The sequence below is a fragment of the Tauraco erythrolophus genome, chromosome 20 (genome assembly GCF_009769465.1).
Source record: "Tauraco erythrolophus isolate bTauEry1 chromosome 20, bTauEry1.pri, whole genome shotgun sequence".
NCBI classification, from domain to species: domain Eukaryota; kingdom Metazoa; phylum Chordata; class Aves; order Musophagiformes; family Musophagidae; genus Tauraco; species Tauraco erythrolophus.
In genome coordinates this window covers 7776324-7898219 of record NC_141484.1, presented here as the reverse complement: position 1 = coordinate 7898219, position 121896 = coordinate 7776324, and the positions used below count along the sequence as shown (strand labels likewise).

General features: G+C 45.4%; 4 protein-coding genes across 10 annotated transcripts; 1 reads left to right on the top strand and 3 right to left on the bottom strand.

The window, feature by feature from the left end:
- Positions 1–1340: 1340 nt before the first annotated feature.
- On the bottom strand, positions 1341–32862 carry SAP30BP (SAP30 binding protein). 4 transcript variants are annotated; one of them, XM_086624118.1, is made up of 11 exons: positions 32742–32862; positions 32478–32587; positions 29079–29126; positions 15126–15168; positions 8484–8572; positions 5868–5959; positions 5348–5408; positions 4806–4857; positions 4352–4410; positions 3042–3126; positions 1341–2363 (listed from the first exon to the last, which is right to left on the bottom strand). In XM_086624118.1, the coding sequence occupies exons 1-11, from the start codon at positions 32854–32856 to the stop codon at positions 2182–2184; spliced, it is 936 nt and encodes a 311-aa protein (XP_086480244.1). In that variant the 5' UTR covers positions 32857–32862; the 3' UTR covers positions 1341–2181. The 4 variants fall into 4 exon arrangements, with proteins under 4 accessions (XP_086480244.1, XP_086480241.1, XP_086480242.1 ...); XM_086624115.1 differs by having other exon boundaries at positions 32478–32584; positions 32742–32856; XM_086624116.1 differs by lacking the exon at positions 29079–29126 and having other exon boundaries at positions 32742–32856.
- A 255-nt stretch (positions 32863–33117) lies between these two features.
- Positions 33118–71431, top strand: RECQL5 (RecQ like helicase 5). Of its 3 annotated transcripts, none has more exons than XM_086624078.1 (19): positions 33118–33253; positions 34533–34654; positions 36306–36824; positions 37561–37666; positions 38132–38243; positions 40437–40599; positions 40951–41033; positions 62460–62687; positions 64141–64240; positions 64713–64749; positions 65536–65594; positions 65739–65815; positions 66299–66392; positions 66855–66995; positions 67449–68122; positions 68340–68418; positions 69313–69564; positions 70083–70155; positions 70283–71431. In XM_086624078.1, the coding sequence occupies exons 1-19, from the start codon at positions 33133–33135 to the stop codon at positions 70381–70383; spliced, it is 3141 nt and encodes a 1046-aa protein (XP_086480204.1). In that variant the 5' UTR covers positions 33118–33132; the 3' UTR covers positions 70384–71431. The 3 variants fall into 3 exon arrangements, with proteins under 3 accessions (XP_086480204.1, XP_086480205.1, XP_086480206.1); XM_086624079.1 differs by having other exon boundaries at positions 70226–71431; XM_086624080.1 differs by lacking the exons at positions 62460–62687; positions 64141–64240; positions 64713–64749; ... (7 more) ...; positions 70083–70155; positions 70283–71431 and having other exon boundaries at positions 37564–37666; positions 40951–41037.
- SMIM5 (small integral membrane protein 5) lies at positions 47167–52686 on the bottom strand. 2 transcript variants are annotated; one of them, XM_009991513.2, is made up of 3 exons: positions 52541–52686; positions 50265–50429; positions 47167–48853 (listed from the first exon to the last, which is right to left on the bottom strand). In XM_009991513.2, the coding sequence occupies exons 2-3, from the start codon at positions 50389–50391 to the stop codon at positions 48732–48734; spliced, it is 249 nt and encodes an 82-aa protein (XP_009989815.1). In that variant the 5' UTR covers positions 50392–50429; positions 52541–52686; the 3' UTR covers positions 47167–48731. The 2 variants fall into 2 exon arrangements, with proteins under 2 accessions (XP_009989815.1, XP_086480179.1); XM_086624053.1 differs by having other exon boundaries at positions 52600–52616.
- Positions 71432–72757: 1326 nt separating the features above from the next.
- On the bottom strand, positions 72758–117701 carry MYO15B (myosin XVB). Its single transcript, XM_086624330.1, has 64 exons — positions 115359–117701; positions 115222–115283; positions 114166–114229; positions 113304–113413; positions 112636–112710; positions 112136–112256; positions 111482–111585; positions 109696–109759; positions 109069–109182; positions 107351–107512; positions 106993–107019; positions 106179–106286; positions 105087–105182; positions 104376–104507; positions 104064–104189; positions 103458–103535; positions 102974–103122; positions 102806–102851; positions 102308–102432; positions 102063–102180; positions 101382–101557; positions 100856–100949; positions 99098–99175; positions 97414–97471; positions 95715–95845; positions 95510–95605; positions 93484–93719; positions 93228–93406; positions 92572–92644; positions 91828–92034; positions 91641–91720; positions 91336–91433; positions 91069–91156; positions 89522–89632; positions 89258–89352; positions 88411–88659; positions 87807–87903; positions 87310–87456; positions 86827–87016; positions 86618–86705; positions 85843–86065; positions 84186–84301; positions 83562–83621; positions 83240–83315; positions 82606–82724; positions 82233–82351; positions 81642–81783; positions 81394–81505; positions 80912–81072; positions 80523–80635; positions 80343–80406; positions 80031–80103; positions 79573–79649; positions 79118–79194; positions 78414–78544; positions 77696–77790; positions 77324–77401; positions 77007–77115; positions 76518–76666; positions 75983–76110; positions 74860–74993; positions 74262–74395; positions 73682–73822; positions 72758–73411 (listed from the first exon to the last, which is right to left on the bottom strand). The coding sequence occupies exons 1-64, from the start codon at positions 117699–117701 to the stop codon at positions 73352–73354; spliced, it is 9486 nt and encodes a 3161-aa protein (XP_086480456.1). The 3' UTR covers positions 72758–73351.
- Positions 117702–121896: the final 4195 nt, after the last annotated feature.

The following is a 121896-nucleotide window of genomic DNA, read 5'->3' as shown; positions in this document are numbered from 1 at the left end:
TAGTAGTGCAAACAGCCTGGAGACAAAACCCACCTACATCTGCAAGGGGTTTTTTTGCCTGTCAGGAGACAGAGTGACCACTTCTGATCCAACTTTACAAGGACTCGTAAGACATCAGGCAAAAGACGGACAGTTCTTCCAAAATGCACAGAATATTTTCCGTTATAATTTACTTAATCTGTAAATTTGGTTAAATTAACGTAGTCTCAGACTCTCCCACTTTCTGTTTACCACGAACAGAGGAAGGGGCTGTACAAGACTGGCTGGTACCTCTGGCACCAGGCTGCGTTTGTGTACTGGCACACATCCCACTGAGATATTTAATCTCACTCAGCTTCAGACTTGCTCACAGCACACATATTAAGGACACTCATTAGAGGAATGTTAGTTGTTCTAGAAGCCCAGACACACCTCCCACCCCTATTCACAGGAGCAGACAATCACAGTGATCCTTCTGGTGCCCAAAGTTTGTCATGAATCTATAGTCTGAGAGAAATTGCAGCAGCTGGTGTGCACTTGCTGCAGTTTTGCTGGTGTACCTTCATCCACAGGTTGTTCAGCAGGACTTTAAAATAGGTATTTATATCATTCAAGTGTTAAACAGGCTGGAATTGTTCTAGACAGGAGAGTCACCCTACGGAGCTGCAAAGTGACCAAATGGCTTCTATTTCCCACCACAAGTACATCCTTGGCCTTCAGAGGAAAGCCCTGAAAACTCCATTCCTCAAAGCAGGAAATAAACACCTCCAATAGTTGAGGTGAAATGTGTCATCCTCCGCAGAGTATGTAACAGTCCCAAACCAGAAGATACCCTCAGCCACGGGAGCTGTTACCACCTTCCACAGGATGAGGACAGTTAAGGCTTGCAGGAATCAAGTCAGAAGTCCAATGCAGAGTAATTTAACAGAAGAGATGTTTCCATCTTGCTATTTTCACGTCTTTCAATATTTCATTGCTTTAAAAAAATAGGAATTCCACCATCTCCCCAATTTCCCATGCTACAGTATCATCGGCCCCCTGGTTTCTCCCCCATGAACATTCCTGGATACATAGGTGATTTTTTTTAAAGCTAAAATGACTGGCAAGACAAAGTGCTTAATATGTTTTAAAACTATTTAAGTTTGGAACTCCCAGTCTCATGGAATTATTACATACTGACCTAACGGTATCTGCAAACCAAAGCACAACAAATGATACCGATTCTCCCTTGCCAAGATGAGAAATGCAGACACGTGAATTACACCAGGGTTTTTTTAAAGACTTTTCCATTTTTATAATAATTTTTTGCTACACAGGTAAGAAGATTTATACAATAAAATTTTCAACTGAAAATACTTTTTCACAACAGTGGAGCAAGCAGTAACTGTCATGTGTGCATTTCACAGTACATCAATATCAGACACTCTGCTTATCTGCTGTCCAGTCTCATTCCATGGCAATGGAAGAGTCATCTTTGCAAATGAGTTCACAAATTAAACCTCTACAGCTTAAGAGTTCTGCATAGAAATCTCCATCCCTGCAAGATGAACGAAGAGTACTTCAGCACAGTTTCCTCAGCAGTTCAGCTATTTAACACACGGTCGCTAAGGTCTACACTGATATGCACAGAGGTACAGGTGACAGCACTATAACAAGGAGCGAGTCTGCACTCATAGATGCAGATCACTTCAAGTCTCTGCTACACATCTGAAGATGGACACTGATCAATCGTTTCTGCTTTAATTCCCTTGGAACTGGGTGAGCACACATGAGGGAGGTACCTATCACAAGCTGCTCGCAGCCTCTGAGCGTGACCTGGAATACACGAGGGTGATACTGATATTCCTTCGCTACTTGCCTTTTCCTCCCCAAACCAGATTTGCAAGTAGGAAAGAACCACCTAACGCAGCAATTTAATAAGCTAACTTTTACAGGCTGATCCAGATACCACCTTCCTCCAGCACAACACACACAGACTGGCTCTTCCCACAGCAAGAAAAGACAGAGGCATTTTAGGCAGAGGTCCATTCCTGTGGGCACACAGCTGGCATGCCTGCTCCTGCCCCCACGCCTTCAAAAGGGAACTGTGGTCTGTTTCAAAGAATCTTGTCATCTTTTACCAAAGGCGAAAGCTACCCCTCCCTTCCGAGAACAATGGCTTCAATGACAATTAAGTCCAAAAATCCAGGCCCAGCACACCAGTCACTGCTTTGCCTTTTTCACAATGGTGCCAACAGCCGATATGACTGTAGTTTTGGATCCACTTGCGCTGGTTGTCACTGTGACAACGCCTGGCAGAGTTGCAGTAGTGGTGAGGATGGTGGGCTGAGCTATCGTCGTTACAGGGATGGCCGAGTCCCACTTGCTCTTCCTCTTCTGGGCATCTGTGAATTTGATTAAATCAAGCAAAGAAGGATTAGCATTATGTTAAAGGACACCAATCCCTTCCTAACACCCTGTCTTGTCAACTGTTAATACACCACTGCTTGACTAGACAGCTTTCCCTCAGATAAATTTCAGCATACACTACCAGTAAGTGTTGAAGAGGAAAGACTACTTGATACCTCAAGACTCAAAGTAAAACTCTACACCTGAACTCCAGCCAAATAGGAGACAGGTTCACTCCCTGCCCCAAAGCATATTTAATTTTAACAGAGCGCACAGATCTCAGTTGCTCAGGTATGGGCACAAGACACACTGAGCCTCCTGTGTTTTTTCTCCCTTCCTCCCACTTTAAAAGGCAGGCTGCAGGCAGAGAATGATTTTCAGTCTTTCTGAATCTCTTGAGATGCATTAGACCCAAAAACACTCTACAGCCATAGACATCAGCAGGTTTCTTGACCCATTGATAAATCTCTTCACTATCCCACCTGTCTCTAGTCTTTCATTCCAAAAGGACGGTCATCGGATACAGGGACTAGAGGAAAGCTACTCTGTCAACCCCTAGAAGAAACACTTTCTTGCCATTATATGCACAATGAATAAGGAGCCTTCTGCGTTTCTAGGAAGCACTAATCCCAGCATTACTGCAGCTTAATAGATACAATCACAACTGTTCTTACCTCCCACAGTGGTACTGGCAGTTGTGGTTGTTGTAGAGGCTGCGCTTGTTGTTGTACCCTTTTTAGTGCCAGTCACAAATTCAATCTGGGAAGGGACAGACATGGAGAAAGGGGAGAAGATAAAAACGAAGTGTTAATACACACAGCCTTTTTTGAACCCACATGGCCTCTCTATGTTTTTAAAGAATAGCTTTAGTGTCATGTGAGACACTGGCCTCCAAGCTGACTGTCATGCAGCAAGACAGACGTAGATCTCAGGCCAAAGCATACTGAAGTCATGATCATTAAGGATTCCTGCAACTCAGCTCCTAAGACAGATCTGATAAAAATGCGTGTGTTAACTGGCACAAGCATAGGAATTTGATATAGCTCAGAAAGGACAGATCCTGGTCATTAAAGAACGTATTTATACAGTTAGAAGTTGTTCTTTTTCCTTTAAGAAACAGGTAAGACAAGTCTCTACCTGCTCGATTTATTGCGACTGCATCACAGCAGGAAACCTAGCAACGAGCTACAACAGCATGCAGTCTTGTATTTTCAAAACTGCAGATATGGGCAAGGACGTAATCAGATACCTGGGTTACTGTGCAAAAAACCAAAACAAGTAGCAAGAAACAGCATGCACTGCAAGAAAAAAGATACCTCCACATACTGAATATGGAAAGAGCTTTCCGCAAGGTTAGATGGCAATCTCTAACACTAGACAGTTTTTTAAAGCCCGCACTAGCTTAAAGGCAACACCACTGAAGGACAGGAATAAAATCTTCCAAAGCCTGTCTGTGTTCTTTTGGGGCAGGGGGGTACATAAGAATGTACATTTTGCCACAAGCCCAGTTAAAGTTAAAATAGGCCAAACATTTCTGGAAATGAGATGCAAGAAGGCAATATGAAGGAGAACAGAAAGCAGATACTGTCTCACAATGATATATGGTGAAGAAATTAAGCTGTAACAAGGCTATGCCATCAGGCAAAATGTCACAGATTAAGAAAAAAGCTGTTCTTTATGCATTATCTTGTCTGTATCTGTCTTACTGGAGACCATTTTAAGAGTTTTGGTTTAAAAATACTGACAATACAGAGGGAAATCCAGACGAACAAACAACCTAGCGAAATGGACCTGTAAGGAAGGGCAAACAACTTGATCTGTGCAGCCTGGAAAAAGACGTATGAGAAGGACAGAATCAAGGAGAAACAAAACAGTATTAGCACAGAGCACAGTTCATGAGAAACAGCAAAGCAACAAAACAAAATTCAGCAGGGAAACAAACAAGAACCCCGCATCTCCATCTCCTTTCGTTTTGAATTGCTACCTTTGTGCGCTCCTTCTTGGCCTTCTCCAATTTGTCCATTTCAATCTTCTGGGCTTTAGCTGAGAAAGACCAGAAGTTACAAGAAGCACTAGGAACAGTAAAAATCCATAGTTCTCTCTCACTCACACACTTCCCATCACAAACAATCAAAACCTTCAAATTGTGTATAGAAAATTACGCTGCCATGAAACTAACTACTGCTTTTTAATCAAAGCATTACTGCATTAAATTGATGATTTAAGAGATGAAAACACTGAAGAACCAATTTAAATGAAAAGGTTTTCCAGACTGATGAAGCATCAATAACATTCAGGCACATCCAACCAGAATGAAGCAGTTAAGGAGCAGCATGTGATGACTTCTCATTTATAAAAGAAGTGAAGGCTCTAGCGCAGTTAATTAACTACAAAACACAAAGAGCTAAGTTAGGACAAAAAAGACTTCCTGGAATTACCTAGTGCCTCATAATATGAATCCTCTGACCAGCCATGAGGATCAAACATGTCCTAAAGAAAAAAAATAAGCCAGATGAGGGCTGTTTCCACATACACACAAAACCCAGTTCAAAAGTTTTATGTACTTCCGTGCATGGATGATATTCATTACTGATTTATTCCTGTATCCCAGTGACACAAGGATCACATCAGACCTCCCTTTATAGGACCATGTTCTGTTGTGAACTAAGAAACAGCTTTGAAGTTAGAAGGATGCTAGGATAAGTCAGGCATTTTTCTGCTGCTCAGCTTCTATCCCCCCTCAAGGAGTTTCACGTGTAGCTACACCCTTCGGCAGTTTTTGTTCAGAATAATTACAGTAAAGATGGAGGCACTGAGGCTCAGTGCCACACAAAAACGTTCATTTCAATGCAGAGGATCAGACTAAAGTTCCCTTAAAGGGCCTCTAAACAAGCAGGCTCCAGAAAGCCTGAGGTAAGACCTTACACTCCGACATTATCTTTTACCCACCCCCTTGCCAGTCAAAAGTACTGTACCTCACCTTTGGATAATTTGTACCGAGTTCATCAATCGAACAAAACTGAATCAGCTTTTCATAGATGCTGCAAAGGAAAGGCAAGAGCTCAGAACAGAGACAGTGAGCTAGAAGTAAACAAAGTGTTTCAGATTCGTAAGCAGGAAGAGGTTGTCACCTCCTCACGCTGCAAGAGTAAAATCAGAACCTGGGAAGCTACGCTTGCTACGATGGATGTGGCATGCCATTAACCACGTTATTTCCCGCTCTCCCCAAATTAATTTCCCAACTCTCAGAACAGACACGTCTTCTAAAATACTTCATCCAAAGCCTGTACATTAAAATCTCAGCAACACACAAACTCTAGTTGTTGCATCACAGAACACAAAGGAGAGTTTTTACTGTTTCAGTTGCAATCAAATTATCTTTCTCATTTTTGTAAGCAGTTATACTTCTTGCTCAGGATCCTGCTACAACTCCAACAAAGCAGAAAGTTCTTGGAATTTGCTCTGCAGTGTTTGGTCACACAGGAAAGACAGTGGCTCACCTGGGGTTGCGGAACTCCTTTTTCCTCTGAATGATCAAGTTCATATCCATGCCCTCTTTTATTTTCCTCTCATACAGCTTTTGAATTTTATCCTAAGGGAGAAAAATTACAGAGTGAGCCAGTACGACAGGAGGAGCACAGCAGCTGACCATCAGAAGCGTACAGGTGGAAACAAGCCAACTGAATCAGTGACCTCCTTGCACGGAACAAGGATTCCGCCTCTCCCATAAGGTCAGGCAGGTTGATTAGTACAGACATTCCCTCCTTTAGGTCTGAAAGTATCTTCATGCACTGTCTGGATGGGTAAAGGAGCTGATTTTTGCACTTTCTGAAGGCTTCAGTGATTGAAGATTTGCATTTGAGGCAGTAGTGCACACTTCTTCCTCTTGGTCTGTTGATTCCCTTCATAGCAATGACTGTAGAGAAGCAGAAGCCAGCTCCAAGAGGGGCAGGTGAGATCCACAAAGGTTCTCCCACAACTTACAGTGACCATCACACCCACCTCCAGACCCAGTCATGCATGTCTGCTGGAGAACTAAACCAAATGTGATCATCAGGTATTGCAGGTGGTGTCTCCTGGCAGCCAAATGCTCTTAGGAACAACACACTTGTAAACTCCTGCTTGTGCACAAGTGGCCAGTTTGATGGAATCAGCTTCTCTTTGCAGATCACTCACATAGTTATGAAGTCTATGGACATAAGTGGCCAGTTTGATGGAATCAGCTTCTCTTTGCAGATCACTCACATAGTTATGAAGTCTATGGACATCTTAAAGAAGCCACAAGTCCCTGCAAAAGGTAACTTAACTGACTCAGGTTAGAAATGTCAAGCAGTCTGCTCTCCAAAGACTGAAAGATTTAAAAATAAACATGATTTTATTTTCCTTTCTCAGCAATATAGTGAAAGACCTTAAAAGCATTTTTACTCTGGTGATGTTGAAGGGATAGTAAAAGCAGAAGCTTTCAGAGGAAACAAATTTCAGTGGTACTACTAGGAGAATATTCTCAGTAATTTCTCTTGTCTTTTCTTTTTGACACAAATTCGTCATGTACACGAGGCATATAAAAATCAGACCAGAGGCTAGGTCTTCCGTCTTGCAGGATGGGAGAGTTGAGTCAATTTTCCTTTGTTGCTTCTGGACAAGTCACTTCATGTCTCCCTCCATATGGATGGTCAATTCAGCTACAGAACTGACTATTGTCTAAGGGTGGTTCTGATGCCTGAATAAAAAAGGATTGTTAAAAGCTGACATGAAACTCTTATTTCATTAACCTTAAAAAAAGCTTTATAAGGTAAATTTTCATCAGGTCCTCACAAAATCAGCAAGAAGCAATTACACAATGTCCACATCGAGTGTACACATCATAAGGTTTGAAGGAACAACTGCAAAAAGATGAATTTGAGGAGCAGAAATGAATGAATAGGTGTTCCCTTCCGTCCCCTCCCTATGGAGGTGCAATATGGTTCATAAAGTCCACAGATGGGGAACTACTCAGTCAACTTTATAATAAGAAATACTCCCTTTGGCAGAGTTCAAGATACAGTTTATTAGAGGAATAATCTGACAAAAGGAAAGAGCAAACCAAGAGTGAAAAGCCTAGAACGTTTTGCATCTCTGAAGAACAATCTTGTCTCCTTGCTCAAAGCACTCTAAGATGTGGCTTGACCTGCTAACAGAGGACAAGTTCTCCTTTGATTTAACATAGCAAACTGCTGTCAAAGGGGAAGAAAATCTGCTTTATTCTGTCTCTGCTCTCAAGGTCTGTGCATTCCTCAGATCTAATGCACTCTAATTCATTGATGTCAGAGCAGTAAAATCCTCCTACAGCCCAAGAGGAGGAATGGGTGTGCCCAGGTACACTGCAGAGAAGAAGAAAGCTGATCTGGATGGTGAGTCATTCTGAATCACCATTGCACATTAGTGCATACTTCACACAGCATTCCAGAAGTGAGTCTTTACTTGTATTTCTACTGGACAGATAACTGCAGTTAAAACTCAAATGGATGATAGGAAACAGCAGCCTCTACTCATTCATTTGCTCTCCATCAGGAGCCGGAGAACAGAGCAGAACGTTATTGCAGAGTTGGTTACTGCAATTATTTGGGTGTGCACCAGAGAAAACACGCGTTTGTTTTCTTTTGCTGTCTCGAAGTTACTAGCCTTCCCTCTAAATGTTTATCATCTAGAGATATGTAGGTGGAAAAGGAATCCAGTCAATGCTGTCTCAACTCTTCCAGTTAGGGGAGTCTCAGGCCCCTATAGAAAAAACAATGATTTGTTCTTTCCTGCAGAACTGAATCTGCTGAGGTAAGAGGATAGCAGCCTTCACAGTAAACATTGCTTCAGTGTCACTGGTGGGATCGAGAGCCATTTGACAGCATAAGGAACCCACAGAGACTGGAAAACAGCTTTAAGCTGCTTCGAGCTTCCTAAACCAGAACTGCTGTACAGTCTAAAGCACTAACACAGTGCATTCGTGAACTTGGTGCGGTAAAACCCAGCTTTAATGCTGGATTTCTGACTTGTACAAAAATACTGAGCAGAATTCCCAAATATACCCCCTCCCTACTGAATTGCAAGCCTTTTAAAAAAAAATAAAGTGGACTTATACCAACCTGCAAGTGGTTAGAACATCTGCCAGGAGGCTCAGGAGGGATTTTGATCTCATCTGGAGACATGTTCCGCACTCTCTCTGAAAAAGAAGCTGTGGAGAGCAAACTGGGCATGAGTTGTGGCAATACTGAAGGGAATTTAAGCCACACAAGTCATTAAATTTGTTTTATGTCCTTGCTAGTGCTACTCCATCACTGAAAACCGACAGGTAAAGGTAACAGAGGAATGCTGCAACTGGTACTCATGCTGTTTTCATAGTGCTTAGCAAGATGCAACTAACCCAAAGGTTAGGTCATTAGAAGAGGGATGTGACGCTTTATGTAAATCTACCTTGTACTGTGGCTCTGTGTCAGCTACACGGCTGTGTCAGCTCTGCTTAAAGCTTTATTTTCAGGGGTGTCTTCAGCCCAGAATGGGAATGTGAAAAGCTGAGCTACTTCCCGCTCCAGCTGCAATTGTTGATAAGATTCTCAAAGGCAAAGAGTCTTCAGAGGAACAAAGGTTGGTTTGTGGAATGTATCTCTAAACCCCTGCACTGTGCACCACATACCGAGTCCTCCACTACTCCAGGTCTTCCACACGCACTTTAAAGTCCTGCTCTGAACAGCTTAGACAATCTGGAGTCTCTGACAAAACTCGTGCCAGGACACTCTCAGAGAAAGAATCAGACCATGTATGTGGAGGATCATGAGATCAATCCAAAGCAGCCTGGCTCATTGCTGGGAGGTAATCAGTTTGTGTCCTATTTATTTCAAGACCTACCTACATGAACCAAAACATTTCATGAAGGGAACAACCCTCCCCAAGGCTGTCAGGAGTTAACCACAAGAACTTACATTTCATCTTTAAGTTAACTTTTCCTTAACAAGCATTTTGATCTTTGCTTACAGAGTCAGACTATTGCTAGAAGAACAACTCATTCTGCAGGACTGAGAACAGACCAGCACAGATTGCCAGATTTCTACAGCTGTTTGTGCTGGGATATACTGTTAGAGTACCCAATTGCTCTGTAAAGACCAGTTTACAGAGTTATCAGCGAAAGAAACTGCCGTGTTTCCCCCCTGTTGCTTGCTACTTTCCCATTCAGTTATGGAAAACCTAGGCAGTTTTCTAGCCAAGTCTTGGAGCAGAGATTTGTGCCACATTTAAGCAGCTGGGATTGTTTTAAATCGTAATTTGTACAGGGAACACATCCCAGAGTTGCAGTCTGTAGTGGATAAAAGAGACCTGACACCAGCACAGAAGACATATCGGGCAAGCTGTTCACATTTGTGGCTCCTCAATTATATATTCCTCAGTACAAGCTGCCTGAACTGCAGTTCCAGCAAACTCAAGCTCAGCTCCTTTGACTAAAGCCCAGAGGGCCCAAAGGACAGACACCAGCGTTTGAACTCAGCATGCTCTCCTGCCTTCCAGCACAGAGCATGGATAGCTACAGATAATCAACACTACATATGTTCAGTGCTACTACAGTTTCCATTTCTTTTGTAAAAATGTAAAGCACTGAGGACAATATCCTTTGCAGATGCAAAGCTGGCAGGCGACCACTCATTCTATTTGTTCAAGATGTTGCCGAGGGTTAAATTCTTCAGCAGTTGCCAGTAATGAACAAAAAGCGTCCTTTGGCATTTACTAAGTGTGCCTCTATGGAAGAAGGAAAGCTTGCCAGAGCCCCTACAGAAAGGCAGGCAAACTGGAGCTCCCTGACAACAAGGCAGACATTTGTCATAGTTACAGCTGCTGGTGGGATGGGGAAGCCTCTGGTTTAATTAGAGTTTCAGGAACCCAGAGAGACAGCAGCAAATAGACAGAAATGTTCATAATAGCACACTCGGTTTTCCGGAAAAGGTGAAAGCTGATTAATGGCTTAAGAGATTCAAAACATCAGCAGAAATGTCAAAAAAAAAGCGCCACCAAATCCAGACTTCGTAAGAAAAAGAAAGGACCTTAAAAAAGAATTAAAAAAAAAAAAAATCAAGCCTAGTTCCGAGACAGACATCTCAGAGGCTCCTTATCTTTGCAGATGACCAGAAGAGTCACAGAGAAACAAAACATTTATGGGAAGGGGAATTGTGGCCTCCTATAAACCCAGGAATTATGGGTAAGAACTCCGTCTAGCATCAAATAACTCAAAGTCATAAAAGTATGTTCAGCAATTGATTCAAAGCTCCTGTGAAACAGAAATAATACTGGAGGAGGAACAAGAACTCCCAACGAGACAATACATTTTGACCCATGACTTTTCAGGTTTTGGTGCTCATTGGCTCTTTTGTTTGTGCCATGTGAAAACAACCGTTTATCAACATTATACGGGTGGGGGAAGTCATCTCTGGATGCCTCACAAGGAACTGGATCCAAGACATCTTTGTCTACTGTGATCCCACCATAGCTGTACGCAGCTGAAGACTGAGTCAGCAGTGAGGCTACGTGCACCTTGTTCCATCTCACAAAGCGAGCAGACAAACATTCATCATTACTCAGTTATTTCATCACTTTGCAATCAGACTGAGATGCCACATCATTAGAAAGAACAGAATGAGTTTAACCCCTTCAGGCTTATTTTACAGTAAGGAAGTGCAAATTATCCATGCCCTCGAGCAGTCCTCAAACTTCCTCCCAAACAGACAGCAGAATGGCCAATTCCACAGCCTCTTCCCACCAGGTCTTTCCCTAGAGAAAGGGGTAGCTGGGATTATCATTCAAGGTAATCCTGGAATTTGCACATATGGCCACAAGCTCCTGTATATGATTTTGTGCTTTCAAAGTCCCAAGACCAGCCTTCCGCTGCCCGCACAGTGGTAAAAGCAGATGGACAGCTAACAACAAGGTGTGTCCTCACAGGATACGTCCAACTGCTTTGTGCATCCTGTTATTTCTGCCGAGATCAAAGTTTTACTTTTACATGACTCACAGGTAGCGACACTGGCTGCAGCCTCTAATTGGGCCTGTGATATGCTGGCTCCCAGCCTGGAGGATCTCCATGTGGGGACCTCAGGAAGTTGGCTGTTGGCACGGTTAATCACTATGGGCACACCCAGATTCTGGCTCACAGTAGGTAAATATCTTCCTGTAATCAGATTCGCAGTCCAGGTAAAGAACTAAGGCCATAAAGCAGATCCCAAGGCTCAGATGGGTGTTCAAGAAAGCAGGAGCCAATGCCCTGCCAGGTCTGCAACTCAAGCATCCTGCTGCTGAAGGACGCAGCCACTGGTGCTTAGTCTGTACGTTCTCCTTCCACAAGCTGACCCAAACGTTAAAAATGTCAGCAGCAGAGGCAATAGGCGCTTGCAGCTTTTTGTGCAGCCAGCGCACGCGCTGCGGCAAGGCCAAGATGTCGAGCTGCTCCCAGGCTCTGCGTAGGAGCCCAAAGCACAGCCAGCTATCGGGGGTTCCTAGCAAAGATTCAGCATCTCAGTAGTCAGTGGAGGATTTCTGCTTGCCAGATCTTGGTGAGGCAGATAATTCAATGGAAATGCTACATTTAACATGCTTCAGTTTCAGATACATAGGTTATCCGACCAGCATATCCAACAAAGACATACTGCATAGCAGGAGAGAGTGTCACAGCACAAACTGGGCACTCAGTTCCTTCCAGAATGAAACAACCACTCACAGTCCAAAGGCTACACTGGACACATGGATGGGGGGCACACGGGAGCTTTGTTTCCTATAGACAGTTAGGCATGTTTTCAAAGTATATTTCAGGAATAGAGAGCTGGCTGTACCTGGACAGATGGGGGTTTGGATCATCTGAGGTCTGGTAAAGCTTCTTGCCTCAGCACTCAGTGAAAAACTGCTCCTCAGGTAGGATTAAGAACTCCTGTTCCCTTCAAGGTTCGCTTGTAAACTGCGTCTTAAGCAGCCACAGGGGATTAGAGCCAGTATCGGGTGCCAGTTTGTCTGTAAAGGTCACACTATGCAAAAAACAAGCAAAGACCTGGAAAGGGTGATCAGAGGGGCACGGCTTTCCCCTGGAGACCTGGAGACGGGCAAACCAGTGGTGCCCGGTCTCTAAAACTACATTCTTTGGCACTCTAAACAAGTCTGCTTGGCATAAACCAGGGTGTGTGGGTTTCCGATTTCCTGGCACCAGATCAGCCAAATCAGAGGGAAGAACTGGAGGCAACAACATGCCAGTGAGTCACCCATCCATGGAAGGACACTAGTTCCCTTTCTGCTCTGTGGGCTGAGAAATGCAGAAAGAGACCTGCAACTCAGCCATATTTTCTGCTCTTATCAACACTGACTTTGTGCTCAGATATCCTAAGGGCTGGAGAGACTATTTCTTACAGTCCAAAAGGTAAACAACCATGCTGCAAAGAACTTCAGGGCAAAAAAAGTGCATCCTAAGAGTATGATTTTGCAAGGCTGCAGGAAACAGCAAATGCAATGTCCTGCCAGGACCACGTACTCTTCAGAGCCGTACAAAAAACCTGTAACATCAACACTGATGCAGAACTCTATCAAACTTAGTTTCACATATACTTCCTCCTCAAACATAGGACAGTTACTGCTGCAAACCTCCCCTCACGTTCTTTTAGGCTTTGATTATGTGATCACTACTTCAGCATAAGTCAGGACCACAGGACCATGCCCTGCCCAGCTGCTCATGCCTGCTATTTTCTCTGTGTCACCTAGCAGATCAGGGAATGGATCCAGCTTGAAGCTTCACAGGAGGAGGTAAAAAAAACCACAAAAGAGCAGTGAAGGTGGATCTCAGCTGGCTCCAACTCCCAGACCAGCTCAAGGCACACAAACGTTAGCACGCGTCCAGGGGAGATAAACCAAATATTTTTGGCAGCAGCCTACATTTATGCTCTACTTAAGCAACTGCATAACCACAGACTTTAACAAAGGTGACGCTGAACAACGTAAGGTTACCTTTGGAGGTACTCTCAAGCTTTTAATGCAAAAAGCAGTTGCAGAAAACCATCTAAGGAAGACTTTGACTTCCACATACTGACATAAGACAAAACTTGAGATGTCCAGATCAGAGAAGTTACTTGCTTTGTGTCAGAAAATCCTGCACCTTTTCCCATCCAAGAATTCTAACTCTGAAAGTCCAGGAAGGGAGTGGTTCTCACGTTACACCAAGCAAAAGGTTCTTGCCACGGTTCCTTTTCAACTAGATAAGATACGGTCTAACACAAAAGACCTACAGAATCCAGCATGGCAACCGTGCTGACCTCTAATAACCTGGTTCTGCACAACGCTAGCCTACACGCTGCTCTGGGTGCGCTACTATTGGGAAAGGATATTAAAAATATATTGCAATATATTAAAAATATATTAAAAATATATATATCCAGGTCTCAGGCTCACCAACACCGTCCACTCAGAAGTGTATGACAATATAGTAAGTGTCCTCTGTGCAGCTTTTAAGCCTGCAGGCAAGTCTGGGCTACCATGAGACAAATGCAATTGAATCTTCTAATCTCCTGTGGATGGGGAGTCACTGAGGGAAAAGGAGACTAACAAAATTGTGACGTGCCCCTTATACCTTCACCAAGAAAGGACTTCATACTATGTTGCTTTCCATGTGCAGAGCTTCACTCATATGTAAAGTAGAGAGTAGAAGGGCAGCTGGTTTTCAGTTACTCCTCTTTACTTTTTACCCTCAACGCTGTTGTCTCCTCCATGTTTCTAGTGTGCATTTTCAGGCAGATCAGTAGTTTGGAGAAAGTTGCAATCTCTGTTGCATTCTGTGATGAGACTGGTTAAAGAACTTTTGCTCTCTAAAGGCTGAAAATTCAATATAACAGTTGGATTGGTGCAAAGTCTCAGCAAGCCAACCGAAAAGGACTTATGTTCAAAACTTCCAAGGGATGGCTGTTGGAGGAATCACAGCTTAGCATCCTAGTATTTACTGTCTTATTTTACAGTTATCACACCTTGTGGCTGAAATATAATGCTGAGCCTTGACAAGCTGACTTAATAGATAATGAAGCAACTTCTATACTCTTTTTTTTTTTTTATGGTATTATTACATGCTACCACACAACTGTACTGGTAACCTCAGGAACAAAGGGTTAGTTCAAGATAGTCAGAGCTTCAACATAAAATACACTTTCTGTACAGCTCTACAAAGACCAAGCAGAGGATACTTTTTCAAGCTGATGACCCTGAAGTTTCCAAATCTAATAATGGTGCAACGAATAAGTGAGATGTCACTAAAATCAAATAAGTTTCAGTAACTGTTAGAAAACGTACGGTACGCTATGTCAACATAGCAGCTATAAATCGCTACGTGGATCACATTTAAGAGGGGATATTTTAGGTAAGTTTTTGAAGCCACTCATCAAAGCATCTGTCATCATTCCTGGTTACATTGGCTCTTACAGAGGTGTCTGGACAAAGCTACTGCTCTATTGTTTTTAAGCTCATTTAGACAAACTACCAACACTGCTCTTTACACATACATCTTAGATGTGCAATATATAAAAATATTTCCATATTTTTAGGCATGGTACCTTTCTTCCAAAAGACGACTTTCACTGAAAATATTCCACTGAGATAAAACATCGCAGGCAATAATTCAAACTACAGCATTGTCAGGACAGAGTGAAGATGTTTTTTATAAGAGCGGGAGCGTTGAAAGTCTAGTTTGAAAAAATGTGTGAATAAATACTTCTGAGCAAACTTACCAACTAGCTCCTGAGGATCTCTTTTCTCCAGTTCTGAGAATTCCTGGGAGGAAGGGGGAAAGAAACAAGATTTTAGTCAAGGTGTGCTTCCAATCTAAAAAGCTATACTGTTCATTTCCTTAGAAATTTACACATTACTTCTGAGATAGAAGAACAAAAATTAAGAATGAAATGCAAGTTACTAAATAGGGCAATGTTTGTATCACGGAAAGTCAAAGCCTAACAGGATGCTCTGTTTCCTTTCAAAGCTGGAGTCTAAATTTAATGAAAGAAATAAGGCTTTGTTTCTATGGGTCCTGGACATCCAGCTCCTTTTGAATTCTGCAAAAACTGCTGTACTTGAAGCCTTTCCTCAAAACAGATCAAACCATAGATTCTTCATTTTTGGTGACTGGTCCTTGGCACCAGTCAAAAGCCAGTGTTTCAGAGCAAAGCTCGCTAAGTGCAAGCTGGACCCAGCCCACAGAAAACTACTCAAGCCCTGGGAATGCCTACCACCAGCCTGTGCAACTTGCAGTCCTCTAAGCAGGGCCAGCAGGATGCATTCCCCAGAGTGACAGGAAAGGAGCTGAAATGCTCCCAGAGCCAGCAGCAGAGCACAGCAACTTCAGAGCAGCATCCAATGGGCTCTCCGCAGCCACCCTGGGCTCTGCAGGGGCCCGGGCCGCCGAGGTTTGCCAGTCGCACGTGGTGCCAGAATCCACTTCTGTAATTGTGCTGTTCAGGGCTGTGGCCGATCAACCCTCTACGAACCAAAATGCCAGGGAATGTGGAGGTGACACAGATCCTGTATTCCCATTTTGGAAGAACTCTCCTACTATCAGTTCTCCCTTGGCTGCTACTTTCCAGGAGCGATATAGCCAATCTGCTCTACCAGAAACTCAAGTGCAACCTCCGCTGACTTGTAATGCTCTGTTTGGAGATCTCAACACAATAGAAATATATATACCAATAGAAATTAAGGCAGCTTCAGCTGTGGGAGCACACCAGATCTTTGCAGCCGAGCGTGCTGAGCAGGAGGTGTCACGTAGGTTAAGACACTCTTAAATATGCTTTCACTATATCGAGACTAATGTTCAAATATTTTGGTGCTTCTGAGACCCCAGGAGAGCCACAAGTGATATCAAGTTCAGCACAATTAAAGTTTCTGACACAGTATCAGCTGCATCCCAACAGTGCCTTCTTCCCCCTGCCTCCCTCCAAAAGACCTTTTGTGACTCACTGGACTGTGCTTCCAAAATTCCTCAGTGCCTCCAAACACTGCAGCTATTCATTCAACCTGACACAGACATAATGCTGCCTCTTTGCTGCTTAGTAACCGCTCTCTGAACCCCCTCCTTTACTCCATTTCCAATCAGGTGAGAGATGCACAAGGTGAGGAGAAAGCAGCAAGGTCACCCAGCCAGACCTGGGAACAGGCTGTGCCAAATTCACAGTGAAAAGCCACCAATTGCCACAGAAGCCAAAGGCCTCTGGAAGCAGAAAAACAAATTCTTTGTGTGGCACTAACTGCTACAGGGAACTTTTTATAGACATCCATGAAAAAAAAGAAAAGAAAAAAAAAAAAAAGCAGCACTGTTTCTCCCTAAGTACACTGGGATCACAAAAATACGAGGCTAAAGCTATTTTAGAAAAAGAAAAAAAGTACACGAAGGAACACGCATCTTCTTGCTGGCCAGCTGGCGAGGCCACAGGTCCCTGTGTGAGACGGACTGTAGTGTAACAGCTCCAGCTCCTCTAGGCTGAGGCACTTGGTGTAGGGCATTAACACCTCGTCTCCCAGGGTCTCCAGAAAGAACAGCATAAGCAGAAAAAAAAATTAAAACAGAAGCATGACATTTCAAAGCAGAAAACTTATGCCAAGAGAAGGAGCTCTTTGGCGAGAACACTGGACAGGAATCCAGGGAATCTAGGCTGTGCTTTCCCCAAACCTACGCAGAAACGGCGTTAACGTGGTGAGCCTCGACCACACCGCCATGGCGTTATGATGGTGAGCACCAGTTTGCCACCAGCGAGGCGGGGCCAGTTCTGTGGGAACAGGCTGTGAGGACAAATCCAGATTAGCATGCAAACGTTGTGCACAGGCTATGTCCTTGTGCATGGAGAAGTCCATGGAGCTCCAGATACCAGGTAAGCATATGTCCAGGCAGCCCAGAGTGACTCAGCAGGCAGCAAACACACGTGGCCAGAAGGCTGTTCATCCACTTTATGGGGAGAACTTGCCAGATATGTAACTAAAAGTATTCCTCACCTTGGTTTGAGACAACAAGCAATGTTTGTTGAGGTGAAAGGAGGAAGCTGCTTCTGTTCCAACCCTGACTGAATTACATCCTGCACTCTTATCTTGTGAAAGTTTTGTTTTAAGTGGACTGAGAGGGAAGACGAAGAGATAGGCACCTCACGTCCCTGAGCACCTCTTGATCCTTCCTCTTACCCGGCACCGTATTTATTATTCCATTATCCCTCCCATCTTCTGCCCACTTGTCCTCTCAGCATCCAAGAACAGAAAGGCAAGAGAAAAAAAATCCCCCAAATGATCAGCATTGCCAAGCAGGCACTTGAGCAAACCAGTGGCACAGTCAAATTCAGGCGCTTTAGACATGCACTAAACGCCCTCAAGAAGGCTGCCCTCCCATTTGGCCAGTTAACAGGGTTGCAAGGGTATCTGCTGTACTTCTGAAGGTTTCAGCAGCCCATTTTCAAGTCTCCTGTAGCTCTTTGGAGCCAGCACCAAGTATAAGCACACATTTCTCAGGAAATATGAACTAATATTCTGAGAGATAATTTGATGGCCAACACCTCTCCTGTTATGCACCTTACATTAGACAAATATCTCTAAAATGTCTTATGTGTTAAACAGTATGTTTTATGAATTTCCAGAATGATCAGTAAGCTTGCTTTCACCAGAAGTAGGTTTGTTTTTTAGTTTGTACCCTTGAGTCCTAGAGGCACAGCACAAGTCTGTCCCATTTGTAACAGGCTAAATAAAGCCAGTCCTTCCAGGCTGCCACTGTGTATTTACCTGGCTCGACGGCCCACACCCCTTTCACCACAGCCGCTCTGGCAAGTCTGGTCTCCACGTCCTCAGGCCATAGCCAAGACATGAGAAACCCCAGAGCTACACCAAGCAAAAGAAAACAAGTTCACTAACACATTATAGCCACACCTCACTGCCCAGAGGACATGAATTTTGCTTACTGATGGATTACTGCGTACCTACACCCACCGCTCCATCCTTAACAAGCTGGAGACATCAACACAGCTTTTCATTAAGTCGGACTACTTTCAAGCCTCTTAAACGCCTCCAGAAAACAAAGGGATGACCGACTCCTCCTACAGTGCTTGTTCGTATCTGCTCAGTTTACTGTCTAACACTATGGTGAAGCAAGTATCAACAACGCGACCAAAGATGTGCAGTTTTGCAGATGCAAGATTTAAGAAGTCTTCTTCAAACCTCTGAGTATCTACTGAAGATCCAGAACTTAACGACAGTCTAAAAACCTTCAGTGGAGTCATCATCCAACAAGAACTGTCCTACACTCCCTTAGGCTAATGTAGGTCTGGGACACATGTCTAATACAATGAACTGTTTAGAAAAAAAATAGCACTTTAAAAAAAACCCCACACAACAACAAACCAAACAAAACCCCATCGTATTTTCTGCAGATCCAATCCAATATAAAGCTGGATGAGACTGAGAATCACCAAGTAACGAGGTACAATAACTACTGCATGGTCACTATCTTTTCATTGTGAAATGGAAAAAATAGATACACGTGGACAAGAGATTCCCAAAGGAATTCAAACACATTTAATAAATGGAAAATTTGGAAGATAACTGAATTTGAAGTAGAGAATTCAATACCCACCATGCTATGTATCAGCATCTCAAAGGAAAAGCACAAAATCGAGCAGGTGAGTGGTTCCAGGCAGAGGGGATTTTATGTTAAATCTCTCTACCAGAGTAAATATATGAAAGCTATTAGAGCCCTCAAGAATCCCAGAGCCACAGGCATTGTTTATTGGGTTCATTTCCATTTAGACACTGATCACTGAAAAATAACAAGGTTAACACTTCACTAGTGACACCCTCCAGTACTGTGGCGTTTTTACAAGCCTGACCTCTGAAAGGCTGTACTGGAACATCTCTGAATTTACTTTTGCAGCCAGTCTCTCACTACTTGCACAGTCAGCCTGCACACGTTAGTTAAGCTGAAAATTCTCTCTACCATCATAGAAATACAAAACTCAGGCAAAAAAAAAAAAGTATCCTGTGTTCATTATTTTTCTCTAGTCATTTTATTCCATCTAGCATTATATGATGACCTCTAAGAATGGCTAGACTGAGTTAAAAAAAAATAAAAGCAGTAATGTACTGTTATTCCTCCCACACACTCAGCAAATTGATTTTCTGGCAGCTATCTACTTTGCAGCCTAGCTCTCACAAGATCAACTGTTTAAGGCCTAAAGCCAGACAGCCTTGCTCCAATAGTCCCTCCGAAAGGAGTCAAGGGATGCTGTGGTACTTCAGAGCCAAGTTGGAAGAGGACTGAAAGACAGCAAGACAAGCAGGAGGCAGGCTCCTTTCCCTCGATCCAGAGACTAACAAAGAGCAGCCTCTGAAGAGTGCAAACTGCTACGGGCAAAGAGAAAGTATTAAAAAACAACAAGAAAAAAACCCCAACAACTTCTGAGCATCTAACTGGACCACTAACATAAGTCACAATTTCTGTGCTTCTAAGAGCAATTCAGCACATCAGCTCACCGATAGCAGAAAATAGTTATTCTGTCGCTATTGTTTTCAGGAAAAGGTTTTCCATTTTTTGTACTTCCAAGACAAATGCTGTCTTCAAGCCCTGGGCAAGACGATCCTGCCTGCAAGAGCCTGACTGATGTGAACCCAGCTTGATGGTTTATTTTCAGTATCATCATCAGTTAAAGATGAGCAAGTTGAAGGGGGGGGGGGGAGGGAGGTGTACATGCACAAGGAAAGCACTGCATCTGCATTTTGCCTGAGGATTTCACCTTGCTGAGGTGAAACATAGACCATCTTTTTTTTCAGTTGTAGAGTGTTTCCATTCAGTTACATAAAAACCAGTCTCTGCTCAGGTTCCACGGAAAATAAAAACAACCAAATACAATCCTCACAGTGTGGAACACAGATTAAAGGAAGGAAGCAAAAACAATATGAAGCTGAGACTGATGAATTCAAGTTTGGAAAGGCTTGTCCAGAACAGCTTTATTTAATGGAAAGAATGGAGTGACTTACAACAATGCTCGCTAAGTCCTTCCTGAAACAAGATCCATAAATCCAATACAAAGCTCACATCAAACATAACTGTTGGCACTAACTGTCGCCAAAAGGTACGAATTCAACCATCAATTTCTCACAGAAGCAGCTGCAGACATTAGTGCAGGTGCCCTTCAAACCACAAGAAGAAATGGTTGAACAGGGAGGCAGAAAAGATACAAAACCAGAAACTGACTGCTTTAAATAAGACGCAAATTTCAAGAAGTGGAGAAGTCGATTGCCAGATTTGCCACCGCTTAATTGTGTTCCCAGACTTGCAGCCAACTACAGCTTCACTTTCACACTGACTTCCAGTTAGTATTAAAAAAAATAACTAGGAAGCTTCCACAGTATCCCTCAACATTTTCTCTTTTTTTCGGCGAGAACGCTCTTGCACTGCAGAACTTCTCTCCCTCAACAATTTCACCTGATTGCTTTCACATAAAGAAATTTGACACCAATTTAAACTGACAGCCACAAAACTATAGACCAGTCACACTGTTGTCATGTTAGTGGATTAGCTTGAAGATATTAATGCAGAGAATTTTTCAGGGCAGTCCTTCCACCAGTAGCCAGTGGACTTGCTGCTGCAATAGCTGTTACACTGGATTTCTCTCATCTAAGCAAGTGCCAGCAATAAGTTTTTGTAGCTTTTCCTCCTCTCTACAATTCAGATTAATCTCCTGTAGTCCTAACATACCAGCTGCCTCATTTGGCTGACCATGATGGAAAGAAAGTCTGTAACTTACCATGAACTGTTAGAAGAGTTATCTAAGCTGATAGTGAAGGAGGCCTTGCCAGAGCAAGCAGGTGAGATGTTTATATGCAGGCAGCAAGAGAAAGACCTCTCCAAACCCTGGATCATGTGGGTTTTTTTAATTTTCTTTTATTTTCTTTTTTTTTTTCTATTCTTGAGGAACACGCTAGCAATTATATTCTTGCTTTTCTGCAAACATCAGATGTGCTTATGAGAAGAGAATCTCATTTAAAAGTGCATGACATGAACTATTTCGTTTCTTGCTCACCAGATCTGCCTGATGTTGGTGTGCTACCAGGCTGAGGGTAGCAAACAGGGTGCGTGTCAAGTGTATTCAGAGTGTGGGGTTGAGAAGCAAGGGAACAGAAGTACCATGCTTTTATTCCTCCTCCCCTCCTTTTTTCTTGTATTGTGAGAGAGGAGAATCCCAAGAGAAAGCCTGAAACAAGCCCATTTCCTACAGCCATATCCTGTTTGCCAGCTCTGATACACAGACCCAGGCAAAGTGCCCAGTACAGGATAAGAAATTCAACTAAGAAAAAACTGTAGGGACCATGATCTCGATACCAAGAGAAGTACAGCAGCTCAGAAATAAGCCACCTATAGGAAAAACCCAATATATCCAACCTTCAGTTGCACTTATGTACAGTCTGTACATATGCACCTATTTTGAGATACTATTGTCGCAGACGAAAAGGGAAGGAAGAACAAGTCAGGAAAGAGTCAACTCCTGAGACATTCCTTAAGCATCTTACGAAAACAAAGAACATGCGTAGCTGAACCTGCCTTTCACTTTTTAAGCTAAATTAAGTCTAAAAATCCACCTTAATTTAATTTCAATTTAATTGAAAACACACAGAAAAACCCCAACCAAGATCTGGCAAAACATTTCAGTGAGAAAACGGTTTGGAAGGGAAGCACTCATGGCATAAAACCCTTTAAATAGCTTATTTGAAACTCGATACCGTTCACCTGACACATGCTATCTCAATATTTGACAAAGATTATTTGTTAGAAGTAACTTCCAGTTGAGGAACTGTGTGCCAGAACTCTTGCTTTTCAAGTGGTGCCTTATGATGGCACTCTGGTCCAAAGCTGTCTGCTTCCATCAGCTGCCTCCTCTCTCTCCTCCTCCTCCTCTGATGCCAAGGGCCCTCCAAGTTTAACGTTTGCAGACCATCTCGTGCACGTGCTCCACCAGACCACAGGGCACAGCCTCTTCACAGCACAGACACCAACCAGGGCCCAGTGGTGCAAACGTGCAAAACAGCTCACACACAAGACTGCACAGCCCGTAGGAGCGCAACAGCGGTTAACAGCTGCCATGCTTCGAGTGCAGCAGGTAGCACAGCTCCAAAAAGCCTCCACCTGAAGCCACCACAGTCTGCAGAGACATGCCTTGCTCTGCAGAGCCAATAAATTCTGCTTTCAAGTCACTTGTGCTTCCTACAGTGAAACAGGAATTCAGAGGTGAAATATCAGCGCCACATGACAGGGTCTGAGGTGTCAGGCTACTCTGAAGATTTTATTTTTTTTACAGATTGTTGCAGTGCAGAATCAAGTAGAAGGCAAAGCTGGGCTGTGAGAAATCTTAGGCCTCACGGCAGCAAAGAAAAGGCTCAGGAGAACTGACAAAATTACCTTCTTGTACAAGCTTTTTTCCCTAGTACTAAAAATTCTTCTTCGTGGTTTGGAGTAGAGGCAAGGTGTAAAAGCAAGTATCCTCACTCAGATATGCGCTCCTCCATGAATGGATCTCATGGAGTTTTGGCAGATTTTGGGCCTTCCAGAAAGAGGAAGCTGGAAGAAGCTATTTTCAGATATTTGTTAGCATTTGAGGCAATCCTCCATCTGTGCTGACTGTTCAGGCTCTTACTCTGACACGTACCGACATGCAAATTCAGAACAGCCTATTTCAGTTCAGCAGACAGAGATAATTGCAACAACAGAACTGGACTTGAAGAACTTAGACCTTTATCAGGTGAAATATGCGAGGGGAAGCAGCTCCAGAAAGGACTTTTCTTCAAGTTTAACGACAAACAGAAAAAGCCTGGCTCTTCCTCTGGAGAAAGGCAAGCCACACCTGTGTCAATAATCCGTGGTATTTAGTACTGCAGGGAGAAGAGTCTGCCACAGCATGTATGCCTGGCGGGGAGGAAGGAACGAGCATGTCCGTGGACATGTCTCATCTTCCAAACAGCTCAAGAGCTGGATTGAAGCCAGAAGCTCTAAAGTAGGTAAGCCAACTTGAGAGACCAACAACGCTCTGATCCATCTCCCTCTCAGGCAGGCAGGGCTGGAGACACAGAAGCACGTGGGGCAAGGGGTAAAATAATCAAAGATGCTGAATGTCATTTTGTTTCCTGCACACAAAACTGTTTAACCACAGCTGATATTCTCTGGCAATAACCAGGGTCAACCACCCGGCTGAAAAATGGGAAGCAGGTACCAGCTGTTCCAACGTCTGAGCGCTCACTTGTAACTGTAGAGGACAGCAGCAGAAGTGAGTTAGCTCTGCTCCCCCTAAAGGCTTTCTGCACGTAACGCTGACGGCTGAGCTGCCAAACTCTCTGGTTCCCTCGACAGCGCTGGAAAACAGCGTGCCAAACCTAAAACGAGGGAAAGGCACATAGTTGGAAGCACAGACAGCATTTTACACAATTATATTAAAAGGAAGCTAAAATACAAAAAAAAAAAAAGAATCTGAGATCGCAGTGCTTATCACTGGCACCTCCAGGCTGTGCTCACAGGCAAAGGAATGAGTGGGAAGCAAACCACTGGAGATCAAACCTTAACCCTAGTCCTGGAAACTGCACAGGTCACGCTTTGGAAGTGTTTACAAAGAGGTACGCAGCACAGCCATGCATACACAAGGCTGTTTTTAAGATACAGCTGCTCTTTTGCCAGTTCTGCCCATCAGAGGCCAACACTAACCCAGATGGCATCAAAAGGCCAAGGGGAGGGGGTAGAAAAAAAAATGTAATGAAATTCTTTTTGTTTCTGATGAGACATTGGGAGTGTCTTTCAACAACACACGTACAAACCAGTTCTATCCTATAAGATCCAGCCACTTCAGCACTGGTTTTGGGTGGAACAGCAGTTTTCATGTGTGTTCTTCAGCTATACGACCTTTAACATAGCCGAATTTTTAAGGCTACCTCTCAACAACTGAAAGCATCAAGGACTGCTACTTCTTAAGCAACCTTCACAGTTTGCCACGGTCAAAGTAAAAGATTAAAATTATTTTCTAAAGCTTACGAATGCCAGCTCCTTTTATACAGCTCGCTGTGGAACACCTAAACAGAACAGCGGTGTTCTAACAGTACAACTTTTCCCAAACACACTTTTCCCCCTTTCTTCAGAGCAAAACAGTTATACTTGAGGTGAAAGTTACTGAGTAGGTTCAGGCATCTTTTGAGAATCTGGCTTGACTAATGTAACTTGAATTCAAAAAAATTTATGTGCCTTATCAAAAAAACAAAAGAGTTAATTACTGGGATTACATTACTTCACACACACCCATCTACTGGTTCTTAGCACTTACGCTTTTATTTTAAATTGAGATAATTTTGGTATTTAAACAAACAAGTTAACGGGCAGGCAAGATAAAAAACCATTGCAATCAAAAGCCTCTACACAAGTATTAGTCCACGCCTACGCATCATAACACAGTAAAATTACTTTACAGGTATGCTGGATCAATGTAAGCTGAACATAATGAAGAGCTGATGATTATCAAGAAGTAGGGACTTAGACATGCTTAGCAATCTAGTATTCCTCTGAAAATCTGACACTCTTCTGCTAGACCCCAGTTTGGCTGCCTCTGCATGCGAAAGGATGCAGAGGGGACCCTTAAAACAAAACCAGAAGGGGAAAACAAAAGCCACCCGCTTTGAAAAACTGTTACCATGTGCCAGGCATCCACTTGCCAAGGGAGTGGCAATATTTATGAGCTTTCCCCACACTGGCCAGTCCTGATACCGCAATCAGGGCTCAAGAGTTAATGATTTCCCCCTGTGAAAACTGCAGCGAGCCAAGCCGCAGGGCTGGGCTCTGTCCTTGATCAACGCTTGCAACCTGTTATTCATCCAGCCCTGCAACATCAAGCACAGAACCCCCTCAGGTGAGACTGGGAGCACAAGGTCAATATTTCATTTCAGGTTCATTTTCCTCCTTCCTGCAGGGCTGGCCCATTCAGTGAGCTCTGAAGGCTCGTATCTTGTTACTGCATGGAGGCTGTAACCATAGCCAGCTGCTGGCAAGAGCCCAAGCAACACTCACTCACTGCACAGCCCATTAACCCTCGTCATTCCAAACTGACGCCAGCAGAACACCAAATTTCACAACCATCTCCACAATGTCCTTTGTTTTGTACCCACGGCTCCATTATCTGAAGAAAAAACATAAAGAACCTGTCCAGGCTGTGGGATTCCATCTTTAACACCACACCTTTGCCAACAGTTTCTGTTGACCATTCCTTTTCCTTTCCAAGGAGAAGGCTTTGTTTCTGAAGTGCTTTTAAGACAGCTGATCATCCCTGAAGTGATTTTGGTCACCAACAAATATGTTCTATTCCAGAGCCTGAGCACATCCTCCCAGAGTGAAATTTGGAAGAGTAATTAGTTTTACCTAGATCTGAATCTCCCCTTTTCCATGAGTCCCTGTAGCACCTCACATCCTGTACCGCATTTCAAAGTATCTGACTCTGATACTTAAAAAGCAGGACTCTGCTTTCTGCTGCAAGCAGACACAGTTTAGGACTGGTTCACAGGTTCTCAGTAACAGAGGATCCCATGGGCCAAAAGTCCACTCTGGAAGAGTGCTTTCAGATGACTGATCAAGATCAACAAGGGCATACTCCCTGGAACCAAGACAAAAACCTAAGATAAATATAAACACCACAAGGTGGGGTAGAAAAACCTCTCCCCATTGGGGCTATGTGAGGCAGGCTCCAAATTCCACTCTCCCCACCATCACTTTGCCAGACAGTTTTTCCATCATTTCCCATTTTCGATCTCCTCAGTCTACAACCACAACTGACACCAACTGACCCTTCCGGAGGTTTAGTGTGTGGTGCTGTCCAAGTGCAGAATGCGGCCAAATCACAGGACACACCAGCAACAAGGGAACTGCTCCTCCACACAGCCTGGCTTAAGTGTCCTGGTCAATTATTCAAGATGATCTCAAAGCAGTTGGTTCACCATACGTGCAAAGAGGCAAACACTAAAAAAAATGCTGAGTGCACATTCAGGGCTTGAAAAGACTATGATTAACTGATGGAATCGCAATGGTTTTACCTCATTTGTGCATTTTAAAGGATTTACCTCTGCATACAGTCAGATCCAGACCCTGGAAAAGCCCTAGCCATAGATTCAAAGCCCATGATACCTATTTAAACATGTTTCCAGGTCTGTGATGTCTTACAATGAAACTGATAGAGCAAGAGCAACTACAGCACTCAGCTGGGACACAACAAAACAAAGTTATCCAGAAGTGTCAGCAAGATACAGCCAAACGTCTCGCTTTTTGTCGCACTTTGGATTTACAGTAACTACAACTCTTACTCACTAGTTGTCATAGATATTGCAAGCTCAAAGCAATGAGGAAGAACGAGGAGAACACTGCCACTTGGTGGAAAAGGGGGATAGGAAACATTTGCAACTGCCCCAAGTAAAACTACTTTTACAACAATGTTCCATCTCCCCCCATCCCGAGTGAATTTCTTAACAGCATGGCTGGTGCGGCTCCCCCCGTGCCCTGCAGAATGCCCTACAGCAACGTGCCTGCTCCGTACCAGCTCAGCACTGGGCTGCCTCAGTACGCTGCACGGCAACAGTGTGCTTCTACCACTCCCCCAGTGCCAGATGGCTGTTTAGCCAGAATTCAAAAACACCCAGAAAAGGCTATTTCCTTTTTCACTTATGCATGAAGACATCTGTTAAGGACGAAATGGAACTCTGAAACTGCTGAAGTTCTCATCTGCCTCCCCGCTATTCTTCTCAAATCCTCACCTTCCTGCTAGCATGGCAGGAATGACATTTTACGTTTGTTTTGGGTTGTTTGTGGGTTTTTTTTAACATTTAACTTTAATTTACATTTTCAGTTCTTGCAGAGTTCCTACTGCAGAGTGTACCCAAGATATCAAATGCTTTTAATACATTTCTGTGCTTCCCTGCTGAAACTGAAACACTGCTCTGTGGCCATGTGTAGCTCTTCTTCAGAAGGGCAAAACACACCTGGACCGTAGCACGTAGAGCTCCCCGAAATCAGGAGGCTTTCTAAACAAGCCAACACGAAACGTCAGCAACATATTAAAGCAGTAGCCACACAACTCAGTGGTAAGATTTCCGTGGTGCACCATTACTTACACTAGAGCTACTACAATCTGATCTTGTTTTTCCTCTCTTTGCCAGATCAATGGAGAACCATTGCCCTGAAGTCTTAGAGCCCTTTTAGAAGAGACAGAAACACATCCAATTCCAATAGGGCCCTACTGCAGACGTTGTGATGTACACCAAATTTATCTTTTAAGGAAAACCCATCTATTCTTTCACAGTACACATTTGAATCCAGCAGTTTTTACAGAAACATCTTGCTAGCACGCTTACCAGCCACAATGGCAAAAATTTAGAAGTAGAAAAAGGATAAAAGTGAGACATTACCTTTTCCTCTCTTCCAAAAAAAAAAAAAAGTAATTTATTTTTCTTGCAATAAGGAAAGGAGACAATACATTCCATTTCCAAGTGCCTCCTACCTGTACGCCAAAGGCATTAATGGTATTTCACACACTGATCATAGAACAGTTTGGGTTGGAAGGGACCTTAAAGATCACCTAGTTCCAACCCTCTGCCATGGGCAGGGACATCTTCCACTAGATGCAAGAGACTTTACCAGCTGCAGTACAGCTGCCAAGATTTTCAACTGTGTATCACTATAAATTCATAAAAATATTGGGGAAGCTGGAAGAAGGTGCTGCTATAGAACCGATTTAAGCAGAATGGCTAAACGCATTCGTTTGCCTTTGTCTCGTCCTATCAAAGCCCTGTGCTAATTCAAATGCTCTGCAGAATTTCAGTTTGCAGCATAGTCCTCTGGTTTCCTTAGCAAACCTTAGAGACTGTCTGCATCCTTGAGGAAGGTAGGGGATAAAATAAAGGCCCTTGCAATGGTCATTCACTCAGTATCCCACAAGACTGCTTATATTACATGGGGGATTGAACTAGCATAAAAATTTGAGTATATTTCTCCGTAAAGTTTCAAATGGACTTGGTCTTCTGTCTGCCTTCCAGCTTTTAGCCTGATTTTGTTCCTAAGTGCTGTTAAACATCTGCTGTTCAGCAGAAACAACATGTAATCTCAAGGTAAAGATGACTTCAGCTATTTACGATAGCTATCATCTGGGGATCTTATTTCACTTTTTAAATTTTAAATATAGCCATTACAAAACTGCCTCCTTCAGAAGGACAGAAAGAGAGCTGGAGACAACTGAATTGATTTGGACACATTTCATGACCTTTAGGAGCATAAGACCATTTATTCATAAAGTGGTTGCAGATGAAGAACATACTCCAACTAACACTGGTTGTAAGAGACTTCTGCACTGAATGCTCCATCTCCCATATCACTGCAAAACAGGTGAGATGCTGTCAGAAAACCTACCTCAGATCTAACTCACAGGGCGACCAAATTCATGAATGCAGACCTTGACAGTGACTCAGCCCACAGCCTAACTGGTTAACTACCTTTGGCAGAGGCCAGAACTAAAGTCAAAAACACGTTACAGCTACAAAAAGGAAAGTTTGAAACTAGCTATGGAAGATCACAAATGAAGACCAAGCCATGCTGTTAAGACTTATTCCTCTTGTACTGAACGTCCCCCCCACCACCACACCACACTTTCAAATACCTTTAGGTCACCAGCCTCAGGTTTTTCAGTCTCTGAATCGTCATCTTCCTACAAGACAAGAATTTACAGGATTAAGCTTACAGAGCAGGCTTGGCAAGAATCTGCACTTACAGCAAAGGGCTCGCATTCAGCAGCAGAGCAGCAGTCCAAGACCCTTTCCATGGAAGGTTGTCATGTCCCACCCACTCATGACCAGAAAACAAGTCCTACAGTCAGGGAAAGAAGTGTTGGGTTGGGTTTTGGTTGTTTGGGGTATTTTTAGGTAAAAGCATCACTCAGTAGCAGATGTCCCCACGAAACTCCTGCAGCTCCTGAGTGCTCAGAACTAGACAATAAGAAGTAACAGAACTGGGGAAAAAAGCATTTGTCATTTGATGATTCTGTCTCTTCCAGTTGGCTGGTGGGCTTTTTGCGCTTTCCCCCGTTTAGCAGTACTCACAAAAAAAGCAGCACTTGCGAGACCTGTTATACTCCCAAGCACACATCAGCAATGCACACAGGACACACAGCTGGCCTGCCACCCAACCAAACATGCAGGCCTGCTGAGGGACTGGCCTTGCACCAAGTTCCAAGGATCCAGTGATGCCAGCAGACACTGCATCCTTCTTATTTGTGAAGGCTATCGTAGCTTTGTTCGCAGATGATGTGAACTTGCACAGAAGGGAACCACTGACAAATTTCACTGTTTCAGGTAACAGACTCCATGCAGTTTTGATTTCTACCCAGAAATAAACCAAAGAACTGGGCAAATTTCTGCCCTATAAGAGCTTAAAATACCAAACTTGGCCTTGTGTAAAATCCTACACAACATGAGAAGTACGCTACAGGGTTGGTCCCAGCTGCCCTACGAGCTAGCTCACTGGGGATCCTCGAGTTACCTATGTTTCCAGACATAAATACATACTCTGGGTTCAAAAAACGTTTGAGGAGCAGAAAATGTTTTCCATGCTCACATAATTCAGCGGAATAGTTTTTCCTCCAAACTTCACCATAAATTGCAACTTTGGCCCCAAAACAACAACTTGGTGTTTCAGCTTCAAAAAGAAAAATAAAAAAGAAGTGAGATGATTACATGCAACTGAAAGGAAGAGTTTACAACGAAATGTGCACCTTGGAGTATCAGCACACAAGCAAGTTCTGGCAAGGCAAGTTAAGAACAACCACACAATCATGTCAGTAAGTTCTAATTGCCTGAATTAATACGCATATCCCACAGAAGTGAGATATCAAACTCCTTCACTTCAGCTACTCTCTGGCTTATCTTTCTGGAACATGCACATATGCCAGTAATTCAGTCTTAACTGTCAAAGTTTAGTAACAGTACGTTTGTAACTCAAAAAGAACCACAGTACCAAATAACTGGGTGTTTATCACAAATGAGATTCCTCTCCTCTCTGCAGTCTGACCTATTTTACAAAGATAGAAGTAATTTTCAACAACGCAATAATGGGTTAAATCATTCACGTTATAGGCAGGTAACTGAGACAGCTCCCAAAACCTCCTAATCTAGGAGGGGACATCTCTAACACATCAACAAACAAAGAAGCATTACTGAGAACTGCCTTTGAAAAGAAAGAGGCTTTTCCGTCACTTTTAAGACAGATACTATAAGCACAGAGCTGTTCAGATAAAAGCCCAGGACAACCTGAGTCCAACTCGCGCTGCTTTCTACAAACAACTCATAACCAATATAAGGCACTAGCACAGCAGTATCGAGGTAGTTCTCGATCCTAGTCAAAGAACACTTAATGTAAAAGACAAAGCATTGCTGTCCTGCAACAAGACTGGAGAGAAGGCACCCTGTGTAACCTGCACGCATCTGTAGAGTAACCACAAACACAGGTGAGACCAACCGGCTGAACACCAGAGTGACGCGATCGATTGCCGTGACTGGAACAGCAACTTGCACATCCCAGATGATGGAGAGCTGCAACCTGCACTGACAACTGTGCATGCAATAAAGGCTACTCCTTTTACCTGTCTAACTAAGCACAAGCATCGGGATCACACCTACCGCTTTCTTTAATCTAAAGAGATCTCACTGAAGGAGGGTCTGGAAGTTTTGGATATAAAAAGAACTACTAAAGCACTAAAAAAAGCTTCACTACTTTGCTTAGCTAGATGCCAGGAGCAGACCCTGAATGCTACTGCTTGCACTTTCTCCAGTCAGCAACAGAACAAAAACAAAAGCAAGAACGAGAGACAGAAAAATTTCTTGTTTGCTATTTGGGAAGCCAGATGGCAGAAACAGAGAGTGTCTCATAGAGCCTGATCTAATGCACACAAAGTAGATTTCAATGAGGAAAGGCTAAAGTAACAGAGCCCTATTTCTTTCTTCTACCACGTAGCTAGAAAACTGGAACATGGACAAGATAACACAGTCTTAATGTGGAGGTAAGCAAAAGGTTGATGTGAAAGAAAGGAGATGAGACCCGCCCTCCACACTCCCCCAAACTTACTGGTTTGCTCTTACAGATGTGACAGAACTATATATCCTTTTGTGCAATACAGCTGCACTCATGGACAGTGAACTACACATCCCATCTACAAATGGAACAATTATCTTGATGTTTGGGTGGTGTTATACACATGCCAAGCACCTACGACAAACAACAGCCACTCATGCCTAGACAGGACACTGTTACATCAAGATAACCTGATGCAGCAAGTGGGTTTAGTTATACGCAAACGAATAACAGACATGACAGAACTCTGTTCCTTTTAATCCTCCAGCCGACCATGCAACAGTGTGTTCCTCATATACGTCAACTATGCTTAAAGAAAAGTTTTCATCTAGCTTGGCTGTTGGCTTGTACCAGCCTCCTTCCCCATGAAAGGGTCAAACAGCACTGACAGTTCGTAACGAGCCACACGAGCTGTGCCAAGCTGCTGATGGGTTTCAAGGCAAACGCTTTCTACTTGAAAACAAAGTGACTAGATAGAATCATGGAATGGGTTGAGTTGGAAAGGACCTCAAAGATCATCTAGTTCCAAACCCCCTGCCATGGGCAGGGACACCTTCTGCTACACCAGGTTGCCCAAAGCCTCATCCAGCCTGGCCTTGAACACTGCCGGGGATGGGGCAGCCACAGCTTCTCTGGGCAACCTGTTCCAGTGCCTCACCACCCTCTGAGGGAAGAATTTCTTCCATATATCTAATCTAAATCTCCCCTTTTCCAGTTTAAAGCCGTTGCCCCTTGTCCTGTCACTACATGCCCTTGTAAAAAGTCCCTCTCCAACATATTAGATGTATTTGGAGAATGCTAAAAGCCACACCAGGAGTCAGATATTCCAGGTTCCAGCTTGGGTTGCCGGTCAGGGGCTTTCCTTGGAGAAAGAAAAGCCTCGGCAACGCACGAAAGGGATGAGGGAAAGCTCTCAGAGCGGAGAGGTACTTACTGACTGCCTGCTGTTCTCATCATCCTCTTCCTCGTACCCGTCTTCATCCCCATCCAGGCGGGTGAAGTCATCGTCTCCGTACCCAACGGACACCAGGCCTCCTTTCTCTCCTAAGGAGAAAGAAAAAAGGGAAATCATGAGGAAACGAGGGGGGGAATTTCCTTCATTGAGGGGAAGGCGGCGGGCCGGGGCGGGCCGTGCGGGGGTTCCCCCGCACGGCCCGCCCCGGCCCGCCGCCTTCCCCATCCCCTTCCCCGCCCTCACCCGTAGCCGCTCCCCCATCGCTTCCCGCCGTCCCCGCCTCGCTGTCCGACTCCGGGTCCGAATCCTCAGCGTAAACCGCCAACGAGGACAAAACGCTCCGCTTCGCCGCCGCCATTCTTCCACCCCCCCCCTTCCGGCGCGCGGGAGATGACGTCGGCGAATCGGTCGCCATAGCAACACCGCCATCCTGCTTCCGCCTCCAGCGGGGTGAAGTTAAACCGGGAGAAGCTCCGGCCGCCGCAGCACGGTGAGGGGGGAGAACCCCCTCAGCGAGGCGGAGCGGTGGCTCTGTGGAGGAGGGAGAGGGGATCGCGTCCTTAGAGGGGGGGTAAAGGACCGGGGGAGGGCGGCAGCGCGCCGGGTCACGGTGGTTTCCGTCGCCGTTCGCAGGATGAGCGGCGAGGCCCCGCCGGGCCTGGAAAACAGGGTCCGGAGAGCTCTGCGGAACGTCTTCGGCTTCCAGGCCTTCAAGACTTCCCTGCAGGAAAGCGCGGCCATGGCTGTGGCGAGAGGTGAGGCTCAGCGTTGGACAGGAGCGGAACATGGCTGTTTTTTCCATCGTCCTGCTGCTGTAGGAGCGGTGCGGTGCCCGGTTTGAGGACACGGTCAGGTGGATTAGGCAGGACCTCCCGGTGCTCTGCGGCCGTCTCAGTGGCACAGGGCACGAGCACGTGCTGCACACAAGGCCTCCGAGCACACCTGCGTCCCGCCTGCTCTCCGCTTCTCCTTTCCAACACCTCTGTTGCATCAACCAGGAACTAGGAAATCTTAAAGCGCAGGCTTCCGGGTGTCTGTGCTGGAGGAATCTGCCATCTGCCAGCATGGTTATGGTCAGATGACGTCAAAGCTGCTCACGTTTATACATTTTCGGAGTAAACCTATCCTTGTTGTGGATGAGTTAGACAGAGATGATACCAGAAGAAGACCTTATTTCCTGTCATAGTTTATATCTGTTCTCTGAATCATGTGGCCATTATCAGAAACATGATGTTGCTGGTGTTAACGTATCCACCAGCGCACCGCTGTTGGTTGGACAGGCAGCTCATGCGTGCAAGCTGCCAACCATCAGCTTCCCTGGCAGGTCTTGCAATGCGAATCAGGACGGTGTCAAACTCGGCACTCGGAATATACTTACAATTTCCTTCTGTGGCCAGGAGCTGTGCAGACGTGCTGTTGACAAGAGACCAGCCAGAAGCAGTGTTTGGTCAGCAGGGTGCCTCCATTGCACGCACTGCCATCTCCCTGACTTGAAGTGGATCCTGCTTAGCGCAGTGACAGTTACTGGCTGCACGATATTATCCATGTGGTTGAGATTTCCAACCCTTATTTCTTATGAGGTTCCTTTCTGGGATAAGCTTTAAGAGGATGTGGTAAAGATCTGTCATTGGGCTCGTAATTTGGTGACTAGAGGTCTGTAAGATGAGTGGAAGCAGCTCATCTGGAAGAGAACCAGCATGAGTGACTTGTTTAGCTTCCCTTTATCTTAGTTTCTGTGTATCTTCTGGTACGTTTGTAAATGTTTACAAATCAAATCAGATGCGTTGAAGGAAACCATTTCTAAATGTTTACAAATCAAAACAGAGATTCGTTGAAGGAAACCGTTGCAGGCATGCAAAGTATTGCTATGCTTTCAGAACCTAAAATGAAGTGTCTTTTGTTGGTATGCCACACAGTACACACACAAATATGTTGTTTCTCACAGGTTACAAGCCCTTCTGCCCACCCCTCTGACGAGCTCTGGGAACTCACCACCACTCAGTAGCCTTGAGTTTTCTTCTGTTGTCTTTGCAGGCGAGAAGGATGTCTTTGTATGCATGCCCACAGGGGCAGGGAAATCCTTGTGCTACCAGCTTCCCGCAGTTCTGGCCATGGGCATCACCATTGTCATTTCACCTCTGATTGCACTGATTCAGGTAACTGTCTCCGGTTAGCTGTGGGAAAGCCACCAGTGAAGGGGTCAGGAGACACTGGAGATATAGCTGCCTCTTGTCTTTCTGCCCACGAGTCTCTGCTGTTGGCCTGCCTCTGGATTCTCATCTCCATGTCTCGGTGTGTTTTCTTTACCCTGGCGATGGACCAAACTGGTTCTTTCCCCAGCACAAAACTGCTATTTCACCTATAAAGCAATAACTCCAGGAATAAAGAAGCTGCCTTTGAAGGCATAATTTGTTCTCCCTCAAAATGTCTTTTTGTTGCAGTCAGTCTTTCTGTCATGGGAAGAAGCTGGTTTAGCAGAGCCGCTCCTTGAGTGCTTTCATCTGTGAGACCTTTTTTTTCCCCACATTTTGCATTTTCTACTGTTTCATCACCTGTTCGGAGAAACACTTCCCTGTAAGAGCAGCTGTAGCACTGCTTAGACTTCTGTAAAGCATCTGATTAGCACTGCAGGATGTCTGGTGGTGTAGGCTGCTGGTTTGGGCTTTGGGTTTTGCCGATTTTTTTTTTTTTTTTTAACTCCTTTACAGTCTCAATGTAATACATATTAAGAATTAAGAGCAGGCTTGGTGCTACATCTCAGAAAGGTGTTATAAATAGTGAATTTGATCCATGTGAGAGGATTTCTAATTAATCTCCAGCACAGGCAATATTTTATCGGTGAAATGAAGGTTAAAGTTACCGCTGTAAGATTTGCAGGTGAGGCAGAATGTGTCAGAGTGACGAACAGGCTGAGATGAGTGAGGCTCAGTGAGTCTCAGGGAATAGAGCTGGAGTGAAACTTTAGAGATTTTCTTAGCAAGGCCCGAGATGGGATGGCTGTGCCTGAAACAATCCTGATGTATTTCAGTGTAGCCTAACTTCAGGAGCTTAGTCTGTGTAGTTTATTATAGGGGAGGCTGAGAGTTGACTTTATGAACAGAAAACTGGATATTAAATCAGTCACTGAAACCTGTTACTGACTGAAATAATGGGACATCCATTTTTCAGGACATTGTTCAGTGCAAGCAAAAAGCTCGGTGTAGGGATAGGGGGGAGAATTTGTATGCCCAGGGTTCATCTGGATATATCTGGATGTGATACCATGTTTTCTTCTTGGTTTTCATGGTATGATTCTCATCCAGACTTGGTTCTGTTGCAGTGGTGATTTGCATGACTCTGGAATTTCATCCTGTCTCCTCTGTTCTTACAACATCCCTTAGCTATTTTGGAATGAAACGCACTGTTACTGTAGGGTGGTGGTGTTTGTTTTCCATCTGTGACAACTTGATGGTGTAAATCCTGAGACATGCTGGTGGCTGGTTTCAGCTCACTGTGGCTACGATGAGCTATTTTGCACAGATCCCTGTCGGTGTTCACTAGCAGCAAAAAGACTGTCTTAAAGTGAATGGGTGCACAGAAATGCAGTTGGGTGTTAGAGCTGGACAGATATGCTCGCGGTTGCAGATAAAGGCATGCAGACTTGAAGTTCTGAATACCCAGACTGTGGGTGTACATTGTCCTCAGACTCGATCCTGGAGGTGGAAGTTGGGGCCTCACCTGGATCTCCCTAACAGTCTTTCTGGCGGATGGTGACTTTCTTTATATCCATTTGCTTTTCATTTAATTTTAATTTTGTATTTACTCTAGGATCAAGTGGATCACTTGCTGGCTCTGAAGATCAAAGCCTGCTCTCTGAACTCCAAGCTTTCTGCCCAGGAAAAGAAGACCATCCTGGCTGACTTAGCAAGCGAGAAGCCCCAAGTAAAGCTCCTGTACCTCACCCCAGAGATGGCAGCCGCCTCTTCCTTCCAGTCCACGCTGAACTCTCTCGTGTCCCGAAACCTCTTGTCATACCTGATAATCGATGAAGCGCACTGCGTGTCCCAGTGGGGACACGACTTCCGACCTGACTACCTCCGTCTGGGCACGCTGCGCACTCGCATACCCAATACACCGTGCGTGGCCTTGACTGCAACTGCCACCAAGCAGGTGCAGGAGGATATTGTGGCAGCGCTCAAGCTAAAGCAGCCACTTTCCACATTTAAGACTCCTTGCTTCAGATCTAACTTGTTCTACGACGTGCAGTTCAAAGAGCTCTTGGCTGATCCGTATGCCAACTTGAAGGATTTCTGTCTGAAGGCGCTTGAAGTGAAGAACACCACTGGGGTAGGTTTTACATCTGGGGAAGAAGGCTAAACTGAGCAAAATCTGCCTTAATGGTCACTGATCTTCTGGTGGTTGGGATGGCCCCGACAGGTCTGTGGCTGGGAAGAAGGAGGTCCCTGGAAGGAAACTGGTCATGTGTATTTTTTAGTTCCTTGAAAAGTGCTCATGTATGGTTTTCAGTTACTGTAAAATAGTTAGAATATGGAGGCTGCATTCCTTTTGGAGGTGTCCTAAGAAAGGGGTTGGTCTAAAAGAAAAATAGATTAGGAATATGCAAATAGCTTTTCTGTCTTGGTTTGTCATGTCCCAGGTGATCATTGTATGTTCGACGGTGTTCCGCTCTTCTAGTGTGGCAAGGGTGAACAGAAGCATTTGAAGGGTTGTATTGAATTTCCTGCTCTTGACATTAATTCCCAAAATAACTCTCAGCAACTCAGTTATAGCCTCTGCACCTGAGTTTATATGTACAGCAGAGGGAGACTGGTGCTTGCACTGTGTCTCCTCGAGAGGACTGGGGGACCGTGTTTGGTCAGTGTTAGGCCTTGTAGGACTTGTAAGGAAACTCCCTTTATGTCTGATTTACTTGTGTGCCGCATGGGTGGCTTTCAGTTGCCAGGGAATCAGCTTGTAGAAGAGATGAGCTTTAGGCATCCCTCCTGTCTCCACCATGCTAATGGCTGCAGCTTTGTTGATGGGCTTCAGACAGTGTCATGGACTTTCTCTCCTGTCTGCCCAGGAGTACTCTGGCTGTGGCATTGTGTACTGCAGGATGAGGGATGTGTGTGACCAGCTGGCTATTGAACTGAGCTACCGCGGAGTGAAAGCCAAGGCGTATCATGCAGGTACTGGAAAAGCTGCCTCCGCATCTCTCAGTAGCTGGTAGAACTGAACTGTACGACCTTTAAGGCCTGGGTTGGGGCTACCTAGAAAACAGCTTTCTAGGCATGGCCTGGAATATCTCTGATGCTCATGCATCAGGTCTGTGAGATGAGTGTGGGGCCTTCAACAGAATGGCATTCCCTTCTCTCCAGAACTGCTGGTTCTGTTGGATCTTGCATGGCCTAAATATAACTGCTTTTATCCCAGAAGGGATCTGGATTTTTCTGTTTGGATTAGAAACAGCTGCTGCTGACTTCTTGAACACAGGCCAGCTTAAACATGGGCAGAGAGGAGTGTCTACATCAGTCAGTTTTAGTGAAGGGGTTGGCTCGCGATGAGGGAATGGAGGAGGAAGAAAATCCTCTTGTTTCTTTTCTTGTTTTCTTTTTTTGTTTTTGCTGTTTCTTTCTCTCTTTTTCCCTTTCCAGGACTCAAGGCAGCTGACAGGACTTCAGTCCAGAATGAATGGATGGAGGAGAAGATCCCTGTTATTGTTGCAACCATCAGTTTTGGAATGGGAGTAGACAAAGCAAACGTCAGGTGAGTGAGACTGAGTGTTGTGAACCACCGGAGACTGAAACCTGAGCACTGGGAAGGGAAAGCCTCAGTCTCTCTGTTACCTGATACATCTGACTCAAATGCCCGATGAACACTTTGCTAAAACCCCCAAAAACAAAACTGGAGGTTTTTTAATCTCAGAAGAGGCGAAAACAAACCTGGAAGGGTTTTGTAAAGAAATTAAAAACAAAGTACCAGAGCTCCACTTTGTCAGTCATCTTCAAAACCAAGCAAATTGGAGGAATGCTTGTTTTTTGCCACACCCTCCAGGGTTCCAAAAGAACCATCTCAATGCAATCACAGCTGTCCCTTTCACTTCTCTTATTGCAATAGTTGCTTTTGAAAAGCAGCAGTAAGAAAATCTGCACCTAAAATAATTCGTACACCCTCGACTGAAATAGTCAGAGCCGGCTCTTGAGAGATCTCCTTTTGCAATGCAATGGGGGAAAAAATAGCAGTTCACAAATGGCAATAACCATATAAAAATACAGCTCTAGTCCAAGGGCACAAACTTTGCCCGTGTTTTCTAATCGCTGTTGCTCTGTGACTTCCAGCTGTCACCATGTACCTGCTCTGTGCTGTTAGAGTTCCTGCACTGCAATACAGCTGTGCTGAGGTACCTGCTCTGTGCTGTTAGAGTTCCTGCACTGCAATACAGCTGTGCTGAGGTAGTATTGTGAGCTGTGCTCACTCGGGGACAAGTCCGGTGCAGCTCACACAACGCCCCAGACAACCTGATCTTTCCTCTCAAATCCACATACTGCTCTGAACATTGTGGGAGAGGGGCAGGACATCATTGAGACAGTTACTTCAGTTCACAACTGTGCCATCCTTCTGTCTGTGTCACTGTGCTGACAGAGAGCATGATCCCATGGCAACGACAGACTGTTTTACTGCTTGATGCGTGTTACCCAACAGAGAAATGAGAAGTCTCCTAAAACAGCAGCAGGAGTTAATGACCTGCTGAAACCATTCTGCCCTGTCGAGTACAGTGGTCATTAAAAAAGGCAAAGGGTAGCTGATTGAGAGTGAAATATAGCTGAAACATGCTTGTAACCTGGATAGTTTCTGAGGAATGGCATTAAAATGACTCTTCACAGGATGTTTTTTAATAGTTTAAAGGATATCATACCTGAGCCTACGCAACTCAGCCTCAGTTGGCAGAGTTCCCAGTGTTTGTGCATGTGTGATCAAGTCAGATCAGGTCTGACAAGTTCTGGAGGTGACTCTTCTGGACAAAAGGGAAAACAGAGGTGTTGTCTCTTTTCTGACGGAATCCTTCTCTCACTTCACTGCTAGTTCAGTTTTGCATGAGATTATTTATCAATTCCTTCAGTAAACTTCCCGATGGAGAATAAATGTGTAGGGCTCTGATGCTTCTTCCTGCCTGGCCTGTTCCTGGAATGTTTGCATTTGAAGAAACATGTTTTCTTGCTTTTGTCATTTAATCTTTTGGCACACCCATATGCATCATACCTGCCTCTGGGACATGCTGGTTTTGAGGCAAATGGGTATTTAAAACCTTGGCAGCGTTACTGTACTGTAAAATCCTCTCAACACAGGTAGAAGCTGAATTGCTGCATATTCAAGTGTGTTAAAAACCTTCCTTCAGAGAGAACATACAGTTTAGAAATGATTCATAGTCGTATCTGCTAGCTGGGAAGGGTGCCCTCGTCTACAAGTGAGCTTGGTGAGACAATTTCCTATGCAGACTTTGTTGGCAAAGTAGTGTCTTTTTAAAATCGAGTATTTCAAATTGTGTTCTGTAATGTTCAAACTGTGATCCACAAAATAAACAGGACTTTTAAATTAATGCTCCATTTTATAGTAAAATGTCCCAAACTCCTTAAATCAATATATTTATTCTCACTCTTCATAGCTGTACCATTGTGTGCGCATTAGGGACATTCGTGTGCCCATCCCTTTCCATCCATTTGGGGTGACATCCTGCTCACACGTTGCTCAGATGCGTTTGTTTTCTTATAGCTCTGCTGCTGTCCTTGTGTCTCGTGTTGAGGACTGAAATTTCTGAAATCCCTTGCTCTGCTAAGTCCTCTCTCTTTTATACTTTTCCTGCCCTGTTTTTTCACTGTTGTTGATGTCCACAAACACCACAGTCATGTATGCAGTGATCTGGGAAACCTGCAGCCTTTCCTGTTGTCTCACCACATGCAGGTTTGTTGCCCATTGGAATATTGCTAAGTCAATGGCTGGATATTACCAAGAGTCTGGCAGAGCTGGGAGAGATGGGAAGCCATCCCGCTGCCGTCTCTATTACTCAAGGAATGACCGGGATCAAGTCAGCTTCCTGATTAAGAAGGAGCTCTCTAACATCCAGGTAAGATCTGCAGAACAGTATCTGCCTGCCTAGATGTGCTGCCTTTGCTCTGGTCTGGTTGCCTCTTGCCTGCAGTGACCTCTGAATATGCAAAGATGAAATTAGTTTTTCTGGCTCTAGAGCTGTCTTGTAGGTCTGTTGCCCTGTTTCAAGGGATAGCAGAAGGGGGTGAAGCAGGAAGGGAAAGGGCTGCCAGACACAGCTCCAGCTCTATTATAGCAGCATGGGTGAGCAGAGACAGGGTAGTGCCTCTGCCAGTTTGCCATATTGATCAGAAGGGTTGGATCTGGTCATCGCTAGAGTTATCAGTTTATATTCAAATTGAAGACTATTGTCCCCATCTACTTTCAGGAAAAAAAAGGCACCTTAAAAGAATCCGACAAAGCTGTGATGACAGCTTTTGATGCCATTGTGAACTTCTGTGAGGAGCTGGGGTGAGTGCACTTCTTTCAAACGCTGTTTAATGTGAGGGAAACCATGCCCCATCCCTTCTGAGGCACTGTTAAGGCTGAGATCTTGCATGTCCAGGAAAAAGAAAATATTGAATGAATCGCCTGATATTTTGCTGTCCAGACTGAGGAAGGTGTCCCTGCGACATCTCTCACTCACTCCCACCTCTGAGTTGACTGAGATGTCGGTCTTGGAGCCTGACCAAGTGAGATGGTGATGTCAAACTGTAACTCCTCTGGCTATGAATTTTGCTATGTTCTATATTTGATGATCGGTTGACTTAGTTGTATTTGCTTTTCTTGTGACTCTTTCCTCCTTCACTACATCACCTCTCTTCTAAGGAGACAAACAGCCACCTAATCAGCATGGGATGGAAGCATTTAGAGTTGATGTTTCTCTAAATCTCAGGGGCTTCACTCTGCAAAGTACTAGGTATCCATGGTTCTCACTGACCTTAGAAAGAGCTGGTGGTGCTTAGAATGTTTCAGAAACAGGCCCAAATTATGGACGTGCCCTATCTAAATGCAGACTAGTAACACAACATGCAATGTTCAGGTTTAGTTCTTGACTTGTAAGCTGTAATTGTACTAATTGCTATTCTATGCTGGATAAGACATCGAAGCTATAATTTTGCCAGTAAGAGAGCAGTTATATGTTCACTTACTGAAAATGGTCAACATGTGTCTTACTTTCAAGTCTGCATTTTGTTTTATTTTTCACACCTGTGTCTAGGCAGCTTTTCAGTGTGAATGTTAACACCTGCTGCTTTTCTGATGCCTTGGTGAGCATATTCCCTCCCTGTGGTCATGTTTGGTAAACAGATCCTGGTTTTATGGGGTTAATCTGGGAGAGTCTTGCTTGTACTGACATATGGCACAACACTGAGTAGTCCTGGGGCACCTGGAATGGCACTACTTTGCCCAAAGTCAGGGTGATTCTGGGAAGTAGCTACTTAGGAGGCTTCTTGCTCTAAGAGTTTGATCCATGTACCTGGCTAAGCAGCTCTGCTGCTTCTGGTGTGCATTCAGCTCACAGCAAGAGAGGCCAAATGACCGTTTGTGTCTGGGTTTTGTATTATCTGAGAGGTAGCTGTAGCCATCTAAGCTAACCTTGGGAAACCTCTTGGTATCTATTTCTCCTTGATTTCTAAGCTGGTTATCAGTAGAGTTAGTTGTGACAGTCATTTCTTGGAATGGACACTAGTGCCATAAGAACTGGGATCACTAAACTAACCTTGCAAAAGCCAGAAGCAGACACAGGATGTTCCAGGGTGGTGTCTCAGGGAGAACAGGAGTTAGGTTCCATGTAACTGTCTTACAGCATCTCCTGTTTCACGCATGCTGTGAAAAGCCTGACTGCTATCCCAAGTGAGGACCTTCTCCAGAATTGCACTGCAGCAGTGAGGCAATATCTGAGTAAGGACAGAGAGAAAACATTCTCCTCTGCTCAAATGAATAGTAATAGAAGTAGGATTTCACTGGGTACATAAAAGACGGATTTCAGTGAGGGAGTATCACTGACCTAATTAGAAATCACATATCTCCCATACTTCTTCTTCCCTCCCCCAGCTTGGTACATTCTTCCTACTGTATCACGTGCCGTATGCATCCCAGAGTCACATATTGCAGCACCACTGGCTGGCTTCCCTGCTAATAACTGTACAGGAGACTAAGATGCTATTTAAAGGAATGCCACGTTCCATTTCTCTATTACATTTTAAATTCCTACAGTTCTCTTGACTATCCAAACAGTGAAAGCAAACTTGAAACTCTGACCTTGCAAGGTTCTAAATAAGAACAAATAAAGACAGACGTGTACTGGCAAGCAAGTTTTTGCATAGTATATTTAGGCTGTTGTCCGAGTATGACAGGAGAACAATGGTATAAGCTGCTTTTAGAGAGTGGGATTAAACAAAGCTTTTGCTGGTCAGAGTTTCCTGTTGCCCATTTGCAAGATGGAAAAAGAAAAAAAAAAAAGTAACTGCAGCAGTGGAAGACATCTTTATCAGTTTTAGGTGGTGGTTGACCATTTGCCACTTGTAACCAGTGCTTTTGCTTGAAAGATGAAAATCAGGCAGAGCTGAGTTGCTTTTGGTCTTTGGCTAGTCATGCAGTTCCCGAATACAGGTAGCTTCATGTTTTGAGTTTGCTGTGGACTTGCAGAACAGCGTGCTGGTGCGTTGCTGTTGGTGCAGGAAAGATGCATGGGGAGAAATAACTACCCAGGGGGAGAAGATGAGAAGACTTTCTCTGGATAGCACAATCAGGTTGTAGCTGGACTGATTCTTGCTTAGCCGCAGGGCTCCAGGTACTGCATCTCAGCTTCACTGCTTATGCACCACTATCTGTGCTTCGGAGATGAGCAGCACCCAAAGATGGCAGCAAATAAGAGGAGAGCAACAAAAACAAGACAGAAGGCACCGATCACCACTAGCCCTCCAAGAGCCCAGTCACTTGTTGCAATCAGTGTCTTTAGGTCTTCCCAAACTGAGGATGCATTGTGTACTGATGACATGCTGGCTTCCACCCTGCTGAAGCTAGACAAGAACAATATCAGATGTTGATATATCCTCTCTGTGCTGTGAGCCACAGTCCTGAAACCAGTATAGGCATGCTGGCTGTGTCTGCAGGCGTCCCTCTTCCGAAAGGGAGAGCCACCCTTTGCAGAAATGGGAGCGTAAACCAGAAGAAAGATAGCTGAGGCCAGTTTCACATTCAGATGTACAGAGATGTAAAGAGGAAGGCTTCTGGCTTTACAAGATTTTGGCAGTTGAGATTTATTTTAATCACAGTTTATCAATATATTGAATAATATGATATAGTGTCTCTCCCAGCATGTTCAGTATGAACCCTTCATCTCTGTCAACTGCACAGTCCATACATGACAGACAGATATTCAGTGGGAGAACTTGCTCGATACCATTGGTAAGATCCCTGAAAAGGAGCCGGGCACTTAAACTCTGAGAACACACTGAAGATTAAATGAACACTTATTTAAAAACATGCAAACAAAAAGCCCTACCAACAATAAGCAAAGATCTTTGTGTACAACCTGTTGCTCCCTTAGTTGCTTGCTTAGAATAGTCTAGTTATTAAAAAAGATTTCCTCTTAACAGAGTTTGCTTTAGTAACTTTCTGTTACTCTGCAATAGAAGCGTAAGTTTTCCTCCCATGAAGCACGTAGGTTCAGCAATAATTTAAACTGAGATCTCAGTGGGTTCTACACGCTTGCACTTTGCATAATGACTTGGCTGTCAGCTTTCTAAAGAACATCCAGCATCTCTTTGCGAGCATCTTGTGGTTTTACTAAAGCTTCCTTGCTTCTCAAGGGAAAGGATGGATTATTTCTCATGCTTTCTCTCAAATATCACTGTGCAGACATAATACAGGAAGAGATCTTTGTTAATTTTGAAAATTTGTTTTGACTTGCTGCCCCTTATGTCTGTATCCTTAATGTGGTAAGGAAGATTAGTCATGTAAAGCATGTTTCATCCTCTGCAAGAAACATTTGACTAAGAGCACAAACTCACACTTCAGTTTGCTGAAGTTTTTGTTTCTTTCTCAGCAGCCAAAATACATTCAGTTCATGCTTTGTTTTCTAGACTGACGGCAGAGCACCATGCCCAGTCTCTGACTAAGAGGCATACAGGACATGAAAGCTGTTCTCGATAGCTTCCTCTGCCTTCAAAAGGACACAGCCTAGACACTAGTTCTGTAGACCCAAAGGCAGAAACTCGGTGTGACTGCACACCCTAGAAACTTCCTGTCTCTTTTGCTAACGGCAGTTAATCTCCTGAACTAGGAGAGCTGCATGCGATTTTATAAATACCTGAAGCTGTTGTGTTTGTAGCAGGTGTTTCTTCTAGCGCCTCCTCTGCACCTCCTCCAAGAGATCTTGACCTGTGAGGAAGGACCCCCTCACTGCACCTGGAGACTGGCAGAGTTAGCATGGAAGTTGCCTGTTCGTACTGCAGTAAATGATTAACAGCTGACTTTGCTGCAAAGGTGTGGCCAAGCTAATCAAAGGCCTTGACCCTAGTTAGGAAGACCTAGTTCAGCTGGTGCTCAGACATTTCTTCCTCTCCATGCTTTACCCACTCATGCACCTGTTCCAGTGCTTTAAAGGCCCACTGTGCCCTCTGACTGGGGAAGACTGTGGATTGTGGTGGAGAGAAGAGGGTTTTGTTTCTGGCACCCTGACTGGATCTGTATTTGTAAGCTCCTTTAGGAGACTGCCATATCTAAAATGAGACTGGGAACAAGACTGCCCTCCAGTCCAAACTTCATCATGACAGTTCAGGTGGATAAACTCACCACAGAGCCTTGCACTGCTGTTAGCTGCAATAAAACTGACTCCCTGTTGCTTTTGTCATTGAAGACAACCTGAGGGATGGTGCTGGAGAGAGGTGGGAGGGGAGGAGGAGGAGGAGAGTGTGGTGTGTGAGATTGTGTGTGTGTAAAAGGAAACTTGTTTTTCGTAAGCCAAGCAAATCACTTTGAAACCAGAGTGATGATGTTACAGAACAGAAGCTATTCCATTAAGTCATCAGTAAAACTTCAACCACTTCTGCTGGAGAAGCTGGCCTCACTGTCTCTTAGGTTCCTCAGGAAAAGAAACTATTTAACGCTTCAGGAAAGTGTTCCTATTCAGGAAACTGTTTCACACCTCACTATTTTCACACACATCAGGGCTGAAGTAACTGTATTCCCTTTCAGTTCCTTCTAGGCTCGCTCAGGCTTTCACAACACGTACAGAAGTTGCTGTGTTTGAAGTGGTCTCGCCTTAGTCTGTGCTCTTCTGGATCTCCCTCTGCTTTTTGAAACAGAGAGGATCCATCCTTCCTAGTGCTCAGGGTGTTCCATGTCCTTTTCTATGGGTAATGATTGAAGCCAAAACCACAAAAGCTTGTGTGAGTGCTGAGCAGGGACCCAGAGACTGGCATGTTCCTAGTCAACAGAAGCTGAAGAGCTGCAGTAAGCGGGGAATTTGCTGGGTGCCTTGATCTGTTGCATGCAGGAAGGTGTCAGACCCCACCCCGCCAGGGAAGCAGTTGGCATATCTAAATACAATGGTGCAAAGCAGAACATGAGGCCTGCGAGGTCCAGGCAAGTACGTAGAAAAGGGTCCAGGGACCCTCCCTCTACGTGGTGGCTGCTCCTCTGCTCCAGAAAGCTACATGAATTCTTTAGAGAATTGCTTAATTTTCACTCTTTTTTTTTTTTTTTTTTTTTTTTTTTTTTAATAGTGCTGTAGTTATTCTCTGCTTCCAATTCGGGAACTTACAGTGGCAGAGATAAGAGAGGAGCCATTTCTCTTGTGCCCTTGCCTGGTCTCTGACCGTGGTTTAACTTGTAACACCACTGGGAAACATGTTTTGTAGCTTTTCCTGTTGAGATAAGGCCTGGCAGCTCCGTCCTAGTGACAGCAACCTGTCAGTCGTTGGTATGTTTCCAGCCCGCTGAGCTTCCTCCTGACTGTTAGCACAGACTGGTTCCGTGCTGCCGAAGCATTTCTCAATGGGATTCTGTTAATTCCTGCAGCTGGCACTGTCTAGCACAGGCCAAGAAAGAAAGTCAGCTCTGTTCTTTCACAGGTCTTGTGACTTAACTCAGATACAGAAACCTCTGCTGGGTCCGACCCCTGCACTAGAGCTGCTGAGGCTCCGATGTCACCTTGATTGTCACTTGTTTGGGAGTGAGATGAGCAAAGACAAATCTGACAGAGGCACCGTGTGACGCACCTCTGAGTGTTGATGCGAGTTACTTGATGCCACGCTCGAGCTTATCCTGCCCTGGTTTGGAGTGAGAGCTTTGGGCCAGCGTACTTCTAGTGTAACTGTGCGTGCAGTAGCTCTTACTAGTGCAGTCGTCTTTGATTAGCAGTTGTTGAGGCTCAAATATTTACTTTCTAAGGAACATACCCATCTGCTGAAAAGTTTTTCTTTTTATTAATTTAAAAGTAATACTGGTGGTTTGAGGAGGGTTTTTTTTTCTTAATTTTTAGACTACTCTCTATATTGCTGGCTGCAGACTTATTCCAGTATGTAGCTATACAAAAATGCAAAATACTTAAATCTAGTTTCTCTGCAAAACTTAAAGGGCATTAAATAGATGAGAAGCTACTGATGTAATGTGCTTTTTACTAATTCGGGTGCAGGCACCAGAGAAAAGAGGTTTCTTTACAAAGTCATCATCTTTTTTTTTTTTTCCCTCTGAAGTGTGAAGAATATTTAAAAGCCCACTGTTACAAACTTGATTCTTTTCTCTCTAGCAAGATGTTGGCTCTGGTATGTATATGTGTAATTCCTTTGACTCTTCTTCACTTAGCAGTTGGAAACAAGGGCAGAAGATGACTTACCTATGTGCATGAAACTTTTTGTACCTTCTCATAAAGTCACATTTGGGGCTGAAAGAAAGAGCAGTGGCTTACACTGTTTGGTGCAGTACGACGGGCTTCAGTTTGGCTGTCCCAGTTATGAAAGTCGTGGCCGGCGCCATAGCCCTGTACTTACATAAATCCCTTTCTGAAGTTCACTGGCGTGTAAACCAAACGTACACAGTGGCTGAAGCGTGGAAAAGGGATTTATTTGCACTTGCTAACTTCAGCCGTACAGAGCGTTCTCGGCTCGGCTCTGCCATGATGCCCGCTGCCAGCTGCCGCGTGCGTACCCCGAAGTGACGGTGCCACGCTGTACGTCAGCCCTCCGAAGCGCCGCTGTGTGTGCCAATAAACGTACCTTAGGCATAATGCTTATGTCCACTAAAACAAACCACGCAGGTCCCTCAGGTAGGATTGGGATTTGTTCACCTCCTGTCACTCCCATGCTCTGTAAGAACCATTCACCTGCAATAAGCAGAAGAGCGGAACCACACGGGGAGTGGGGAGGGAGCACATCTACCAGCAGAATGATGAAATTAAACTGTAGCATTGGTGAATTTTTCCCTTTTGCCTTCATCTTTCTCTTTGCAAAGGGTATTGCACATGATCTGATTTTTCTCTTTGGCAATTTCACGTCATCGTAATGTTGATGCAATAAAGCAGGAAGCATTTGTTATCAGCTGTACTCAGAGCCTCAGCGGCATGTCTGGATCAGAAGGTCCACAATTTGTTTTCAGGAGACATGGCAACTAAATGTGTCTGTTGCAGGTGGCTTTTAAGAGAGCAAGTTTGGGCTTGACCCAGGATGTACCGACTTTGTGGACCATCCTAGTGATGTCAGTGGGTTTTGCTAGCACCCAGCATCATCCTTCTGAACTAACCACTGGTGAAGAGAGTGGGCGCTGCCTAGCATGTGGCAGTGTACATGTTCTCTGCTGTGGTGGGTGGCTCCATGCTTGCAAAGGGAATCCTTGGCTGGCCCAGCTGCAGGGCTGTCACTGGGAAAGTGTGACTGTCTTCACAGCAGCATATGTCCATGCTCTCCCACCCCACCACAGAAGAGGGAGACAGTGATGGTAAAGTAGCATTACCTTTCTGGTCACACCGTGGAGCTCAGCAGTGGCTGTCACAGAAGGAATTAATTCCATGCTGGGATTTCTGGTCTTCTGAGTCATATTAATTTGTTGTTTTGTTATTGTTATTGCCATTTCTGGTGAGCTGCTGTAGAAAGTCATTCCCATGGAACCGAATCATGATGTCCATGCGTGTCCTTGATAGTAAGGTGTGTCACCTCTTGTTGCACTTCATGAATGGGCAGTTGGGCGGACTTGGATCTTCCTACGTCTGTGGTCAGGACGTCCATCACAGCTACAGCAGCTATAGCAGCAGCAACTGCAGGCAACGATCATGAGCACCAGAACAGTAACTGGAAAGAGAAGCAAAGGATATTGCTTCATCACATAGGAGCAATCACTGGAGAGTAATCCTACGTCTCCTCCAAGTCGTTTGGTGAGCAGCAGAATGAACAAAGCCTGTCTCTTGCTGATTTTGGTTTTTTCCTTATATCCCACCTCCCTCCTTCTATGTTCCTTCTCCTTTGGCTTAGCTATCCATTTAATTTGCACAGTTGTTACTGGGTTATTTCATGATCTTACAAGCTATGTACCAAACCATGTGAAGGTATATCTTTACCTGCCTAATGGGCTGTTGTTTTGGAGATGACATGCATAACTAAGTAGAGCTGTGTGACTGGAAAGGATGGAGATCCAGCTGTCCCCATAGTTCTGTCAGAAGCAACTGGAGAGAACTTGGTTAGTCAAACTAGCAGTTGTGTTTCTGAAGAGCGCATGCAGTGTAGCCTTTAATGAGGACAGATATTTGTGACTGGGTTGGCTTTATTTTTCTTCTTTATTTAGCTTGAGAAAACAGATACTTCAAACACAGAGTTTTGTTTCACCAAGCAGTAGCTAACAATGTTATTCTGCACTAGGCATAGTGGTTGGTGTTGGAAGGGATATGTTAGTTTATCTGGAGTAGAAAAGGATGACATGTTTAATCCTGCAAAACATGTAAGAGCACGTGAAGGTGCACGTGTGTGTGCATGTGTTCCTTAAAAGTCTGGAGCTGGGCTGCCAGGTTACTGGACCTGTGGGGAACCAGCTGTAGGTATGAAAAAAACAAAGCAGCAGGTGTGTCTGTCTGAATTCCAGCCCAGGGAGGAGTGTCCAGGCTGGATACACACCCTTCCTTTTGGCTGGGAGCAAAGTGCACCTCTTTGAGGGGAGAGGGCCTGCCTGCCTTCCTGCTTCGGGAAGGAAACTTCATCCCCCTTGATCAAGCAGCTCCTTGTTATTCCTTTCATGCCATCCCCATGCAGAGCAGCAGGGGGGATCTCGCCATTACCAGAAGAGAACAACCAGGCTCAGCTGAAGCATACTTGGCCTCCACGGAACCAAGCACAGGAATGACCCTCCGAGTCTCAGACTTCAAGTGTCTGTCGTGGCAGAGAGATGCTCTGGTACCATTTGTCATGAGCTATCTCTTAGGCACCAAAGCATCGCAGCGTCTCTGGGCTGGTTAAAACGCTGCTGTTCAAACTAACGCTTAAATATGAGAGCTTTGGGGAAAGCTGTACCGCTGCCTGCCGCGCTCTGCGGGCGTGTAGAGATACACACCGAGTATTAAAAAATTACCTAGAAATTAAGCTGGGCCTCAGCGCACAGCCTGGAAAACAACTGCCAACCACACCGACCCAGCAACAAAGATTGTGGAGCAAGCTGCCCACGTAGAAGAGAAGAGACATTCTGACACCCCTTCACCTCCACCGATAAACTCACCGATAAACAGAAGAACCACACAAAAGGACACAATCTCCACCGGGTCAGCCTTGGGCAGTTTCTGGAGCTTAAGGAGCAACTTCTCACCAATGGTTTGCATTTCTTTTGAGAAGCCTTCGGAAGACATTCTGGCTCAACCTCTCCAGGCTTTATGCTGTAGGAGAACTAAATAGAGAATAAACCTTTTCACTGACTAATGCTAGGAAGCTGCCAGCCTTCTTATAGAGCCGATGATCACAAGGAAAACAAGTTTATCTGGTCTCAGTCCATGTTCCCAGTAGCTAAGGTGGAGGACTATTAATTGTCTACGTGTTCTGGCACTGTTTTAAGTTCAAAATCTGGCTTTGAGGGTGCTTTTGTCGGCTGCTCTGTTGAGCAAAGGCAAAACGGTATTTCTTCTGAAAGGACACTTATTTCAGCAGACAAAGAGTTAGAACTGGACAGTGCCTGCCCTTGGCTTTCACCCAATGAAAGTAATTATTTTTTTCCAGTTGAGCTAACTTGTCCTTCCAGAAAGAAATGCAGTTCTAACTCAACTTGAATTCCAAATGCTGAACTCCAGTGGTACATAGTTTTCAGTTGTTTTTTACTGAATGACACCCAGTAGGCCCCCTTCTTGCATGTTCAGCTACAGAAAGCCTCTTCAAAAACTAAGGCACTTACTTCAACACCTCCCTATGATACCATTAATAATGTTTTATCAACCAGTTTTACTGGATAGTGATATTCAGAGCTAAAGTCTGTGTTCAGTGGGGACAGCTGGATGCTTTTCAAGTTCTTACAGATGACTGCAAGTTTTATATGGTAAGCTAAATGTAGCTTTTTTTCTTTTAAGCCACAGTCTGCTCTATGAGCAAAATATGAATTGAACAGTGGATGTCCACCCGTCTCTGCTGGTGATGAGCAAAGCAAAAGCCCCTGGATCTGTCAGGGAGACACCTGCCTTGTGGAGCTAATCTCTCCTGCCCTGCTCAGTAATCTTACACCTTTATCCTCAGAAAGAATAATCAGCAGGAACTCTTGTTACTGAAAATATTATTAGTCTAGTCAAAGTTAGGTGCCTCAGTTTTGCCACCAATATTTGCTGTTGTTTTCCTCCATGACCAAAATTTTGGAAGGCATTGCAACAAATAGGCTTGCATGACAGCTATGGAAGTTCAAATTTTGCTTCAGTCAGCAACAGGAATAGGCTATTGTTGAGAAATATCCATAGTTTTGCCTAAAACGAATGTTTGGACAGGTCAAGAGCTGGGTGAATCGTAACTTTTATGTCATTATTACATCAAAATGTACTAGCTTGTTTGTTGTAATAGTCAACACTGTTTTATGGGACTCGAATATTGCAATTTAATCTCCTAGTCTTGGTGGTAACACGGAGCCAAGTGACCAGGACAGTACTTCCAGAATAAGCCAGCTAGTTCGTTACTGCACATCTGGTTTGGTTACGCAAACAGATGGGTGCTGGGAGTTCAGTTTTTCTAAACACACTGAGGACAGAGAGACCTTGGCTGTTTCTTTGCATGCTGGGCTTAAATACTACAGTGCCAAGTTAAATTACATTTTGTATGTTTATGCAATTCAAAAAGGGTTTTCTTTGTTCTTTTAAATCCAAGCTAAGGAATAAAAATCGGAACCAGCTGGTTTCTTAGTGATGGGGGTGGATGGAAAATCTACATCTATTGAAAGATCTCTGTGCAACTTAGCAGGGAGGCATAGCTGTGGCCTTTTGACCTGAAAAGGTCACTTTTGAAACTAAGGTTAAATGTTTCGTTCTGGATGATTGCTGTACCCCAAGTGAGCTGCTCCAGAAGTGGCTGCTTTATCTTTCGCACAGTGCTGTGGGATTCTGTGTCAGCAGGTTTCTGGTTTTGTTTCCATTCCAAGAGATGGTGGTGCAGGCAGAAGTGAAGTGATTTGTGTTTTCTGCTCTTGGCTCTAGAAGAAAAACTTTATTTTAAAAAGTAAGTATTTCTGGCTCTGATATTCTGAAAAAGTTTGTTCCCTTTGAGGGTGTTTCTGCCTGCCTACAAGTTCTCCTAGCAAGGAGTCTGCTGTAACCTTTCGTACCGTGCTTTGGGCTGCACGAGAAGCAGCACGTAAGAGAGCCAAGCTTAAAGCGTGGGTGTAAAGTCACTGACTGGGATCGCAGGCCCAGCCTAAGGTGGTAAGAGCTTGTCGTCTCAGTAACGGCCATCCCTCTGCCCCATGGTACCTGAGAAGCTAAGTGAAGGAATGAGTTTTTCTTCTAAAACTTGCAAGGAATGTTGCTTATTTACCTTGGTTTGAACTCCTTCACGGACAAAGTTTGATGTCGGTGGTGCGATCTCCAGCTTACCTAGGAGGAAGCAAATGTTTTTCTGCTCGACTGTACTTCTGGCTGCACACTGGTTCCAAGGGTTCTCGCTGTGTTGGGATTTCTGCTTGTGAAGAGTAGCAAAAGGGTGAAGAATAAATCACTTCTTGAAAAGTACCACCACCACCACTCACCCCGCCCCAAGAAAGCTAGGTATATTCCTGGACTTTTGTATCTTCCATTCTACTTGTGATGGAAAGCTTTTGGTCAGGACTGGTTTTGATTGTGATCTTTTTCCAGTTGATTTCAGCAGAAATTTTACCCTAGAGATTAGCATAAGTGTAAGGCTAGTGCTGTGTGACCTAAATGCATTGTATTATGCATCCACCTTATCTTCCTTATGGATAACACAACAGTGATGACATTACTTACAAATTTCATAGTGGAGCTGTAAGAATTCATTCCTTTTTTTAATTAGACTGTGTTCAAGTAAGCTCCCAGTACCAACAGTAGTAAAGGCCAGGTGGTGCAGGATGTTTGGTGGAAGCAGTAACTGTTATGATTATTATTAAAACAGGCATGTCTTGAGAGATTTGAAACTTAAGGCTGTAGATCTTAACTGACAGTTTACTTTCTAAAACTGGAGTCCTATTGTAGAGCCCAAACTGGTATCTCACAGATTCTGTGGGTTTTGGAGCAAACATAATTGCCTGCCAGTGTTTTTCTCAGTTGGGAATTTCTCCTTGCGCCTTGTCCTTCCTGAAAACCGCAGAGAAGACGTGTCTGTTAGCGCAGCAAAGCTGATGGGAGTTGGTACAGAAGAAATGCTGCATGACCACAGTGCAACGTAATCTTCGTAACGCATTGTCAGACTCAGGTAATGAACTTTTGCCCACAGCTGTATCTAGAGATCCTATGAAGTGAAAATAGATCTAAGAGAGGCAAGATGAGAAACTCATATAGAAAAGAAAGAGAACACAATGCTGATGTCTTGTGACAGGCAATTTGGAAGTTCTAGTTGGGGTAGGGCAGCAGCCTGAAATTCATGATTTCAGCTGTTTCCTCTTCTGGCTGTTCTTTAAAAAATAACTCATCTATCCAGTGTTGCCAGTAGAACCAGATCATCAAATCTTTCGGCTCTCCTCTGTGTTACAAGGCCTGGCATGGGAGGGAATAAAACAATTTTTTAAATTTGGGAAAAAAAAGGCTGTATCTGCCACGTGCCATGAGTCGTTATCCTTGGTTGAAAAGAGAGAGCACAGTAATAATGCAGGGGGTGCCTGACGCCTGCAGGTGCACTGCTCAGCTGCAAGGATCAGGTGACCCTTTAAAACCAAAGCAGCATGTCCTGTGTTTAGGCCTTCTGTAGATTTAGATTCCCAGAAAGTGCTACTACTTGTTTTTAGTGCAGATTCATCTTGCTGTGCCCACTGAATAAAGCTGTGAAAATTGCCATAATAGCACTGAAATGATTTTTCTGGGCTGTTTTAATGGACTTACACCATATTGAAGCACTCAAAGAAGTTGGCTGCTCAGCCCTTTTGAGAATAAAGCCATTAAAAGGCCTCAATCTAGATGTTCAAGAGCAAAGCCTTGGGTCAGGATTTCTTGGTACTGTGAACTGGCTGTATGTGGTAGCTTCCAGGCTTCAAGCGAGAAAAAGAGCTTTGGGATGACCATGTAAGGTGGGGTCCCACATCCCTCTGGCTGTCTTAAGCTGGTCAAGTTGCTGTAAGTATTTTGGAATGGATGTAAATTGATTGGGTTTTTTTGGTCTGTCTTTTGTTTAGAAAGCTGTATCTTATCTGTGTGTCTACACAGGTGCATCGAAAGGTGAACTGTAGGGAGTGGGTGAGTTTACATTTACTGCTGAAGAATGAAACACTTGTTTAGTTATAACCCTGGTGGCATTTGAGCAGCCTATTTCAGTGCAAAGAACATGAATTTGAGTTTGTGGCTTAGCCCCAGGACTGGAAGTTAGTAAATGCAGGCAGTCTTCCTGGCCTGCCAGTGATGTTACTGTTTGTGTGACTTTGGATAAGTCATCCCATCCTTCTGTTGGGTGACTTCATCTCTGCAAAGTGGCAGAACACGTAACCACCATCAGAGGTTTGCTTGCTAATTGTTGTGTGTCCAAGTCTCTAACATGCTCTGAAACCTTTAGATAGAAAGACAGTAAGTCCCTGGTTTTGTTGCAGGTACAAAATGAAATGCCCTTTGCTTGCTAACTGCTTGTCATGCTTCAGTTACTGAGCCTGTTTAGTTTGAAAGTAGATGAAAGCATGACTTCCACTCTTGGTTGCTCCTCACCCAGCCATACTCCACAGGATTTTATTTCTCTTGACATGACCCTAATCCATTGGTTTTACTCTAGTCCCTCTGAGAATCTTTGCTTGTGTGGGTTTGTTGCTATAGTAACCTAAAAATGGAGATGAAGCTTTGGAGGGGTGCATCTGTTGATGGTGCCCTGAAGCTGCCAATGCCTCTAGTCCTAATGTAGCAAGTCCCAGTGAAGTCCACAGTTCAATATCGTCCACTGTGCCCATTGCCCATATCAGCAGTGATCCAGAGACCTTACAAAGTAGGACCTCCCTCAGGTGCCCAAGCAAGCAGAATGCCAGGACAACATTCTCGTTGCAACATTGTCTTTTTCCCAAGACTGTGGCTGTGGAGAAGCAAATACTTTGGTATTCTTACTCAGGACTCAGGCAGGTCAAATAAGTTGGCTGAAATTGAACCAATACAGGGATGGGAAGCCTGTATGGATTGTGGTAGCTTATTTAGTAGGAAATCTTAGAAAGCAATCCCAGCCTCTTGGAAGAAGAGTGCTGAGCAGCTGAAGGGGACAGGATGCTTTTTATTCTGGTCTAGAACTTCATAATAAACTCTGACTCTATTTGGCCACTTTCTTAAAAACATGAAGGCTTGGCCAGTTCCTAAGTCTACCAGCTTTGTTCTTGTTTCCTGAAATGTGCTTCTGATTTCACACAGTTAAGATCTGCATTGCTCCCTGTCCCAGAACAATGCTGGGCTGCTCGGTGTTGTTACAGTTCAGTACTTTGGCAGAACATGTCATGGTTCCTATGCTATTGTTTTTTGTTCTGTGTTTGTAATATACCATTGAGATTAAAAGGGCTATAGAAATGCAGTCATATTATCAGTGCCTGGTTTTCCCTGCTCATTGTTCATGCAATGTTTGCTCCCATGACTGTAGTTGACCAACCATGTGGATGGTAACTATAGTTCACAGACAAGCCCTTTTTTTCTAAAATAGGAGTGAGTGGAGCCAGAGGAACCTAAAAATTCATTCCCAAGCAGGTGAAAATAGTTTTCAGTATCAAGAGAATTCAGCTTTTTAACAGCACACACACAAAATGGTAAATTGCAGCTCAATGTCATGGGAGAAAAGCTTTGACTTTGTCAGCTGCTCTGGAAGAGAAGGCCACACATTCTTTCAGTTATAAGGCTGCCCTGACTGGGTAGCCATTTGGCTGGAATACCCTGTCATCTCCTCCACTCAGTATTTGGAGACTGGTTTAGAGGCAGCACTGTAAATGTTCCTTCCCTCCCCTACAACCTAATTTTAGATTAATATAAAAAGGGACAGAATTCCCTGCAATAGCAATTTCAGTAGCCGAGGTACCCATTAGGGCACTGAGCTGAGAGTTTCTGCCCCTCTACAGAGCACGCTGTCTTTCTCCAGCCCATCCCACAAACAAGTCCACAAAACCCTCTGAGATAATTCCTCACTACTAGTCCCATTTTTAAGAAGTGGGGAAACCAAAGCACAGAGCCATCAGTGAAAGGAAAAGGTCAGTTTTAAAAATAAACCTGTAGCTCTTCTATAAGAGAACTTTTTTTTAGGGTTGCTGATGCTTGAATCCAGCCTGAAAGTCTATTCTAATATTAGCGAAATAACCGTTTCCCAGGAAGCTGACAGAGAGGTAGCTGTGTGAAAGCCTTGTAAATAGTTACTTCACAAACATACTGGGATCTATCAGTAGTTTGGTGTTGGAGGTAAGGCAGCTGGAGCCCCTTAAGAGTGCTGGAAACACCTTCTCTCAGCCACCTCTGTGTGCTGCCCTTGGCTGGTCTCAGAAATTACATGCCTTTTTGAGATTTTGAAATATGCTGGTCTAATCCTGGTAAAGATGCCACTTGGAACTCAAAACTGAAGGTTACAACAGCTGCTTCCTCGAAAGAAGCTGTTTTGAACGTTATCAGCTGTGGTTGTGTGGGGTGGTGGCGAGAGCCTGCACGGAGGCGAGGGGTGGGTGCTGCTCTGCTCACCCAGCTCTTACACCCTCGTGCAGTCCCCACCGTCCAGCACGCAGCGGTGCAGGTCAGGGGGGTGTTACAGAAAGGATTTGCTCCATCCAGCTTGGTTTATTTTGTACTTCCACTGCCATAACCACTTGTTGCTGCAGTTGGGCTGAGGCCGTGCGCCGTGACAGCTGTAACACAAGCCACGTCCTGCTGCTTTTATCCAGACATGTGGTTCCTATTGCTTATTCCCGCACCCCGCGTGTGTACAGCATGGCTGTGGCTGGACAAGCCCCCAGCCAAACCCAGTCAGATTTTCTTTTGGCAAGGAAAACTTGGCATCCCTCCCTTCCCCTGCCCTTCTCCCCTCGCTCCTCCCGCCTTCCTTTCCTCCCACCCAACTTTGTTTTTCCCGGACTTTATTTGAGAAACCATCTTAACTGCAACAAACAACCTGCAGAGACCCTTCATTATCGTAAGCAGGGTGGAAACCTCCCTCCATCGCTTTGAACCCAGGGCTAGACTGGAGGCGTGTGGGCCTTAACTACGAGATCTTCTCACTCAGGCAGTTCCAGTTGGGTGTTTGTACAACTCGTAGGTCAGAAAGACCTGACCTCCCGAACACCTTAATGGGAATGGAGAGAAGTGGAAATACCTGATCTTGAACATTCCTTCCTAAAGGCATGTGTAGGATCAGGAAGACATTTTTCTGTGAGAATTGGCTTTCTGCCTCTCCCCCTACCTGTTTGCAAACAGCTGCCTGCCCCAGTGCCTCCGGGGACAGGCGGGGGGTCCCGGCTCAGCTAGGAGCAGCTAGGAGCTGCAGGAAATGGGCTTCAGATGGCAGAAAATGGGGGTTATATGGCCTCCCTGCCAGCCCCCTTCCCACACCCAGCAGCAAACACAGATGGGAGGACAGGTTGTGGGACACTCCTCCATGTAAAACCAAGGCTTGCAGTGGGTAATTTCATGTATTTGGGGGATCCTTTTCCTGTTCCTTCTCGCTGCATTCAGACCCGATGGTCTTGTTACCATAAACCATGGGCTGTGTATGTGTGTGTATGTGTTCTCTCTCAAAGCGGTGGTTTCTCACGCTGTTTTGAATAGTGAACCAACTTCTGTGCCCGATACACTAGCTGAGGGTTTTTGGGTTTTTTTTAATGCTCTTGTTAGAAGCTGTGTAAAATCTTTCCATTTATTTCTATTGGACACAGATGCTTAACTTGCACAGTATGCCAGTTCCCCGACCAGGGTTTGTTTTCTAAGCTCTCTGTTTGCTTCAGGATTTGGGAGATAAAACTTAGCTCCAGCTGGGAGGAGCTCTGGAGAAACGCTGTGGCTGGCACCCACTTGGTTTCAGAGGCGCTTGCCCGTGCTGGCAGCCACTGGCTAGCGGCACGTACGCTACTCGTGCAGCTCCCTTGTCCGCACTGAGTATTAATATATCCAGTCGTTGCTGGAGAGTGCCCAGTGCTAGACCAGCTTATCAGCTAAGGTCACATTCCGTAACAGCAACAGCCGAACGAGCAGGCAGCCTTTCTAATCAGCAAAGGGGTTGCCTGCTCCTGCTCTGACTGTCGAAGCAAAGCCAGACCGCAGGCTGGGTCCTTTTGTTAGCAGTACGGCTGCGGCGCAGCGTTCTGCAATCCTGTGAAAAGCTTTTTTCTCGCTGCCTTTGCTCCTGAGTGTCCCTTGCAAACAAATTTAGGCTAGCAAGCTCTGCTCGATGGCTAGTTCTGCAGCTCGCCATGCAGAGAGCTACAAAAGCTCCAGCTACTTGCTAACTAGCTGCCTGTTAAGGTGCTATGGTTGACCGAACACCAGCGACCGCTCAGCCTTACCCCGGGCGCGTTGCAAACTCTTCTCCTCTGGTTTTCTTTCCGTCTTCTTAAACTTTCATGTCATTTCTCTCCTCCTCCTGGCTTGTGTCTCGCTCCTCGCTCGGCTCCGCTCTGCTCTGCTGCTGACAGCCAGCTGTTGTCTCTGCCTTTTTTTTTTTTTGTTATTGGTTGTCCTGGAGATAGGAAGTTTCCTGTTACAAGTGTGCCAGAGGAGGAGGGTGGGCGGCGAGGAGCCACCGCAAGCCGAGCCAGCCGCTGGCGCGAACTCCGAGAGCGCCCAAGCACCAGCACTTGTTGCTCGCGTCCTCTGTGCATCTCCTCCCAGCAAGATCCTTTCTTTGTTTCCTTTTAATTACAGATTTTTCTGGAGCGGGACTTAGAATTGATTCCTTGTGATAGTTTGAGTGTTAACGGAAATAACTTTTCTTTATGCTGCCCAGTTTCTGTGCGACTCCCGGGGAAAGCAGCTTTTCTCTTGTGTTTTGGAAGGGCAGAGTGAGAAATCAGGACAATGCAGCGTGGTCTGCCCCTGCAGGGCACCAGGGATGATCCTCAGGTGGTGAATTTGCTCCGTGCCCTGGGCCAAGTCATTTAATCTTTTGATTTGCTTCTTGTGTTCTGGGTACAGCTGACACCCACTGTCTTGTCTCGGAGGGCTGTCAAAGTTTGGCTGATATCACAAAGGATCCAGTCCTTCAGACAAGTGCAAAACTGTTATTCCTCATCAACCTTGTGATTTGCTCTTCTGTTTGATAAAGCTCATTAAATGGCTTTTGTTCAGCAGCTGGCATCTACGTAAATAATTTGTCCTCATATGATTTTTATCTTTTTAACGCTTTAATTTCTTGGCTTTATTCCAAGACTTGTTGGGGTTTTTTTGGGGGGGAGCTCTTCTGAGGAGGCTGTGTACCTTCTTTGGCTCATATGAGGGAATGTTTTTTCTGGTATGTTTTGGGAGAGACAGAGCCTCTTTTGGGATATGTGACTTTCCTTGTCTGACAGTTCATCTGTTTCTGTCAGATGCAGGAATAGGGCTCTTGTTTTACCTGGTGTACAAAAGGAAGGAGGACCAAAAGGAGGCACGGTGCAGGCAGCCGGGTGGGCAGTTTAGCACTTTCCTGAAATGTATTGCCACAGACAAAAACATGTTCTTAAACCTGATTGCTATTTGTTCTTCATCCTATCCCATGATGTAAAACCGGGGTGGGATGTCTCAAATTAAATAATTATTTTGTTTAGACATTTTAAAGACCAGTGGTCAGCTCATGCATACTTCCATTGCAGGGTGGGGGAGGCAAGTAATACAGTTGCGTATTTAAAAGATGAAACCATTTTAGGACATGTATAATAATACAAACTACCATTAATTTATGTAAATCAGTTCTCCATCTCATGGGCATTAGTCAGGTGCTCATGTGGCTTGGGAAGTTTCCCCACCACATGTTCATGTGTAACCAACTATATTTCAGGACCCTTTGTGTTCAGTTATGCATTAATCCAGAGGTTCCTCCCAGCATCTGTATTGGTAACTCTGGTTTTGGCCTTTTAACTCTAACTGTAGGACTGCAGTCTTAGTTCTGCAACTGAATTTCGTGATGACCCAACTTGTGAGCACTGCTGGGGTGGGGGTAAAATGGGGCTGTGGCTCCAGTTTGGGTAATTGTGCAGGAACTTACAGGCAGTTACAGGAAGCTGGAGGGAAAGGACTTGGCTTTACAAGCCTGTTGGGTTAGAAACGAGAACCTCTCTAAATTCCAGAGTCTTCAGAGCTGATCTCTGCTTCCCTTGGGGCATCTCTCTTGTTTGCATTAAGGGACAGAGGGGTGTATGGATGTCCCTTCCCAGCATAAGCCTGGTGAGTAGGCTGTAGAGGCGAGGAGAGGGCTTGACCGTTACTGTATGCCTCGGTTAACTCCAATACAGATCAGTGTGCGTGAGAGAAAGAGACGTGGACTAATGAGAATGCCTGCCTGTTTTCTTTCGGGGAAACAAAAAGCTGACTTGCAGCTCACTGACATTTCTGTAGTCACGTTGCATTGGCAGGACAGGCAGCACCAGTAGTTCTTTTGGAAATGCAGGACAAGGGGATCAAATGTGTTGTCCCCATCCCGGTCCCCCCACCCTTCCCCACCATGTGAAAGGAGCTCTTTGAGAGCAAGATGGGAGTGAGTCAGTGCGGCTCTGCAGGGGGATATAAAGCCAGCTTTGTAGTATGGAGGGGTACAAAGTCTCTGCCTTCGGTGCCCCAGACCGCGCAGCGCCACGTCGCCCAGCTGCAGCCCTCCTTACCTGAGCAGCGCCAGGTCCTTCGCGCCTTGGCATGCACGTTTCATTGCTCTGGCGACAGTCGTCTGTAACCTGCTGCTTTGCTGCTTCACTCGCTCTCTGCCTGGCAAGCTGCCCTCCTAGGCCGTGGGAATGGGCGAGCCAGCTGCAGGGTTGGTTTGGGATGCTTTGGTGGACATGCAATTATGTTGCCCCCAGACACATACGTGCACGCACACCAGTTGAGAAGCAAACTGCATTTGTGAGATCTCTGGCAAGTTCAGACATGCCTTAAAGGGTTTATAATAAGAATAAATGAAGTGCTCACTCTTTTTTCCCCCTCTGTGACCCACTTTTTGCAGATGAAGTTGGTAAGCCAACTAGAGCACTCCTTGGTAGAGAAGAAAAATTTCCATTTTGTTCTTCCTTGCAGTAAAATAATTCTCTTCTGAAATGACTTTTGTTGCTGCTCAGCTGCAGGATTTGATCTCTAAACGCCTGATGAATTAAGTGTTTCTGCATATCTAGTATCAGCATTTTGATTAAGAGACAACTGGCCACCTCTGCTGTGAAACCCAAGTTTTAAAAAGCTCCTCTGAATTCTACATGCTTTCTTAAAAAAGGAAAAAAGTAAAAAAGTAACAGCTTGGTTGTTCTTTATTTGGTGAAATCAATGTCTTCACTGGTTTAAGTTAGTGTTCTAGAAGAGAAACTACTTCCTGCCTGTATTGCTAATGAGTATGTCTTTGTCACCAAACTCTTCTTTACATACAAAAGCACTGATGTCCGCCAGAAAGCTTTCGAAAATTCCTGGAAGAATCTAATCATCTTTGCATGGCTAGTTTGCCAAGGCTGATAGGACTGGTTGTGCAGTACTGTTTAAGCAAATGGACGGGTTTTTATGGATGTAGGACTCTTCTTGAACTTGGGCTGCTGATCTGAAGGATGTGTCAACGGACCAAGACCACGGCTGTTATTATCGGAATAGTGGTCCCTTGTGAACCATCTGGACTCTATTTCTGTGACTTAGTTTACATTCCTGTTTCTTCAAATGTAGATTTGTTCACCTTCAAACCACAAGCAATAAAGTTAGAAGCTCTCCACTGTGAAATATGCAGACATACTCTGAACTCGGATGTGTAGGGATCAACAGGACCTCTTTACATGTTTATCCTGGAGCCATTCTGATTGGACATGGAATATATTCGGCCAACGATGCAGAATTAATAACTGCATGTTTCATCCACAGTACCTTTTGCAGATCTCAAAGATCTGAAAGCATTTAGCAGAAGAGATTGACACCACTGTTTGTTTTGCATGTGGGGAAGTGGAGGCAGAGAGACCTTAAGCAGGGTGCTAGGAACAGACCCCCAGTTCTGTTCCAGGGCTTAATCTCTGTGATTCCTGCTGGAATGGGCATTCTCTGGGGGAAAAAAAAAAAAAAGACTCAGATCTTTATCAAAAGACACCTTGCATATGGAGGATGGAGTTCTTGTTAATAGTTACCAGGTCATTTTCCCTTTTGTTTCCTAGGTGTCGCCATGCTGCCATAGCGAAGTACTTTGGCGATGTCACCCCAGCTTGTAACAAGTGCTGTGATTACTGCAAGAACCCAGGGGCAGTGAAGAGACAACTGGAGTCACTGGAGCGCTGCAGCAACAGCTGGAGCAAAACCTGCATTGGGCCGTCAGGTTCCTCCTGGGATAGCTATGACCCAGAGCTGTACGAGGGCGGGAGGAGAGGCTGCAGAGGTTTTAGCAGGTCTGTACTTGGCAGCTTAAACTCAGCTCATAGAAGCAGTCAGGGAGAAGGAGGCATCTCCCTGCTGCAGGCCCAGCCACTCCTATTTTCAGTACATGTTTGTGTGTGGTGGTATTTTCGTGTAACTTCCTGGCAGCAGGAGCTGGAATTTAATTTTCCACACACTTTGGCATCCTTGATTGCATTCATGTCCCAGAGAGCCCAAAGCTGTTTGGACTGACCTAAGAATTGCCCTGCAGAACGTAATTGGTTCAAGAAACTAGCCTGAAGTTTTTCGAAAGCAATAAGTAGGCTCAGCCCGCTCACAGTCACAAGGATCAAAAATGTTTAAATTGAGACCAACGTGACAGCAAAGCATGACACAATCCAGAGTTCATTCCTGACTTAGTATGGCTGTCTGTGGGCCAGCAGGCTGGGGGCTACTGACAGGACTTAGTCATCACAGAGGAGGTAATGGAGTGCCAGTGTCAGCTGCTTCTGCATATGGCTAAATTTTAGTTTTTCCCTATCAGGCTGGAAGCAAAAGGAAGATGTGCAGTGGGAAACATAATTAGTTCTATGCACTGCTTGGCAGCGTGGAGATGACAACTCCTCTTCCTCCTTGTTCTCCAGCTGAGTTGCAGTGATTGTGCTGCCCGTGAAGCTCTGCCAGGATGCACAGTGCTGTGGGCTGGCCTGGCCCTCTGTTTTAGCTTAGACAACTTGAGACTGATAGCTTCGTCATTCCGGCAAGTCCAGCTGAGCAGGAGGCAACTGGTGTTCTTGTGACCTAAGCTGGTGTTCGATCTCAGGACCTGAGAAGACACAACCAATGCTGTGGTACAACACACTGTGTGCCACTTGATTTGTTGAGCCTCTCCATGAATTGGTTGTAGCTCTGCCTTTGAAGTCGTAGTAGTCAACAGCCTTAAACCTCTGCTTTGTGACACCTGGAAGTTTTGGCTGTGACAGCAGTAGAAGGCAGGAAACTCTTGGGCTGTGTGTGGCAAGAGCCAAGTGCTGCCTTTCCGTGTATTAGTGGTGAGGATTGCATTTAATACCACAGCCTGTGAACAACTGAGACCGAGGAACGGATGCTTTGCCCTTTCTGCCATCTCTGCTCCAAGGGCAGTAATGGCTGACAGATGGGGTGCATGACACAAGGCAGCGACTCCTCAACCCCACGGGAGAAGCTGGCAGAGCCCTCCATTCTCAGAGCACTAGTTATGTGCTATGAGTTCATGCTACTGCTTACTAGTTCGTGGGATTAGCAAATTCCGTGATTTTTTGGAAGATACTCACTACTGTCCAGGTTGAGGGATGGCAGTGAAACTGAGAGCTAAAACTTGTTCAGAAAGGATGTGAAATACATCATCTTTTGTAAATATTGGGATGGCCCCGGCTTTCCAAAGCCTGTCCCCCAGTTAATGCTGCAGGTACAGAAATGTTCCTCTTGTTTTCCTGCCTTATCCAGGTATGATGAAGAAAGCAGTGGGAATTGGGATGAAGCCAACGAAGAGAGTCGGAAGCGGGAGTGGGACAACTTCTACAAAAAGCAGATGAGTCTGCGCAAAGTGAGTTGGTGTCTTTTTGTAAGAGACTCACAGATGGTTTGCTGTGAGCTTCTCTTACAGACAGAAAGGCTTCCTGGCACCAGTGAAAGTAAATGATTGCATCTCACTGTTGCTCATTCTGTTCCTCGCTTTCTGTATCTCTGCTTTTGCTGTGGTCTCCATGTTCTGCATCAGTCCATCATATGAAGGCACTCAGCTTATTCACGTACTCATTTCTCTGCAGTGCTAATTATTAGTAAAAATAAATTTCCCCGTTCGGCTTCTCTTGCATATTCCTATAGTAAAAGCTATAGGCTTTTGGCTTTCTCATCCTTTGTCTCCTTTACCCCATTTTTGTGCCTTTTCAGTACCTTTGTAACTTCAGCATTAATTTTCCCTGGAGCAGGGGTATAAAATGCGTCTTTTTGTGCTTCTAGACCTGCATATGTGTTGCAGGAATGGAAACGATTGACTGATCTTTGTTTTCTTCCAGGGCAAAGAACCAGAAAAGGAAGATTTTGTTCCTCCAAGTAAATACCTTCTTTGATTTATAGTGGGTTTTCTTTGGGAGAAGGAAGTCTTGTATTTTGCAGCTGCGTGTAATTTATGTAGCATCAGCACTGGAGGTATCAATCCCTAGGCACAGAGGTTAGGCTTTTGGCCGTGAAAGCTTGGCTGGAGAAGATGGATCAGAACTTAGCTTTGGTTGGGGTGAAGATATGGAATGCATCTCTCTGAACAACTTTTCCAAATAAGCAAGAGAGAAGGAAAACTGTCTAACCTGACTTTGTAGGCTATTTCTGTGGTGGTTATGCAGCAGTATTCAGTTGGGCAATGCTGAAAAAGGAAATGCTGAAAAACTTTGCCTTTTGTAACTGTGCTGCTTGAGGCCCTGTCTAGCAACACAGTTCTTACCCTGTTGTAAAAGAATACCTGGCAGTTCATGTTACTCTGTTCAGCCTCTTTATTTTTGGTTGGTGTTGCAGGGAGCGGGAAAGGGTTGAGTTTCCCAAGAGCTGGGATTCCTTGAAAAAGGGGTTCCTGAGATGAGGAGGTTTTGGAAAGCTGTTAGTCATAAACTAGCAAAGCAGATGTTCTTATCTAGAGAGAAAAATCCCACTTCGGCTTCTGCCTACTCTTGGAGTTTGTAGCTTCTCCAGGTCAAAAAGGGTGACTGTAGTGGTCCTTGGGGTGACTATGCAGGGAGGAGCATGCCAAGCAGTACTGGATTGGCACCTTCCCAGCGCCAGCTGAGATGTTCTCCATCAGCCTCAGGCCTGCTGTGACACCTTTTCCAAATGTCTCTTCTGTGGTAGGTGCAGACTGCCCCTTGAAGGACGCCTTCAGCAGAAGGATCTCTAAGCTCACAGTGAAGGTAAGAAATGCTGGTTAACGTTCAGTCTTGTTGACTTGCAAAGAATGACAGACTTGCCTGCGCCGCTCTTATTCCTTCAGGAATGGAAGTTCACCGGGCACTATGACTTCTGTAGATCATGTCTGAGTATCTCATGTTTCCTAGGGACGAGAACACTGCTTGAAGATGCTGGAAGAAGCTTTGAGCACCAATCAAAAGATTCCAGCAGCAGGAGGAAAAGGGTATGAGATTAGATGAGAGAAAAGGGGTAGCATGTTGAGCCCCTTACACAGGGCCTGCTCTTCCCTGAGCAACATTACAACTCTCAGGGAATGCCTTGTTATTTGGTCCAGGGAGGTAGCTTCATTTAATAGCGTCCTTCTTACAGTGGTGTTCAGGATCAGGTGTGAGGTCTCCTGTGTCATCCCTGCTAAATCAGCTCGATTTAGGAGGATGCAATTCTTGCCTGTCCCACGAGATGGGGATAGTGTACTTCTCAAACTGAGCAGCTGCACAAGCCGACTTGGGCTTAGAACTGCTTTTACCACTCTTTCGGTTCTCCAGCAGTTCACCGCTGCATCCCTTAGGATTTACTGGAAGTTATCACTTATTCTTGCTCTGGAGGGAGTGAGTTTTGTGCTTTCTGGGAGATGCTTAGCCATTAGTGTTCTCTTTGCAGATATAGAAGTGTGTCTTGCCAGAAATCACCCCAGCCTGTGTTACAGGTCAGACCCTCATGCCTGTGCTGTGGACCTGGAGTATGAAGCTTTCCAAACCAGTAAAATGGCTAACTCGTACAAGGCAACGGTGCTAAAGAAGGTATGGCCATATGTCTGCTGTTGTGCCCTTGAACATGGTGTGGCCTCAGCTTGAGGGAAAAGAGGGCAGGGTTTGTGTGGGAAAGATGAAGGAGAAGCTCTGCTTTGCTTTGAATGTCTTCCAAGTCAATCTTCTTGATATTTTTTTCCAGGAGGGCCCAGAATCACGTCAGTTTCACATCTTTGTTGGCTTTACAGGCTTTGGAAACCTACATACCAGTGCAAGCGTATCCAGATATCCGCTAGGTCTATCGATAAAGGGAATGGGGAGTTCCTCAGACTGTCGCTGATAGACGAGCCTTGGTTTAGGTCAGCTGGTTGCCATAAGTCTCTTTGAGATGTCTCTGTTCTTGAGATAGGTGTCTCTTCAGGGGAGACATTTGGTTTGCCACTATGCCTTTTAGTACGTACGGAGGCAGGATAGATTTCTGGCCACTAGAGAATATTTCTGTTCCTTTTCCAGGTAGCAGAAATCAACAAAGCCTCAAAACAAGGAGAGTTGTTCTCAGTGTTTGGGTCCAGAACTGGTGGGAACAGCAGCTTGGAAACAAAATCTGTGTCTCCAGCAGAAGAGGACTTCCTCCCTGCATCCCAAGTGTACTCGGTGAGTGAGTACAGATGGGATAGACAAGGAGGGAATGGTGTGCTTTTTTATAATTTCATTTTAAGCCCTTTGCCTGGCTATAGCTGTGTATTTCAATTGGAATTGCTTTCTCTGTCTGTCCATAGTTTTTAGAGTGAGATCAACTAGTCATGCTGGTTCCTGTTAGTGAATACAGTCTATGTGCAGGCCATGCACCAAATAAGTTTTTCTCGTCTTGCTCTGACCAAGGATGCTGTCTGTTTCCTTATTGCAGGCCTATGACTTTAACCTCATCCATCATCAACTGTTGTCTCAGTTGATAGTTGTGATGATAAGTCAGTTTTAGAGCCTTCCCCAGCTTACAGCTGTACACAGTGGTGTGTTGCATATGGAAACTTAGCTCCTTTCAAGGTTTTGCACACAGGGCTTCCTTAATGCTCTCACATCCAAAATTTCTTCTTCCTTTCTCCCTAGTTCAAACCCAAGCGTGTGGGAGCAGGATTTCCAAAGAAATCCAGCTTGTTCCAGACAGCTTCAGAATTGCTGAAAATCCAGGAGGAGACAGATGTAAAGCCTGTCAAAAAAGAAATAGATTGTCTAAATGGGCAAGAGAAGAGCAACTGCAGTCTGGAACTGGACTCCAGAAACCCTCTTCTCCAGAAGAAAGAAACAGCAACCAAAGCAACGTGTCAGAGTGCTGGGGTAGAAGAACTCCTTCCTGAAAAGGAGGGACAGCAGCCCAGTCCAGACACAAAAGCTGCCCTTTGGGATAGCACTACTAAGAAGTCCAAACCTAGCAAGAAGCAGCAAATGCTTGCAGAAGCAGCTAAAAAAGAATCACAAGATATTTCCAAATTCTTCTCCCTCCCCAAAGGTGGGTCTAAAGCCAAAAGTAGCAGCTCAGCAAAGGAAGATGGCTGTTCTGCAAGCACACTACCTCGGGTTTCTTCTCAAAGCATGTGTCACGAGAAACCACTACCTCAGGAAAACCAAGATGTCTCTGGAGAAGGTGTGACTGGACGGTCCCAGGCAGAGACTGAAGAGCTGGGAGAGACAGAAAAAACACTGACTGAGAGAGAGGAGGATTTTGAGACCCACCAGGCTGCTGAATATGAACTCCTTCAGGAAGAAATAGATGTAAAATCCAGGTAAAATCTCTGCCTCTCTGCTCCTATGTTGCCCTATTAAGAGCTGCAGAGCCCCACCAGCCTTGTACTGGAAACAGGGAATCCATATTAGATCTCTAGGCTGACGAGGGAGACTCTTGCTTTACCGTGGAGAGTCTTGTGGCCTCTGATAGTGAATGCAGTAATGACATCACTGTGGAATGATAAAAATTGTCCTTCTCTTCACTCTTCCCACTAGTGTTGCAGAAAATGTCACAGAAACTGAGCTAACTGTTGTTGAGGAAGGTGAGAGTAGGAAGCGACCAGGATCAGATGAGGTAAGACTTTAATGAATATTGATTTCCTCTATTTCTTCTGCTCATCTTGTGCAAGGTTTCTGTCTGAGAGTGATGGTCCTGGTCTGAACTTCACCTGATAGTGTAATTTTTCTGGGGAGGGCCCAGATACAATTGGAGCAGAGAGGAGAACCGGAGTGGGTAGCACTCCTGGTGTCCCCCTGCCACCCACTGGACCAGTGCCAGCAACCCAGACTGCAGTGGAAAGCTTCCCCTCCACTCTGCTTTGTTTCCTCTTCTCTGCACCACATGTGGCTGTACCCTTGCTGATGACTTGCTTGGAATGGGTCTCTCCACCCCTCTAGAGCTGTAACTAGCTGTAATTAGCGAGCTGCTTTCTCACATCGAGGAACAACCGCAGGCCAGTGACGCACAGGACCACTCGGAAGCAAACGATGCTCACAGCCTTCCTTGCCATTCAGTCTCTGGTTCTGTACTTGGCACCTGGGACTGCCTGGTAGCTGCCTCTACTGGACAGGGCAGTTTTCTCTTTGCTCTTTCAAACTGAACAGGAGTGTGGCACTCTTGAAGTGGTTGATTCTTCCTGAGGAGTGTATTCTCAGCAGACATCCTGGGAAATCTTTTCCTGTCCATTTTTCCTGTATAGGACGGGGTCTAGCAATTAGCTGCCCTAATAAAAGCACAGGGTAATTCTAAATGTGGTTATCTTAAAGGGTTTTTCTTAAAGTTCCTTTAAGAAAAGTGTATTATGTCTGCCCGGCAAAATGGGTTACGTAGATTTCTGCATGGTATTCACCATAGGGAGAGTCTGTGGGATGCTGCAAAGATCCATGTTCTTAGAAGGTAGTGGCTGCTTGGAAGTGTAGTGCTGCCACAGGAATTGGTGGTTTTCCTTTTCTCCTGTCCCATCTCCAGGATATGGAAAGTCCTGCAACAAAGCGACTACGGACAGTGGCAAAGTCTTCAATTCTGTCCCAGCCAGAAGGCAAAGGTGTTGGTCCAGCAAAGAAGAAGGTGACTTTTGATCCAAACTTATCCCAGTGTGATAGAGAAGGAACGAGCAAGACCATACAGCCGGTGACCAAAGGCACGTCCCTCAAAGAGACAGCAGACATCGTTGTCAAATATTTGACCCCATTCTACAAGGGTGGCAAATTCGCTTCCAAGGTAGGGCACAGCTCAAGACCCTTTCTAGCAGGAGGAGACGGCATCTCCCTAGTGATCTGGGGCTCTAAGGAGGGCAAGATGATGTGGATACCACATTTCATTTCCAAGTCACATCTTGGTACGTGCTGGTTTAGTTTAGTCTGGGTGCAGCAACTCACCGCACCCAGGAAAGGGTTTGTGTGTGATTTAGAGTGGTATCATGTTGGTTCCACACTCGTTTGTGATTGTTCGTGTTTTCACACTCAACTCTGGCAAGTTTTTAAAAACTCCCACCTGTGGAGTGACAACAGATCAGGTTCAATTCTGGCATAGTTTACTTGATGTGCTCTGCAAGGCAGCAGTGTCTGCGTGTGCTTCTCCAGCACTGCAGGTCAGGGGTATCTCCAGGTTTGCAAAAACCAAATCGAGGAATGGTTTGTGCTAGAGCCAGCCTGTGCTAAGGGCAACACAAATGTGGAAACAGGCCGGTGAAGTAACCAGCGTCTGCTCTCTGCTCTTTATCTTCCCCAATCGTGCAGGAGCTGTTCAAGGGCTTTGCTCGGCATCTGTCTCACTTACTGGCTGAAGAGCAGAACCCTGCCCGCAAGACTGGTGAGTTGGCAGCTGAGAGAGCACCAAGAATCTTGGGTTCTTCTGATACTAAGTGGATTGATGTTTTTAGAGGGGGTGGATGTCTTAAGTATTGTCTCAAAGGTGGTGCTTGTCTCTTCTCTTGCAGTGAAGGAGGAAGCACAGAGACTCATCAAAGACTTTTTCAAAACAAGGGTCAGGTGCGAGAGCGAGACAGACTGGCAGGAGCTGCAGAGCTCAGAGAGCTGATCCTTGCATCATGTTGGCTGTCTTCCTCCAGCAGTGGGACCAGGGGATCTTGAAGAACTCGGCCACAGAGGGTTTCATGAAACCACAGAAGTGGGTTTTCTTTCTCATCGCATTTTTGCTCACTTCTGTCCTTAGTGACTTGCACTTCCAGGAAACCAGTTTCTGTGAACTTACAGAGAGTTTCTCCAATAACCAGGGCCCTGAAACCCTCTGATACCTCTTGCCAAGAGGTGTGAAGTCTGCATCTGCTGTGTAGATTAGGGGCTGCTGCCTCAGATGCTCTGTGGTGTCTCCAGCTTCTGCTCCCTGCAGCAGTCTGGGAAGAGCTCAGACTTTCCATCTGGGACTCTGCTTTGGGATGGGGTCTTGCTTCCTCGATGGCTCCTCCCCTCGCTCCCCCATCTTTCAGTTCTTATTCCAGTGTTACCAATAGAAGCCTTACGCTACAAGTTCACATGCTTTGCTCAGGGCTGCCAATGGTGAACTTGACGGTTGAGTTCCTGGATGGAATGTTTTCCCTTGAAGGGCAGGAGAGGAGCGTTTTGGTTTTACCATGCAGGCAATGCCTACTTTCTGAAGGTGGAGAAACTCGGGATTCTTTTTCTTTTAACTTTTTTTTTTAACTTTGTCTAGTTCTGCCTGCCCTTTAAGTTAAGTGGTGATGCTTTTTCAGTATTAACCTCTCCAGTAGTGGCAGCAAGGTTGCCAACAATTTTCCAGCATTTGCTTGTAACCCCTAAAGCCATATTTGCTCCCCGTGCCTCACCCACAGTTGGCAATGCCAAGGGCAATGCTGCTGTTAGAACTGGTTACGGTACTGCTGTGGCCCTCAGATTGACATGGTGGTGCCTCTGCTGCTATATTTATATAAGGGCCTGAACCTTAGGGTATCAGTGACTTGAAATAACCTGATTCCCTGGCACAAGTCCTTTCTGTTGGGTTTTTGTTGGTTTCTGCCTTTGTTCCATGCCTATGGAGGCTGGTGGCCTCAGGCACTACTGCTTCTAGAGGAATCTGCAGCCATCAAACAAGCTTTTGGATCACTGTACTCAACAGATGCATTTTTTTTTAAAATGTACTGAAGGGTATGTGTGGAACTGACAATAAAACAATGTTATATCTGCTGTGAACTCTTCCTGAAAGCTTTTTCTTACCACTTAATCCTACAGACCGGTCCGAGATGCATTAAGACTCCATCACTGTGAACACAGACATGAAAGCTCATTTCTTATCTGAACAGACAGTTAATAAACACAAGCCTAGGAATAGATAGATGGGAAGCATATGCCCGCAGACACCTCCAACCCCTTACAGCTGCAGGAATTCTCCAGTTAGAACCAGAAGGAGAACCTGGAAACATTTAACTCAAAAGTCACTTGCATCTTCAGCTTGCTCTGCTCACTGGAGGACACAGGACTTTGCAAGAAGCCTTTTACACAATAGAAGTATTTTTCAGCTGTTGCCTGCTGGCTTCTATTTTACCTTCCCATTAAAAATCCTGTTTCATCAGCCACTTCAGTGGGGTTACTATCTCTCCAGCTTTCAGTGCTTATAGAGTTCAGCTGCTGGCTGGGTGAACTTCTCAGACATGCTTTGTTTGTCTTCTAAATCAGGAGACTCCAGAAGGGGCTGGTTAAGGCATGGGGCTGTGTGACAAAGTGCTTTATCACAATGTGGGGCATTTCTAACCAGACGAGTTGTGTTTCTGTGTAAGGCAGGAAAAGCTCAGAGGAAGGGAAGGGGAGTAAGGATAAGTTAATCTTCAGAGATCTCTATCCATTTCTCTCACGTCACTGCAGTGCTTTACCAGGCCTTGCAGTAGCACTGCTGAAGGAGGAGGGTGGAACATGCTTCAGCTAAGACCTCGCAGGCCCCAGTGAGCAGCACTTGAAGGGAAGTTCCTGATGGGGAAGATGCTGTAGTTACTGCTGGCATCATCTCACCAGCAAGAAGCTAGCTGTGCATCGTGGCTTGCATTGAGCACCCTCAGATCCATCCCATTCCCAGCCAACAGTGGGAACCTTTTCCTCAAACTTTGCCAGTTACCTGCAGGCCAATCTTCCCATGTTAGATGTAAACCAGTATCTGTCACGTCACAGCTTCAAAATATCTCTGCGATTATTTTATTGCAATCTCCTAAAGTGTAGTAGGATAGCTGTAGTAACAAAAATAAATTAAGCATTTTTGTACAACCCAGGACACTCCTCTACTGTAGTACAAGTTCCATTTGAATAGGCTTTCTCCATGGGCACAGAGCCATCACTTAAGTATGACAGCTGCATGGACACGACTGACTTCTTTATAGTAGAGAGAAGCATATGCGTATAATTATGTCAGTAAGAAATTCATTAACAATAAACTTTCTTACCATTGCAGCTCAATCTGTGCCCCAGCATATGTGTTAATTGTACATTAACTCTGATCTGCTTTGCAATTAAGATGCTTCCTACAAGCTCCTGCTTCACAAATCCTGTTACAGGACCTCTTGCATGTCAGCACGGAGAAGAAGCTGGCCTATGGAAAACACCATCAGCCAGGGCTGTCATTTCATAGCCTCAGCTTTGCGTCATCTAGCAAGCATCAGTCTTTGCTCCTGTTAATTAATTCAAAAGAAAAGAACAGTCCTACACTGCATAGCTTGGAGGCAGTTGCTTGCATCTGTTCAGCTGCTCTGTGCTGGAACAGGCCATGAAAAAGCAATGGTGTGGAAAGGGTGTCAGGGTTTGTTTATCCGGTGCATGTGTTCCTTCAAGGAGGAGTACTTGGGGACTGGATGGCAGGTCACAAGGGGTGGGATTATGGTCCAGTCCAACAGGCACTGCAGTGGCAGTCTTGGAGAGCAGCTGTCGTCTGGGGTCATAGATGTCTTTTGGAAGAGTCGTCTCTAGAAGACAGGGCAGGGAGCGCTGAGCAAGCTCAGAGAGAGGAAAACTGCTGTTTCGCGTGGTCATTCTCTTCCTCTTAGGCTCTAGCGGTGCAATTCGGTTGCATCCAGGATGACAACAATTGTGTGATACATTTCTTTAGCCTGTCAAAACACAAATCAGTATCAGTCATTCTCTGCCTCAGAAATTGCTGCTTCCCATAATTAAATATTCCCATAAATCACTTTCCATAATTAAACATCAGGTAGGTGCTGGGATAAAGTTGCACTTTGGAGCCTGGGAAATGCAGTGCTGTCATCCACCTCTGGGACAGAAGAGAGCAGTAGTACTGTCTCTTAGCAGAGGCTCAGTTGGGTGGTGGAGGGCAATTTCTGAATTGCCAGGAGGAAGCTGTAGGTCCAGGCTGATCTCACCTGTGGCAGTTCAAGCCACATAGTCTTGGGGCTGGCAGCAGAGCCATAGTTCAGTTCTATGCCAGGAAGCCCACCATCAGAGATAGGCCACAGGGTTCGCATCTTCTGCAGCTCTTTCAATGGAATGGTGCAGAAGACCACCTGTGTAACGAGAAAAGCCACAAAGCACTCTCTGGTGTAGTTCTTACAAATAAAACCATCTGATTCTCACCAAGGAGAATTCACCTCAAGAACCTATTGAAAGCTGAGACAAAGACTAGGGCACAGGGCAGTGTGTACAGAATACAGGGTAAGCTCCTGCTGCCAGTGTGTCCCCAGAACTCCTGCAAGATTGGGACAAAAAGGAATGTGACATACACTTAGTTTTAGTGTGGACTGTGCTTGTTAGCATGACCACTGGACTTAGAAAAGAGCACATAGCAGTACAAACTGTTCTGCCACTCTTGTCACTTGGCTGTTGTTAGAGTGGCTGTGATGAAGGTAAATACAATCTCTTCCTGCACAAGTTCTTCTGAAAGTCAAAGTTAACATCTGATAGCCATCAGGGCTCTGGACTCTAGGGAGGAATTGTCTGGCATACCTGGGTAGTGCTATCCACCACAATGATTTCCTCTTTATTCACACCAAAGAAACAGGGCACAGGGATTGTGTTGTCGCTGACTCTCTCTACAAAGTAGGTGGTGTAGCCAAAGAAAGGCAGCTTCATCACGTGCTCTGTAAGAAAGCAAAAAGTGGCTTTCAGGCAGCAGCTTCCAGCCAGCAATCCACTGTACCAGCCTAAGGTGGTCAAAAGCTGCAAGTGTTCCCAAGCTTTTCTACATTAAAAAGTAAGATCGACAACTTCTCCCTCCCCTGCAGGCTGCTGATACTCAGTTCTCAGCAGCCTGAATGGATGTCCTGTTCACATGTAGCCAGAATATCGATTAAAACGTAGCTTGTACGGAGCTCTGAAAATCTACTGCAGACTTCTACAGAACAGGTGGGACCTCTACCACAATCACCATTCTTGGGAAAAAGGGCCAATCTGCAGGGGGAAGCCATCAGGGAGTTCTATGTCATGGCCCATTCCAGGCTCCAAGGATCCTCACCGACTTCATGAACTGTCCCAAAAGTGCATTCAGAGCAGCTTCCATCATGCTCAGGATAGATGACTTAAGCAGATCTGGATGTCTCCTCACCTATGAACTGGATTTTTGCATCCACTGGCTGGAGGGACCGTCTGGTTCTCAGCAGCACGTCAACATGGTTCTGCAGAGCCTGGGGACTGATGGAGAACTGTAGAGTCTGTGGTGTGTACTCCTTCAGCTCCTCCCTGTGCCAACAAGCAGATACTAACTCACTCTTTGCCCAGCTAAAATCGAAAGATCAACCAGGGGGATTAAGAGGAAGAAGGGGAGGTGGCAACAATTTTCAGTTGCAGGGCTGGGGGCAAGGATGGAAGGAGAGGGAAAGAGCATAACTGGTCATATCTGAATTGGATAACGTGGAAGGAAACATCAGAGACAGTGAAACTACCATTTTCCACACAGAAGGTGGCTGTGCACCACTGACTAGTGCACTGAGAGAAATCCCTCCTTTCTGGAGACAACAGGAGCTCTTCAAGCAAGGACTGTAGCATGGAAGTAGAGCCACAGGGTGTTTCATTCAAAGGCAGTCTTAGCTGAAAAACACCTTACTCTAACTCTTTCTTGCTCCTGTGCCTCCAAAGCACTACACAGAGCAGAGTTCCTTGTGCCCAGCAGGATTGTGCCATTGCCCTTTGCTCCTGGTGATATAAGGGAAGCTGATGGAGACATTACCTCTATTCTAAGTTTGTAATGATACAGGAAGGAAGGATTGTGAAAATACAGTTCAGGGCTGCAGGACAGAAGCTTTCCAGTATCCAGGGACATTTTCATTCCCATTAGGCATCTCACTTTCGAGTGCCCAGGGTTGAAAACTCTGGCACTCGTGAGAAAGAACAAAGGAGCATTCATCCCAACCATAAGCTCGTGCACTTCCTTCTTGGTATTACAAACACATGGCAGTCAAAAGAAATGTTCATGGTGCCCTCATGACCCTCAGCTCAGGAGGAGTCACAAAAGGAAATGTAGATCAGAGACAGTCAGCATTAAAAGTGTGAACAGGAAGTAAACTTTCTTGATTATGAGCAGGAGTAAACACTAAGTAGTGACATTAATTAATAGCTTATATTCTGCAGAACTGTCCATTCCTTAATTATCCAGAGAGTACTTTCAGGCATGTACCCCTAACCCCTGTGGTGCCAACAGCCATTAGAGACCCACCCTGAGACAAACATACCTGGAGGGAACAGAGTTCTGCTGCTCTGTTTTGGCCCAGTGCTGAAGCATTGCCAAAATGGCCACCTGCATCTCCATTTCTTTATTATGGCTCAACAGTATCCTCCCGTTCAGGTAATCCCACAACATCTGAGAGACAGCACCACAAAGAAGCCTTTGTTAAACCTGCCAGAAGGTACAGCAGCGCCAGATGGCGGAGACCCACATCGTGCCTTGCTGGTAATACATCCCGCTCAGGCTGACAACGTGAAGGAAAGGCTTTCCAGGCTCAGGAAGAGCATGCAGAACTGCACAAACCACATCTGGAATAGTGCAGCTCACAGGCTAGGGCTACAGGCACATTCACTGTCTTCCTTGCATCCATTGCTTCAATTATTTGTCATTCCCAAAACCAGCATACAAAGCCGATCAGCCAAAGCCCTCCTGCTTCTTCAGCCCCTTTGGGACATTGCCATTGGCCTGCACGCTAACTCTGCCCCTGCTGGGGAGCCCTCGCTAAGGAGGTTCCTGGTGGGCAGGCTGCCCTGGTTGCTCACCTGTCCATAATGGGCATCAGTATAAATTTTGTTCTCAAAGTGCAGAGGTGTCCTCCAGATGAGCCTGCGTAAAGTCACAGAGACCGACGTGTCCTCCAGCAGGTAATCGTGAAGATACTCCTCTGATCTTATCGGCCTCACCGTTTTATCTACAGGTTTACACAGAGAGAGGGTCATCACTCTTGGTGCTGAGACAGCGGGCTGAGCTCACTCCTGCACACCTCTATTCCACCCTGCCCTTACAACTCCCAGCATCAGCCGTTCCAAAGGGGCAGAGACCCAGACAGACACACACACCTCTTTCAGGAACAAGGAACACAGCCCCTGAGAAGGCATAATCTTTAACCCTAGTACAGAGGGAAACTGCTGAAGAGGAACCTCCCCAGAGCCAGCAAGGAGAGGCGGGGGAACTATTTGAAACAGTAGCCATGGTACTCCCTGTTGGAGAAAGTGCTTTGAGAAAGAAGCTAGATGTTAGTTTCTACTCACCAAGATTATTGTTGTCACTCCTGATGGCAAAAAGAACAAATTCCTCTATCTCTTCCTGTTCGCCTGCCCCCATGTGCTCACAGATCTCCTGCAAGAGCTCCTTGGATATCTGATGAGAAGAAAGAAGCAAATAAATACCATGGCTGGGCAAGCCCAAAGCAGCTCCTGAGCAGTTAGGCATACTGGGCCTCTTGGAGTGCGGCACTATGGCTCTGTCCTGTGGGAAGCACAGGCCAAGCCAAAGGTCTTGACAGGTAAGGAAGTTCCCTGGTGTGGCTCAGAGTCCAGATCAACCAAGTTCAAAGCAGAAAACTCACAGTAAATGCCTTGATTCTGGTGAAGTATTCCATGCCTCCAGGCATCAGTATCACTAGCCGGCGGGCACCACGCCCCTTCTGCAAAGGACAGTCTTTAGCAAGACCTGCAGAATCCCCTCAGCCCCACAATTCCTCCTCCCTCTTCCTTCCTCCTTGTCTCTGCCTTCCACTATTTGTCCATAGTACCTGACTCTTCCCTGCCCATATCCCTTCCTACTCCATCACATAGCACTTCCCAATCCCCTTACAGGCACATGCCTCATTTCCTCTCTTGGAACACTAACCACCCCTGCAACACTGCACATAGCACCTCCTGGCAAGCCTCTGCCTTCCCTCTCTTCCCAGCATCCCCACTTCTCTGCCCCTCTATACCAGCAACGCTTCTATCTCCACGGGGAAAGGAAGGTGGCGACGGCCCCCATACATGAAATTTTTCCGCAGGTTGCTCTGACAGGTCTTGGCTATATCTGCAGGAAAAGAAAAAAGCTTCATGTGCTGATCCAAACAGAGGACTTAGCATTGTCTCCTATGGTGTTGGGTCATCCTGGCTGTGTTGAATTTAACCCAGGGCCACTGCTGGAAGAGGAAATAGACTTAACCTCATCTCCAACTCTGCCAGGACAGATCCGACTTACGAGGGGCCAGCCCCAGGCAGCATCCAGAGCAGTAGGAGTACACAGGAGTGACAGGATGGGAGAACTAGAATCCTCTCCTCTGGCAGGATTCCAACCCAAATACCTCACAGCTGATGACTCTGGAAGACCATGGTCTGCCTTTCCCCCAAGGTCTAGCTGCCAAACTAAGCTGCAGGCTAAGTTAAGCCTCAGAGTGTCACACAGTTCTACCTTGCCTGGGTGAACACGCCGTGGGAAATCACCTCTGCAAATAGAAAGACTAGAGATACAACGCAGACTCTTGCCTGCAGGCTCAGGTCCCTCAGTACCCCCCTCATTTCTCCTGCCTAACAGGATAAGGGAAATTTCCTCATTGGACCATGTCCCCACCCAGATCCTTTCTTCTTTCTTTGATCACTGAGCTTTAGTAACAAGGGGGCAGCCGTTTATTTTACAGGACACAGAAACAGTCATACCATGGTGGGTGCTAGATGGATCACTGCTGGCTAGCTGCAGAAACTTGGTAGCATAGGGCATCAGGATGTTAGAAGGGAGGAAGTACCCAGTTAGCAGGTTTAGGAGCAACCAGCCACGCAGCGTGCCTTCCCTGTGAGACAGAAAGAACTATGGGCACCTTGGAACAAGACAACTGGTGCTCCAAGCAGCTCAAAGTGAGCCTCTGCCCTTCTGAACACCTATGGCAGGTGGCAGAAATGAGGTGGCGACCCCAGGTCAGAGGTTTCTTATGCGGAGGAAGGGATTGATTCAGTTATTCTAACAGCAAACAAAGAAAGGGAAAGTCAAGCCCACTCTGATGCCACTGCTGCCATATCGCAGGGCAGCGTGGGATCAAGCCAGTTGTACCAATTCCCCAGGGCTGTGAAGAGGAAATCAGGGCTCTGAGCAGCACCACTACCAGGAGCTTCCATCGATGTTTACCAGTGCCCAGATGTATCAGCAGCCAGAGATACAAGGACAAAAACATCCACTGAAGTGAAAAAGCCAAACCCAGTGACTGGCTAAATTTCCCGAGTGCTCTGCAAAAGCCCCAGCATCTGAGCAGCTGGGACAGCACATCATTAAGGTGGTAGCCTCTCCTCTGGCCCTGCTGTCCATGCAGCAAGGTGGATGGTTCTCCTCCATCTGTGCATGCACAGGAGCTGACAGGGCTGGTACTCACTGGTTAGGGTTCTGGGTGACCTGTTTGATGACCTGGCAGTAGACCTCATCATGCAAACTCTCCTTCTCCTTGCACAGCTGCATTCAGAGAAGAGAAGACAGCATCAGAGAAGAAATGAAGTTATCAGAGAGGCCCCAGGTCATCTCTGCATCTTTCCTCTCCCAGCTTCAGAGCTCTACCAATGTAGCTTAAAGCCTGGGCTTTGGTCTCTAGGGCTATCACAGGCCTAAAGAAGGAGGGTCAGGTTGTGCTCTCATCCAGACAGTGATATCCAGGAAACCATTTACACGCAGCCCCTCCCCCAACATGTTCTTTAATCAGCCTCTCTGCTTCAGCTCCCTCTCTCATGTAGGGGGTTGCTTTATGGCTCTCCTTGCTCTCTCCATTCCCAGCAAGGTCTTGGCCCTTCATTCCCATTGGTACTTCAGCACGTTTCCCAGAGGAAGATCACAAACCTGAAGGATTTCAGAGATGCATTCAACCTCATTCTGGTTCTTGAGTTTTGAGTGATCTCCCATGAACCGCATCAGAGCTGCAAAGTGAGGGCTAGCATTTAGGTCTAAGCAGAGGTGATCCTGCCATGGGGCAGGCGGTAGACTAGAAAATGTCCTGAAAGCTTTTCTGCTCCACGGGCTGTTACGAGGCTCGCACTGGACACGTGTAGTCAGTGGGGCATCAGCCCAGGCAGTGCATGCTCTTGGGCACTTTGCACTTGAGGCAAAGTGCATTTTGCTGGACACTTGCAGCATGGACACAAGTGATTATTAACTGCAGAAATGCCTTAGAAGGGGCCCTCCTCACACAATTTTCACTCCCCACTCTGGGCCTCCTGATGCCTGTGTGAGGCCACCAAGGCCATCCCACTCACCCTGGCTCCAGCCTCTGCAGTGTTGTGTCCTAGAGAGGTACTTACTCTTGAAGTTCTTTGTAGCAAGCTCATTCAGCTCACTGTCAGAGTACTGGAGCAAAGACTCCTGGATTGGGACCTGCAGGGCCAGATTACAAGAGTAAACTGGGGAAGCAGATCACACAGAGCTGTGCTGCAGGCTTCCTGAAAGACACAAGCTCTCAGCATCTTGTAGGCAGTACTGAAGAGTAGGAGGCACCTACACTCCTCCAGAGACTACAGCCAAGGATCTGCCCTCTGCACTTTTGCCATGTGGGGGCTAGTGGCAATGCTGGAGCTGGGATTCTGGCTGTAGCCATGGGGAGAGACTGGACTCACCTTGGTGTGCTGGACCAGGGCAGCTACACTTTTCTTTTCAGCAGAATTCCTCCTTAGTCTCTGCCTAGACAGAAGAGAGGGAACATGCAATCCAAGAAATATCCCCAGAAATGTATTGGTGTGGGTCAGGCTACACAGGACCTGTGTATGCCTGTTTAGGAAGGACCACAGCCTACTCACATGGACTGAGCCTCTCGGAAGTAGGCCATGGCAAAGTCTATCATGGTATAATGATTACCAGCAGGGATTGACACGATGCTGTCAGGTTCTGATGTCAGGCTGGGAACAGAACTCTGCAGGGATAGGCACCAAAACTCAGCCTAAAAAATCATCTGAGCAACTAGTGTGCATTGTTCTTGTCACCTGTCAGACCTGGGAAGGCCTCATCTGTGTGTGGTGCCTCCCCATCCCACTATGATACTATTTGAGTGTTTCCATCTATAAGGATTAAGCAGTCGTCGTCTTCCCACTAGCCTTGGAGGTCAGATGCTACCAGGGCTACAGACCCACCCTGGTAGCTCCCACAGAACCTGGCCATATTCCCTAGAAGTTCCCCAAGGACAACTCACCTTCCTGCTGGTGTTCCTGCTCTCTGGGGAAGCTTTCATGCTCTTTCTCAGTCCTTCATGTCTGTCCATGCTGGTGCTGAGGTAATCAGGGGCTGCAGCCAATTGCACCAGGCTGGTGGGGAAAATACCACAGCGGCCACCAGTGGAGCCAAACTGCCAGCCTGCAGAAACAGAGGAGAAAGAATCAGGAACCATGGCAGCTACCAAGAGAAACGAGCAGTGAAGCATTCTACTTGCAAAGGAAAGCATCAGACTGACCAGTCTTTCCTGCATCTGAAGATAACATCCCCTCTAACTATGGCAGCTGGAACAAGGTGGGTTGTGGTCAGAGAATGGCAGAGCTAAAGGCTGACCAGCCCTTAACAGTCTGCTTTCCTCTGGTTCACTTGACAGCAGCACATAGAGCTCTGGGCACCATGGGTCCCAGCAGGCCCTTGAACCCAGTCCCCACCTTTCCTGCCAATCTCGACAAACTCCCTCACCTGGCTCCACGCCTTGCATGGGCAGTAACTCAATGAGGTCACCCTTCTTGAAGCTAAGAAGGCTTTTGTCATCCACGATGTAGCTGCGCAGAGCAATGACATAGTTGGTATCCTGGGGAAAGAGCAATGGGGAGGTCAAATCTTGTCCCTAGGATGTGAAGGACTCAGATCATATCACCCTATAGACCCTCTCAGGTCCATGTGGGAAACCAGCTTTGTTCCCTACTGCACTACAGCTGCTCTCTCACCTGCTTCAGCTCCTGGATGAAGAGTTCCACCATGGCCTTGATGCACGGAGCCTTCGGAGAGTGCAGGAAGAGCTGCTCCGTCTTCAGAGAGAACTCCAGGGCATTGCTGCCCTTCAGTTCCACTGACAGAACATCTGCAAAGCTGAGAACACAGCCAGCATGCTCAGGCTCATTCTGCCAGAGCTAGGGATGCAGATCATGGGGATGACAGCTCATTCCAAGGACTGAGAATGGGGACAGGCCTCAGTGTGCTCCAGAAGGTGGCCTTTCACCAGCACTGTATTACAACAGTAACAGCACCACAGGCTGCTCACGGCTTTCACCACACCACTCTGAGAACCACCCTTGTGATGACATGCATGGAGCTGACTCACATGGAGCACTCACTTATTGTAAGCAAAGCACAGGGTAGGAAGGAAAGGGAAAGGCCAAGGAGGGTCAGTGAGTCACCACTGACCCAGGACAGTCCTAGAGAGCAGAGCACAACCAGGGAATTTTCAGCTCACCTGTTCAGTTTGCATCCTAACACTCTGAAAGCATCCTGCAAGTGACCAATTATCAACCTGCAGCATCCAATGCCCTTTTGCTCACCTGTAGCTGCGAAGAATCTTCAGGTGCTCAGGGTTATAGCCAGCTGCTTTCACTACCTTCAGCAGCCGCATGCCCCGGTGAGAAACACCCAAGATCTGGACATCACTTCCATTTTCGCCCTGTATGGGAAGCGCAGCAGAGAGCATCAAAGGCTCCATCCCACCTGGACGAAAAGCAGCAGGGGAAGAAGATGCTACCACATGTACCATGAAAAAGGCCCTGGACTGACAGAGGTGTCAAACCCAGCAAGGTACAGAAGGCGCAGAAGAATGAGTGATGTATGGCCAGGCAGGAAGACAGAAAGAGATCTCAGGTGAACTACAGCCACACAGCTAATGCAAGCCCAGGGTCTGGTGAGAAGCTTAAGACTCACATGAACTGGGAAAAGGCGGGAGAAATAGTTAGCCCAGTTATCCCGAGCAGCCAGTACAATCCTCTTCTTTATCCCATCCTCCTGAATGGACTGGACATCGTTGCCAACCCGGAACTCCACTAGCAGGGGTACAAAGCAGATACTTTCTCAGTAAGTCAAAGATGGCCAAGTCTTCCTCTGCTCAGGGACTAGTTCCCACCAGTCCTCCTCTGTGATTACAGCGCAGCAAACAACATGCAGAGGTGAAAGGATACCACAGTACTTGCACATACACCAGCCTACCACTAGTTTCTCTCACCCTCTCCATGAACCTCCTGCCAAAGAAGACAGTTGGATTTTGAGACAGCTCAAAATCCCATCCTTGGGCCTCAGTTTCCTCTCCCCACAATAAACACATCAGAACCAAGTTTTTCCGGCTCAGAGAAATTTCAGAGCCATTTTCTGGCTATTTGGAATAAACAAACATTCCTACACTGCACTACACAACACACACAAATATGCTTTCTTGCTGCAGTGACAAGCATTTCACCTCTGCCCTAATTCCTGCCTGAAAGGGCTTGGAGGCTGGTTTCTCGTTCCAAACCAAAAGCTGGCATGGGCACAGGGAGGAAGGGATGATGGGGCTGTTACTTACTCAGCAGGTCTTTCATCTTGCGCTTCTCCTCCCTGGAGATCCGAAGGCAGGAATCGGAGAAGGTGTCACGCATGATCTGCAGAGGAAGGAAACAGAGAGGCTTCGGTTGGAAAGGCCACATCTGAGTGTGTTGGAGCACCTGAGGCTGTTAAGCAGACTGAGTTTCAGAGAGGAGTGAATGGGGGCTTGACTGGGTGGACCTAGAGAAGAGACTGGCACTGCTAGCGATGCAGAGGTGAAGGCAACTTATGCAATGTAATTATGGAGTGTTTTGTCCCCAAACAGAGAGACAACAGGCCTTGAGTCACACGCCAATACGTACCTGTTCACACAGCAAGTTCAGACAATATGGGTGACTGAAATTTTCTTTGGGGTAAAACACCTGCAAGAGGAGGATAAAAACAATAGTAATGCTACAGATGTTTACAGAAGTTGCAGAAATAGCTCCCCAGGGATGTTTTGTAATCCATATGCCCTACTGCTGAAAGGAGTGAGTCCATCTCCCAGGACAGGCAGGGAAGAGACACTGTGAATGTAAACAGAAGGACCAGGAGCGAAGGACCAAAAGGAAAATGGTGAGATCATGGGATGAACCCCAGTCGATCCAGTGCACTCTCCAACACTTGGTTTTAAACACGTTTATCCTATTTTAATAGGAAAGCACCAGGTAACAAAAAATTTACTTTATTTGCAGGTTTCTCAGTGCTTTACTGAGGAGGAAAAGGACAGGTAGGGAAACTGAGACACCAGAGTCAGTAAGGCAGAGTAGGACCCGGATCCTCTCTGAGATGATCCCCTGCCTCTGAATCCCATATCACATGACCTCCTCCCAGAACTGGTTTTTTGCTCTTCTATCACACTGGCTGCCTACGACAAGAAATTAGTTTAACCAAATATGGGACCAGTTCTCTCCCCCCATAGCCAGCCCTCAGCTAATGAGCTATACCTCTTTGCGCAGAAAGATTTTCCAGACAGGGTTGACATAGGAAAAGGTGACACTGGCAGTGAGCTTATATAGCTGGGTCTTGATGCCATCATCTTCTGCTACTGTTACAGTAGAGCCTGTGTGAGGAGAAAGAGCAGTGAAGATGGGCTTTGCTGACTACAGGGTCACCTTCCCACCTACCAAAGACCTACCAAGAGAAAGGGGACAGTGCCGTTTGCCTGATTGAAGATCAGTGTCAAGAACTCTCTTGAAGGTCAGTAATCAGCTAACACGAATGTACGCACAAAACAGCCATCATGTGAGTACCAGCATTTCTGATAGCATTTATACTCGCTGTATTAGCCACAAAGTTCAGTGCTCATAACAGAAGCACTTCAGAGATAGAGAGCACATGGTGTCCCAGGCAAAATACTAGCCCTGTGCTTAAACTTGAAGACCAGTTTCATTTTATGTCATTACAAAAAGGCTGCTAAGGTTTCAAAAGGACATAAAAGTTCTCCCCTGAGCTTGCAGACTGCAAGGTTCTGGTACAAGGCACCCAGTACTTGCACTGAATTTTCTCTCTGCAGGAGATCTATTTAAGACAGGCTGAGTCTGAAGACAACCATTCAAAGGCATTGCTTTACAAGGTAGGAATATCTTCATTTAAGCATGCCCAACTTTCAAAACTTCAGAGTTCATAGACAATCAAGAAATGTAGTAGATCCCACAGTTCAGCTGTTTCTATATTGCTAATCAAAAGCACGTAGGGATTTTCAGGCTAATCCAGTTACTTCCACTTACTTTCACAGGACTTCCTGAAGATCCATTATAAAAGACAGGGGAAGTGAAACAGGGACATTCTTTTATACCAGGGAAGCTGATGCAGGATGGAGTCCTGCAGTAATGTGCTTGACTGACTGTTCCTTGTATGTTATAAAATGTGATGCTGCTGAGTGTTTTAAACAACTTGAAATACATTGGCACATGTATCCAAAATAGCAGCGAAGTCTAAAATGAATCATGGCTCCAGGCTCCCCCTGCAATTCAGACGCAAACCCTAGGACTGAATAACACTTCCAAACTCCTGCTGACAAGCATTAGCTATGTCATTATTCAGGTGGGCAGCATCCAGATGCTCCTTATGTTGTCAGTGTCCAAGGTCTTTCAGGCTCTCATTCTCCCTCTGAGAAACATTCCCTCATTCCTCAGCCTGTCTTTAAGGACCCTCCAGAGGCTCTAGAAGGTAAAACATCTGGCTTCCCATTCCTCTCTGGTCTAAAGTCCATCCATTGAATTGCAGCTTTGATAAAGTAATCATGCTTTAGGTAGGTAATAAAACGTATTGTGGACTAGACCTTGATAAAGTTGTAGCCCAAAGGTCCTTTCTGTTTTCAGCTGCATTTTTCAGAGAAACCCAGCCCCTCCTTCATCATTTGTGCCTGACATCCTGCACTGCACTGGGAAGAAAGGGAAGAGTCAGAGCTGGGAAGCGCCACGCTGAGTGCTGGGCCAGACAGGAACTATGGTGACAGTCTCTGATATCACACATCCCACTCAGTCTTTGGGCAGCTGGCTGATGACAGAACATGTGACACTCTCAGGCCACCGGGCTGATTCTGATTCCATCTCCTCCACCCCCGCTAACAAACCCCACTTGGGTGAAGCCAATACTCACCCTTCTCTGTGGGTTCCTGCCGGTCTTGGTTCCTAAGCAGGGGAGGTGAAGGCAATGGTGGGGGAAGAGGGGGAGCAGGAGCGGCCGGGGAACCTGGTGGGGTACTCTCCCCGCTGAAGATGGACAGGAGAGGCAACTGCTTCTCTTTGATAGAGCTGGAAGCTGAGCCTGGCTTGGGTTTGGGAGGTGGAGGTGTTCTCTTCTCTTCTGGCGGGGGACAAGGCTGCAAGACAGCAAAACCATTTGACCCAGTCATTCTCTGCATTACCGTGCTCCTGACACTGCTGTTATATATCATCCCTAGGGCAGCAGTCCAACCCTAGAAGCAAGACCTGTGTGAACAGGGATACCAGGACCTTTAAATCAGCACATGATCTACAAACAGATGAAGATCAAGCAAACCCGGGTGCAGAGAACGATGTACTTGAGATTGAAGACTCCAGTTGGGAAGGAGAAAAAAAGACATTAATGGGCCAAGACCTTGGTGCCAAATGTGGGGAACACTAGTTTCTTGCTTCCAGATCAGCCTTAAACATATCATAATAGGACTTGCTGCTCCAGAGCCTTTTCTTCAGGACTTCAAGCGACTTTACAGACTGGAAACCAGTCTAGGAGAGGCAGCACCATGGTATGAGCTCACAGCTGTCTAATAACCCAACAAGAAATCACCTGGCTGCTACTGCATTACCAGCCAGGTAGCTCCCAACTTGCTGGAGACTAGATACACAGGCCCTCTGTGGTGAACTCTTAGGTGACTGGAGAGCAAAGAACTCACCGATTTGGGAGACGGGAGGTTCATCATTCCCAGCTTGGCCAGAGCTTCATTTTTGGGGTCATTTTTCTTCATAAATGGCTTGGACACTCTCCTGCAAGGAAATAGTTACAGGGGCTGCTGAAGGGTTGTGGCCACAATGGAGCCATGTGGCAGGGCTGCCATATAGTCCCACTCATCTTCCTGCCCACTTGGGGCGATCCCACTCTCACCTGACAGGCTCAACAGGCTGGGGCTCAGGGCCTGGCCTGCTTTGGTACATTTTGATGATGTTGTGGATCTCCCGGCTGGGTGCAGGCCGTGACTCAGGGCCTGAAGGCTTCACTACAGGTGGCTCCTTCTTCACTTTCGGTGTCTGCTTTTTTGGCTTTGGTTCAGGAGGTGGCAAAGGGGGAGCACAAGCTATTGGAGATGACAGCTTTAACCAACAGACCAGCAAAGACACAGGAGAAATCCCTTTATCTCATTTGAAGCTCGCTCTCTTTTAACCCCTAGGCTGGCTTGCTATGGCCTTCCACGGCCTTCTTTTGGGATCTCACTTCCCAAAGCTCAGGCCTTTCTCTCTCTCATCTGTTGTCAAGATGCAAAGTCCCAGAAGAACCAGATCCATTCCTCCTCTGGCTATATCCTGGCCCAATGCTCCTGGAAAGTTACTGCTTGTCAGCCTGCCTGGTCTCCACTGCACATCATCTTACCTGCCTCTGGTTTAGGGCTGGGATTCTCTTCATTCCTCTTCTCCCTCTTCTCTTCCTTCTCCTCCTCTTGCTTTGGCTGGGGATTTGCTGGAGGGGTCCAGGTTTTGGGAGGAAGCCTGACTTTCTTCACTCGGATCTGTTCATATCCTGCATAGAAAGGGGGACCTAAGCTAGTTAAATCCACAGCCGAAACCTAGCACTAATGGCATAGTTCCCACCCTTGCATCAGTCAGCAGAAGTCTATGCTTTCTAGAGGCAAAGGAGGTCGTAACAGTCACAAGCCCAAAGATTTCTAGAAAAATGGCAACACAACATCTCACAATCTGAACTGCAGCCAGCTGAGCAGGTACCCAAAACTCCAGCTACGTACAGCATCAGCAGCCCCTGCAGAGATTAGCTGGGTTCCAGACAGGAAGACAAGAACACCTCATTATGCTAGGGAGGCTGCAGAACAAGGTGTTATGATGCGTGAAATTCCCGAAGTGGCAGCTGCTTACCCATCCTCTGAAAATATTCTCTCTTCTGCTGGAAAGTTTCCCGAGGATAGTCACCATCTTCACTGTCGGAGAACTGGTCTTCCGTGTAGTCATAAACCTGCAAACAGTTCACAACATGGTTCACTAGCACTAGCCAGCAGATACCACAGTGCCCTTAAGATTAGAGGTGATCTGCCCTTGCCCAAGTTCTGATCTAGAACTTCTCCCCATCTGGGAGTGTCCCAAGAGATCAGTTTCTGACCCAAGGAATCATCAAGTAAGTCCAGAGAAGGAGAGTATGTTAAGAGGCCCAAGATAACTTGCTAGAAGATAAATAATTTAGAGTGATGAATTTTCCTATGGTAAAATTCAGATTAGCTGGGAATTAATTGTTCATAGTTCACTGCCAACACTGCAGCCAAACCTCCACAGAGCTAATGCCACCAAGATTTGATCTCATGTCTTAAAGACTCAGCAAGCAGAGTTTGAAAGGCCTCAGTATCATAGGTAAGCATAGCGCTCTGCTCGCTTCTCTGCCAAACCACTGTCACACTGGAGCGGACACAGAGCAAACGCAAATCATGAAATTCAAACCAAATTCATCACCACTGTTCGTTTCTCATACCTGTTCTTCTGCCTTAGCTGGCAGTTCTGGAGCCTTCGGTGGTGGTGCGGCATTCTGGCTGCTGGGAGGCTTCTTAGGTTTTGGGGAAGTGGCTCGGACTGGGGCTGAGACTAGAGCTGGGGCTTGGGCTTGGGCTTGTGGCAGACTTGAGACTCTTGGCCTTGAGTTCTCAAGAGACTGTTGCCACTGCCCTGGCTGCAGCTGCTGCTGCTGGGAAATGCTCATGGCTTGAAGCGTCATTTGCTGGGCCTGGAGGAAGGAATTGCAATGTCCATGATCTCTAGGCTACAGAAAAACACTAGCCATCAGTCAGGCTGTCCCATTCTTTCACTGGTAATCACAAAACATCTACATAGTTCACTGCAAATTTCCCAGCGTTACAGACAAGGCGCTCCCAGGGAGTCTGGTCCCACCCGGCCAAGTACACAGAGCTCCTAACACCACCCCAAAGACTCAGCTACCACTGAAATCGCCTCAGACCTTCATGCAATCGCAAGGCTTTGTACAGAAAGCAGAATACTGTGGATCTGCATCTGTAGCAAATCCCAACTTAAAAACACATGGGAATTACAGCTGAGGCTTTTTGGGGCCTGCTCTTGTCCCTGCCTCTCACTCACCTGTGGTGCCTCAGTGTCCCCATGTACACAAAGGGGCAAAAAGGGGATTTCCAGTTTTGCAGTCTTAAATAATTCCAACTTCATATAGCTAAACCCCAGCACACAAGCACAGCGTTACAGAGCAGGCCTATGGCAGAAGAGGAGCATGGCCAACCTCTTCACAGCACGTACACCAGTGTGCCATTCTTCCCCAGTTCTCAGCCTCCTACCAGCCAGTCCCTTCCACTCACCATAAGCATGGCTTGCTGGTTGATAAAGGCTTGCTGTTGTGCTGCTAATTGATTGGGATCTACAGCTGGAACCACAGGCTGGGGCATAATCATGGCTGTGGAAGACACACATGTCTGCAAACACCCACAGGCAACCATTCCCCACAGCCCAGAGCTAAGTGCTCACTGTGCACCCTGCCTGAGGTTCAAACACACAGGCTCTGTTAGGACACACACGCTTCCATCCCCCTTCCCTGTATAGTTACTGAAACACTGTGTCATTACCTGGCATAGGTGCAATCCCACCAGCCGCTGGCATCATGGGCATGGCTGCTGGCATCCCCATCATCGAAGGCATAGACTGGTAAACTGGTGCTTGAGTCATTCCAGATAAGCCTAGAGGCAAAACGCCACACGTACAGTGCCTTTGGGGAATTGCAGATCAGAAAGCCCTGATCAATCCCACAGAACACATCACATAGGCTGGGTGCCTCTGGTTCTCTCCACATGTGCCAACCACAGGGACATGTGGATGGTTTATCTCTTCACACAGCAGGACACAGCAAAACTCAGGTGGAAAAAGGAAACCTAAGAGAAATGTGTGGCCTGCCAGAATTGACAATAACAGGATCCAGACCCTGCTTCTGTAGTGTAGCTTGGGACACCACCATCCTTCATGACTGAGCATATAAATAACTCCTGCCTGTGAATGATTACAGAGAAGCGTTTCTCTTGAGGTTTGGGCAAAGATCTCTGGGACTGCCAGGTCCACATCGGTCTCTTTGCAGCAGGTAGAAAGGGTGAATGAACAACAAGCCCTGGCCTGGGTGGCGTTGTGTATCATGTGAAGGAACTGTGGGGAGAAAGGAATTCCTCTGCTCCCAGCAGTCAAGTCCCACATGAGGTCACAAAACAGAAATCCCACCGAGGGCAAAGCCAGCAGAGCAAGGGGCATGGAGATCAGTCTCGGATAGGAGTGAGTCAGCACACAGCATAGCTCTACTGAATCACGATGTCCTCGCCAGTGAGACTGGCCCAGAGATGCCATAGAGAGATCTTCACGTCCCTTGCTGATGTAAGTAGCCACGTGAGTGACAAACTGGCCTCAGGCCAGTGATCTGTCATAGAGCTTGTCATGCCCCAAAGCATCTGCAGTAACCAAAAATAGTCCCAGACTCAGTAATGACCTGAACAGGACATTCCCCACCTTACTGAAACAGCTGGGTGTGTTCCCACACATGAAATTTTCCCAGTGCCATTAATATATTGGTGTTGGACTCCACCCTACTGAAAATACCTGAGTCTTAGCTCCACAGAAACGAGGAAAAGTGAAGAAAACAAACACACAAAACAGAATCTCTACAGGATTCAGACTTACTAACCCAAGGAATAGCTAGAGATGATGGGAAAGTCTGTAAGGAAGCAATAAGAAAGATTAAAATCCTCCCCTGAGAAAGGCAGCAACTTTTTCGTGAAAGCACAAGGTGAATATAAGGTGAACACAGGACTTATTGAGTATTGGCCTAGGGAAGAGGTGGCCCAGGTCAGAAGCAAGCTACCTGTTGCCTTGAACCCAAGACCAACTCAAGAGAGAAATTAAAACCAGAAAAAAGGTGGTAGGTAACCTTATCTAGCACCTTCCTCAAAGCATCTGATTCCCAGCACCTGGAAGTGAGGAGTGCAACTTCTGATGACCTACTCTACAGACCAATGCTCCTCATGAATCAGTTGAGCCCATGCACTAATTAGCATTTAAGGGACTCCCTGACTTGTGCTCACTGAAGCTTACATAGCCCCACAGGTGTTCCCAGCTGTCTCATCCCCTTACAGACCTGTAGAAGGAAAGATTCCTCTCTGTGTGGGTCCAATCTTCCCACCTCCTTTCATGCGTCCAGTCAGACTCTCCCTGTTCTCCATATCCTGCATCAAGAAAAAACAGAGTTATCTGAGCTCAGAGAGACAGACCTCACAGAGGGAGAGCCATCCAAAGGCACATCTGAGCTGAGCAGAGGCAGCGTGAATAGGCAGAGGCGCGCTCAAGAGTCTCAGGGACAGGAGAGGTGCAGAGAGAAAGTAAGAGGGAACATCAAAGGACTTACTGGTACTCTGGAGCCTTGATGCAGCACAGTGCTAAAGAGATCATCCACATAGTGATCCAAGCCTACAGGGGCCCTCAGGTCATCTCTGAATCTTGGACCTAAGAGCAGAGAGAAGTCTAGCGACAAGGCAGGCAAGGAACATTCCCCTGTCTCCAGTACCTATGAGACAGTCATGTTTTGGAGTGGAGAGCCCTTCCTTGCTCTACATCAAGAAGAATCACCTGTTTCCCTCTCTGCTCTGATTCCTTGCATGGGGCCCATCTGGCCCTTCTCAGTGCCATCCACTGTCCTGGGAGAGATCTTACCTGGATGGAGATTGTGGAATTCTGGCGGCAGGCCAGGTGGTGGGAAGGTAGGGGCCTGGATGCCTGGAGCAGGAGGGATCCTGTTGAAGAGGAAAATGAGATGAAGACAGCACGGAGTGCTGAGAGGAAGACGAGTCACCAGGTGACAGGACCACAAGTGGTGGGGCAGGAGGATTAGGTGACTTACGAATCCAGGTCAGAGCTCTGGAGGAAGCTTCTGTCCCTTTCAGGAGAGATGGGGTACTCAGCTGAGGACTGAGAAGTGTTGTTGAGGTTGCTGGTCTCCTCCATCTCTCCAATGAGGTCCAGCACAAAGTCACAGCCCAGCAGGTCCTGCCACGTGTTGCCAGTAAACATGGAGATAGACCACCCTCGGGACTTCTTATCACAGCCCCTGATAACAAGGGAAGGAAGGAGAGACAAGGTGTCTTGGTAGGCAGAGGAAAGGGAAAGGAAAACATTGCATTCAGTTGCCTCTTGCTGTATCTATCCTGGCTTAAGTCCTTAACATTTAGGGTGTGAATCAACAATTAAATGCCCAAGGTCAAGAATAAAGTAGAATCACTCAAGATGTCCTTCTTTTTTTTTTGCATCTTTTCTCTGAAGCTGCTCTGACAGATCACACCAGTGATTCCTCTGTTCCTAAAGAGGCCCATAGTTCATGCACACAGATAGAATTGTAGAATCATAGAATGGTTTGGGTTGGAAGGGACCTTAAAGATCATCTAGTTCCAAACCTCCTGCCATGTGCAGGGAAACCTTCCCTAAGATCAGGCGGGTGAAGGAGAGAGCACAAGCCAGAATGCGTGGGGAGTGGCTGTTCCTCATCTGACAACACAAATTCTAGCCTGCAGCCCCAACCAGTCTGAACACTAGAACTTGTGACAACTTCTTTCACATACCCAGATCTTCTCCCTCCCTCTGGCAGTACCTTGCACTCAGGAGCCAGGCTGCATACTGCTCCCCAGTCATCCAGGACTCCACCTCAGCTGAGAACTTTTCCTCTAACACGGAAAACAGAGTCAATACCACAGCACCCACTACAGGACCCAAAGCAATACGTAAGCTCTGCAGGGGACAAGCAGAGCCCAGCTGGAAAGTCTCACACACTCCTGAGGAAGGGGACAGGTGGAGAGGACTGAAAGCAGATGGAGGGCTCCACATGAACACATTCACACCCAAAATAACAGTTTGATGGCACAGGTTGCCATTTCCAGCCTGACAGCTGAAAACCGTCACAGTGTCTTGGTTTGCTTGGGCCACCATGCCGCTCACCAAGGAGCCAGAGCAAGGAGGCTCTGCATCCAGTTCATGGAGCTTCTGAGCACTCAAGAGGCAGCATAAGCCAATATTTGAGAAGGGAAAAAGGCAGAAAGTACCTGTAACAAAGGCAGCAATTGCTGCTACCTGGGATATGCAATAACGGGTAACAGGAAAACTAGACCCATAGAGATGAACAACTAGAACAGCCGCAATGAGTGTTCTGATCCCTCTTTACTAAGCTGAAGTATTTTCTGAATGCTGATTTCTGCACTGGAAAAGTCCTTAGGGACTAGATGATAGTGGAAGGGCAGAAGCATGAGTTACCATTGAAGGTATGAACATCCAGCACCATCTTCCCTCTCCTCTGGTTTGCAGTCCACTCCAGCTGAGTGGGAGGGTAGGCCCGAGAGGAAGTAGCGTCTATCTCTGTGTGCTGCGCTGCTGTCAAGATCTTGCGCTGGCAAACAGCATTGTAGCCCTCCATGCCGTGATCTGACACAAATCTAGGAAAAGGGAACTGCCTTTAGCACACTGCTCATCTCAACCTTAATGAAAGTGCATCTAGGTCTTTTCTCCTTACTTCAGCAGCGGCTTCTCCAGTGCTGGTGAAGGGGCAAAGCAGCTCAGCAAAGTCGCCATCAGGACCCAAGCTCGCTGGCTGTGCTCCATGTCTGGGTTCTTCCATGTCTGGGCAACCACTTGGCTGAAGATTTCATTGCGTAGAGGCACATTATTCAAACCTCTTCCAGCAATGTAGTTGCCCAGAAGTATCTCCTGCCAGCCATGGAGATTCTTGTCACCAATGAACCGCAAAATCTAGAAGCATTCAGGAGAAGAAAAAAAAAAAAGAGAGAGCTCTAGCTGTGTCACCTCACAACACTGTTTGGGACAAAGGGTTAATCTGGGTCGTAGATACCAGGGCGTTTGTGAGCCTAAGAAGAGTAGTCAACACTGAGATCAGGATCTGTTCTCAGGTTTTGTGCACCACCCAAATTCTGAGGAATTTGAGAGGCAGTGTTCATTGAGATAGGACCTTGACTAAAAGTCAGGATGACTTCAGCCTCTTCTTAGTTATGTCTCTGACTCAGAATTTGTTCTTGTGCAAAATACTTCTGCTTTGGGCAGAGCTCAGACACACAAGCAAGTTGCCCTAGGCTATTGCCACTGTGCCTGTGGCCACAGGCTGCCTAGCTGTAAAGGTACAGAAAACAAACTGATGCTTGGCTGATCTTTGTCAAAAGCTCAGAGCCAGACATGAGGAAACAGCGTCTGACAGTTAAGTGTTAAAAACACTTCACTGTAGTTAATATTATACCAAGTAGGATGAAATGTGGTATCTCAACTAACTCACTTGAGCAGATTCAGCTTCTTGGTTATGCATACCAACATCTTCAATGCTTTTGTAATCCATATGTCTCACCCTTAGCTACAGAATAATTTTTTTCAACCCCTACTCTTCAATATATCACTAGATTAAAATTTTTCTTAAGGGCACCATGGGTAGCTTTGGAAAGGACATTTATGAGTGATGGACTATTTTTTTCTCAGAGAACAACACTTCTTAAAATGGTTAATGGTAGTAAGCGTATCAGAGATTCACTGAGAAAAACAGGAGATGGTGGTTGTTTAGTTCTATGGAATTCTTTGTAGTAAATCCCTATGTATTAAAGCCTTTGCCAAAGAAATAGCTATATTTTTAAATTAGCAATGGAGAAAAATTATGTTTGATCTTCAGGAAAAATAACAGTAGTCTGCTTAAACACAATCCTATTCACAAGATTTTATTGAAGCTTATGCTCTTCTATAATTGGGATCATTAGGACAAAACAAGACACTCTTTTTAGGTATTACCTTTCATAATGGGCTTATTTTAATTACATGTAATTCTCAAAAAGATTACTAGATTTACTTAGAAATTACCTGAAGTTTCATTTTCTTTTCAGAGAGTTGACATTATCATTTTTAAGAAGAAATGCATGTTTCACATCCACAGAGCTGAAATAACACCATCCTCTTCACACAAGCACTACAGAATTAGGTGTGGTTCCAGTGTAGTTTTATGGATAACAAAGTCCCTGCCTTTTTCCAGCCTTTATACACAGGTCACTGTCCCCTGTTGTGTACTGAAGCAACTGTATGTCTGAGATGAAATCAATATATTTACTATAAACCACATCACGGAAAAGACTTGGGTTAAATAAAACTTTTTATGACTGGCAGTTAAGAATAAGTGCTTGAGAAGACAAAGCTCCCTTATACTGTCATTGCTACTGCATCTGGAATATTGGGAAGCTAAGGTTTAACAGTCTAATTCCTATATGCCCTGCCAAATTCTGAGGCTATGTCACGAGGCAATTCACTTTGATTCCATTGGCCTATGACTGGTCTATGTCTCAGCAAGAACCCAGCAACCCTAAGGGGCTGCATGTCATCTCTGCCAGACTGCTCCGGTGCCTAGAAGGAGCAATTTATCCTGCTCTCCTAACACACCATGTATTGTGAGAACAGCAGCCACCACCAGCATCTTGTTGTATGAAGGCATCAAAACAATGTCATATGCCCACCTGTTCTTCAACAAGGCCCTGGTCAAGAAAGACCTCTCTTACCAGTTTGTTGATCTCAAGTGCACTCTCCTGGTATTCAGCATCCAGACGGGTTAAGGGTTGCTGCAGAGGCTGACCAGGTGCAGGGAAATCTGTCTTCTACAAAGAAATAAAAGGACAAAAACACGGAGTTGGTTCCTAGTTGTAACTAGAACTAGTGTCTCTCCCCAGTGGGGAAGCAATGAAGAGAGATGAACAGAGTTCCCACCTGGAAGTATGACTTAATGAAGGAGGAAAAAGGATAGCTGTTGATGGTGGGTGGAAGGGAAAGATCATCTTTGACCTTGACTTCTGGGGGCAATGCCTCAGTGATCTGGTTGGACTGTGCTCGGTACTGATCTGCAAGAGAAAGAGGTCTTCTGTTGTAGCAGTTGGAAAGGCAGCCAGAACACATCTGACTCATGGTGCAACACATGGCTAACATGCATCTAACTTTGCCCAAGCACCTGTACCAGCCTCTTGGTTCCAGAGACACCTGGTCCACCCCTGCTGCCTTAAACCCCCAAGCAGGCACATCTTCACTTCCTTGACACCACAAGGCCTAAATTCAGGAGAGAGCTTTTACAGCTGTGATCTTTCAGACTCTTATCTCTAGGTAACACCCAGAGAGCAGTCAGCACCTGGAGTAGGAAACACTGAGCCTATGCAGAGATACTGCTGACAAGTGTTCAGTCAGCAAGTAAATGAGAGGTTTTCATGATGAGACACTGGATGAGGGATTTATCATGGTTAATGAAGGAGCAAACATCTTCCTAAATGAAGAGATTTCTCAGTGCAGCACAGCTTCTGTGCATTCCTGTATCTCCAAACCAAAGCGTACCCTGATGCTCTTGCTCTCCTCCTCCTCCTCCCTCTTTAGGTCCCGTCAGCTTTCATTTCTAGCAGTTTCAGTTTGGTTTATCGCCTGAGCTCCTCTAGGTAACATTGCTCACTAGACCAGCTGACAGTCACTAGAGGGGTACGCCACGAAGCGCAGGGTATCTGAGACTCGAGCACAGTCTGCTCCAATTCACAAGACTCTTCTGCCTGAATGTATCTTTTACTGTACTATGCAGAAGGCCAAAGGTACAGCTGTCATCTTGTCAGATGCTATAGCAACACCAAGAGGTAAATTCTGCCTCAACCTATTTCAACTTAAATATACACATTGTACTAAGAGTTACAGAGGAAACCAAATTGCAAATAACTTAACTCAGGATCAGGTCAATAACTTGGGAAATTACTTCAGTTAGTGATATTTTGGTGATTTGAAAACAAAACAAAACAAAAAACTTTCCATCTCAAGGAAAACGTTTCCCTTAATTGTTACATTGTTGCATCCTTAAGTTGTTACATTGTTACATCCTTAAGTTGTTACATTGTTTCTATCCACTTCTATTGCAAAAGACAATTGCTTTTGAAGAGAAGTTTTTAAGGAAAAACCAAAAACATTTCTTTGAAAGTGCCAAAACTGTAGTTTTGACTTCTTTCCCTTCAATTTCTTTAAAGATTTTTGAGTAGAAAAAAGATGGGTTTAAGTTCTCACACTCTAGACATCCAGCTCTGCAAGAGATCCGAGTTCTTTAACAGTTTGCTGCCACATAGCTTTGAGCAAAAGTTTTGCACCATAACTGTCATCAGTTCTACGAGCACAATTTGAAAGAGAAGAAAAAGTAACAAAGGTACTGAATTTTAATCTAGTGCTCTGCCCACTGGCCCAGGTCGCTTTTCCGCTCTGTCGTTCTGGGAAGCAATATACATGACAGCGTTTGCCTTTATCATATTTACACTGTGATGATAAATCAAACACAATCCACCTGACAGGCAGCAGGTAGAGCAAGCACATGCTTAAACTGCTAGAAAACAAGGAAATGAACAGTAAAGTAAAACAGTGCAGGAAAGGGAGGGAAGGACAAAAGATTTCTCACCTTCAGCTACCTGCAGGAGGGCAGCAAGCTCTGCAGGGATCTCCAGCAGTCCCACATCCTGTGGAAAGAGTGAGCAAGTCAGTCACTGGGGTACCAGCAGTGAGACAACATACAAACCCTGAGCTGATCTGATGAGACTGGGTAAAGCTGCCTTGGAAAAGCTGGCCAGAACAAGGACTGAGCATCTGAGCAAACCCCGTAACTTCTGCTTATGCAACATGCACAAACATTACAAACAGGGAAGTATCATATTAACACAGGTATATGACATGTGTCAGCAAAGGAGGGAAAGGTGAGTAACCAAAAAAAAAAAAAAAATCAACTGCCACAGGGGGGAAGTGACAGGAAAGTTGACTTGCTTTGAGTCATCTCCCATTACTAACACGTTTGGCATACTGGACATAAGAGATTGCAGTTGAAGCGTTAAGGGCCATTTCCTTCTGCTCCTTTTCTACCATTTGTATTTTCATTTTTCAGTATCCAGGAGTGCTACAGCATAAATAAAGAGAGACTTGATTCTGATCTTTGATGCACACCACTATTTCGGAGGTTCTTAAGGAAGCTCAGATCTGTACTTGGGTAATTCAGATGAGAATCTGGCCAGCCAGCCTTGATTTTTCACTGGTTTGCACCTTGCAGGATGCATGCATTTGTGCAAGGTAGGAAGTAAACGGGACAGTACAACACAGTGTATCAGCGTCAATGTCTGTATAGAACATCAGTTCAGGGTATTTCAGACAGGACTACTCAGATTAAGACACTATAGAACCCAAGCCACAGGCAAAAAGCCCAAGCTTTTGGGTTTTGGTTTTTTTTTTTTAAGATCTGCATAGTAAAGCCTCTACTCACCACCATACTATTCTGACATCTCTCTCCGCATAAACTCCCAGCAATGCTTGCAGATAGATTCACAGCTTTTTTGATCAGTTTGATTTTGCTCATAATAAGACATAATTGACTTTAAATCTAGCTTTTCAATGGTGTATTCATGAAGTGGACTGTGAAATTCCACAGCCCTGGATCCACACCTGAGGAAGCAGGTGATATTGCAAGAGCACCCAGCGCTAAGTATTCTTGTGGTTGTTACTGACAAATCTGTGCACAACTGGGGATTATGTCAACTCGGATTTCCTCGCTACACACATCACAGCAAACGTACGCCCCGTCTAAACATGCAAACGATGACATTAGTTAGCAGCGTTACTTATAGTGTTCGATACAGATTAAACACCCTGTAGGCTATGCAATTAATTTGTCATGAAACCTTTAACATCTCCCTTTCTCTACAACATCTTCCACAAATATATTTGTGCAGAACTGTCTCATTCCCATCCTTCACAACAGAGCATGTTTATAAAAATACTCTTCCTCTCAGCTCCAAAGAACAAGTCCAGCACTGCAAACAAATACAGTATTCTGCCTCAGGACCACTTTATGATGCCTGACTATGCCCAGAGATTGGGAAACACTGAACTTATGAGATAATTATGTATTAAAAGGCTCTTTATACCAGACTAAACTGCATTCTTGCTGCTAGGTTTCCAGCATACATGTGGGCTCTGTACACTCTCCAGATGTTTGCTGTTCCCCAGCAAACCTGGCTGAGGAGGCACAGGGGAGAGGGAACACCCTGCGAGCCTGGCTTGTTTTATCTCAGGCTGTCCCAGACTGCTTGACGACTTACCATTCTTTGGTTGGGACCGTTCTCTGTGTCACCACTGACCAGGGACCTCCTTCTTCGTTTCTTTTCCTCTAACTCCAGCTGTTGAGAGATGAAAGGAGGATGGGGGGTAGGAAAAGATGTATATGAGGTCACTTGCACCTACTTCTGGGGGCAGACTCAGTGGATAGGCAGGAGCTGGTGTCCTGCTCCAGCAGATAAAATGCTAGAACAGCTGCAGAGCCTTCTTGGAACTCAACATAGTGTATTTAGAAGGGGATGCCCAGGCAAAGCCCTTAGCTTTGCTGAAACACCACCTGCTCTGCACAACACAATTCAAGATAAAAACTTTTCACCATCTGCCCAGCATCCCTGAGGCACCTTTCCTCCCTTGCCTGGCATTTGATGTGTCTCACAACAAAAGCACTCAGAAGCTGTCAGAAATAGTCACCTGCCTCCTCCAGCATCAAAGAACACTGTAACACAGCCCGAACATGGCTGGACAAACTTGTCCATGGAGAGGGATCCCTTTAGAGGGAGTGGGAGGGATACCAAAAGCCAAAGTCCCTTGCAACTCTGTCCTTTCCCATCCATTCTATTGTCCCCCAGCCTTACCACTCACCTGACTCCTACTCCGAGATGGAAAAGGGCAGTCTCTGTCTCTCCCTTTCTCTCTCCTGCTTGTCTATGTTGCAGAATGGTGTGACTAGATGGGAGGTTATGAGGGTTGGGCTGAGAAGACAGTAGGCATGCTAAAGTCCAAAGGGCAGGACTGTGGGGTGGGGGAAAAGGAGGAACTTTGCAGCAGGTGAACTTTGAGACCTTTATTGTGGCTATTGCATGTACAGAGACCTCAGCAAGCAAACACTGGAGGAACCGAAACAGATTCAAAAGAGCTGTGCTGTTGTGGTTGCCTGGGAGAAAGAAAAGCTGGATCCTGTCCAAGTAGGAAGAGGCAGGAAAAGGAACAGAAACACACACTGCTCTGGGCATGGCGTGGCAGAAGGAATCTCTGCAGTCTTCCAACAACACTGACCTTAACTCTCTGCATCATCCTTTGCTAGTCACGCCAGCAGCAGTACTGGGTCCCTCCCTCGTGAAGCTGACAGCTATAGGCATGTTACTTGCTACCCTGAGTGGTCTGTTTTCCTGTTTTCAATTTTCTTTTTAATAGCTTGTGCAAAATACATTCAACCCATTTGACAGAACCATGGCACTCTCCTGCACACAATTTTCCATCTTCTCAAAAAACTGCCATCCTGTTCTCACACCAACTATGGGCCCAGCTTATTTCCAAAAGGCCAAAGACTTCAGCAGCCTGAGACAGCTGTAATGGGCCAGGGAAGGATAACTGTGGACTGAAAAAATCTTGCATTTCAGTCACCATCTGGGAAAACACCAGAAATTGAATGGAACAACTAAAAGCTCAAGATGAATGACTCAGAGCTTGAGCAGAACAGCAGCTCTGGAAGCCAAAGATGGAATAAGCTCACATCTTGTGTGGAGCAACCTAGAGAAGCTCATATACACAGACATGCAAGTCAGCTGCATTTGTACTACTGTTGCCAATTCTGAACTTCGTCTACGGAGAAAAGGGTCCAGTCTTTGTGCTTCCTTCTTTTGACTACATTTATGTCAGCCAGAGAGTGAAGGACACCTCACTGGATCATTTCCAAGAAACTTGCTAAAGCCATCCCTGTCCTGGCCTCACCCAGTCACCAGCTCCACCTAGGGCAGAAATAGCTCCTGCAGTACACCTGATCCTGAGAAGAGTGTTGTCACCTGGCAGTGCTTCCTCCTTTGAATTAAAGGTCTGGAGATTAAAATCATGGTATGAAATTGCACCAAAGTCTTCTTCAGTCTCCTGTAACGCTTCCTAGAGGGATGTGAGAAGAGAACAGCTAGTGAGGGAAACATCAACAAAATTTAGGCAGACTGTGGGCTCAATTTGAGGGTATGGGCCAAACAGAACATCAATACAATCAGCCGTCCGGGTTTGGTCTCACTGTGTTAAGCCTGATCCTCTCCTAGATGTTTTCCCTACATCCTTTACTCTACCTATCACAATATCAGCCTTAGCACAGGCAAGCTACTAAAACAGTTTTGACAGCAGCTGTATTTATCCTGGAACCTCTGCTCAGTGCTGGGAACCAAGCTAGGAAGTCCCTTCTCCACCATTCCAGTAACAGCATTCCCTCCTGCAGAGCAGGCCAGAAGCCAACATGAGGGGCCTGGTCAGGCACATCTCCACTTTGCTGTCCTAGGCAAGGACAAAGAGCTGTACCTTGCCTGGCCTTTGACTCCTGACCTTGCCTGGTAACCTCGGAAGTGAGCCTGAATGATTGTGACTTTCTCCTGGAGGATACGGAGGCGTCTGCGGCGAAGGAGGCATCGGAAGTTCCTTTGCAGAGTAACAATGGCCCAACTCTGCCTCTGGTTCCATTGTCTCTCCAGAAGCTGCCTGGCCTTCTCCTTCAGAAAGACCTGGGCAAAGGGAACAGCTGCTGACCCACGAGGAAAGCAGCCAGCTTTTCTAAGAGTTGATCAATAAGAAAAGCTGCTGGTTTATCTCTTTGCAGCCTTTATGGCTCCCTGCTAAGGAAACTGCACTCCTTTAATTGGGGAGGGCAGGAGGCGCAGGTGCAGGTGACAGAGATGGATGCATTTGTGGAGGACAGGGAATAAGGGAGTGATGGAGGCTAGAAGGCAGGAAAGGCAGAAGCCCAGATCTCCATTAAGGAATTCTGGGTAGACAAAGGAGTTGGCCATGCTACTACAACAGCCTAGAGCCAGAGTCTCCTGTTTCTTTATCTGAAATGCTAAAAATCCCTCCTTCATATTTGAGACAAGAGGCAAAGCAAAAGGGAGGTGAAGGCATGCAATGTTCTCCCTCTTTGGGCAGAGAGCCAAGCTGCTCTCTGCCCTTTGACAGTCAGTGAATAGATGGCTGGGGCTGTGCAATTAAGATGAGATTCTCTATAGGCACCACCTTTGTTACTCCAATCTGATAGAGATCTGAGGGGTTCCCCACCACGTGAGACAGCACTGCTGCACAGCCTTCTCTCTCCTCCAAGCAGTTGCGCTCTCGCCCAGCCAGGAGGCCATACCTGGAAGATGAGATGTTGATATGATGAAGCCAGGGCTGTAACTGAATTCCTCAGAGGAGAACAAATAACAATGTACTGACAAGGGCTTTGGGTGGCTGGGGAATACCAAGCCAGTACACTACTGTACCTGGCTAGAAAGTTCTGGAATGGAAGACGGACTGGGTATCCCTCCTTTCTAATGTGGATGGCCTCCAGTATCCCAGAATGCCGCAGCTGACAAGTGACATACTCCACATCAAAGATATTTGACAGCTGTGAATATAAGTCAGAAGAAAAACATGAAACAAGAAACAAAGAAAAAATAAAGGAGGCAGAGGGCAGAGAGTTTAGAAATGGTCTCCTTCTATTGTCCTGTCCTTGGGTTAGATCTCACCATTGTCTATGGGCAGTGGAACACAAAACCCAACACATCCTTTGGCATCCAACTGACACTGGCTTCTTATCCTCCAGCATGTGGTCAGCTCACATGGCCAGAGGGAAGGGTGACAGAGAAAAGGGAAGAAAAGCTTCAAGCTATCAAATGAAGCAAAGAAGTCCAAACCCCAAATGTGAAAGGAGAGCTGCTGGAGAGGACTGGACTTCAAGGACTGAGAGAATCCATAAGGAGTTCAGGGTGCTGCCCTACCTTTTTGGGATTAGGGGTGATGCACCGAATGAAAAAGGCATGGCTCCTGCAAAACAGAAGGAAGAATCTTTGATCATCCTCCTCTGTGCCAGCCTGGGAAGACCTCACACAATTCTGGGTGCAGCAATCAGCCCAGTGTAGGGATGGCACCAAAAAAGCATCTCTCACCTCCTCAGCTTGTCTGTGAGGTCCTGCAAAGACTGCTGGAATTTGGACACCAGTGTGGAGGCCTGAGGCTTGAGCCCTTTGCCTCTGGCCCCCAGCTCCCTTTGCTGAATATAGGCAGCTTTAGCCTTCTGGAAAATGTGAGACACTACCTGTGAAAACAAAGAAATGACCAAATCTCCCTGATCTACATGGAAAGAACAATCTCTTCTATCTGAAACTGGAGGACAATTCTCCTTTGCAACTAGCAGTGCCAGAACCCAGCTGCATCCTCAGGCAGTGTGTGTGTTTTATATACAAAATGCAGCACTTGCAGGCAAAGACAAATTACTCAGTTCCCAAGTGTCCTTCAGTAGAACAAAATTCCTCACAGTTTCTCCAGGTTCTCCTGACATCGGACCAGGATCTTTCTGCTTCTCACATGAAAGCAATGAGTGGATAGTTAGGTGTCTGCAACAGAGGTCTTCATCGTGAACCATTACAGTACCTTGAGGCGGCTCTGAGAAAAGATATCCAGCACCTCTGGACGTAGCTGGTCACGGTTTTTATTAAGAAACTTGTGGACCTGCAGAGGCAAAGTCTGGTTTAATGCACCATTCAGACCACCAGCCAGACAGGCAAACACCACTCTTATACACACTTTGACTTGAGGCAGACAGCTGGAGAGGTGGAACAAGGGGAAAGCCCTAGAGAATGAAACTTGCTGTTCCTGCTGTCACCAAGAGTGGAGAGGCCAATGACTTCTGCTTTTAGGAGAGATTGCTCCTTTTGCCCTTCACACTGCCCAGCAGGCTTTGATCCCTCACTTTCTCTCAGCAGCAACAGCTTTCCTGGTTTCCAGGGCTCTGAAACAAGCGATGTAGGCTGTTGTGTAGCTGAGGCCATTACCTATTTTGCTTCTGCCCAGAGGCAGCTTAGTTGCCTCTCATAACAAGAATCTCCTTGTTTCCAATAAACTGATGCTCTAGAGAGATGTGCAGTTACAAAGAGAAGGCTTTGTTCAGAACACTTGGAGCTGGTCCATCAGGACATCCCCAGCATGCTTCCAAGATGGCCTATTGCTCCAACTGCTCAGAGTTCCCTGCCAGCTCACCTGGTAGGTGACAGGACCTGCATAGTGCTTCACAGTGAAGACTGGCAAAGGCAGCTTGGGCTTAGTGTACCAAGGGCTGTTTCCATGATGGTAATGACACTTCTGGAGGAAAGTGTGGTCAGTGGCCTGTAAAGGAGATGACAAACATGTTTCCTGCTGCTGCAACATATTCAGTAGGCTGGAAAGCCACTGTTAAACCAAAGATAAAAACATCTAATACTTATGCAAACACAGTCCCTGTTCAATCTGTATGACTGCCTTGCCATAACTATCCTGTGAAAGGGATCACATAAGAGGATAAGAGCTTCTCACCTGAGTCAGTGAAGTCTGGTCATCCAGGATACGCAAGATGCCATGGGGTTTTGCAGCAATGAAATCTAGGCATGACTCACTGTGCATCTTGGAAATAGGAATCCAAGCTAACTGCTCTTGGCTATATTCCTCCTGCACATTAAAGACCAACCAGGCAGATCCAGCCATGTAAACAAGAACAAATGCAGGGAGTTAGTAGAGGGATTTAGTTTATTCATCAGGTTCACTGCTGTTAGAAACTTGCCTAGAATGATCTGGTTTTGTCTTATGAAATTTCTTCTGAAGCCACTAATGATTTTCCTAATTTAAGAGAGGAAGGCGGCTAAGCAAAGTGATAAAGTGAACTGTAAAACACAATAAGTCTGATAAATAACACTTTCATCTCCAAGTGGACATGACCAGTACATAAAATGCTACAATGAACCTACCAAACAGGCTTTATCAGGGTCTGGGGTCCTTGATCCTGACCAGCTCACTTATAAAATATGTAAGAGGGAGCAAGGCACAACCAAACTCCCCTTTCCTTAATTTGCAGAATTAGTAAAGATATTACATAGCCAGCTCTTTAGACTATGATTCCATGGGTACTGCTTAAGAAGGACAGGTCCATTCAGCTTCCTCCTTCACTGTTACAGGACACTCTCCAGTTGAGGCTGCTTCAGCTCATTCCATATGTGCTGCCTTTCACCTGCCGGTGTGAGTTCCGTTTACCTCTTCCTGGGCAATGACAGTCTGGCTGAAAAAATGCTGAAGATGCTCATTGGCAAAGTTGATGCAGAGTTGCTCTAAGCTGTTCACACCTAGATCCTGCAAAGACAAAAAGACACCATCACTTCCAACCCACAGCCCTCCCAGGAGGCTGCATCTTCTGTGAATAATGCACAGCACCAGATGGTGCTGATACAAGCTGCTGGTTCAGGCAGCTTGTTCTGATCAGTAAGTGTGAATGAACCTGAGAAATTCAAATCATCTTATGTCTGGTTTGCAGGCGCTCAGCCTGGTTTACTGACGAGGCTGAACAGCAAGAGGCAAGACAAACTATGAAGGAGCACAAAGAAGATATCTACTCTTGGATGCACACCCCACATGTATACACTCCATTGTTTTCAGCATTCATCAGAATACACAGATATTAACAGGAATCCTAAGTATAAAGCTCACAGGCTGAGATGAGCACAAATTACTCTAAGCCCCTGCTCTGCCTGTTTTGCTGCAAGTCTGGGAAGCCCACAGGAGCTCACTGGGGCAAAGACATGGGTGTACACCTGCAACGAGGGTAACAATTCCTCACCCAGAACTCTAGATGCTATCCTAACCTCAGTCTATGCAGCATCATACTGGTCAGTCCATGCAAAGGTATTATTCAAGCCTGACATGGTGGGAGCACCAGAAACCACTCTATTCGAGACTAGGTTGTTAACTGCCTAGACTCCACTTACACACCAATACTACTTGCAATCCACCCATCCTGTGTGCCTTAGGATTCTACCTGTGTCACAGTCATGGAAGACTACGGGGTCCTTCAGAGAGCAATTCATAACGAGACTACAGTAAAAGTGTTAAATCACACCCTGAAGGAGAACTTGTCTAGTGCCTCTGGAAAAAAAAAAAATCCCCACTGAACACAGATATCTACATTACATGGTACAATTACTATCTCCTTTGTGGAAAAAAGAAAAAAAAAAAATCAAAACCAAAAAGAAAACACACCCATCAGATAACTTCCCTTTTCTGGCAGTGACCGAGGAGAATGAGCACATGCACTTGCAGCCCAGAAAATACCAAAAGAATAGGAAAAGCCACCTCAAAACCATGTATGTCCACAATGCCCACAGCACAGTCCGATTCGCAGGGAGCCAACCACTCATTGATCCTCAGCAGCAGCCACTCAAAGAGCAGGTAATACAGAGTCTTGGCAATGGAGTCCCTGAGTAGGAGAGGGGAATAAAACCAGTTAACCAGTTACTGCAAAGACAGCACCCTTGGGTGCATCTCGCCAACCCAGACAACAGCAACAGAAGTCACCTGGCATCAATGGCTCCTTCTACAGACAGAGGTGTGAAGATCCGATCATATGATGTCACCTGGATACATACAGAGTCAGAATTTACTGTTATTATCTCACAAATACACATGGTTTTTTAAATCCACAAGGAAGTCAGCCCAGTTAATAAATGTTGTTGTTTTTTTTTCTATTTGGCCTGAAAATTTACCCAGGCATCAAAGGAAAAATTAAAAACAGAATTTTGTTGCCACATTTCAGGGTGGGAGTCAGCTGGCCAAAGTGTTAAGCCTGAAGCCACCTCATGTCAGAAAACAGCCCTCCTAGATGTGAGTTCTGCCATTTATATAGCTGCCCTAAGGGATTCAGCCCATCCACATCACTGATCCAGCACAGCAACCATTTTACTCCTGTTGTTACCTCTCAGATTTTGGACCTTCTAAGGTGGTGGCCCTTCTGCTGACAGAGCACTGGGCCAGGGCATTCCATGCTTCAGGATGAATGAGTAATCACCAAAAAGGTACTCACAGTGACACGGTGAGTGACAGCACTTTGCAGGAAATCTGCTGAGACACGCAACAAATTGGCCACAATCTGAATCTCAGTGTCGCTGGCAATGGCTGCATGTTCATAGGTTTCTTTCTAAATAATAGAGAACAATAGATTCAGCTATGGATGGGATACTAGATTCCATTAGTATTAACGTTCTCAACAGCACCTCGGCTGCACTGAGCTGGTCACAGCCTGGGCAAAACACCAGCATCTAGGTTCATTTTGGCTCCTCAAAGAGCCACCCAAGCTCTAATGACCTTTGATTGCCTCCCATCTTCTGTCCCTGCATAGGTCAGTCCAGAGCCTAATATCAAAAGAACAGAATAGTCTCCAAAGGATGCCATCTTCAGTAAAGAATAATGTTCCCTGCCCCATGACATGAGATAAACAGCCCATTCCCAAGTGCCAAGGGTTAGTGTACCTCATAGGAGGTAAAGCAGATATTCCCCAGTTGCAGAATAGCAGCCAGGACAGCCCAGGTGGAGGTCAGTTGATCATCAGAGAGGTTGATTCCCTCCAGAGCTTGCACCAAGACCAGAAAGTCCTGACTGTCCTCCTTCCCTAGGATGTCACATGCTCTGCCCTGAAAGAATAGGGACAGATAATCATGGTCAGCTCCTTTTGCCCCAAGCTGGAGCTGAGCTACCATCTGCGATCTTCTGAGTTCAATGTTCTTATGACTGGAGGAATCTGAAATAAAAAGACCAAAGACACCACTAGTAGGAGCTCAGCATTAATGACAGAGCGGTCTCGTCTCTTTCTGGAGTTTTTGAGGGTAAGATCTCTTTTGGCCATACACGCTGGTTTTGTTATGGTTCCAATAAAGGCACCCCAGCTCCTCCTTGCCCACTGCTGCAGTGCAGCTTAAATGAAGAAGAGATGCCAGAATCTACTCCTAAGTAAGTCATGTCAGAGTTGCTACCCCAAACAATCAGAGCAAATAAGTTTCTGTGCACCTAAAGAGCCATCCTGGGTTATAGTCTCACTCACCTCTGCCACAGAGCTTCACTACAACATGGGCATATCACTCTTACTCTTCTTGTGCTTTATTCTACAAGAGGACACTCCTAATAGCTGTGTGTAACCCTAAAGTTCACAGAAATCCTGGGTCAAGGGGGTCTGTAGAATGTTTGGGTACAAGGGCATTGTTTGACACAAGTTTCCAGCTGATCGCCAGATTCAGAGGAGGACAAGAATGAAGTCCAGGGAGCCCCTGGGCTTCTTCTTGCCAAGACCAAGACCCAAGAGAGATTTTATCAATCTCTGCTAACTTTTCTCCTGATCTGATCTTTTTCCATTTTGCTCTCTGCAGCAGGCTGAGGCACTCCTGTCAACTATCACCTTGAAGAGCTTTTGTTTCCTCTGTTGTTTAATTTATAATACAGATCCTTTGCCAACTAGGAACATCACCCTATTAAGGGATGGGCCCTTAATTGCCCTCCATCCTTGAGTCATTAATGGTACTTGTCCATTCCTTGCCTGAAGGAAAGATGATAGCAATCATTCCTCAAGGATTCCTCACATGACTACAGCTGCTGTTAAGAGTTTGCCCACCTGGGAAAGCTGGCCCCCACAGCTGAGGAAAAATATCTTGCTGTTGCTGTGAATTCTTTGAGTATGGAAAACATTCTTAAACAAAAGAAACCATGCTCCAAAGTGACGGCTTGCAATAAACCTGGCAAACAATGTTCCAATTTAAATAAGTTGTAATCAGTGGTACATTTCAGTAGTTTAAAATTTCCATCCATTGACTCAGTCAAGGAAGCAAGTGTTTTGCCGAAGGTAGGAAGACAGATCCCCTGCTCTTTTCAGTCCCACAATAAACTGCAAGTGCAAAGAGACAATGAGAAAAGGATTTCTTCACCACAGGGTGGAGCCACCGGCCTACGAGATAACTCCTTTTTTTAAAAGACTTTGGCAGCAGAAAGGGCCTGAAAGGTGAGAAAAAGATCACGTAAGAGACAAAGGTATTCCTTCCTAGGTCAGGTGTGAGAAGGGGCAGAGCAGACTTTAGCATAGTCTTGTGATGGACACATCAGGACAGAAGCAAAGTTATTAGGTGCCTCACTAACCAAACAGAAGTGATGTCTGGGCTATTTCACTCCATCAGCTGCTGCAGAGCATCCTCACCTCACTCACCTGATTCAGGTAAAAGTAAGACTCTGCCTCTTGCAAGTACATCTCCTCTTTCTGCTCCACAGGCAGCCCAGCCAGTAGCTCATAAAACACATGGTAGTTCCTCTCACCATGGGCCTAACAGGGGACACAGTTCATAGAGTTGACTCATATCCAGTTCCAAAACTCTACAGAGTACACTCAAAGAGCAGGACACTGAAACTCTGAGGTCAGCAAGATGAGGCCAGAAGCCACCCAATAACTACTTCATTTGAAAAGTTTCCAAGGTTTCTCACTGACGCCTTAAGAGCATTCCATCTGAGAGCAGTCTCTTTCGCACAGCTCCAATATCTGACCTTTTCCACATTCCAGACGTTAATAAAAATTAGTTAAGGAAAGATTTAACTTCCAGTAATCCCTAGTAATTGGCTTAATTCAACCTGTTTGAGACAGAGCAACCTCCTATTTTACCCAGATAAAACAAGCAATAACTTTGTGCTACACAGAGGAGACATATTTCTTGCTAGCAGAAGAAATGGGAGGCAATTATCATACTTATTCCCATTCCTGTTATTTAACAGTAAATTTAGGATTAAATATGAATAGGGAGAGAGGAACCTCTCTCAGAGGGAGGGGCTCATTAGTCCTCACCTGAAATACCACACGAGACTTCTCCAGCAGGTACTGGGAGATGGATGTTCCCACCACGATGCCACTAAGTGTAAGACAACAACAGATCCTGTCAGAAGTTAGTGATAGGATTTTTATAGATCCATTTCTCTGAGGGTTTAGCAGACGGAGTTTTGCTGAGAAACAAGGGTATGGTCTGAACAACTTGGTCTGAATTTTGAAGCTTTCCAGCACTGGCATTTTGTTTCAGACTATTACAGAGAAAGCAGCTATGAAAAGTACAGATTCAAGTTTGGGTTCTGAACAGCCTCCAGGATACAAAAGAGCTTGGACTTCAATGATTCTCCTAAAAATAGTCCAAGGAACACACCATGCCCCTTCCCTTCAGCTGTATCTGATTGCTGTTGCGTTACCACTCCCCTGTCTGACCTTACCCACCCGTTTCACATGTCAAGCTGACAGCCTGTGGGGACAGGGACCAGGTTTTTGTTTTGTCATTTAATTGCATCTTGCACAAAGTGATACTGGACCAAAACCAGGATGTCCAAGTACTACAGCAATAGCAGGCCATGCAGCCAGCAGCCTGGAGTTAAGCTGCGTGCAAGGATCTACAGGCCTTTAAGCCTGTCGTGTCCCATGTAGCTCAGGCAGATGAGTAATGAAGGGCTGGATTTCTGGGCACCTGCAGATATATAGTTGATTTCAGAGTCAATGTAGTTTCTGTAAAAGGAGATCCTGCCTCACAAATCTCCTGGAGTTGTTTGAAGGGGATGACAAATTTGCAGATAAGAATAATCTAAGGGATATAGTCTACATGAATTTCCAAAAGATTTTGACAAAGTTGTGGGACTTCCAGGGAAAACAAGCAACCACAGTGTGAGAGGGAAGGTCCTGACATGGGGAGGAGTAAATGGCTGATCCTCTTAACAGTGGGAGGCAACCACTAGAGTTCCACAGTGTCTGTTCTCTGACCTGTGAATGTAACCCAAGATTTGAGAAGTGACCTAAAAGAGGAGCTGAACAGCAATGTGACAAAGCTTCCTGATTGTATGAAATTATTCAAGGCAGTGAGGATGAAGGCCAACTGTGAATAAAAGCAGACAAACATTACAGTACTGAGTGAGTGAGCAAGAAAATGGCACATGAAATTCGCTGTAGGTAAATTAAAGTGATGTGTACAGGCCGAAGTAATCCCAGCTTCACTTACAAACTGACAGGCTCCGAGTTAACCATTGCTGCTGAGGACTGAGACCTTGAGGTTATAATAGACAGTTCCATGAAAATATCAGCTTAGTGCAAAAGGTGTTCTTCATGGAGCTGGTTAGACCTGTAGAACACTTGCCAAAAACTGTCACAGAGGCATGAAGTTTATATGAGTCCAAGAGGAACAGGAAAGCCACAAGAGTCTCAGAAAAACTCCTGAGCTGCTGCAAATGACTAAGAGCTAACAGAGTGTTAGAGAAAAGAGTTGTACATGTTTGGCCAGTTCTTACTGCTGTCTCAGTGAACACTTGCAGACAGTGTTGAAGACACAACATTATTAGATGGCTCCTTGGTATAAACCAGTTCAGCCATTGTTATGTTCTTAATTTATCACTCATCTTGAGACATGAAGATCTATTCTTTTGTTGAGGAAACCTAAAAGCAAAATGGGGTGTAAACTCACCCTCTTTCTATCCTGATGATAACAAGAGTGTAGGGAAGGGAGGGCTAGTGCATGAGCTCTAAGCACTGCTAGACCTTTTTTCACCCAAGCACCTCTTGACAGCTGGGAAGAACAGCATCCCAAGATGCTCCTTTAACTCACTGTCGCAGGTGGACATTTAGAAGCTTTCCAAAACGGCTTGAGTTGTCATTGAGGATGGTTCTGGCATTCCCAAAACTCTCCAGGATGGGTAGAACATTGCAGGGCTTGAAGAGAAGAGGGTGAGAACATTTCAGTAGCAAACAGGAGTTTTTAAACCCAAAAGAGGCTTAAGTAACTATTAGTTTGAAAATCCAAGAAAAATTACTTCACTGAAATAATTCTTGCCTGGCTAAAGAGTTCCTTTTCTAATTAATCTCGGTATCATTATCTCTAGACACTGGTGAGTTGCTCTGTGAGATCTTTACCTTCACACTGCTACCATCTTTCACTTCACTTCTGCTCTGTGTTTGTTCAGATTCACCTCCCAGACACAGCTATGAGGTCTCTAAGGTAGGTATTATCTCTCTGTTCAAACAGATACAGCGGTCTGTACAGCATCAGGGCTCCCAGATACTAAAAGACAGAACAACCAATACGTCAGCTGTCCTCATGTCTTTATGGGAACTTCACCTTGAACCACAAGCCATCCAAAGTCCAGCTCAGTTAAACAGGAACAAAGAAGTAAAATAAACAGTATGGCCTCTTTACCCTGTCTTTGGCTTCTACTCCTTGCCTAACCATCACAGCATAAAGCCAATCTCAGTTGCCTCTTACCTGTCTGATCCTGTGATTGTCTGATCTCTGGTACAGCATGGTCAGGTACTGCACAATTGCTTTGGTAGCTTCTGTTTTACCTGATCCACTGTGTCCACTGGAGGAACAAGAGGGAAGAAAGCTGGTATCAAAACCGAATTACCCAATTTAGACATATCAGAGGACCTGTTACAGTAAATCAGTGGAGTTGTACTGATTTACAACAAATTAAGATATATCACATATTGTTTGAAACACTGAGACAACTTGACAAAACGGGCCCACATAAGATTCCATCGTGGAATGCCAAACACCTTCTCTTCCACTCCTCCACACTGATGTGAAGCTAAATCCAAACTGTATTTGCACCGAATGAAATAAAAATCCATTTTATTCATGTTCTCTACTGACAGCCTTCATGAAAGAGCCAGAATGATAAACTTATGGACAGTGAAACACAAAGATGAAAGTCTTACATAAAGAACTTCACGAGCCTTCAAAAAAGTACCCTTATTTCCTACCTGATGATGACACACTGCTCTTGCTCTGATGACTGGGATAGCGTGTAGGCCATTTCTGCTATGGCAAAGATGTGCCTAGATGTACAGAATGAAAACCTCAGTTAACTGAGCTCACATTTCTACCTCACAAATACAGCACCAAAACTTTACTCATCAGTGATCTACATTAGAGGTGGGCCCCTATCTTGATCTGAGAAATGTGGGGAGCCAGGGGAATCAGAGCTTTGTTCTTTGTTGGCATCAGGTTAGTACCACAAGGTATTGCAAAGTTCAGGTTTCTCCAGGACCTCCTTGGCCTAACCTGAGTGATGCTCTGTGCCACACTAAGGAACACCAGCAGCATGACCTGCACTAGAGGAATCTGCCTGCATTGCTAGCTCTGGTAGGGCAGTACCAGCGTTAGCAGCAGGGAGCATGCCCTGCCAGAGCTCCCCAGGTACAGTCCCAGCAGGCATTGAGTTCAGGACCTTCGAGCAATACTGAATAAACTTGACCTAAAGAGTTTAGCTCCCTAGCATTACATGTCCAAGCAACTACAACTCTGCCAAACGGACTGTTCACTTTCTGTGGCATTTGTCCTGCTCTATCAGACAACCAGAAGAAAACAAAATACTTTCTGGAGCACAAACAGAACAGCTTAGGAAGTTATTTGAGAAAGAGAAACATACGGGGCATTTTTTGAGAGAGTCCCTTGGTGGTACTGGGTAGCCACATCTTCAGAGTAGATACTGAGGTCTTTGAAAGGATTCACAGAAATCAAAATTTGCCCAATGTAAGTCTAGGAGGAAAAAAAAGAAAGGAAAAAAAAATCTGGTGACTTCTTAGAACTTTTTGAATGAGGAATGCAACAAAACACATATATTAACACAAAAATTAAAATGACCTTTAAAGGAATACTGCCTATTCTGACTATACTGTCAGCTTGTTCAGGACATACCACAATTTTTCAGTGGTCATTTTCAAAGCTCTGTCATTCATATTTTGGGATAAGTGGGCACTCATTAGTCTGTGGTCATCTCCACTGGTCACTGTCTATTCTCCAAGCTTCACATGAAATTACAAGCACAGGTTTGAACACCTGAGCCAGTAAATGGAAAAAACAACAATTAGCTGTCCAGAACTAGCTCTGAACTGCAACACTGAAATGTTTGCAGACACTCTGAAGCTTCTTCTCGAGATCCACAATTTTTACTCAGAACTGCTTTGCTAAGGAGAGTTCCAGTAGGAAAAGCTGAGGCTAAAACTGAGCTCAAGTGTACTCATGGGTTGACAACAAATACCAAAATAAAAGAGAAACTCTGGGACTTTCAGATTTTACCACGAATATTTCATGCTACCTGTTTTCTGAGCAAAAGCAGGATGATTAGCCTTCTTATCATGTTCCCAGTAACGAATGAGCTCTTGAGCTACTGGGTGCATTATTAAAGCTTGATGCAATGATAGAAGTTATTTTCTCTTCAAGCTCATTGTTCAGAATGAACAAGCACTGAAGGAAAAAAAAATAGACAACCAAACCACCACTACCCATACATAAATACGATTGCGATGGAACCTCTTCTTCAGACACAGTAGAACTGAGCTCTCACAGACTTCCCTACAAACAGAGGAAAGGACTTGTCAGCCATAAGCTTCAAGTGCAAGTGTTAGTATGAACCTTTCTGCCCACCCCAGGATTTTGCAGGAGGCTGAGATCTCAAACTATTCACTGCCTCCACATGGTTCCCACATGTCCAGGACTAAACACATCAGAGAACAGCACAGCCAAAGCTCAGAACACCCAGCCTGTCCATCTCTGTGTGAGAACACCTCCTTGAACACAGCCTTCACAGTTGTTTATCTCAACAGGATGGCAAGGCTAGGGGGTGCAGGACACGTGTGAGAAGCAGTGGTAGGTGCTTCTCTTTTGACAACTAAATCGAACCTATGATTTAAAAGCCGTTAAAGATGTAGTGCCTGAGTTTGCCAAAACTGAAGGCAACAGGACTCGCTAAAGCCACAGTGCCAGTAGGCACGTGCCTCTCATCCTGCAAGTCTTCCTGACTTACCATCCACTTCATACAACAAGAACGGTATGTCAAATTCCCAGTTCTGTTCCTCTGCATTACAAAAGTCACATTAGCCTCTAAACCTCATTTCCCTTAGCCATAAAAGTATATATTTTTTTTTTTTTAGAACCCATTTCAAGACTGAGAACCATTTAACAGGAGAGGTAGAGTTCCCTAGATGCATCTGTAAGGAAGTCTGCTAACTAGGATGAGCTGCACGCCCTGGTGTGTGACAGCAGATTCACTGTTCACTGAGGACACACTATGCGCAGCAGTCAGGAGCTCCCTCTGCAAATGTGCTCCTCCCCACGTGACCCGGTGTAGGTCCATAACCCAAATAGTGCAATTCAGTCTTTCACTTAGCTTTACGGCAGAGCATCGGTTCCTCAGCTGTGATATGCATCACATTAATTCTATTTTCTCACGTTAGACAGGGATCTATAAAGTGCTTTCTGTTGTTGAGCCAACAGTAGCTTTGAAGGTCAGCAAGCAAGCCCCTGTGACCTTGAATTAGCTGCAGAATACCACTGACAACACATACTCCAGTCTGGTTAGATCTTCAATCTCCTCAACTTCTACACAGTGGTCTTCACACATGTACACCTGAAATGCATAGAAACATGACTGAAAATCAGGAGAAGTACAGCTTTGTTCCAACATTGGAGGCAACACCTGTACCTGTTTCTGCATGGATTCCATCTCTAGCACATTGTCAGTGATGTCTTCTGCCTCCCACTGATCCTCACAGACCTTCATCACATGGCTGTTAGCCAGATACGGGTCCTTGTAGATGGCCCATTTGCTTAGGTTCTCAATGGTTAGTCGCGGCAGCAGCAATTCAGAGTTCAGCCATGCTGCAGGGTCACATTCCTGAGCCTGCTGCTGAGACCAGTGAACACAAGGTGTGACTATGGACCCTGCGGTCTGGAGGACATCTGAGCCCTCTTTGGCATCTATCTCACTGGAATAATCTGATGTACGTATTGGATCCTCTTCTTGATGTGGAAGGAAGCCCTGTTCACTGCTTCTCTGAGGGCTTTGATCCATCAAAGATTTGGGAAGGTCACATTTGAATCTGCGACCCTGTTGCACAGGCATAACAGGTTTTCTGCCTGATAGAGATCTCAGTTTCTCTAGGGAATAACCATTCCCAGACCCCCTGGATAAGTTGCTCTTTGTCTTAACCACGCTGTGGACTCTGGGAAATACTATAGCAAACTTGGTATCGTTGTTTTCCTCATCCAAGCTAAGTAGGTATGGAAAAGAGCTGGTTCCATGAAGAGGGGAATCCCCAGAAGGCAAATCAATGCGTCCCACTTCCTCTGCCACTTTAGGACCACCTTTCCCCTCCCCTAATGGAGAAGACAATTCTTTGTCACTCAACTCAGCCTCCCTCAGCTGTCTGGCTGCACCAGGGAAGGCTTTGCCAGACCGACCAACCCAACCAGCAGTGCTTACAATCCGGATTGCCACTCTACTTCTGAACCTAAAAGGTTTGCTGCCCCTCTTCCTCTTCCCAAATTTCTTCAAGAGCCATCTTGAAATACCAATTGCACGTGCCACGCTCAGAAGACGAGCTTTCAGGCTCACTTTCTTGGCAGGTTTTTGACCAAGCCAGCTGGTGACCTTTCTAAAAGCAGAATGGGTGCGCAAGTACTTGGATCCTTTCCCATCACGCACATTTTCTTTGTCAGAAGGTGCCTCTGCAACCACTTCTGCTTTCTCTTGTTTTGCCTCTAAAGTCTGGCCTGAACTCAGTTTAACGTTTCCAGTAACTTTTCCAACTTTCTTCTTCTTGCGAAGGAGCTGCTTATCGGATGTTTTCTTTGTAATAATGGAGAAGCTTGAGATATTTGAAAGATTTAATCTTTTTTCTCCAAAACTCTGAACCATGCTGGGTTCTTTCCTTGTACTGAGGATTTCTGGAGTTGCGGGATTTGAACAGATGCTTTCAATACATTTCAGGTCAGAGTTGGTTTCCAAAGCCTTCTGGACAGGGTTTGGTTTGTAGCTTGTTAATAGTTTGGTCTCAGCATTTTTATGTTTGTTTTTCAGATTGTGAAGGATTTGGGATTGAGAAGAGCATTTCTTTGTAAGCATCATTGCTGCTAACTCCTGCTTGCTGCAGTCTGATGAACTGTCCCTCTGTATGTGTCCTACCACCTCACCTTGTTCTGCAATCTCACACCTCCCAGATTGCTCTTTCAATGTCATCTGCTGCTTGGAGAGCAAAGGGCTCTCTTCCAGTGCGCTGCCTTCATCATTCACCTTCTCCTCCCCTTCAGTTTCTTGAAGTACTTTGCTAAGGCAAACGTGGAGTTTTGTTTTCACAGCACTGGGCAGTGGTGGTTTTGCTGCATTTTCATTTCCTTTGTCAATGCTCTCTTCAGTGTCGTTCTCCCCATTGCCGTCAGAGTTATTGTGTGCATCTTTTGACACATCTTGAACTTCGTCATTTCCTAATATATTTTCCTTACTTACTGCATTATTGCCATTTTCTCTGTTCTTAAGACTTTTGAGTTGGAATCCTGAAATGCTTACACCATCATCTTCCTCATTGCTCTCAGCTAGAACAGATTTTGGTCTTCTTGGCACACCATCTTGCTTCTTCATTTTCTCCTCTGCCTTCAACCCTGCGAAGTCGGTGCCTTCATTCCCCGATTCATTCCTTCCATCTGTGGTCACCTGCTGCCTTTCAGTTTCATTAGAGGCTTTGTTACTTTCATCAAGTAGTTCTTTGGAGCCTTTTCCTTCAGCCACAGGAGCATCTTCGAGCATGGCTTCTTTCTCACTGATGCCATCTTCTTCTGAAGAACTACTCCTCTCTTCACTGCTTGCAGTGCTGTCCACTACAGTCTCTTTTATACCTTTTTTATGAGTCCAATGGCCTTCATTGCTGCAGTCAGAGCAGGAGTTATCTGAGGTTTCCAAGATATTTTCTTCTGCACTTTCAGTGACAAAAATCCTGGTATGTTTTCCAACTTGCTTCTTCCCAGTTCTCACACATTTTCCCTGTGCCATGCTGCCTTGGGATTGAGAACCTGACTTCTGCTCAGAAGCTTCCTTAAAGCCATGATTCTCAGTGTGCTTTGCCCTGTGCCTGGCATTGGGTGCCTTCTGTGAGGAGTCACGTTTCTGAAGAGAACCTTCCACACTTTGCACTGCAATTGACTTTACAGACTCTGACTCCATGACTTTTTCACTAACAGCAGAATACTTTCCACACTTCTTTTTAAAACTGTGGGTTTTGCTGGTTGTGATGGCCTTTTCCTCATTACCACTACTGTCCTCATCTTCTCGTCCTGATGTAATATCCTGTTGCTTGCAGGCCTTTCTTTTTTTCCCTTCCAACTTGGACACTAATTGTTCTCCATGTTTTCTCCCCAAACCAGATTCTCTTTTATAATTTCTCTTGTAGGTTCTTTTCCCCTGGAATAACTTTTTGTGGCCATTTTCTTTGCTTCCCTGAAGACTCACCAGCCTCTGGCTTTTTAAGAGGACCTCTTCAAGGGTGTCATCTTGTTCAGGCAATGACTCTTTGTCCTCCAGCTGGCCTTTACTCTTACCTTCCCACCCTCTCCCACAGTGGATCTTTGAATCTCCTGAGGAGCTTGCCTTTTTCTCACAATTCAACGATTTCTCTTTTCCAACCTTTTTGTGCCGAGTCTTGGATTGGGAAGAAGGCATTTTTCCAGTGTTCAGGAGTACGTGAGGGCTTATCTCAACTCACCTATGAAAGGAAACATTGTGCGTTTCGCTGTGAAATAAGCTACAAAGAGAGGCTAGATCATCCCAAGTGGTAATTTACCTCATTTCTATGAACAAATGTTCGCAGAACCATACCTGTGCAGCTGAGGAGTGCCAAACTGACTGTCCTGTTCCAGGTTAATCTCTGGTTTATTTTTTCATGAGTCACCCTTATTTTCTTCTTTTATTAGGACTCTTGCCAGAGGCCAGTCGTATACAGGCAACTGAATGAATGTCCATTATTTTCCACAGTTAACAAAGGTTTGGCCACACTGTAGTTTAAGAAAGAATGATTATTTTATTTCCATTTTTGCTTCTCCAATAACCTTCTTTGTGCTGAAGAAGAGAGGAACACATCTAATGATCTACAGCAAATGAATGGCCAGTAGATAGTTAACTCAGTTTCCTGAGTTAACCAGGAATCCAGAGGTACCCAGAATCACAGCTGGACCTGCATGAACAACACTGGCTTCCAGGCTGAAAACACACAGTACGAGTAGATGCCGTATCACTGAAAAGACAACAACTGCCTGTTAATAAGAAAAAAAATTACCTCAAACTGTACAAGCTGAATTGATACTGCAGGACTAGAATCTGTACAAGCTGAGCTGATATGTAAATAGTAGAAAGGATGCAAAAATATAAGCCCTATTTTTTGTGTTTATTTATTATTCTTCTCCCTTTATTTGACCACTTGTCTCTTAACAAGCAAATAACTACTTGATAAATTTAATATAAAAATAAATTTAAATATATATGGTAATTACCATAAGTTAATTACCATATGGTAAGTTAAATAGTATCTGATTTTCCAGGAGATAACCTTTTCAATTTTCTGCAGTGCAAGAGAAGGACACTAAAATGAATGGATCATACTCAAGATTTGACCTCTCATGAAAACAATTCAGCACAAATAGCAAAATTTACAAGGAAACCGCTTTCATAGCAAATAATGTCTGTTCCTGAACAGCTCTCCGGAAATCTTACTGGAGAGAAGGCTGAATGGGAAAGAATGAGATAATAAATAATGATAATAAATAATAATGAGAAGAAATAAAGTAGTAGAAAAATAAATGTAATAGAAGAGACAACAACACTAACAATACAATCATGCAAACTGATAATCAGTGCAGGAAGAGGCAGCTGAAACTAAGTAGGTTAACTTTGTAGCATAAGTCTACAACTTCTGAAGACATAAAATACTGAGACAAGACGGACTTTTTTTTTTTAGGATACTGCATGTTAGTTGCCCACAGCAAAAAAAGATTTTCAAATCACTAACTGATTCTACATTAGGATTTTTGTTGATGCATAACTGTACTGCAAAAGCACTCTGCATAAATTCTGGCAAGCATTTGAATGCCAAAGAAAACTCCTACAGACTCGGTTCATGTCTGTGGAATTGCCTGACTCCATCTTTTCTTTTAGCATGCTGGGGCTGGTTTTGAATGGTCTGTTCCACAAACAAGCATTTAATGCCTTCCAGGATCTGGCTAAACTGAGGAAGAAGTCAGAAGCAAATATGCCACTGTGTAATGGCATCGCCACACAACTCCTCGTGAGTGCACTGTTATTAGCTGACAGCCTAGGAATGTCCAGCATTCTAAGTGTTAATCATCACTGCTTATCTTTTTATCTTTCCTCTAATCATAGGCAGGAAATAAAGGATGCACAAGTGCCCAGAGGATTAGTCCTGACCTTTCAGCCTGTTGGAAAATATCACTTCTATCCTTTCCCATTATAAAAATCCTTTATTTTATGAGTCAAGCTCTTGCTGCTTCGGACAGACCAAAACACCACTCGGGCTCCAGACTCCACTGCTACCCTGAACGAAGTGCTGATGGCAGAGCCTGGTTTTGATTCCCCAGTCACTCATCACTCCAAAGCAAAGGTCCAAACCAGAAAACAGTATGGGCATAACTGAAAGGAAATGGTGGATCAGAGAAAGGAAAACTTGGAGGTGAGTGGAAGAGGAGAATGAGACTAAGGAAAAAAAATCTTATAGCAAGAAAACCCAACAGTCTGCAACATGTTTCCAAAGGAGAAAAGGTAAAAAGCCTCTTGCTGGGGACATTTGTAATGATGTTAGAGATTACATTAGCCAACGGTGGGTGAGGAACACACCAGCACACAGGACACAGGGAAATTCCATCGTATATTTTGTCCTCTCACCTCTTTCTCTGTTAAACTCTTCTCTTTGTTCCTTCTTTCTCTTCGTTTTTCAGCCAACTCCACAGATTCTCTATAGGCAGAAGAAAAACTTCCACCCATCACAGCCGTGCGATTTCTTTCAGTAGGTAACAGAGGACCTATCAGTCAAGATTTTGTTACCAATTTCTACCATCATCAGAACTCTACAAAGTGTTAACTCACTGTCTGGAAGCCTTCAGTTAGATGTTGGACTATTATGGGATGCTGGTAACACAGTTATCTGTCTCTCACCTCTGAACCCTGTATCTCAGTGGTCATGGTTGCAGTGTACAAGCTTTGACAGCAACACCTAACAGCAGTGGGAACTGCAAAGACACACGAGGGCCAATGGGAAGTTCTTGAGAGACGGAGTTGAGCTGGGAGGACCACCTACACTATATGGTACAAATGTTTTCTTCCCCACGGGGAAAAGTAAACCCCTTGCTGGTTATTGTACACACGCTGCAAGCCCAAAAGAATTCTGGCCAAAGTTTGTTGAAACTTGCTTCCATCCCCAGGCATCTCCTTGCCCTAGGGCAGGGGGATGAGGGAAGAGTACACAGTCAAGATTGCAATTCAGCATAAAGCTTTATTTCTTTGCAGCTGCTATGAAGTCTGACAGGGAATGAGAACTTTTAACATTTAGTACCTCCAGGCGGCAACCTACTCTGCTGGATGGAAATTCATCCGCTCTCTAGAATACCTTATGACTTGCTTACAGACTAAAACTTGACCAAGCATCCTTATGAGTTAATAATAATAAAAAAAAAAACACAACAAACAAAAACACAAAAAAAATACCACCCAAAAATCCCAACATCAAGTGCTCTGGGAACAAACTGATAAAGAACAACTCAGTGAAACAAAGTTTGCCTCACCTCAGTCACGCCAAGGAGGGCAGCAAAACCACATTTGAGATTTACACAGTCCATGAAGGCTGATGCTCTGAAAGAAGCACACTAGGCACATGTAAAGCAAATGGTTTTATTGCAAATGTTTTTTTGTGTACTACTCATTTCATACTGTTCTACATGACAGAACAATCTTCCAGAACTGGAAGAAACAGTATATCCCTTCTGCCCAGTTGCAACTGTGATGCTGAGCAAAAAGCTGCTGCCCTGAAAGCACTGCTACGTACAGTTTCAGGTTCCTCAACAATCAGTGTCTTTAGTGTTTCCTCTAAACTTGCTTCTTTGCTTTGGTCTAGAGTTGACACCATTCAAAACATCTCATATGTATGTTGCATAGTACAGAGTCCATCACTCAACACCAAATCCTG

What these genes read in the sequence shown, in the direction of transcription:
- SAP30BP (XM_086624118.1), bottom strand. Translation starts at nt 32,856, where the DNA reads ATGGCGGCGGCGAAGCGGAGCGTTTTGTCCTCGTTGGCGGTTTACGCT. An exon ending in GATGTTCTAACCACTTGCAG is followed by an intron (nt 5,960 to 8,483) that starts GTTGGTATAAGT and finishes TTTCTCCCTTAG; the next exon opens with GATAAAATTCAAAAGCTGTA. An exon ending in CCAAGAAGGAGCGCACAAAG is followed by an intron (nt 3,127 to 4,351) that starts GTAGCAATTCAA and finishes GTCCCTTCCCAG; the next exon opens with ATTGAATTTGTGACTGGCAC.
- RECQL5 (XM_086624079.1), top strand. Translation starts at nt 33,133, where the DNA reads ATGAGCGGCGAGGCCCCGCCGGGCCTGGAAAACAGGGTCCGGAGAGCT. An exon ending in AACTTCTGTGAGGAGCTGGG is followed by an intron (nt 41,034 to 62,459) that starts GTGAGTGCACTT and finishes TTTGTTTCCTAG; the next exon opens with GTGTCGCCATGCTGCCATAG. An exon ending in AGCAGATGAGTCTGCGCAAA is followed by an intron (nt 64,241 to 64,712) that starts GTGAGTTGGTGT and finishes GTTTTCTTCCAG; the next exon opens with GGCAAAGAACCAGAAAAGGA.
- SMIM5 (XM_009991513.2), bottom strand. Translation starts at nt 50,391, where the DNA reads ATGTCTTCCGAAGGCTTCTCAAAAGAAATGCAAACCATTGGTGAGAAG. An exon ending in TGTGGTTCTTCTGTTTATCG is followed by an intron (nt 48,854 to 50,264) that starts GTGAGTTTATCG and finishes TTCTCTTTCCAG; the next exon opens with TTACTGTTCTGGTGCTCATG.
- MYO15B (XM_086624330.1), bottom strand. Translation starts at nt 117,701, where the DNA reads ATGGCACAGGGAAAATGTGTGAGAACTGGGAAGAAGCAAGTTGGAAAA. An exon ending in ACAATCACAGGATCAGACAG is followed by an intron (nt 111,586 to 112,135) that starts GTAAGAGGCAAC and finishes CTTCTCTTCAAG; the next exon opens with CCCTGCAATGTTCTACCCAT. An exon ending in TGCTACAAAGAACTTCAAGA is followed by an intron (nt 79,650 to 80,030) that starts GTAAGTACCTCT and finishes CTCACTTTGCAG; the next exon opens with CTCTGATGCGGTTCATGGGA.